Genomic DNA, 144179 nt, shown 5'->3' on the forward strand with positions numbered 1-144179 from the left:
GGTGTTCAATTGAAGGCAGGTTGGTAGTAATTGTTTTTTCTGAAGTCTGTGTCTATCTTGTTGGGTTGCAGAACCAAACCAGACAGTGATAGAGGTGCAGATGACAGACTCAATAATTCCTCTGTATAACTGGATCAGGAACTCCTCGGGCAGTTGGAGCTTTCTGAGTTGGCGCAGAAAGAACATTCTTTGTTGTGTTTTTTTGATGATATTTTTGATGTTAGGTGTCCATTTTAGGTTTGTGATATGATAGAGCCTAGAAAGTTGAAGGTCTCAGTTAAATGAATCTTTGATGATATTTTTGATGTTAGGTGTCCATTTTAGGTTTGTGATATGATAGAGCCTAGAAAGTTGAAGGTCTCAGTTAAATGAATCATTGCTAAGTTGTTAAGTTAGTAACATGGTTATAAAGTGAATCTGGTTCCCCATTAACTTAGCTTGTCAGAAGTCTGCAAAAGGCAGTCACATGACCCTGAGATGTGGCATCCATCATAAATATGAGTCAATTGCCAAGTGGCTCAACTTTGATCCCGTGACCATGGGGATGCTGCAATGGTGATAAGTGTGAAAAATGGTCATGTCACTTTTTTCAATGCCATTGTAATTTCAAACAGTCACTAAATGAACTGTTGTAAGTTGTGGACTACCTGTACAAACCACAATCTTGGCTTTGTTGACCCCTGTACTCTCCTCCACGGACGCCTCTGCCCACACCTTGGATTATATATATCTATACTAGATTCTTAATCATTTAAGAAAAAGTAGCCTTGAAAAACCATTATTAGATGGTTACAATAACAAAAAATTATGATATGATGATGATGATGGAAAAGAAAACAGGATTGTAAAATGGGAGATGACGGGGGGAAAGAAAGGGTTAAAATGATTCATTGCTAAAATTAGAAATAAAGTTTGTTTCCAGGGAAACTTGGAGTTATTAAAGCTAGCAAAGTTTCTTGAAGTTAGAATAAGTAGCCTAGACAAAATCTCCTTAAAGAGATTGAAAATAAAAGTCAAAATAGTTTTGGAAACACAAAGATTCAAAAAACCACCACCACCACAACAATAACAAAAGTAGGAGATGAAACACTTTTCACTCTGGTTTCCCTTGAAGATTGACACGGTAGCTTCGGCCTCTCACTCATCCCCCCCTCCCCTTTTTCCATTAACTGAATTCTTTTGGAAAAAGCATTGATATTTTCCCATCCTAAATATTCCCACGGACAATTGGCAAGGCAATTAGAGCAACTTGTAAAACTGGGATTTCTTCCAGGCATGAGTTAACTTGTGAAAACACCACTATTTTCCCCCTAATATGAACAGCAAAGTTCACATCCACATGAAATTCTTGGTGAACCATGAGAGAATCGGATGGGAAGAGCATTCTTGTATATTTATAGAAAGAGTGAGAAATACATGAAATGCTTTTTCCTCTCTTTCTCTCCCGTTGAATTCTCAGATCTCAGTATGTATATTTTGCTTGAGTGTTCTCTCTCTCTCTCTCTCTCTCTCTTTCTAAACATACGTTTGAATGCTTGGAGAGGATATACAGCTATTGGATTTCCTTGATGTTGCCAAAAAAAACCAGGAAGTGGCGCTTAAAGGCATCGTGTCTAAGAGCCAGATTTGGTTTTAAAGATGTTGTTTTGTTTTAAATTGTTATCTGTTTGGCTTTCTACTTATGTTCGCAGGGCTGACAGGAAAGAAAAACTGATTTATGCCCCAGCAAGATAAAAACACATCTGAATTTTCTTGCAGTGGTTTAAAGCACAGATTGTCCTCAACTTACATCCACTGTAGAGGCCAAAATTTCTGCTGCCAAGCAAGACAAATTGCCAAGCAAGACAAATGAGTTGTGCCTCATTTAACACATTTTTTTTGTTATGCAAATCACTGCAGCTGCTAAGTGAATCATGGAGTTGTTAAATGAATTTAAAAAATTAAAAATAACAGAGAATATATTGATTTTCTTCCACCCTCTCCCATCCAATTTATTTAAACTCTTTATCTGAGATTAAAATACACCGTTATTTCTTTTTTTAAAAACGCAAATTTTATTCAGTTTTTCACATTAAAAACAAAGATCTCTTTTTAGTGGACAACATATTTCCGGGTCATCACCTTTACATACAAACATGACAGAAATTATACATTCATATATGCATACTTAATTCTATTATTACCTTTTCCATTCCAAATTTTCAGTAAGGAGAGAAACAAACACATTAATTCTAGCCTTTTTCATTAATCTCAGTCGAAACATCTTTTTGTTTCATTTCAATTATTTCAAATATTTATTTAATATTTGTTTAATATTTTATTTTAAAAATAAAGATAAACATTTATCTTTATTATTTATTTTAAAAATAAAGATAAACAATATGTGTTTGTCTAATAATAATAATAATAATAATAATAATAATAATAATAATAATAATAATGTTACCAATGTCTCTCCTTGCTTTTAATAGTCTATATTAACTTATTAATTTAGTTGGCTCTTTAGTCTGTCATATTCCCTTTCCATTACATATTCTTTTTATAAATTTTAGATTAATACAAATTTTAACACTAAAAACAACAACAACAAATATAGGTTTCCCCCCTTTTACTGTTTTGAGTGTGACACCTCAATGATTAAAATATACCTTTATTCCCTCATCTTGATTCCCAATAAACCATTATTTTTAAGAAGTTACAATAATAATCTTTACATCTTTTCATTTGGATTCCGCAGCATATTTTCCCCACTTGATTTTTAATAAGAGATATCAGTATCTATATTACCCTATTTTCTAAATATTTTTAATTGCAGAAATATTCTTATTACCCCTTGTCACCCTTCAGAATCCCCTTTTTAATTCATCAACCATTATCTCTGAAAAAACAATTTCTTTTCAACATTTTACTATTTCCGTATTTCTTTATTTCATGCACCTGTTTCTTACTGCTTCTCCCCCGCCCCTTTTCCCCATATCTTTTCTCATTCCAGTTTATATCCCTCTCTTTCTTAATATCTTGCTTTCCCCCTTTCTGCTGGGTCTTTCTGCCTTTCCTGACTTCACAGGTATTCCCTTTGATTGCCTTCTTAAATCTCAACTTTTTAACCTTCCTTCTTTCCCCGCTTCTTTGTAGTGTTCTTTGTGTTAATTGTCTATTTAAAATGTCTTCTCCTTGAATTGACTCCTCCTCCTCTGAAGCTCTTTCTTCTTGTTCTTCAATCGCCATTTCCATTTGTTCTAACACAGAGCAAAGTGATTCTCCGCTTTCCTGTAGTAATTCTCTCATATTTTTAAGTTCCATTTTTAATTCCCAAAGAGATATCATCATTACATACTCTTATATTTTATGATCGTTAAAGTCCACACACACACAAAAAAACACTTTTACTTTCCTTCTTTCTTCTTTCAATTTTCTAAATTTCTCAGTTATTCCAGCCGAGGGTCTATACCAAAAACACCAATCAATCCCACAATCAGTCTTTCCTTGTTTTTTTCTTTATTCTGGTTCTGCTTTCATTTTCTAAGATTCTTACTTTGTTTCAATATTTCTTTAATGTTATATCCACACAAGTTCATTCAGAAACAGGATGCTTTCCCTTTTGTTTGAGCTCAGGTTCTTGCAAAGTCTTCACCTTTTCCCCCTATTTTTTTATTTAGGATTTTTCGAACCTCAATATTCCAGCACAGTCCAGTCTCCAATTGGTAAACTTTATTATTATTATTATTTGACAATCTTAAATACAGCTTTATTTTATGCCTGTTTATTCCCAAAATATTTTAGTCCAATTTAGTTAAATCTTTTCAAAACAGACAGAAAAATAGCAGCCATCCTTAGATACCCCAAAGATAAAATTGACCTGGAAAACCAAGGTATATACGAAATCCCCTGTGCATCATGCCCAGCCACATACATTGGACAGACCAATAGAAGAATAAGTACCCGCCTGGATGAACACAAAATTGCAGTCAAAAAGCTGGAACACACTTCCTCACTAGTCCAACACATGGAAGCCACAGGTCATAGCATCAACTTCAATGGCACCAAAACCCTAGCCACTATAGAAAACCCCAGCCACAGAATCATCAGAGAAGCCATAGAGATTGAAAAAAGACCAGAAAGCATGAAGAGAAGAGATGATTCCACCAGACTGTCAATCATTTGGAAGCCTGCACTCACAAACAAAAAAAATCTCCACACCACAAGCCAGGCAAACATCTGGGCACCAACAGATCCCCCCTGATAGTTCCAGCTCAAACACACCCCAACCAGGCACCCAGATGAAACCTAGCTTCCTAACTAATGATAGCTGTCCATTTACTCGGAGCCAAGCTGCACTAAAAGCCTCCAATACAGGAACACAATGTTGCCAGCCAATCAAGGCACAAAAAAAAGCCACAAAACAGACAGAAGATATTAGAAACACCAATCAAGCAGAACACAGCAAACTCCAAGACCAATAAACACAGACCAAGACTCCCAACCAATCAGGGTGAAGAAAAAACCATTCTGGCACAGCAATAGGCTGCCCCAAATTTAAATCTGAAACCACTATAAAAGCCTGACTCACAGATGAACACTATATAGAAGCCTGATGATGGCAGATGAGATTCTGCTGAAATGTCGCTACAACTTTAAAAGCACAACTACAATGACGTGGGAAAATACCCGAACAGAGCTGAATGCCATACATGTAAGTACCTGCAAAAACTTAAGAAAACACACACACACACACACACACATATAATATATACTGCATTTATGATTCCTGTGAAAATATCTACAGACCCCTCACATCCCGGACATAAACTGGTATAACTCCTACCTTCAAAACGACACTATAGAGCACTGCACCCCAGAACAACTAGACACAAGAACAGTGTTTTCCTAATTGCCATCACTCTGCTAAACAAATAATTTGTTAATCTGTGCTGATCTGGGTGCTGATTGCTGGTGGAGAAGTGTTTCGGTCTTTTTGTTCCCTTTTGTGATTTGACAGTTGACTCTTTTGCATGGTATGTAGGTATTGTTTATGTCTATGTGTCTATTGATGGCTAGTTTGTCAGAGTGCCAGGCTGCAAGAAATTCCCCAGCATTTTGGGATGCTTGGTCTAGGATGCTTACAGTTTTCCATTTGAAACTATGGTTAAGTCTGTCCATATTTCTGTCTATACAGAAAGTATTCCTGCGATGGAACAGTGGAATCAAGGAAAGATGGCATTGGATTAGGTTCTCTCCATTTTTGTTATTTGGACCACAAGTTCTATTCTGAAACTATGAAGTTGCTGAAATAATAAACTACAGACATTCACATGATGAATTCAGAAATCTGTTGCTTATCTCTTTGCTGGACCATTTCAACTTCATATTTTAACAGGGTTAAAAACATACTTTCATTTTAGTCCCATTTACACATTGCTATAAAAGCAAACTGTTCATTGTTATTGAAAGGCAATTGTTAATCTTTAGAAAGTGCTTTTAAACAGCTATAGCATTAAAACGTTATTTATTAATTATTATGGTTTAATGCAGTGCAACTTTTCACTTAAAAAGTTGCACATGCATAAATATTATATAGGGTTCCTATAGAGCAGGGGTGTCAATCTCAAGGCCCCCAGGCTAGAGGTGGACCATGGGATGCTTAGACCTGGCCTGTGGGGCCATCCTGGAAACAATGAAGGACCAGCCCGCTGTGCCTCTGCCAGTGAATACAAAGCTCAAGGACCTCCAGATGGCTGCAGGAGGCTGTTGTGACTGAAAACAGAGCCTTGATGAGTGACGTTGAACTGGCCATGCCCACCCCAGCATGCCCAACCCACCCCCCAAGGTCAAACTCAACCCTGATGTAGCCTTCAATTAAATTGAGTTTGACACCCCAGCTATAGACCATTATAGGAGCAGCCTTTTCAAATCATTATGGACATTACAGAGTTGCCTGGACTTGGGGCAGTAGATAATTTTAATATATTATTGTGCATGTGATTTTGTTAGTTCTATGCTCTGAGTTTTAGATCTTTTTTCCTCTCCTCAGCTGGCATTTCTTCAACTCCTTCTTCCTTCACCTAGTGCAAAATTAATCCTCTTGCAGCTTGGCACCCTATGTAGCTCTTCTGTGTTGTCCCAAACACATCCAGAATATTGCGTTCACGTCTAGTGCTCAAATGCTGAGAAATATGTGCAATTTGCTTTCCTGCTAGTTTGAACAGAGAACACCCTAAAAATGTAACCAGAAAAACTAAACTTGGAATATCACATCCAGTTATAGTCACCACGATATAATAAAGATGTTGAGATGCTAGAAAAAGTGCAGAGAAGAGCAACAAAGATGATTAAGGGATTGGCGGTTAAAACAATGATTGCAGGAATTGGGTATAACTAGTCTAGTGAAAAGAAGGATTAGGGGTAACACAATAGCAGTGTTCCAGTATTTGAGAGGCTGCCACAAAGAAGAGGAACAGGATCTATCTATTCTCCAAAGCACCCGAAGGTAGGACAAGAAGCAAAGGATGGAAACTAACCAAGGAGAGAACCAACCAAGAGCTAAGGAGAAATTAACCAGGGGAACTACTTGCCTCCAGAAGTCATGGATGCTCCAACATAGGAGGTTTTTAAGAAGAGATTGGACAATCATTTGTCTGAATTGTTATAGGGTTTCCTGCTTTATCAGAGGGGTTGAACTAGAAGACCTCCAAGGTCCTTTCCAACACTGCTGATGATGGTGAGGATTATGATGATATGTACAGTCTAAAACCAGATTAACACAAGCATGCAAGGTCTGGATGTAACCTAGGATCCAATTTGAATGGTTGAGTCATTTTAACTTGAAATTGCAATTATGGAAATCATTGATTGGCAGACTTGGACTGAATCTATTCCAACAGAAGGTTTTATAAACCATGGGTGATCTCCATGAGCAAAATCCATTCAATTCAGATAAGTTCTCAGAATAACTCAGTATAATTGGGAAAGGTTAGCATAAATTAAGGCTTACAATCTTCTAGAGTTGCATTCATACACTTCTTCAATTCTAAAGCAAATAAATCTCATAGGTTAATTTGTCATCCAAGCATGCTTGCAAGAAGAGACTCCTTTTTGAACACATGGGTAAGGAATAGGAAACAGACCAAACAACAACAAATAACATTTTCCTCCTTGAAAAGATTTTGTTTATACTCACCTAATTCAAGGCTTCATATCATACATAGTCAAAGTGACCGTCATACATAAATACTTGATACCAATTGAAACTAATAATTGTTGCAGATATTTCTGTTCTCTTTGTAGACTAATCCACAAAAGATAGCAACTGACTGAGAGGAACAGGCATGGTTTGCATTTTGTCTTAGATTTCTTATGAAAAATCATATTTGGGCAACAAAATCACAAAAGAAGATATATTGGTAGATAAAAAGTGTAATACATTTTCATGAACCAACATGTTTCAAAATGTAACCTATAACTTGTATATAACTTCTTGAATTCCTCATATCTTAAAAAATTGACTACATATTCCATCGTATGTGTATTGTAGTATTTTGTGCTCCTTTTATATAAGTTTACTATTGTTATCTATGCATTTTATGCCACACACTAGATAGGTATGATAAGGTAAGGTAAGGTAAGGTAAGGTAAGGTAAGGTAAGGTAAGGTAAGGTAAGATAAGATAAGATAAGATAAGATAAGATAAGATAAGATAAGATAAGATAAGATAAGATAAGATAAGATAAGATAAGATGATGGGCAGTTAAAATGAGGTCATGGAACTTCTATCCAACATTAATTCTTATGACTCTAAGAGCAGATGGATGGATGGATGGATGGATGGATGGATGGATGGAAGGATGGAAGGATGGATGGATAAATGGAGGAATGGAGTTGGCCAGTTGATTAAAACAGATGCTAATTCTCATCTTTGTCCCAAAATTTGCTTCATTTCTTTATTTTTTTCCTTTTGTGGAGCCGAGTTTTTATCCCCAAGTTATTTACACATTTGGAACGCTTCCTGCTTCTGCAGAAATACCCATGAGAAAGATTTTTATTCTCACAGTACTTCAGAATTTGTGAAGAAAGTCACGTGCTCTTAAAAGCTCACAGGGGAGGTTTTTTTTTTTTTTTCTTAAAAGGCCATCGAACACTTGGTTCGTCATTCATTTCTCTAATGTTGCAACCCCACTTGAGGAGAAGCAACAAATAACAAACAAATTGAATTTCAGCCTTCACTTGGGCTCTGATGGGCTCTCTTCTGTTAGGAGAAGTAGAGCAACCACTTGGAGATTCAGTATAGCGTAAAAATGCAACAGTTCTCCAGTTTTGTTAAATGAACAGAAGAAAGTGCTGTTTTCAGTTTTCAAAAGATTTACTTACTATTCCATAAATGTCTTAGTCCTTGTTGATCCTTTTACAAAACACCAAATATCTTCAAGCGATTTTCTGTCCTTTGGCTATAGAGAAATAGGGACATATTGAATTCTAGTTATTATAACTTAGTGTTTCCTTGAGTTAAGTAGATGGTGCCCAATCTTTAACAATGATATCTGGACTTAATTTTAGTTTGTCTGTTTTATTGAATTTATGCCTCCTGTGTAATAATTTGCCTCTTTCTGAAATGAAGGAGGGAAGAAGGAAGGAGGGAGGAAGGGAAGGAAGGAAGGAAAGGAAAGGAAAGGAAAGGAAACAGACACTCAAACTTCTCTTTTGTTAGTAGAAATAGTAATAACTTCTTGGCTTCTCAAGGGAGATTTCTGCAAACATATTGGTGCTTTGTGGCAAGATGACTGAGAATGCAAAAAAAAAAAAAGATATATTCGAATGTAACTCATTTGCCAGCTTGCCAACCTTTCTGGCTGCATTTGGACAATGAAGATGAGTAGCCATATTGAACAACCCATCAGGTTGCCTTGGAGGATCCAGAAGGCACAGAATTTGAATTATGCATCTATGGAGGAATCTCCAAATGCATTTCAAATATTGCACTGGTTCTCAAGATGTTGTCGGCCTATAGATCTCGTGGTCTCTTAGATTCCTGTAAGCAACTCTGGGTGAGAACAGTAGAAGTTGGAATCCATTAATGTCCTAAAGGGCAGCAGGTCCTCTTCTACAGTTGGGAATGAAGCACACCCTAAGGTTAGGCAAGAACTTTTCCTTCTTCTTGGAAATCATTTCACTCCCCATGAAATTCCACAAATATTTTTCCCCTGATGGAAGATCTACCCCAGTTCTTTTCAGATTGTCTTAGAAATATGCTGAGCAACTTCCTTCCCCAAACTGTGTAATAATATTCTTGTTTCTAAGCCAACTTGATTTGGATACAAGCCACGTCCCCACTCAGGAGCTTGTAAGTGTCTTCTTCCTAGTTGCAGTCTACCAATTCATTTACAAGACCTTCTCCTTCTCCTCCTCTTCCTCCTCCTCCTCCCTCTCTTTCTCCTTCTCTGTCTCCTTCCTCTCTTCCTTCCTCTCCTTCTCCTCTTCCTCCCTCTCTTTCCCCTTCTCTGTCTCCTCCTCTTCCCTTTATAAATTTAATAGCATTCTTCATGAGCCCAGTGGCTAATTTTATATTGCTATTACTGTTGTTGTTATGGCTTACTTTGAATCAGTTTGTTAAAGGAAAAAGAGAAAACAAACAAACATCGCAAAGCAGCAGAACTACGGGCTCAGGGTAAGCAAAATATACATGCAGTTGTGCCACTAAAAGATGCATTGTCAGACAATCAAATTCTCCTTAATTTGTTTGTTGGCATCTTTGTTCAACTTCTGTCAAAAAGAATCAAACAGAGCATTAATTTTTGAAGCAAACCCTCTCTGATTATTTCACTTGTGATTTAATCCAGAGCTAACCTCGGGGCACTGAAAGGTCATATGTCACTGAATCAGGTTAGCCCCCTAACCTCCCTACCCATTTTTTTTAAAAAGTCATGTTTCATGATGCTTTCTTCTATTCTCTTGAGTTTCTTTTCCCTTTATTCGCTATCACAGTGATTTCCCTGTAAAATGTTACATGAGGTTTGATAAGACGCTTTAAAAGAAGGAACATCAATGCAGGGGAAAATAATATTTCTACCAAATCTTTGCAGGGGGGCAAACTATTTAAAGGCACTGGTCGGAAAGTCTTTCTTTGAGACAGCATGGAGTGGGAACATGAATATCCCTGTAAGCTATGAGTTAGGGAAATAAAATTAAAATCTAAAGTAGTGTGGAAATGATCTTTCAAGCTTTACCACCTAATTTTCAGGCAGAGTTTCCTCCAGATTTCTCCAAAGGCGATTCACCAGTTGTTTTCCAATGGGATGGGTTGTAACTTCTACTAGAAGTTACTGAAAAAAGTACAAAAAGTTCAGCCCTGGCTATACTGTCGATGGAGATTTTCAATCATCCATGTCCTGGTTGCCCCAAAGGCAACCAGGTTTTTTTTTTTTCCAGAAGGCATCCAGACTTCCTTGTTTTTTCCCCACTTCAAAACATTTCACTGAATCAATTCTAGAATGGAAGAAGCTTCTTGGATGAGAAGTGAAATGTTTTCAAGGAAAAAGACCAAGAAAGTCCAGTTGCCTTTTAGGAAAAGCACCTTTGGGGCAACTCTGACTATGATCATGATTTATCAGTTATATCTTTTATGTACACTGAGAGCTTGTGCACCGAAGACGTCCAATCACACTTGGCTAATAAAGAATTGAATTCTCTTCTCTTCTCTTCTCTCCTCTCCTCTTCCCTTCCATTTCATTTCATACCATTCTATTCCATTCCATATTTTCTATCCCATTCCATTCCATTCCACTCCATTCCATTCCATTCCATTCCATTCCATTTTATTCTATTCTATTCTATTCTATTCTATTCTATTCCATTCTATTCTATTCTATTCTATTCTATTCTATTCTATTCTATTCTATTCTATTCTATTCTATTCCTTCCAATATTCTATTCAATTCTATTCTATTCTATTCTATTCTATTCCATTCCATTCCATTCTATTCTTATTCTATTCTTATTCTGTTCTATTCTTATTCTATTCCTTCCAATATTCTCTTCTCTTCCTTCCAATATCCTATTCTATTCCATTCCATTCTATTCTTATTCCATTCTATTTTCTATTCTATTCTGTTCTGTTCTGTTCTATTCTTTTCTATTTTATTTTTCTATTCTATTCTATTCTATTCTATTCTGTTCGCTGTGGCTGTACTGTGGTTGAGTGAAGCGCTGAAAACTAGGAAGGCTGCTGACCACTTGTGAGAAAGTGTGTAATAGAAATCAGTATATTTCAGAGGTTTTATTGGTTGTTTCATAGCCAAATGAATTCACCCTTTCCTAAACACGAAACCCCGTCCACCTTCTCTTTTGCCTCTTAAAGAATCTGCAAGACTTACTTCTCTTTCATCATGTTGAATGAAAGCTGGTAGAACTATACAGGAAACTTTATCTGCCCAACCTTTGTTCTCACACTGTAAACAAGCAGAGATGAATGCATTCATTCTTCCTTTATTGATGTGTGATATAATGTGTACAGACCTTAGCTGGGAAGTGGTAGCTGGGCCTTGACTCATAAGAGGGGCGGGGGAAGCTGCTAGTGTTCCCCAGACACTTTTATCTCCCCACCCTCATATTTCACCCCACTAAAAGGGGTCAGAGGTGTAGGTGTAGAAACAGAGGGACCAACTGTTGTGGGCAGGGTGGGAGTCTGACCTTTGCGCATTTTTTAGACTGTAGACTGAATCATCAGAGGTGGTTAACAGGAATGCATTGAGTCACCTTGCTCTTCATATTGGCAGTCTTTCCCATGGAATAATAAACTCATTCCTGAAATACTGCATCCATTTTTGGTCAGCAGGCTATTTAAAGATGCCGAGACTCTGGAAAGAGTGCAGAGAAGAGCAACAAAAGGATTAGGGGGCTGGAGACTAGAACAGCGGTGGTGAACCCATGGCACGCATGCCAGTGGTGGCATGCACAGCCCTCTCTGTGGGCACGTGCACCATCACCCCAGCTCAACTCCACCACGTTTCTCTCCATCGTTTGCAGGAAAAACAGAAGCTCATGAAAGAAAAAAGATCTCACCTCTTGCCCAGCTGCCGGTGTTGGGATGCCTTGCCTCCCACTGGCCAGCTGGTCTTCAGGTGCCTTCTGCACATGCACAAGCAATGCACTCACATTCCTTGCAGTTTGGGCATGCGGGTGGGTGCACACACATGCACATGCGCACTTTGGGCACTCAGTCCCTAAAAGGTTCACCATCACTGGGTTAGAACAGCTGAAAAACGGTTGCAGGTATGTCTAGTGTATGTCTAGTGTAAAGAAGGATTAGGGGAGGCATGAGAGCAGTGTTCCAACATCTAAGCAGCTGCCACAAAGATGAAGGGGATCAAATGACTTTCCAAAGCAACAAAAGGCAAGACAAGACACAATGTTTAGTTAGTTTAGTTTAGTTTAGTGTCATTGCACCTCGTACAAGGAAATTAAATACCACCTTCAGTGTACATTATGATTGAAAATAAACACAAACACACATCCTTCACATTCTATACATCGAATTGAAAACCTCTGATATTTCATTAATAGTGTGCTCTACAGCAGAATTCAACAGAGCTACTGCCCTGGGATAGAAGCTGTTTTTCAGCCTATTTGTCCTTGTTTTTATTATCCTGTACCGTCTGCCAGATGGTAATAGTTCAAAAAAAGGATGCCCAGGATGAGATGGATCTTTGAGAATGTTTTGAACTTTCTTAAGGCAGAGGGAGCTATAAAGCTCTTCCAAAGAGGGGAGAGGACAACCAATGATCTTCATTCAATGGATGGAAACTAATGAAGGAAAGAAGCAACCTATAACAAAGGAGAAGTTTCAACCAGCCTTACCTTCAGAAGTTGTGGGTGCTCCACCACTGGAGGCTTTCAAAAAGAAACTGGACAATCATTTATCTGAAATGTTATAGAGCCTCCTACTCAAGCAGTGGGTTGGAAGATCCCTTCCAACTCTATTATTCTGTTCTAAGTCCTCCTCAAAATGAGCAGAAAGAGGAGGAATTATACTAGATGTCCAACCCATTGTTTGGCCGAAAAGAAATAAGGCAATGAGGGCTCTTTGGTACTGTCTGAGCTTGGTTGTTTTGTTGCAGACATTTCATTTCCCAAACTAAGTAACATCATCAATGCTAGTCTGGCACTGATGATGTTATCTAGTTTGGAAAATGTAATGTCTGCAAGAAAACAACCAAGTTCCAAGAATACCAAGGACCCCTCATTTCAACCCTGAGCTACAAACATTATCTTTTATTAGAAACAAAAAAGGCCGTCTCCAGACAAAACCACAAGGTTAGATCCAGGTGGTGGTAGCTTCACCTTGACTTCCAACGGCTGACATTTTCCGATCTGCAGAGCTAGCAAATTCTCCCTGGGCCAGCTCTTGATTACGACACTGATTGAATGACCTCTCTGCCAAGTTCATGGCATTGTGGCTAGCAGACAAGTTCAGAGGTCTGACCTAAGGTCAGGGGGTTAGACAGTTCACTTCTGCTGCTGTTTGTCACCCAGGAAAAGGGGAAACTAGGCACGTCAAGAAGGAAAGATTTTTAGAAAATGAAAAAGGCCAGGCAAATGATTCTTAGTTATAGTGTCACCATGTTGCTCAAACCGCGACTAGGACGTTAGTAATACAATTCCACTGTACAACTGTTTTCACACAGAATAGAATAGAAAAGAGTTGGAAGGGACCTTCGAGGTCTTCTAATCCAACCCCTTGCTCCAGCAAGAGACCCTATACCATTTCAGACAAGTGGCTGTCCAGTCTCTTCTTGAAAACCTCCAATATTGAAGTACCCACAACTTCGGAATTAACCATTCCACTGATTAATTGTCCTCACTGTTAGGTAGTTTCTCCTTAGTTCCAGGTTGCTTCTCTCCTTGGATCAATTTCCATCCATTGTTTCTTGTCCTGCCCTCGGGTGCTTTGGAAAATAATGCCAGGCCAACCAGATGTAGGACTTACTCACGTTTTCTACTGGTTGTATTACGTTAGGAGTAGAAATCCTAATTGGAGGATCTCCATTCTTGCTGCTTTATGGTCTTGTTGCTTTTAATTGGAACAGAGATCAAGTTTTATCCCACCCAACCCAACCCCCTTGATTATTATTAATGGTAGTTTATCAAACTGTAGAAGTAGTTCAAAAACAGGTGGGAAATTAAAAAGAGGGAGAACATGGCAGTTTTAGTCATCATCTGAAAAGAGGGTAAAGAAAGGAGACAGAAGATCATAGCAATTTTATCCTGTTGGGAGAGGCATTATGTGAGAACAGTGAGAACAATAATCATTGGACAATCTTTCCTTCCTTCTCTTCTCTTCTCTTCTCTTCTCTTCTCTTCTCTTCTCTTCTCTTCTCTTCTCTTCCCTTACCTTACCTTACCTTACCTTACCTTACCTTACCTTCTCCATTCCTTCTTTGTTCTCTACACAGGAAAGGAGCATCTTTTTTTCCCCAGAGGCCCAATTTTCAGATCCTGTTGCTAAAGCCTGCATGAAATTAGGCTAATGATCACATGTAGCCAAAACAGCTTTGCAAAATTCACCACCAAACTGGTGAATGGACAATTGGGTGAATGATTTTTTTTTTCCTGAAGGAAAAAAAAAGGAAGACTCTAGCCATTTTTCTCAGTCAGGATTCTCCCTAAGGAGTGACAGTAACACGAACATTGGCAGAACACAAACTATTTCAGAGGGTGTGTCAGTCTGAGGATAACCTGAGAGGACATTTTCAAATAAGCTTCTTGTAGGTTTAAGAGAGAAGGAAGGGTACAAATCCAAGCACAAGCAAATACTAATTTTCTTTTTTTTCTTTTTTTGAGATTGGATGGAAGCGTGAAGAGCTGGGGAGCACATAGACCTCTCATGACATGGTTGCACGATGATAGGCAGGATATTCTCTTGGCTTCCTTGGCCATTTTTTCCTCCACTAAACAAGACCACTGCTTTCCACCTAGGAAAATGTCCCTGAAATTGTCTTCTCTTTTGAAAACCACTTTGAAAGCCCTTTCAAAAAGCAATTCTCTTTCACTTGAATAAGAATGGAGAATGCAGGGGAAATTTTCTGCATTTGGATGCAACTTAACTGTAAGCCATTTAATGTTTCTTTTTGAAAATGAAATATCCCAACTATTAAAAAAGTCATTTTCAATCGGTGGCTAGGAAATGTGTGCCTTTTTAACCCCCCACGCGCCCCACACTGATCACCCCACTGTTTTCCTGCTCCATCTAGTGACTTGGAGGTCATGTCCCTGACAAGTTCATTTCTGGGACAATCCTGGCACATTATATGATGTGAATTAATATCCATTGAGTGTCCAGCAGCGAAACCTGATTTAAGCTCTTAGGTTGAACTTGTCTACAATTGTCAAGGTGAAAGGCCAGTTCCTAACCATTAATTAACCCAATCCATCTTTATCTCCTTTATTTTATACCTCTTTTTCATGTTTGTGACTCTGGAAAATATATTTAGTGAGAAGAGGGGGAGAAACCACACATTGCATTAGGGGAAAAGGGAGTGAGAGAGAAAGAGCAACAGAAACTCAGAAACATTGTTTAGCCTGGGTTATACAGAATAACAGAGTTGGAAGGGACCTTGGAAGTCATCTAGTCCAAATCTCCTACTCAAGCAGCAGAGTACTTCAACTATTAGCCCCTACCTAGGATCGAACTTACAGAGTCCTGATTGTGAGGCGAGAGCTCCACCTCTAGGCCACCAGAGCTTGCCTGTTGGCATCTGGTTAATTAAACACTTCTTGGCCAATCATTGTATCCAACCTTGTTTGAAAGTACTGGTTGGCCCACAGAAGTAGATATTGGTAAATTTATTAATGAAAAATATTGCATCTGGCTTTTTTAGTTTTTATATTTCATATGTAGATTGAATATTTATTATGGAGTAATCTTCTTATTATAAAGGTCTTTTGAAAGGGCAAAGAACATTATATCATAATAATCTTTAAGAAACCTTTAAAATTCACATGAGAAATAGTACCCCATGGCTCATGCAACTTTTCTTAAATGCATCAATTTACACAATATATTTTACACAATAACACATAATAGGTTTTTTAAAAAAATATAAGGAAATATATAGCATTCTGTCTCTTTTTCTCTCCTTTTTCTCTCTCTCCTCCATGTCTCTACCTCTACCATCTCTCTCTCTCATTTCTCTCTGTTTCTCCTATCTATCTATCTATCTATCTATCTATCTATCTATCTATCTATCTATCTATCTATCTCTATCTACCTACCTACCTACCTACCTACCTACCTACCTATAATCTATATATCTATATTCTATCATCTACCTATAATCTCTCTTTCTCTACCTACCTACCTATCGGTATCTATCTATATGGTATCTATCATCTCTATCTATTTATCTTTCTATCATCTGTCACCTCTCATGATAACATGATATGGAGTATTAAAACAGAGCAGATTTGAAATAGGAATAACTTGAGATCTGCATAAATTGAAAGGTTAGGTTTAATTCCATCTTTGGCTAAAACTCTCCAAAATCTTGGAGCAGGGATAACTCATATATGTTTGAGAGAAAGATCTTCATCTATTGTTTTCACTTTCTCTTTACCTTCTTTTAGAAGACCAGTCAAGAGCTGAAGTCCTTTCACCACAATTCTAATGATAAAGTAACATTTCTTTCTTTTTTATATTGCACTTCATTGAAGGTTAGCCAACAGACTGTTCAAACTGAGCAAAGAGTTGGTAAATAAATGAAATACTTTCATATATATGTAGAAGCCATTAACTATTCATGTATCTGCCAGTGCTGCAACCAAACTGAAGCTGTTGATTCCATTCAAAGAGTAGTACCATATCCAAACAAATATAGATTAAGGTAGATTTGCAAGGAAAAAGCTTTATTTATTACATTTATTTCCTGCCTTTGTTTTGTGTACTTCACAATGATGTATATAGTGCTTCCTCTTATTTTCCATCACAGCCACAACCCTGAATGGAATGAGTGACCCAAAGTCATCCAACCAACTTCTGGGCTTAAGGGAGGACTAGAATTCATAATCTCTCAATTTCTACTCCAACATCTTAACCACTGCACCAAACTGGCTGCCAAACAAGCTATCTTTAGTGGTCCTCCCATCTGTATTTGTGCTTCCAAGATACTAGCAGAGATGAAGTCCAAGATATCTGAAAGCACCAGGTTTGGGGAAGAACTAAATGATATTTTCATCAAATGTCTAGCTAAGCAAAGGTACAGATCAGACAAGGGTTCATGAAGCATAGAATGGAATGGAATGGAATAGAAGAATAGAATAGAATAGAATAGAATAGAATAGAATAGAATAGAATAGAATAGAATATTGGAATGAAGAATAGAATAGAAATAGAAATAGAAATAGAATAGAATAGAATAGAATAGAATAGAATAGAATAGAATAGAATAGAATAGAATAGAAACAGAAACAGAAACTGGAAGTGACCCTCCTCAAGCAGGAGAATCTATATAATTTCAGATGTGGCTGTCCAGTCTCTTCTTAAAAACCACTAGTGATGAAGCACTCAAGATTTTTGGAGGCAAGCTGTTAATTGTCCTCACTGTTCGGAAGTTTTTCGTTAATCCCAGGTTGCTTCTCTCTTTGATGAGTTTCCAACCATTGTTTCTTGTGCCCTCTGGTGCTTTGGAGAATAATTTGATCTCCTCTTCTTTGTGGTAGCCCCTCTAATACTGGAATAGTGCTATCATGTCACCCCCATCATGTCCACCCATTGGTTGGAACAGCAGGTGACATCTAGTGCATGTTATGTTAAGGATGGGGTTTGTTTCATCTCAATGCATATTTCAGTGCTCTTCTTCCCTTCAAAACCTCTTGACTTGGCAAAAGAATTGGGCATTTAAAGGGTTATAGATTTTGATGGATGAAAGAAAAAGCAAATTACCTCCACAAAAGAAAACCAGAATCTATATCTAAAATATCAGCCTGGGCAGTGCCCTTAGAGCTCAGACAGAGACACCTACATACCTGAAAGCAACCACATTTGAAAGCCTCCTTAGAACAAGAAAAAAAAATCATGGGACAATCCGGGTCAAGAGCTTAGCACCTGCTAGCAAACTCCACGAAAGGTGTCTACTCACACAAAAGAATCTGAGTTAACAATGCTCATTTCATCCTCACCCCTCCCTTGGTCTTCCATCCACGAATGCCACAAAGCTATTGGCACGCATGTTGATTTGCCATGTCAACATTGCTACAGCCATCAACCTGGTACTCTCCAACTATGTTGGGCTACAAGACCGATCATACTTGGTCGTATGCTTACGGTTTATGCCTGTTGCAATCCAATACTTCCAGAAGGAAAGGCTGAGTCCTTCAGCCTGGAATCTTTCACAAACTTTCATTCCGGATGAAACAGAATGTTGGAATTCAGAAGATAATTGCACACAGTGTTTAGCTTCTCCACTCAGAAGAGTAATTTGTTTTAGGAAGAGAAGGAGAAATTAGTCTAATTAGAAATCATCCAAACTCCATTCTCTTTCATGACCTGCCAACTGCAGACCAACAGCTTCATCCTTCTCTGATTAAACAGTGAGAAGGAATGGGGTATGAGAAGATAACAAAGAGAGCACAGTGAGGGAGGTCAAAGTGTTTCATACCTCCAACATTTGAGTGGGTTCATTTGGGTATTTATTAAATAATTTCCATGGTGCAAAGAGGAACAACATGCTATCAGTTTCAGTATTCTCTGATAATTGCCCTCAATGGCTTTTTTATTTATTATTCAACCTAGGGGAGGGAGTCCCAATGGCTGATAGCCCATCGGGAAAGCTGAAAAGATGTTGTGGATGGCTAATGGACCTGATGCCCCTTTACTATTCTCCAGAGGTTCATTTCAGATAACCCTCGTGGTCTGGAAGTATGGAAAAACAACATATGGCCACAATTTTTCTCCCACCCCCTCAACAGTCTAAGATGTTATCAGAGCTCTGTTTACCGTCAACATCTATATTTTAGCTTTCTGTGTGTGAACTTGTACTACAGCTTTTAAGGGCCACATCCTTGCACAAGAAATGGATTCCTTGAAGCAGTGGCATCAAATATTGATCCTGAAGGAGACTTACACAGAGAGGCACATAGGAAACTGAGAAATAAATATAGGAGAAGCAATAGCCAAGCCAAGATTGGGGTGACCTGATAGAAGTCTTCCAATACTTTATGAGTTGGACTCCAAGGTCTCTCCCAACCCTATTATTCTATGTTTACCCACAAGAGTTGACAGATGCAGATCTCACTCACCAAAGTGTATTCACCCCTTGGTGCCCTTTGTACCTGGAATTGATTTTCACAGATGCAACAAACTCATTTTTTTTAAATCCAAATATATCTTGGACGGCTTCATTATAGCAACAGTAAAAAGGTAAAGTATTCCCAGTCAGTCCGTTGAGGGCACAATGCTCAGCTCCGTTTCTTGGCTGAGGGAGCCAGCGTTGTCTGAAGACATTTTCCATGGTCATGTGGCTGGCATGGCTATACACTCAAGACACAAGGGATGCTGTTACCTTCCCACCAAAATGGAACCTACTTGCCTTTGCCTGTTTTCGAACTGCTAGGTGGGCAGGAGCTGGAGCAAGGAACAGGAACTCACCCTGTTGCATAAAGCTCAGGTCTCAAACCCCAGCTCTCCAGTTGACAAGCTCAACATCTTTAACCACTGGGCCATCATGCCCCCTTGAGCCACAGCAAGAAAATTCAATTGCAATTCAACATCCTTTGTCCTTGTTCTCCTCTATAGAGGCATTTCTTTGGCTGGATGCATTTCCACTTCCACTCTTCCCTTTCCATCCAAGCCTGTCTCTCACCCTCCCTACATGCCATGGGAAAATTCCCTTTTAAAATCACTTTTGAAGCAGCACCACAATTGGAATATGGCATTACATGACTCTGTAACCTTTTTCCCTTCCCGAAAACCACCCTTTATGAATAAAACATTGGTGACCTTTAAAAACTTAGCGGTTGTACTGGAGGATTGCATATTAACAAGCTTTTTGAAGACTCAGGACAGGCCTGGTACGTTTCCGTTGAGGACGGATAATAGAATGGTTCAAATAATTTATTATTTTGCTGCACAATATGAGGAAATGGAAGAAAACTTCCTCAGCCAGCGACTGGCTTAGCTTTAATGCAGTCGGCGTTTTCCTCGATTGCTCAAACGATATTGTTGCTTTGGAGCAAAATCCTCTCTTATGTGTTGGATTCAGCACACTCTGATCATGTGCCTAAAAAATCAGGGGTTCAACCCAGTGATTTTGGATATTGCAATTGTTTCAGAGAAGGGGTTCATACAGGCAGTCCATGACTTATAACAATTCTTTTAGCAATCATTCAAAGTTACAATGGCACTTAAAAAAAGTGACATGACAATTTTTTCCACTTACAACCGTAAGAGAGGACTAAGGAATTGAGATGTGTGAAACAGAGTCATTGTCTCTTCTCCAGCAGTATTTTAGGGGTGTGTAGGGTGGCTCGCTGACTAAGACGCTGAGCTTGTTAATCAGAAAGGTCGGCAGTTCAGTGGTTCAAATCCCTAGCACTGTGTAATGGAGTGAGCTCCCGTTACTTGTTCCAGCTTCTGCCAACCGAGCAGTTCAAAAGCATGTAAAAATGCAAGTAGAAAAATAGGGACCCCTTTGATGGGAAGGGAACAGCGCTCAGTGCTCCTTCGGGGTTTAGTCATGCCGGCCACATGACCACAGAGATGTCTTCGGACAGCGCTGGCTCTTTGGTTTTGTAATGGAGATGAGCAGCGGCCCTAGAGCCAGAAAATGACTAGCATGCATATGCGAGGGGAACCTTTACATTTACCTTTTAGATTATAGCAAATCTTGCTCATTTCACAATATGAGTTAGACAGTGTTCAAATATTCCTAATGTTTTGTACATTTGGTGACCGTTTTTCTTTGCAATGTCTTGTAACCCGTGGAGGCAATTTTCTGCAACTTGTGACATTCATCCAGTCCAGTCTTTTCTTGAAAGTCTCAAGTGATGAATCTCCCACAACTTCTGAAGGCAACTTCTGTTCCACTGGTTGATTGTTCTCATTGTCAAGAAAATTCCTCCTTATTTCCAGATTAAATCTCTCTTAAATCTCTCCTAATTTTCTCTCTCCCTCCTCCCCTCCCTCCCTCCCTCCCTCCCTCCCTCCCTCCCTTTTCTCTCTCTGTCTCTCCCTCTCTCCTTCTCTTTCTTTCTCACTCTCTCCCCCCCCACCCCCTGGTTTCTGATAAAGAAAATAGAAGCGGTAGGAGACATTTTTGGAACCTTGAATCATTCTGAAAGCAAAAGGATAACCCTCATTTCCAACAGAAAATGAGGATGAATTTATTTCATGCTTCCAGTGGAATTGATGGGAATTCAAACCATGCAAAACAGACATTATTTTCCCCAAGCAATTAGCCATGGGAAAAGGTTCCATGGGGTTGACAGTGGCAGGGAAGGTGGCATTTTCCCATAATAGTGTCAGTGGTTTACATCCAGAGATGCCCTGCAAAATTCAATAGGTATCAATAATCTTTTGATACGGAAGGAGATCAAAACTGCCTCCTGGCCTCAAATTTCAAAGGAGAGATTATATTAATTCATACCTTCTTCTGCCACATATTACATAGCTTCACTTTCCTTCACTCAAACAAGGGATACTATTTAGCTCTTAACTTAGCTTCAAAACACAAGAGCGGGCTCCAGAAAGGTCAAATGATGAAAGATCACCTTTTGTGCCGTTATTGAGACTTTGCCTGCATTTCTGATGTTCTCTTTGGATCTCAGCAGGATGTTTTCCATCTACATTTAAGTGGCTTAAAAAAAAAAAAAAGGCTGAATATACTTTTTTTTAGGTAACAGGAACTGTCGTTAATAATCTGGAAAATGAAGGTGTATAATTTTCCTTGAGAGCATTTGGGTTCAGGGGCGGGATTCAAAAATTTCAGCACAGGGTTCTCTGCCTGGTTGCTGGGTGGGTGTGGCCATGGTGGGCGTGGCCTAGTCGGCCTCCTGCACCACGTTGGGGGGGGGTGTTTTTGCCCTCCCAGGGCTCCAGAGGCTTTCCTTGAGGCTCTGGGAGGGCAAAAATGGCCTCCCTGGGCTCCGGAGGCTCCCTGGAAGCCAGAAACAGGCCTTCCATTTCTGGCCTTCCAGAACTTCTAGGAGGCCTGTTTTTCATCATCCCTGAGCCTCCACACACGCCTTGAGCTTACCTGCATCCAAAATGGGCTGTGTGGGGACTCCTGAGAGGGGAGAGGAGAGGTGGGCAGAACCAGCCAAGAGTGGGATTTGGGGGTTCTCTGAACTGCACAGAATCTTAGCTAGGGGCTCTCCCGAACCTCTGCGGACCCCCAGAAGACCCACCCCTGTTTGGATTCTGACGTGACCTCCTCATTCCAAGAACCCCTCACAAGAAGTTCATCTGATGTCACCCACAACTGATCCATTCCAAGACCCCTCCCAAGACCCTCACCTGACGTGACCCACACCTGACCCCTCAAAGACCCCTCACAAAACCCTCACTTGATGTGACCCTACCATCACAAGGCCTACTGATCACACAAAGCCCTTATAAGCAGAAGAACTTCAACATTGACACGGAGCTTGTGGATCAGAACGGTCGGCAGTTTGGCGGTTCGAATCCCTAGCACCGTGTAATGGAGTGAGCTCCTGTTATTTGTCCCAGCTTCTGCCAACCTAGCAGTTCAAAAACATGTAAAAAAAATGCAAGTAGAAAAAAAACAGGGACCACTTTGGTGGGAAGGGAACAGCGTTCCGTGCGCCTTCAGCATTTAGTCATGCCAGCCACATGACCACGGAGACGTCTTCGGACAGTACTGGCTCTTTGGCTTTGTAACGGAGATGAGCAGCGCCCCCTAGAGCCAGAAACAACTAGCATGTATGTACGAGGGGAACCTTTATCTTTACCTAAATTCTGCTGAAGATGTTACCTAGCCTGGTAACCAAACATTCTGGTACCAACCCACACACTCCAAACCTCCACCCTCATTTGGACTCTGCCTTATAACGGTCCAGAGATATTTAAGGAGAAGCCACAAAAACTCCTGTCAAGGTACAGAGTTTTCCTAGATCCACAGGGGAAAAAAAAAAAGAGTGAAGGCTGGTTTCTCCTTTGTGTGGTAAGGGAGGGAGGGACATGCACAAGTGCTCCTCAGGGCCAGCCTGATGGGTTTTCTCCAATGTGCCATTAAGGTGCTCCAGAGCATCTGTGTTGCTACCATATGAACTAGATGGGAACACAAGGTAATCAATTTCAGTTGAGAGCACTAATTTATCACCTTGCCATCTTTTATTGCAAGCTGGAGCATCTCTCTCTTTCTCTCTCTCTCTCTCTCTCTGTCTTTTTTTCTCCCCTTAAATGCAAAATAAGAAAGAAAGAAAAAGACTTCCTCTGTCTTCCCCTTCAAACGCCAGAAAAACTGAAGGCCCCCATACATGTGAAAGGAAAGAGAGGGTGTTTCATTCATCGACTCATTCATTCCATCGCTTTAATGTATTTTAATCAATGACACACACACCCTAAAAAAAAAAAAATCTCAAGGACTCTCGTATGATGCTGAGAAGCCCTAGGTTGCCACATAGCATATTACGTTTCAGTTCACACATTATCCGATGGGAAGAAAACCCCACAGGTTGATCCTGTATGGGGAAAAAGGGAAGATTTGAAGAGCTGAAGAAAGTCTTTGAAAATTTTAAAAGAGCCCTATGGATCTAATATCAACGATTTGCACGTTCATGTTCTTTGCACTTCAGGACTGACCCTTAATGAAGTCAGATCTCAAATTCTCCTTCAAATCTCTAAGTGAGAGACAGCATAGAACATAGAACAATAGAGCTGGAAGGAACCTTGGAGGTCTTCTAGTCCTACCCCCTACTCAAGCAGGAGACCCTATATTGTTTCAGACAATTGGTTCTCCAGCCTTTTTTTGAAAGCCTTTAGTGATGGAGCACCCATAACTTCTGAAGGGAAACTGGGTTGATTGCTCTTTCCTTAGTTCTAGGTTGCTTCTCTCCTTGGTTAGTGTCCAACCATTGTTTCTTATAATAGGTTTTAGTGCTATGGAAAATAGTTTGTCCCCCTTATCTTTGTAGGAATCTTTGAAATATCGGAAGTCTGCTATCATGTCACCCCTAATCCTCCTTTTCATTAAACTAGACTTTTCATTAAACTAGCCATACCCGGTTCCTGTAACTGTTCTTCGTATATTTTAACTTCCAGCCCTCTAATCATTCTTATTGCTCTTCTCTGTACTCTTTCCAGAGTCCCGACATCTTTTTTTTATATTGTGGTGACCAGGGCCATACTAAGGGTACAGGCAAAGCATCATTGAGATTTTTGTTTTCACCATAGTCAGAATCCTTATAACATCAGAAGTTGACCAGATATCAAAAGATGGCCTGAATGGATTCAAGAACATTGCTTTTTCAAAGTACTTGGTCACACTGTGAGAGTTTATAGGTAAGGTAATCTCTTCTCAGATCATCCAATGAATGTATGCATGGTGCCAAATTCAGAAATTTCTATTGCAGTACATCCGAAGGGTACCAAACCATCTATTTATTTTATTTATTTGTTTATTTGCCAAACATGTACAAGATAGTAAGTATAAGGATAAACATAAACATGAGCTAAGAAAGTAAATACATATAAATGGGGACAGTAAGACGGGGACGGTAGACACGCTGTTGTGCTTATGCAGGCCCCCTTTAAGGACCTCTTAAGTGAGGTCCACAGTAGACAGCTTGAGGTTGAAGTTGCAAAGGGTTGAGGCTGTAACAGTGGAATCAGGTAGGGTGTTCCAGGTGTTGACCACTCTGTTGCTGAAGTCATATTTTCTGCCATTGAGTTTGGAGTGGTTTACCTTGAGTTGTATTGGTTGTTTGCCCATGTGTTATTGTGGTTGAAGCTGAAGAAGTTGTTGACAGGTAGGATGTTGTAGCAGACAATTTTGTGCTTAGATCAGACCACAGGCAGTGCAGTTCCAGCTTGTCTAAGCCCAGAATTTCAAGCCTGGTGTCATAAGAGATTGCATTGTGAGTAGAGGAGTGGAGTACTTTTCTCGAGAAATACCTCTGGACCCGCTCAATCATGTTACTGTCCGATGTACAGTGTGGATTCCAAGCGGATGATCTGTATTTAAGAATTGATCTGGTAAAGGTTTTGTATGTCCTGGTTAGCAATACAACGTTACCGGAGAAGAAGCTTCACAAAATAAGGTTTACAACTCTTAAAGTCTTTTTGGCAATGCTGTTACAGTGAGCTCTGGGGCCTAGATTGTTTGAGATGAGTACTCCTAGGTCCTTGACAAAGTGAGGGTCTAAGGCCAGACTAATTGACATGTCAGTATCCTCAACTCTCTCTTATATTCTCTCTCATTGTCTCTCTCCTTCTCCAGCTGTTCCTAACAAAGGTAATACGATATTCTACCTCCCTGCTATGGAACTTAATGAAAAGTAATCCTGGAAACTCTGTCAAATTATACAGGGATTCAAAGCTGGAAGTTTTAAAAGTACAGCTTTCCAAATTCTGAATCTACTGTATATAAGGACAAAGCAAAATGACATATAAATGGCTAATTTGTCATTTCTAGCTAATCCTTGGGTTAAGGATTACAGATCATATAAACACATTAGGATTAAAAACAAACTTCAGTTGCCTCCAGTGAATTTGTTCAGCCACAAGACATGGGAATGTTTTTGAACAATAGGTGAAATGGTGGAAGATAGTCCACTCTTCACTGGATTCGAACTTCAGACTCATCACCCACCATGCTTTGTCTCCAAAACAAACAAAGAAGGTTTCCAGGATAAAAACATCACGTTCTGAAATTTAAAAACCACTCAGCTTTTCTCTGATATTTGAATTGTTAGCATTCCTCCTGCTTTTTCTTCCTAATTATGAAGTGGTTCATGTTCTTTTTTTCCTCCTGAAAAACCCACCAAACCATCAAAAAAGAACTATTTTGAAAATTGGTAGCAATGTTTGTGTATCTGTGCCCTTATGCAAAAGAGAGCAAGCAAAGAAAAAGAAAGAGGGGAATACAATCCTGCGTTATTCCCAGTATTTCTCCCTAGACCCCAATTTCCTAAGCAAAGCACATTACGGATCTGATGCTTTTCCACAGCCTAGTAACACATCAATAAACTAAAGATTATTGTGCTTTGTCAGGTTTTATTTTGTAACATTATGGGAAATTCTCGGCTGCTCTGGATGAGTGCATAAACTCTTACTGCTTGACAATTAACAGAGATAGTAATAGAAAATGCAATGTAATTTACCTTCGTACAAGGGATTTCGGTTAACAAAAATTAAACTATTGAACTCGTTTCTTGCAGAAGGACAGTGGCTCATTATGTCTGCTGGTTGCTGTTGGGATTGTTAGTCTTTCTTTCGGCTCTCTCTTTTAAAACAAAAACAAACAAGAAATAACAAGAAAAAAATGCATAGGGAGGAGAACTGTGTGCCTTGGATGGATTTATTGTGAAGGGTTTTTTTAAAAACTCCTTTGATATGTGCTTGCTTTAGAACTGGATAAAATGCTTTTTGCTAAATAGCTATATTTTATTTTCCTACTGTGATAAAGAGAGGGAGTTCAGGCAGATAAATTATACTGAAGGGGAATTTCTTTGTATGCTGCACAATTTCATCGCTGGAGGAAGAAAAGTTCGTTTATGCTTAGCAAGAGCAAAATGCTGATGGTTTCTCTCTCTTTCTCCCTTTAATGTCTGCAGTTTATTTAATCAGGTCCATGTTCCCTATCATGTTCTCCAATGGCTTCAAGACTCGGGTTCTCAGACTTCAGAGAGCTACAAGGCAGGGTTGGCTGCCATATTTATTCACAGATCTACTCTGTTCTTGCCTAAGGAAGAATATTTAATTCTAACACAAATACATGAAAGAAAATATTTGTAACTCAGGCTTGAAATGAGGGGTCCTTGGTGGTCTCTGAGCTTTGTGGTTTTCTTGCAGACATTTCATGACCCAAACTAGATAACACCATCAGTGCTAGTAAGGAATTGGGCTTGCTCTCAGCTTATATCCTAATAGTTTGCTCTGTCAGTGCTGGTGGGAGGGATCTCTTCGCTTAGGCATAAACAACGTCTACATATTGTGCGAAAGAGACAATCGACAAGCCAAAAAGAGAACAAAAATACCTTCCTCCAGTATCAATACGCAGGTGAGCTTAGATTAACTCAAAGGTTAACATCAGCTTTGTGTTGAACAAGAGTCAACAATCCAAAAAAGGATTTTTAAAAAAGGCCCAAATATCACCCCATCATCAATCAACATCAAGAAGAGCATAAATGAACACAAAAATAATCATCAGGCCTGCAATCCAGAAGTAAACAATATCCCAGTCATGGAGCTGCCAAACATATTAATAGTAAACAATCCAACCAAAGAACCTCAGACCTTTAACTTCAAACCAATGATCAGAATAACAGAATTGGGAGGAATTTTGGAGGTCTTTTAGTCCAATTCCCTGCTCAAGTAGGAGATCCTATACCAAGGGTCTTCAAACTTGGCAAGTTTAACTCCCAGAATTCCTGAGCTAACATGATTGGAGAAGGAATTCTGGGAGTTAAAGTCTACAAGTCTTAAAGCTGTCAAGTTTGAAGACCCCTATCCTACACCATTCCAGACAAGGTTAAAGGTTGACTCAGCCTTCCATCCTTCTGAGGACGCAGATTGTTGGGAGCCATTTGCTGACTCTGTAACCCGCTTAGAGAGGGCTGTAAAGCACTAAGAAGTGGTATATAACTCTAACGGCTATTGCTATTGTACTATTAAGAAGAACTTCTTGCAATTGTTTTTGTAGAATAGAATAGAATTCTTTATTGGCCAAGTGTGGTTGGACACACAAGGAATTTGTCTTGGTGCAGATGCTCTCAGTGTATGTAAAAGAAAAGATACATTCATCAAGAGTCAAGAATCATAAGGTACAACACTAAATAATAGTCATAGGGTACAGTAAGCAATCAAATCATACCAGGAAACAGTCAATATAAATTGTAAGGATACAAGCAACAAAGTAACAGTCATACAGTCATAAGTGGGAGGAGATGGGTGAAAGGAAGGATAGAAGGATTAATAGTAATAGCAGTGCAGACTTTGTAATAGTTGAACAGTGTTGAGGGAATTATTAGTTTAGCAGAGTGATGGCGTTCAGGAAAAAAACTGTTCTTGTGTCTAGTTGTTCTGGTGTGCAGGGCTCTATAGCATCGTTTTGAGGGTAGGAGTTGAAATAATTTATGTCTGGGTTGTGAGGGGTCTGTAAATATTTTCACAGCCCTCTTTTTGACTCGTGCAGTATACAGGTCCTTGATTGAAGGCAGGTTGGTAGTAATTGTTTTTTCTGCAGTCCTAATTATCTTCTGGAGTCTGTGTCTGTCCTGTTGGGTTGCAGAACCAAACCAGACAGTTATAAAGGTGCAGATGACAGACTCAATAATTCCTCTGTAGAACTAGATCAGCAGTTCTTTGGGCAGTTTGAGCTTTCTGAGTTGGCGCAGGAAGAACATTCTTTATTGTGCTTTTTTGATGACGTTTTTGATGTTAGGTGTCCATTTTAGGTCCTGTGATATGATAGAAACTAGACATTTGAAGGTCTCTACTGTTGACATTGTTTTTTCTTCTCCTTACACAATCCTCCACAGACCTTGTCATTCTTGTGAGCTATCACTACTAGGTTACAAAAAGGACAGGATTTGCAGCATGTTGAAGTGGAGAAAAGAAGAATTGCAAGATGTTCCTGAGATGCACAACACTTTCCCATTTCAAGTCCTTGAGTTATCTTCCCCCACCCCACCCAATCACCCAATTTCCCCCTCCATTTAAATGTGCTTTTTATGCCTTGTTTCCATTTTTGCAGCTGTCACACACTGAGTTGCTGTGGCCCACTTAGGTTCCTGTTTGACTGCCAAGTGTTTAAACAGTGTCTCTGATAGCATCTCCATCACAACTTCCCCAAGACAGAAAATGATGGATGGTCAGGACTGGGGAGGAGTCGGGGGTTACGAAAGTCCCTTCTTGCCTCTTTGCATATACAAATAAAACAAAGTGGTGTTTAAGATGAGAGCATTAGGGCCAAAGTGGTGAAAAGCTTTCCCCTTCTCAGAGAAAGCCTGTCTGAGTCATGTTGAAATCTTTCTCTTGACCCTTACCTAACCTTTGGTCAAAAAGGTATGAAGTAGGACACAGCTAATCCTAGCAAGTCGGGTTTTAAGCAAACACTTGGAAAGCTTCCTGCCTTGTCTTGCTCGGCCTTCTTTAAGTTTACACTCATGCACTTGCGTACTTTAAAAAGTTGGTTATGAAATAACCCCCACCCCCCCCACCCCAAATAAGGTCAAAAGAGTAAAAAGCTGTTGAAAATGTTCTCGTTGCTCTCCTAGCAGACAACTTTCCTCAATGGGTATAGGAGGCTGATAACTCCATTTACTTTGAGTCATTCAGATATTTTGTTTATTTGTGTGTTGTTATTTTGTTTTGTTTTAGTTTTGTCAGGATGTCTTTTAAATCAGAACCACCCAGAGAATTACTCCTGGTTTCTCCCACCACCACCAGGTCTCATTTAACTTGTAATAGAATTTGCTTTAGAAGTTTTCCAAGAAAACAAGAATTTTTAGAGAAGCTGTTCTGGAAGGAGAAGAGTCTTCTTGCATTTACTGAGTTGTCAGGGTGTGTGAATTTTTGATTATGCACACAGTTTACAGTCTTTGTGGCTTTCCAAGGTTTCAATGAATTATTTTTCCAAATACCTTCCCAATGTAACAACTATATATACCATATCTTTATTTTATTTATTTATTGAATTTATATTGCCGCTTATTCACCGTGGCAACTCGTATATACTATAGATAGTATACCATACACAGTTATAATTAACTGTAACTATAACGACTATAACTATCTTCAGAAATCATGGGTGCTCCATCACTGGATGTTTTTAAGAAGAGATTACAGTCACTTTTTTGAAATGATATAAGGTCTCTTTCTTGAACTGAGGGCTGGACTAAAAGACCTCCAAAGTCCCTCCAAGCTCTGTTCTAATTCTAATTCTAATAATTCTAATTCTAATTAATTTTAATTCTATCTATCTATCATTTATGTTATAGTTTGAAATAAAGCTGTCAAATAAAAAGTCAGATGCCAAAATGGAAAAATAGTTTGGAAAATAAATTTCAAAAAAAAATAAAATATTAGCAACCTACAAACTTGTAGGTAACAACTATAGCAACAGAAAAATAAGATATATTTTTTTGAAAAGGTAATACAAACTGGCAGCAAAACATTTACAGAACTCAGAGAGATTCAGAAGAAAAAGGGATGGCAACTTCTAAGAAAATTTCAACAGAAATTCTAGACCTAGCAAACCTACACCGCCTTCGATTCAATCTAAGTATAGTATATAAAATCATACATTGCAATGTCCTACCTGTCAATGAATACTTCAGCTTCAACCATAACAATACAAGAGCACACAATAGATACAAACTCAAGGTTAATCACACCAAACTTGATTGCAGGAAATACGACTTCAGCAACAGAGAGGTCAATGTCTGGAATACTCTACCTGACTCTGTGGTTTCTTCCCCAAACCCCAAAAACTTTAACCTTAGACTTTCTACTATTGACCTCACCCCTTTCCTAAGAGGTCTGTAGCGGGTGTGCATAAGCGCAACAACCTGCCTACCTTCCCTGTCCTATTGTTTCTTTTATTTTTCTTATATGTATCCATGTATTCATAACTATGTTTTTACTTATACCTATTATCTTGTAAGCAATTGACAAAAATAAATAAATAAAATAAAAATAGAATAGGCAATTTTGAAAAACTCATTTTTTTAAAGTTTCAGCTGAAAACCCCAAGCCAATTGAATCTCCTAAAAAGCAGCATAAATACTAGAATTTTGGAGGAAAAACAAAAACAAAAAAATGAGATAACCAAATAAAACACAATTGCATGACCGCATGAATGTCTGATATAGAAAAGGAAGGTAAAACTAAACACAGGGAAAAATATCGTCTTAACAGCAGAAATTGTAAATGAACAAACTAAAAAAAATGAAGAATTGGAGTAAAACCATGAGCTTCAAGATTCTGGCTTGTACATCTACCGATTTTATTTTCTAATCTTGCAAATTATTTTCATCAAAGATTTAATAGATTATTTAATAGAATTTAATAGAATTAATAGATTGGTTCACTACAAACCAAACACTTCTGATGATAAAAGACAAGACAAAAAAATAAAATATCCCAACATCCATAGTTGTCTAATCTTTTGTGTTTTTGAATTTTTTTTTAGAATTAATAAACCTAATTATTTTTATTAAGCCTTCAAATAAGGCAAGAAAAAAGAAAAAAAAATTAAAAACATTGATGGCAAATAGAGAATATTTTGGTGAAGTCCCAATCAGAAAAAAAAACGATTCAAGGAGATTCTTTTCTTTATTCCCTTTTAATGTGGCTCTGATTCCAAACTGGTTGTTTTGAATAAGATGTCATCAGGCTATGAATTATTTAAGCAAGGGGAAAAAATGTTTCATATCTGTTGTACACGGGTGATTTGAAGCTATAAGAAAAACCGTCTAGAGAAATTTAGTCACTGTAACTACAGCTCAAATCTTTAGTGATGAATTCATCAACATGGAATTTGACTTGGATAAGTATACAACATTGGGAATTTTTGTCAAAATTAACACTTAGATGAAATTGAACTATGGCATAGTACTAAAATCAAAGCATTGACAATGGAAGAATGTTATGGGGGGGTTGGGGGGGGCTGTTTTTACAAGCAAATTATATTTGGCATACCTCAGTTGAAAAGAAAACCAAATATATCAAACGAGTTAGAAAAGTTTTGAAATCACTATTGAACAATGCAGAGGTGGTATTCAGCGGGTTCTGACCAGTTCTGGAGAACTGGTAATGGAAATTTTGAGTTGTTCAAATCCCGCCCTCTGACTGGCCCTGCCAACCCCATCTATTCTCTGCCTCCCATTGAGTCCCAGCTGATCAGCTGGGTCTTTTTGTGTTGCCCTGTACAGGAGAACAGAGCTGGAAAGCAGGTTAGTGGGGTAGAGAGGGAATGGGGATTTTGCAGTAACCTTCCCCAGAAGTGGGGCAGGAATGGAGATATTACAGTATCCTTCCCCTACCACACCCACCAAACCACACCCACCAAACCACACCCACAGAACCGGTAGTTAAAAAATTTGAATCCCATCACTGGAACATTGGTAATATGATCAAAGCCATTAATACTTTTAAGCTAAGCTTATAGTAATATTATTTGACTGGATAAAAACTGAAGTAAATGCTTTAGACCACAAGACTCAAAAATCTAGGACAATATATTTTGCTCACTACCTGAAAAGCAAAATAGGTCATTATATTTACCGCGAACAAATGGTAATTGTGGAGTGACATTTCAACAATCAAAAGAAGGATTGAATGAAGCCTAAATTACCAGGACACACCGAAGTTGCTTGCAATTTCAATTGTCCTTCAAAAAAATAATTGCTACCTAAGAAAGCCATCTTAATTTTTCACCATGTAAATTCTAAAGACTTTCTGCAGGCAGGAACTGTTGGATAGAGACGGTGGGTTTGCAAAGAGAAGATTTTCAACAATTGGAATCACCATCGCTACTAAATAGAGAAAACCCGATTGATTTACACTTGGAGCCCATTGCCAAGAGAAATCCTTCCTCAAAGTTCTGTGCAGCAAACTCAACTTAGTTTCACTCAAGTGCTACTCCACCCACCCAACCCCACAAGTTATTAGGAGAGAAGAAGAGGAAGAGGGAGGAGAAGAAGAAGAAGAAGCATACTGCTGTATGTTCTTACATTACAGCTCTAATCATTTGCTTGCTTGCAAATTTGCATTTATTTTGTGGAGCAAGGGAGCAATAACTTCCTTGTAGTGGGGCAACTACAATCATAACCAGCCAAGGAATTCCTGATCCTGGAGCTTTCTAAAGAGGATTCCATTGAAATTTTCATGGCTTAGATAAAAAATTCTGTTGACTTGCATTATTCTTCTGAGTCTCCCCTTGTTTTTTCAATAATGAAATATATTCTGCAGCAATCAACCCTTCAAGACATAAAAACCCCATGCACCCACAGATGCTGTGCACATAATTCTCTCAAGGTGCATTATTCATCCAAGTTCTAGAATGCAGTTTATTTGGGAAAACTATGCCTGTGTCTTTTTTAAAAACCCAGCAAGTTTCTGTTGTGGTTGTTGTTATTCTGATTATAATCCAGACGAAAATCACAGTGCTTAGAGTCATATGTTGACTGACAATTTTGACAAGTGCCAATAATTAGACTTTAACTATTTCTCTCCTGCCAGTATATGTATCAAGAAAGGACCTGAGAAGTTTCTGTATTCTAAAACATAAATGGACAACTAGCACACTGTCTTCTCTTTCCATCCTTAATTCCAGAGGAAAGGGGAAGATTGAACATCCCTCCTTTATCCTCAAAAGTCAAGGCACAAGAGTAGCATACAAATCTCACACCCCAGAGGGCATGTTTTTTAACAGGCTGAACTCCAAAAAATGAGAAATTTAAGGGGCAAAATCTACAAAGTGAAAAGGCACCGTATTTTCCTGATAAAACTGTACCCAAATGCAAAAATAAATCCATATTTTGTTCCACACACGTGTTGCATACACCAAAGGCTGCTGAAAAGGTGTTAGTAGGTTACCTATTGTCCCAGGATTATCCATTTTGCTGTAGAGTACATTAAATAATAAATTTGTCAACACTGGAGTAAGCAAAATTAATTCCATAGCCATGAAATCAACTCTTAATCTTTCACTGAATAGGATTAAACCTAGAAGGATGATTACTGCAGACTAAAAGATCATCATGTTTTATTTAGCATCTTTTGATTTTCTGCACTCACCTTGACTGTATATTAATATCAGTGTTCCCTTCCTAAGACTTGGAACCGGCCATCTGATTCTTAGATTAATGGACAATAAAATAGAAAAAGGAAAACTAACACCATGGTGGGAGAAAAAAACATCTCCAAGCATTTTATTGATCAAATCTCATTCAGTTAGAACTTAAATCATACGGTCTTTTCTTTAGTTGGTTGGTGACTGAATCCATGTGAAACTAATGCTGATCAAAGGGCATTCCTCTGTTTTTTTCTCCCTGTTTCTTATTCCATTAGATGAAAGGAAATTTATTTTAAAGCAGAAGTGAATTTCAGTGAAAAAATCCTGGCTGATGAGAAGGATCTTATTCAGGGATGAGGTGGCCAAGAATGGAATATTAAGGTCTTAGTTTTCCTACCATGATCAACTTTCCAGCAATGTGGAAGGGAAGATAAGGCTTTCCTCGGTTTCGTTAACTCTTCCTATGGACTTTGGTCAAACTGAGAAGTACGTGCAGGAGGGAGAGAAGCACATCACCAAATTCCAACATCTGCTCTTTCCAGGAAGAAAACCAGCTCAAAAACCCCACTGAGTGAAATGTGAAAGAATGTCTCAATCTTCCCAAGAAGAAGCAGAAAAACCTTCTTTTGCTAAGGCAAGATGATTTAGAGACATAACAAGAAAGATTTCAGCCAAGTTATTTTTTGGTTAAAAAAAAAACGCACACATCTACTTGCTATTAAAGATTATCTTCTTTGTATGAGTCATTTGTTCCAACATTCCAAGGTCAGTGTCCTTCGCTGCAATCTTATCAAAATTCTGTTATGTTATACCACGAAAAAAAAAAGGGGGGGGGGAGAGAGAGACAGACATTTTGCTCAGACAAGGGTAGGAAATGCTTATCTCCAGAAAAAAAAAAAGTCAGCATGAAAGATTCATTTGCCAAAGAAAGTTACCTAAAACATCAAAATATGAATTCTCTCATTAATTAAAATGCATTTCCCTGACCTCAGTACCATGGTTCTGATGGAAACAGGGTTTTGGACCAGTATTGAGTGACTTAATGCCAAAGGATATAACAAAGTGTTTAAAAATATACATAGACTAGCTAGGAGATTTATATTGCAAAAGTTGACCCTGAATTGGAGAAACCAACTGTTTAAAGGCACAAAACTCTTACATCGCAATGCTTCAGATTTAGGTTAAAACATGAGGATGGTGGGATTGAGAATAAACATGAGCAACCTGAAACTACCTTTGCTTCTGTTGTGTTAGGGTGGCCAATCTGAGCATTGCTTTTAAGGTGCTAGCTCAAGTGTCTTCATACTTTATACAATGGATTAAGATATATAGAATAACAAAGTTGGAAGGGATCTTGGGGGACTTCGAAGTGCAACTTCCAGCCCAAGCAAGAGACTCTATACCAGTTCAGACAAATTCCATTCTCTTCTTAAAAACCTCCAGTGATGGAGCACCCACAACTTCTGGAGGAAAGCCATTAGTTGATTTCTCTCACCATTAGGAAATTCCTGCTTAGTTCTAGATTGCTCCTTGATTCCTTTCCATCCATTGTCCCTTGCCTTGCATTCTGGTGCTTTGGAAAATAGGTTCACCTCCTCTTCTTTGTGGCAGCCTTTCAAATACTCCAGCTCTCAGGGTCCGTGAGGAGGGCCTTCTATGCTGTTGCTCCCACCCTCTGGAACATCTTGCTCCCTGATGTGAGGTTGGTCCCAACCTTCCTATCTTTCGTAAGGGCATAAAGAGGTGACTATGCGGTTGGCTTGGGGCCCCAGTGAGGGATCGGCACAATGGAGGTGGTTGATTGAGCCATAAAAGATCCCACCTTCCCCCTACTCCACTGTTAGGAATGTAAGTCACCTAATAGTTGGGTTGGAAAATATATAAACCAGGATAGACATTTTAAAACTGTCTCTTTAAGGGAATGCTATCATTTTAATTGCGTGTGGTTCCTCAAACGGCCATAAGATGGACCAAGAAACCTGGGTTGTTTAGTTTCTGTTCTGTTCTGAAGAGTGTTGCTGTCCCTATTGACTGTTATTCTTGGATTTGATGTATGTCTTTTAATGAACTGTTTTTGATACTGGACTTTGATATTTAGATTATCCCTGGACTGAAAACTGACTGCTTTAACTGTGAATGACTTGGACTGCTTGTTTGGAATTTGCTTAACCATTTTACTGGAAGTAAAAACCTACATTATACTATACAGTGTGGCAGTGTGCTGTGTGTGTGTTATTCTTCACTACTCTCACTACGTCTCCCTGTGTGCGCTCATTCTCCTAATGGGGAATTACCTCAACACTGGTTATGGGCCCAGGCCATACCAGGCTCAGATAACTGAGAGTTGGTGTGAATGCACAGTACTGTATACAGACAGCTCTTTACTGCTTAATTGTGGGTTACTATACTGGTATAGATGGCACAAGACACTTCAACAAGTCTATCATTGATAACCCGGTTGGATGGAACAAACTATGTTTCCTGGTCTATGAAGTGCAGTCTACTTCTGCGTAGAGAAGGGTTATGGAATGTAGTTCAAGACCCACCAGATGTAAATGCTTGGGATCCAGAAAATGAGGACAATCCCCAAAAGCTTGCTGACTTTAAACAGAACAACGAATGAGCTCTTTGTATAATTGGACTAACACTGAGTGACCAGCAGCTAATCCATATTCATGGAGAAGAGTCTGCTGCTACATGTTGGGAGAATTTGAAGAGGATTTATGTCAGTGACAGTGTAGGTGCACACGTACATCTTACACGTAAACTGCTTAGAGCACATCTTCTGAAAGGTGGAGATATGTTAGCTCATTTGAATTTCATGAAAATAACTTTTCAAGAGCTACCTGAAAAGGAACTGATATTTTCAGAGCTGCATCAACTTTACATCATTCTTTCCTCATTGGATGAAAGTTATGATGATTATGTATCTTCACTGGAAGTTCTGGCCAAAGATGAGCTGACACTGACTGACATAACCGGAAGGTTGTTAGAAGAAGCAAGAAGACGGCTGGATAGGGACCAACTGAGAAAGGAACAATCACAAGAAGAGAATTTGTGCTCAACTGCCTATACTGTTAGGAAATGTTTTTCTTGTGGGACTTGGGGACATATAGCTAGATTCTGTAAGAAGGGAAAACAACAGAATACTGGTAATCACCAGAAGGCTAAGAAGAATGTTAGTTTAGCTATGTCTAGCAATTCAACTGTAAACCATGATTTTTGGGTTGTTGATAGTGGAGCATTGCAGTGCATTACTAAAAATAGAGGTTTGTAAAGATGTCTACGAGTAAGCAACATGAATCATTGGCAAATAGATGGAAGATGAAAGCTTCTGGTAAAGGTACTGCATATTGTTCTTGTGTAAATGAGCATTTAACTATGCTATATGTACCTAAACTGAAATTTAATTTGTTATCAGTAAGGGCTTTAGTTAATATTGGTTATGTAGTAACCTTTAGGGGAGATAACTGTATAATAGAGAAAGAGGGTAAAAGTGTTACTGCTACTTTAGAAAATGATTTATATGTGATATATGATGACCAGTTGAAGATGGCTAGCTTGGTTTATAACAATGTTAAGCCACATGATGAATGTATACATTTACCACATAGATGTCTGGGGCACATTAATTTCAAAACGCTCAAACAAACTGTTGAATTGTCAGAGGGAGTAAAATTAAAACCCTGTAGCAAATACTTAAACTGTAATGCTTGTAGCCAAGAGAAAAGCAAGGTTATTCCAGCAAACAGACTTAATGGGTTTAAGACCAAAGAACCTTTAGAGGTTGTGTTTGCTGACATAATTGGTCCAAAGAAACCTAGTTTGGGAGGTGCCTGCTATATTTTGAGTATAATGGACCCTTACTCATGGTACAGTTTCTGCTATCTCATGAAAAACAAAACAGAAACATTCCAACATTTCTTTAACAGGCTAATGTTTGCAGAGAGAAAAATGAGGAGTAAAGTAATTACTTTAGTTACTGATAAAGGGACTGAATTTATTAACAAGAGATTCCAAACTATGTTGAAATTGGCTGGTGTTGAGCATAAGCGTTCTGCACCTTACAGACCACAACGTAACTCGTTTTATAGAACGAAGAGGGCAAATGTTACAAGCCATGGCTCGCACTATGTTATCTGATTCAGGTTTGCCTGAAACACTGTGGGGTGAGGCCATAATGTGTAGCAATCATGTGTTAAACAATGTAGTTAACACAACAACTGGAAAATTGCCATTCACTCGTTGGCATGGCAGAAAGCCAAATTTAAGTTATCTACACACAGTTGGAACTCCAGCATGGGTGAATATTCCCTCACAAGTAAGACTGAAAGGGCAACATAGAGCTAAGAAATTATTTTTCGTAGGTTATGAGGCCAACCATAGATCGGTTAGAAATTAGGAGGGAAGTATTTGGGGCTCAGTGGACATGGCAGTGATGCAAAGGAGATGGCAATAACACACATATGAGAGGCGAGCTAAGACTTTCCATGATGATGTTACATAGTTTGAGTAATAAAATGTCTGTAAGAAAACAACCAAACTCAGAAAGCATGAATGAGTCCTCGTTGCAGTCCTGAGCTACAAATATTCTCCTTAAATATATAGATTGGTTGTTCCATCGGCTTTTAGGAGGTTGTATGCCCATGAAGCTCAAGAGGGGAACTGATGAGGTCCTTTGCCTGAAAATTATGAGTTTTGTGCCCATAAAGAAGCCCTGTGATCCTGAAAACAATCTGCCCACTCTATGCCATAGTTTAGAAAAGAGGATGGGAGCTGCATCACCTCCCGAGTTTGTTTCATGTGTTCAGTAAACAAAATGATCTTTTGAGATCTGCCTAGGCCTGGTAGGTATAATAGATGTCCTTGTAAGGACAGACTTGGTGCTCCTGATACAACAGATAGCTCTAAGGTCAAAGTGAGTCCATACCTGTAAGACTTGGTTCCCTTGAGTTATATGATAGCTGGTGAACTTCCAGTACCATGTTGGTAGCTTCCAAGTCCAACAGTTGACAATCAAACTTCTCTCTTTTCTGGAGAGAAAGACGAGAGAGTTAATGAGCACGGACCTTTCCAAAGTCTTGTGTGTTCTCTGAACTGGAAGAAATTAAATCCAGTTGGAATAATTGGGGGTTCCACATACTATTTTGATTTTCAAAAATAAAATAAACATGTAATAAATCACTACAAGCAACCTGCTAAGTTGGGTGGATGTTGAGTGTTTTACTTGGTTCCACATCCATTATTTCAACCCTGGAGCAGCAAGCAGTAGCATAAAACCTGACATCTGCATGATAATATCAACTCCAATGTTCTAAATGAAACAACAGCCAAAGAGCCAAAGAAGACACTTTCTCTTACCCATTTCTACCCTTATACAGGTGCTATTTTATTATGATGCCTTAGCTTCACTGCTCTCTGTGTACAGAACTAGATATTCCTTCACTTGCCTTCCCCCAACCGACAAGCAGGCAATAAAACACCCAGAATCCCTAAAGGGTGGTAAAATCCTGACATGATTTAAGGAGGAAGACTCTGATAAGAAGATAAAAATCTAATAAACAGAGTCTAGAGAGCCTTGGTGAGTCTCCAGGATCCGCCAGAATAAGCAAAACCCCTCCCAATGAAAACAAAAGGAGCTCTAATCTCATGGACATTCCTCTCTCCAACCATCTGAAGAAGAAAGTGAAAGCCATGACCTTGACAGACTAAAGTTATGAGTCTAGTGACAAGAAAATATTTGGCTTGGTTCAAGAGACACACACACAGAAAATATTTCTTTAATATCTACTTTCTCTCTCTCTCTCTCCCTCTCTTTTTTTCCTCTTTCCTGTTTCCCACTCATGTACATATACAAAGAACTGGTTGAAGTGAAATAGCTCATCTACAAGGCCCAATGTCTATGTAAAATCAAGGTGTAGGAAGTAATCTGACAAAAAGTCCAGCCATGAAAAGATTGAATGAATGGATGGATGAATTCTTTATTGGCCAAGTGTGACTGGACTCACAAGGAATTTGTCTTGGTGCATATGCTCTCAGTACAGAAAAAGAAAAGATAAATTCGTCAGAATTATAAGGTACAACACTTAATGATAGTCATAGAGTATAAATAAGCAATCAAATCATACTAGGAAACAGTCAATATGAATCGTAAGGATACAAGCAACAAAATTACAATCATACAATCACAAGGATGGGTGATAGGAGTGATGAGAAGATTGATAGTAATAGTATTGCAGACTTAGTAAATTGAATTGCATTTAATTCATGATGGAATTATCACAATGAGTCTCTGACATCAACATTTAGGTCAGGATTGCAGAACTGGTGATCCAGGATTGCATGTGATCCTGCCAACTCTGAGAGGTGTCATCCTAAGCTTTCCAAAAGTTGCAGGTAAATTGGAATTTATGACAGAAGCAGAACATTAATAAAGACCTGAAAGTAATTGGATTTAGACTCAATGGATGATAATACCTGGCTGATCTTTTCAGGTTTGGAAGCTAAGCAACACTGGGCCTGGTCAGCACCTGGATAGAAGATATCCAGGTAATCCTGGGCCATGAGCTAGATTCAGAAGCAAAACAGTGACCCTGAACAAAGATAATGCAAACCGATGTTACTGTTGCGTACATTAACATTGGTATCTCGATGAAATTACTAGACCTCAACCTTGATTGGAAAACAATGTTACTAGATATGTTAACTTCATTACATTAGAAACACAGAAAACTGATGTCAGAAAAAGACCTAGTGGTCCATCACGTCTGTCCTTTGAGTTTCTTTCTGGTTTTTTTAAATTAATTTTATTTATTTATTTTTATTTTATTTTTGTTGGATGATTACTCAGCCATACCCATTTACCAGTATGAGTCTATGAATTTGATTTCCATGGACGTTCCTATTAAATCAAATTTTTATTATAGCCCCACATTTGTTTATCCTGCCAGGGTAGATAGTTGAATTCACGTCCACTGGCACATCACTCAAAAGCGTAGCCCTTTATCCAAAGCACTAGATGGCAGGACAAGAAGCAATGGATATAAACTAATCAAGGAGAGAAGCAACCTAGAACTAAGGAGGAATTTCCTGACAGCAAGAACAATCAACCAGTGGAACTTCAACTTTCAGAAGTTGTGGGTGTGCCAACACTGGATGTTTTTAAAGAAGAGATTGGATAGCCATTTGCCTGAAATGGTATAGATTTCCTGTTTGAGCAGGGGGTTGGACTAGAAGACCTCCAAGGTCCCTTCCAGCTCTATTCTGACTCTGAATCAAACATCTTCCAAAGATCTTCCAACTTAATGCTTGATATATTTTGAGAAGGCTGAGAACAAATATCCACTATTCCATGCCTTTTTCAGGTCGTTTGATGATAGGTGAGGATGGCTGAGCCTGACAATTTCAGTTACCCATTTCCTATTTTTCCAATCTAAAGCTAGTTTCTGCCATCTGCTCTTTTTTTTTTTAAGTTTGGCTATTTTTTTAAATATTTGCTCGCACATTTCTTGTAATATTTCATTTTATTAACATTTTGTTTACTCTCTCTGCATTGTGGGTTATTATATTGCAGGGGTTATTATTACCAAGGGCCAGGCCGGTTGGAAAAACATGGAACATTGGTCCATTTCTATAGCAACCGGAATGCAATCCTCATTTCCTATATCTTGGAAGTTTGTTTTTTTTAAAGTCAGGAGTGGATATGTAAATATTTTAAAAATTATCTTCTACTGTCACACAATTTAACTCTAACTCTTAATCATAATTCATTAAAATTTACTCCTTCCACATGAGGGCACTTATTTAATATTAAAAGTACCCAAACATGTTTTGCTTTGCCATAGAAATTCAGATCATTTAATTGGTTAGTTGTGTGTGGTATCTGATCAATGAATACTCACGTTGAAAGCCACAATATACTGTATCTAAACATTCATAAATGTATAACTAGGAAAGTTGCAAGTACATAATTTACAAATTAAGATTTAACCCAGAGTTAACAAAAATGATCGTGAATGACTATTGTGTCTATTGAACTAGGAGATGTAGATGATTCTTTGCTATATTAATACTTCAAAATAGCTTTTGGAATGAGGTACATTTATACTGGATGCATAAGGGAATTCCATTTGAGTCTACCCCCTGAAAAAGGTATATAGCACTGCAGGCAAAATCAGTCGTGGTTGGTTGACTAAATAACTAAATTTTGGAAGTTCACAAATTCAAGGTTTATGGAGGAATCAGTGAAATAATATATGTTTGATTTATCACAATATACTGGACGCCAGGAACAAACAACTCAAAAGAATCAGTGCTTCTCTCATGTTCATGGAAGCTCTCAAAGCATTTGGTGACCAGATAATCTATATTATTATGGATCATCACATAGTTAGCAAGAAGTTTATGTTGGATTTGGCATTTTTATTCATCTATCAAGTCTATGCAGGTTCTCAAGGTCATAGTTGTCCCAAAAGTTTTCCAAAAGGCTTTCTTGTTTTGTTTTTTCCTTTGAAAACATTTCACTTTTCATCCAAGAAGGATGAGAAGCAAAACACACTTTCAAACGGACAAATAAACACCTAAAAAGATAGATGCAAAGTTTAGCAAACATGTGTTGCAGTAGGAGTGAAACAAAACATAAAAAAGAGAAAATGACAGTTTGTAAGGTCTTACTTTCATTCCAAGAATGAGGTCAGGTAACTCAGGAGCCCAAGAAAACATGAAGAGTTTCGGATGGGGAAAAATATTCTAAGTTTTCATAATGTGCACTGTTTACTGTTTTTAATGGACACTATTACATTTAACATGGATATGATGTGTGGAATTTCCAAATGAAGTCCAAATCAGAATTCCAGCCAAGCCAAAATAAATACACTAATTATCAAGGAATGCTTTTTCTTTTCTTTTATAATGGACAAGATTTAATGACACGAAGATTAAATGCTGCACCGTGTTCTAGCTTCAGCCTTTCTGGGCTCACATCCTTCTAAGGGAATCTTTTCCTTATGGTATTTCAAGGGCAGACTGGTTTGAAAAGGTCCAATAGATAGAGACTTTCAGTTGTTGGGTTGAAGACGTGCCAGTAATGCTAAGGAGTATTGGCTTCAGATTGTGGGTAAAACGGAAAAAAAGAGAAAGAAATATGAATTAACTGTAAATTCCCCTTCTCTGTTTACCGGTTGATATGGCTAATATACAAGAACCACTTGGAAGAAAAATGTAACTGTCTATAGGTGGGACAGGTGTTGTGAAGAAGAATTCCAAAATATTGATACTGCAGGGGGAAAAACTTGGAACTGTGCACTTTTGCTATAATGTTTGGTCTCCCATAAAGCAGAACACAATGCATAAGCCATATTTTATGACCACTTAGGGGATTTGAAACTCACTGCCCTCCAAAATGGCCATTTAATTGGAATGTTTATCTTTAAGTATGTATTAATTAAAAATAAAATCAACACATCAATTATGCACGTATATGTTTGTAATAGTTATATAACTAATTATAATTTGTATTATGATGATGCTGTAGAAATATTAAGGAAACATCATTAATATATACAGAATAATTAGGTTAACTACTTACTTAGATTACATTACATTTCCTTTTCATCCTGCTCCACCAACTTCTTTTATCCTGGGAAAGCCATTCTTTGGGACATGTGACTCTCTAAAAAAGTAAGATAGTAACTACACAATGTTTGTATCAGAGCTAAATGGAGATGTGAAAATTTGGCCCTTAAGGCCAGGTATGACATCATATGACTCAGAGAAACTGTCCCTTAGAAAGGAGGCCAGCTGTGATACTGACTGAGCTGGTAAGGCACACAAAATCTTATTCTATCTATCTATCTATCTATCTATCTATCTATCTATCTATCTATCTATCTATCTATCTATCCATCCATCCATCCATCCATCGATTAATTTATTAAATGTGTTTGTTACCCAACATACCATAAGGTGACTCTGGGCAACTAACAATGATGCATTTCTGCTCATAGAGTCATGTTCTTCAACTAATCTGCCTTCATGGACTTTAACTGTCCATCGGTTTGGAGATCAACAGACTATCCTCAAGCTAGATCTGCAGTTAACATGCTGGTGTCTTCTAAGAATAATGATTGTCTGAAAGGTTGTTAATGCTCTGGTTAAAATTAATGCCATGGTTATGGAAACAACAGTCCCTGTGATTGGCCAATGGCAATAAACATCAGGTTTGGACCGATACAACATTAGTAGGTCATGCTGATCTTCTACTTTCGTAATAGCATACTTGTTCTATCTAGAGCAAGCTTTTGGTCAAACTTATTAGCAGGCATTTAATTCAATAAACTGTTGGCATAAGACCCAGATATTTGAAGCTTATCCTTGTCCTGCAAGATGGAATTGTGGATTGAACCACCGTTAGGGCTCTTCTGGTTCTAAAAAATTCTTACAGGCAGGGGATTATAATAATCCAGAAAAACTACGTGCTATGATTTGAAAAATGTCTAGAAAGGAAGAACCAACATCCCATCCAGAAGGGAGAACAACCTGTATGTTTCTTACGACATTGGGTGATGTCTTTAAGATGGCTGATCTGCATTTGTGAGCCTGTCAGTTCACCATACAGAATTTAATAAATTCTCCGGCACATTTTATCCTAATCCCCAAGTCTGTGGGTGAATGGGCTGATGAAGAAGGTAATAATGACAGAGATCAACTCTTTTGTTTTGTTTTTAAAATACTTTGTAAGTCTATCACTTTCAGTTTCTTTCCGTTTCTCACTTTTGTGAAGTTCATTTGACTGCTTTTAAATTGTTGTTTTTAAAAACCACAATAATGTGTAGGAGGTTGGTACATAACTATTTCTTTCTCCAGTTCTGCCTAATGCATAGCTTTATTTTTTTTTTCCCTTGGCATATTTCACAGTGTGAATATTTCATATTGCAAATCTGAATGTCAAATGTCAGTTAAATTTTAGTTTGTGCATTAACTTCGAAATGCAGCATTAGAAGTTAGGACAGGTTTCTTGTGGATCCCAATGTGAGTCCAGTTAGAAAACTAAAAAAGCCAAGTTGCTCAGAGATCGTTAAACCTCTATTTTTCTACAGACATATAGAACATAGAATAACCAGATTGGAAGGAACCTTGGGGGCTGTCTAGTTCAACCCCCTATTTGAGCAGGAAATCCTATACCATGCCAGACAAATGGTTGTCCAATCTCTTCTTTAACAACTCCAGTGATTGATCACCCACAACTTTTGGAGGTAGTAAGCCATTCCATTGATTAATTGTTGTCACTGTCAGGAAAGTTCTCCTTAGTTCTAAACACCTTTGTTGCTCTTCTCTGCAATTATTCTAGAGTCTCAACATCTTTTTTATATATTGTGGAATACAGGATGCAGTATTCCAAATGTGGTCTTACCAAGACCAGGTCTGATTCTGTCATCTGTACCCCTATAACTGTCTGGTTTGGTTCTGCAACCCAACAAGACAGACACTTGAGATTTTCAAGAAGAGATTGGACTCCCATGTGTTAGAAATGGTATAGGGTCTCCCGCTTGGGTGAGGGGTTGGACTAGATGACCTACAAGGTCCCTTCCAACTCTGATTATCTATAATCTGTAATCTGCATTTGCACCAAGACAAATTCCTTGCGTGTCCAATCACAATTGGCCAATAAAGATTTCTATTCTACTTTGCTCTGCTCTAGTCTACTCTATTCTACTCTACCCTATATTCTATTCTTATTCTTATTCTTATTCTTATTCTTATTCTTATTCTACTCTACTCTACTCTACTCTACTCTACTCTACTCTACTCTACTCTATTCTAAGCTGGTTCTCTTCTTGATTGGTTTTCATCCATTGTGTCTTGTCCTGCTTTCAGGTGCTTTGGATAAAAGGCTGGCCACCTCTTTTTTCGTGGCAAACCTTTAGATGTTGGAACACTGCTTTCATGTCACCCTTAGTCCTTCTTTTCATTAAAGTAGACATAAGTCTTAATTCTACCCACCCCCACCCCCTCCCCCCGGCTGCTCAAAGCAACATCTGAACATCTAACAATATACATGCACACAAATACACAAACAGAGATGTACAGACACACGGAACACATTTCTTTTGTTACCAAGGTACACCAATAAGCAGAAATTTGGATTCCATTGGCAATGAAATGGTACATCTGTCATAAGCCTGAACTAATCCAAACTGAACCATGTCCCACCAATAACCTGGCTTGTTGTCTTGTCACCCAGTGACATTTGCAGCCCTATTGTGTAATGACTTAAGGGGCTGTAATGGGTTGCATGCTGTTAAATGTCATCAAATGCCATGAATCATAAACAATTCTGGCTTTTAAAACCAGAGATTAGGGATATTTATGAAGTTGTGCCTTGAGTTTTGGCTTTCCCCAGTTCTTGAAGTTCAGAACAAACATGGGCTGTTATATTTTCTTTTCCTCCCCCTACTTCCATTTACTGCAGGGGCCCTGTCCCTAGGTGCCTTATTCTGAACAGGAAAGGTTGAACTTGATGCTAATTTATGCAGCTCAACATCTCATAGGCAGTTACTACAAAACTTTAAAGACCTAATAGAAGAGAAGATTAGGCCATCGATGCCATTGATGGCAAAGGTTAATGGACTGGTTGTTTCCATCAATTGTGAATAGGCAAGAGTTAATAGAACAGAATAACAGAGAGTTGGAAGGGACCTTGGAGATTTTCTAGTCCAACCCTCCTGCTCAAGCAGGAGACCTATGCAATTTCAGACAAATGGCTGTCCAGTCTCTTCTTAAAAGCCTCCAGTGATGGAGCTCCCACAACTTCTACAGGCAAGGATTTCCACTAGTTAATTGGTATGAAATCCTTCCTTACTTCTAGGTTGCTTCCCTCCTTGTTTAATTTCCATCCATTGTTTCTTGTGTTGCCTTCTAGTCCTTCTAGTTGACCCCTTCTTCTTTGTGGCAGCCCCTCAAATAGTGAAACGCTGCTATTTCTTCTGCAGTCCTTTTTTCACTGACTAGTCTTACCTAATTCATGCAACTGTTCTTCATATGTTTTAGTCTCCAGTCCCCTAATCATCTTTGTTGTTCTTCTCTGCACTCTTTGTAGAGTCTCAACACCTTTGTTAAATTGTGGTGTCCAAAACTGGGTGCAAATTGCCACGTGTGGTCTTACTAAGGCTTTATAAAGCAGTACTAATACTTCACATGATCTTGATTCTATCCCTCCATTAATGCAGCCTAGGATTGCATTGGGTTTTTTGGGTGCTGCAGCAAAATATTGGCTCATATTTAAATGATTGTCCACTAGAAGCTAACTACAACTTATGTTATACATCCTTCATCCAGAGTTCAAGTTCACTTTTGGGTGCCATTTTTAACCTTCCCAAAGTTTTATAAGTTTCCAATACGTTTCCTCCCTAAAATAATCTTAGTAGGATATTACACAAAATAGAAAGTATGCATTGCATTTGCTGTTGCAGAACACAGCAAAGTTGTACTGGCTGTCTAGCTGTTAAGGGAACTGAACAATTTCAACCCAGCTCCTAAGAGAATAGGGAAGATTGACAGTTTGGCTTACAGGCCATGATATCAGAAAATTGTGAAGGTATTTGATTTGGTTGGCAGTCAAGAGAAACTATATTCTATAGGCTTCCGATTTGGAAGGAATGATTTGAAACCTCTTATAACCCCACAAAAGCCTGAAAGAAGACATAGCTGCTTTAATGAGTAGCAGAACGGTGTTGCACCCATAGTATTCCAAAACACTTATTCTAAAACATTTTCATTTTGTGCCCAGCTCGAAAAGTATTCTATGTGGGAAAGATGTGGTCAATGATCAGTAATCTAGTAATTCCCAGGTTGGATTATTATAATAATTGTGAAATTATTTGATATAACAGCTGATGGGAAAGACGCTATCCCAACTATAAACTGACATTCAAATTTACCATCATGATCCATGTTACAGCATAAAAATTATTGTAATCACTTGCCCTATTATCCAAGAGAAAACCATTGCATCTGCCCACCCTTAAATTATATGGAAGCCCTACCGTATAAAACCTGAACAATTTCAACCCAGCTCCTGAGAGAATAGGGAAGACTGTCAGTTTGGCCTACAGGCCACAATATCAGAAAACTCTGAAGGTATTTGATTTGGTTGGCAGTCAAGAGAAACTATATTCTATAGGCTTCCGATTTGGAAGGAATGATTTGAAGCCTCTTGTAACCTCACAAAAGCCTGAAATAATCGGTAATCTAGTAATTCCTGGATTATTATAATAATTGTGAAATTATGTGATATAACAGCTGATGGGAAAGACACTATCCCAACTGTTAACTGACATTCAAATTTACCACCATGAACCAAGTTACAGCATAAAAATTATTGTAAAAGCTTGCCCTATTATCCAAGAGAAAACCTTAAATTATATGGAAGTCCTGCCATATAAAACCACACTTAATTGGTTTCTCCTTATATTTTGACATGGTAGAGCCTCCATAAAATGGTATCTTAATGTAATGACTCCTTTAGTTTTTAAGAGAAACAGAAAATAGGAAAATCCTATTCCTCCTATACATATGATTTCAATGCCCGTTGTCTTTCCTAAATAGTCTTGGAGATGCCTCTCTATTTATTGACTCCAGCTCCATTTTTCTTTCTCATCCAACATGAATCAGGGACTTCCTCTGAGGGCTAGATCTTTTAAAAGATCCCAATTCTACTTCCCACTCATCCCTTCCCATGTGCAGTCATGCTTATAGTTCTACTACAATTACTATTACTCTACTAGCTACAAACAAATGCTTGTGCTCTTAGAACATAGAATAATAATGTTGGAAGGGACCTTTGGAGGTCTTCTAGTCCAACCTTCTGGCCATGGCAGGAAATCCTATGCTATTCCAGAGTTTCTTTGGGCTTGAAGGGATGGATATTCATGAGCATAGAAAGAATAACACAACAGAATAATGGAGTTGGAAGGGACACCATAGGTCATCCAGTCCAACCACCTACTTAAGCAAGAGTCCCAGTTTTCCACCAAGTCCTGGAGGAAGAGTTGATACCTCCAAAATCCATCCATGGCTACATGCGGTAGTATTTTCTAACTCAAAGTCTTTGGGGAAAAAAATATACCCTGACAAAATACTGAAAGATGAAAGAAACAATGTAATCTACAAAATCAACTGTACCCATTGCAACCAATTCTACATGGGATAAACATCACATCAATTAAAAACCAGGATCCACAAACACCGGCTGTCAGTCAAATGCCACAATCCCAAATCCTTAATCATAACCCACACCAACGCCAAACAGCACCAGTTGGATTGAAGCATCACAAAAATCATTGGCCAAGCTAAATTCCCCCCCCCCCCCACACACACACACTTGTGAGTTAATCAAAGCCTAGCATTCCACAAGCAGTTCCATCAACAGACACATTGACCTACAACCAGCCTACAGAACCCTCAGAATCCAAATCAACCACACCGCCAACTAGAGACAGCACTGAACCTCAACCAACCCACGCAAGCCTCCTCCAACCAGCTCTTCACCTCCCAATGACCTTCACCTGATGTATCTTCCCCACTACAAGGCCCATCACAAGACTGATGACTCACACCTGACTGATTACAAGACCCTCACTTGACACACCCACAGTTGAAGCCCTTATAAGCAGAAGAACACCAACACTGACATCTCCTACAGTGGTGGGATTCAAGTTTTTTTACTACCGGTTCTGTGGGCGTGGCTTTGTGGGTGTGGCAGGGGAAGGATATTGTAAAATCTCCAGTCAGAGATTTCAAACTACTCAAAATTTCCGCTACCGGTTCTCCAGAACTGGTCAGAACCTGCTGAATACCACCTCTGGTCCCCTAAACTCCACTAGAGGTGTTATTTAATCTGGTAAGGGAACCAGTGGTGGGATTCAAAAAATTTTTGCTACCACTTCTGTGGACGTGGCTTGGTGGGTGTGGTGTGGCTTGGTGGGTGTGGCTTGGTGGGCGTGGCTTGGTGGATGTGGCAAGGGAAGGATACTGCAAAATCCCCAATCCCTCCCTCCTCCATCCCCACTAACCTGCTTTTCAGAGAATAGATGGGGTTGGCAGGGCCAGTCAGAGGTGGTACTTGCCGATTCTCCGGACTACTCAAAATTTCTGCTTCTGGTTCTCCAGAACTGGCCAGAACCTGCTGAATACCACCCCTGAATGAAACATTTAGAAACCAACCCACAAGCTCAGAGAAAGGAACCTTCACCCTCACCCTACACCCGAGCCGCAGACATTTGCCATTCTTGTACCAATAACTTTCCTTGATGCCAGCCTCCAGAAACCCGTACAGTTCCTTGCCTGCCTCTTTACCACCCAACATTTCCTAAGCCCCTATCAGAAAAATCACAGAGGACCTCAGAGGTGGTTGCAGTCCACAAATCATCCCACTACTGAAGTTTTTGGCAGCAGCCAAGAGGGAAGCGGGGTGGGGGGGGAAATAGAAAAATTTCAATTTCAGGACCATTATTATTTTCATTAATCATAGGAGACGCTGTCACCCCTGTCCTTTTTCTTTGGAGAGAGATCTATTATACGGTCCATTTAGTCTGAGCCATATTACCTCATATGTTTTCTTGGCTGACCAAATAAGACTTAAGAGATAAAACAATTTACTCTTCATTATGATCCATGTCAGTGGAACCAATCTATTAACCTACATTAACTGGATTTGTGACAATAGCTCACCATACATGTTTCTACTGTTTTAAAGGAAAATGGGGGGAGGGAGAGAAAAGAGGGAGGAGGAAAAAGGGATAAAGGAAGGGGGAGAGAGAGAGAGAACAAAAAAGGAATTCAGAGCCCATAAAGTGCAGCTGACGTATAATTTGCCAAGCGAATACAGCTTCATTTTCCAGTGACCATACAGCCTATGACCTGTGAAGAATTCTAACAAATTGGCTGTATTGTGAAGCCAAAAGGTGCCATCAGCGAAGAGACGCTTGGCTGGTGCTAAAGTATGATGGGCTGGAATAAAGAGCCATGGGTTTTTTATGAAGTTAACCCTTTGGAGGTTAAACCCAGGAAGGGTGCCGTTGAGCAGGAGAGCACTCTCCCCGATGGCTTAATCGGCGGAGGAGAATTTATTCAAAGGCCTCCCGTGAACCCAGAAGACGCATCCCTTTGGCAAAAGCAGAAAGGGAAAAAAATATATATATATTCTCCCTGCAGGCACAAAAAGGGCAGGATATTATTCTGCTGGGATTTGGTTTCCCATGCTTGGCGGATCCTAAGTGTCTCCAATCAGGAAAGAAGGGCTATAAGAAGCCAGCTTAAGGATCTTGAGTATGTCATGGAAGTAACAATTAATAACTGGAGGTGGGGGGGGAAATAGGAGGGTTGGAAGGAGAAAAAAGAATGGAGAGAAAGGGAGGCAGTTGAAGAAAGAGAAAGAAAGAGAAAAAGTGTGGGAGAGAAAGGAAGTGAGAGGGAGGAAGAGAGAAAGGGTGGGAGAGAACGAAGGGAGAGGAAGGAAGGGAGACAGACAGAGAGAGGGGGAGAGGGAGAGAAAGGAAGGGAGGGGGGATAAGAAACTCAGATAATATTCAAGCTTTTCGATTGCCTGAAGTAGAGAAGTTTTGTAGACTGTTCCACAGCATATGTTTATTTTGAATTTTAAGGGTTTTTTTGGGGGGGGGGTGATTTCACCAGCAACCTGTTTTTGATTGACTTTTTTGGCCATCCTGTGGGTAGAAAAGAGGAATGTAACATATACCAATAAAAGGTTGAATTGTTTATTGCAAGAAGGCAGCTTGGTTAGCAATTGGGAAAAGAAAATAGCAGGAAATCAACCAGAAACCCCAATGGGCTTCTTCACACATACGATTCTGCAATGGCCAAGTGACTGAAGGCCCATATTGGCTATTTGCAATCCACACATTTGATTGGTTTTGCTTTGTACCTGTCCTCAAATGACCAAAACATCAACTGGAATTGTCCAGCAGTCCAACTACCCTCTGCAACAAATGTTATCTTCTCTGTCAGAAAAAAAAAAGGAATGAAGTAAGCTGATTTAGAATTCCTAGCAGAGCACTTACTTTGTTGCTGAAAAGGAGGTCCAGAAACAAAAATGCACATCTTCTAAAAACTTTAGAGAGTCATAGTGAAATGGGGGCAGAGTTTTCAGCCTGTTTGTAGAGATTCTCAGTCATCCAGGTCATAGTTGTCCCAAAGGTGCTTTTTTCAGGAGGCAACTGGACTTTCTTGTTTTTCTTTGAAGACGTTGTGCTTCTCATCCAAGAAGCTTTTTTAGTTCTGACAGGATGGTGGGGAATGGAAGGATTTATATTCCTTCCTTGAAAAAATTTGGTCATTTGCATCTTTTTAGAGCGTTGTTGAAGCACTTGGAGGTTTATCTGTGTTCTTAGGGTCACTCAAGGAACCAGAAGCATTACTGAGTTGATCAAGGATCCTCAAAAAGGATGCAAATGACCAGCTGTCTGCAAGGAATATAAATCTTTCCATTCTCCACCATCCAGTCAGAGCTAAAGAGTTCTTGGACGAGAAGCGAAATGTCTTCAAAAAAGAAAAGAGAAGGAAAGTCCAGTTGCCTTCTGAAAAAATCTCCTTTGGGACAACCATCATGACCTTGATGACTGAGAATCTCTGCAGCAGTGGTGGGATTCAATTTTTTTTACTACCGGTTCTGTGGGCTTGGTGGGCGTGGCAGGGGAAGGATACTGTAAAATCTCCAGTCAGAGGGGGTATTTGCTGGTTCTCTGAACTACTCAAAATCTCTGCTATCAATTCTCCCGAACTAGTCAGAACCTGCTGAAGACCACCTCTGCTCTGCAGACTTTTAGCAATACAATTTGGAATGAATACCCTTTGAATTGTGTGGGAGTAGGAATGGATTTCCAGAGGGGAAAAATTATAGACTACAGAAACCATTTGCACTACTCAGGTGACCCTGAGGACACAGATAAATCTCCAGGTGGCCTCAACGACTCTCTGAATAAAAGGATGCAAATGACCAGCTGTCTGCAAGGAATATAAATCCTTCCATTCCCCACCATCCAGTCAGAGCAGAAGAAGCTTCTTGGATGAGAAGTGAATGTCTTCAAAGAAGAAAAAACAAGAAAGTCCAGTTGCCTCCTCAAAAAGCACCTTTGGGATTTTCAGGCTGTTTTTTGTTTTTTTCCCATTGCCTTCAGGGTCTCTGAGATATATGTTTGCCTTAAAAGAGAGAAATTGGTGACCGTGGATGCATTGGATTGTATTTGTATTTGGTTGTACTTTCCATTGTATTGATTGCATTGAAACCGAAGAAGCGTCTTGGATGAGAAGCAAAATGTTTTAAAAGAAAAACGAAGCAAAACAAGGAAGTCCAGCTGCCTTTTGGAAAAAGCATCTTGAGGACGATCGTGACCTGGATGGTTGACAATCTCCTTAGACATTTGATTGTAGAAGGTCTCGGAATGTCTTACGTGGTAGGTGGAATATATATACCCATGTTCTAAATTAAAATTAAGAAAAACAGTTACATTGGATCCCTGTTCCAACTGGCAGAAAAACCATGGTTCTCTTAAAATGTTTTTTAAAATCCAGAGCATGCTTGTTTTGAAGTAAATCACACTGGGTTCAAGAAAGCTTATGTTCACCATTCACTGCTGAAAATAGGAGCTTGTCTCATCTCTATGGTAACTCGCAGTACTTAAAACCATACTTATAGTTTTCAAGAATCTTGGAAAAAGCCTTAATAAGGATGCCAAAAGTTTCCTGGGAGAACGACGCCTTGCAAAAGAATCTTGTATGAAAGATCCATAATATCTCAAAATAAAATGGGTTAGGTTTTGCTAGCTTTTATCTAAGTTATTCAAAATGTTTGCAATTTGTTTTGAGGATCAAAACATCTTGGAGGATTCTATTCAATTGATATTTGATATTCAAGGCTAAATCAAGCAAGGATGCTTTTGTGAGGACCCGGAGTGTAACACAAATGTAACAAAATCCAAAACGTAAATAAATGTCCTTTGATGCCTCCAACTTGGCCCCACTTCTCAATAATTCTCAGTTGGAGATAAAATGTACTCAGAAATAGTCTTCAAAAGAAAGCCATGCAGTCCAAACTTAATGAGCAGATAGCGGTGAAATAAAAAACCAAACAAACTACAATGACAAAATTTCCACAACGGACCAGGATAAGTGATTACCCAATTCAAGGAGATAACAAGGCCCAGTCTGTTGGAAGGACGCCAACCAAGATAACTTCAGCCCAAAATAAAGCACACTTTGCTTCTGGCAACAGCTGTGTTTTAACCATCTCTCTAATATACTATTCTCCCCAGCTGCAACCAATGAGGGGGGATCATGGCCGCTTCCTCTCTCGTAAGCCAAGTTGTTGCCTTCTCCATTCCTCCCTGCATGTCCTAGGATGCAGAGGGGATTGGCCTGGTTCTTCCTCTGACTGCCCAGCCGGCCTTCCCCAGCCTCCTCCACAACCTCCGGAGCCACACCTCCACTCCCTGTCGGCTGTTCCTCCTCTCCCTCAGAGTCAGTCTACACCGGGGGCATGACAGCTTTATATCTGACATGAACACCCTTGTACTTGTTCTTCCTGAAAAGATCTGTGTCATTTTAATGCTCCTTATTGTTGGGCAGTTCAAGAAAATGCAAGTTTGAATTACAGGTAGTCCTCAACTTACAACCATTTCTATAGCAACTGTTTGAAGTTACAACAGCACTGAGAAAAGTGGCTTGTGATTCTTTTTTCACACTTATGACAATAGCAACATCCCTGTGGTCATGTGGCGAAAATTTGGATGCTTGGCAACCAATGGTTGCCTTGTTCTGGAGTTGTGTGATCCCTTTTTGCGACCTTATGAAAAGAAAGTCAACAAGGAAGTCAGATTCACTTAACAACCATCTTACTAACTTCACAACTGCAGTGATTCCCTTAACAACTGTGTCAAGAAAGGTCATAAAATGGGGCAAAACTCACTTAACAACTGTCTCACTTAGCAATGGAAATTTTGGGCTCAACTGTGGTCGTAAGTCAAGGAGAACCTGTAAGGAGGTGACTGTCAGCATCCCAACAAACCTCCACTCCAACCAATAACTCCGAGACAGACATCTCTCAAAAGTTTGTTTTATTTGGATAGTAACTGGCACATCTGTGGAATCCCAAATCTGAAACTTTTGAGCTTCCTTGCAAAAGTAAAACCTACAAATCCATCCCCGATACCCGTCATCAGATCACATGGCCCAGTCACCACCTGTCCCCAAAGCAAATTTCCTTTTTTACTATGCACAACACTATATGACCACGAAGCATCAAAATATTTTTTTTTTATTTTGTCTAACTAGATACACTCAAATGAATTCCCCCCCTCCCACTTTCTCAGGCTCAATTGTGGCAGCGTGGGAGCAGCGAACCTCAATATGGCTTCCAAAGCTGACAATGCACTGTCTCTGCAAGCTTTACAACAACACTGTAAACTAGTTTTAAGACCAAAGACTGAGCTAACCGGTTCATCATTCTGTGTTTACCAGCAGGAAACTCACAAACTCAACCAGAAGTTATATTGTTGCTGCTAAGAGCTTGGCATTCAAGATCTGCTCTCTTCAGAAGGTAATAAAGCGTCGTGAAAACCAATAGCTCTTAATTGCTTAATCCTCTACAAAGTTATTCACTTTTTAAAACAGCTATCAAACTTCGTGATCATCACCACTTCTGAGAATAGTGACACAATTTGCCACTGTATGTGTTTTATCATTTGGATGTAATCTTAGTTTGTTGAAGTTACCCGTGACAATTATATGGTCCTAAGATGGCCTATCAACATTTCTATTTCAATCTGGCTATGTTGAATCCGTAAAGCTTATAGTTCTGCATTTTTTAGAAAGGAATTAAAGAAATAATGCTATAATATTTGTTATAACTGAAAAGAGTTTATCCTGAATAGCTACAGACAGCTTCCTATTAGGTTGAGTCTAATTTAGACATGGCTGTGAAAGTTGTCAAATTTGTAAATGCTCTAATCAGTTTAAGCCTATTGATGATAATTTTTGAATATAGATATATTTGAGCTTCTCCTAGCTTGCAAGTTCACCTCTCAAGTGCTCCGTGGCTGCATCCATTGGGATTAACAAGTAATCATAAATCCCTTACTATTAAGGGACCTTCTTATTTGAAATGCCAAGGTTTTCAAAGGTCATTGAGTCATTGAGAAGTATTATTATTATTATGGTTGGCCACACAATCAGACAGATGTTCAGATTGGATTTAGCATTTTTGTCTACTTATTGAGTCCTTCCCAAGGACCTGAGATAGGCAGCTGTTGTTTAATAATATTAAAGATAGCATCACAGGATGCAAGATGTAGCAAGGGAAGCTGGAATTTGCAATTGCTCAAATTCATTTGGTTAAAGGGGAAATCCATGATCTACTTAGAGTCAGTCATTTGTTCTGCTCTCAAATTAATCCTGTGATAAGCCATAGCACATAGATGTATATATCGCTTTATAGTGCTTTACAGCTCTATAAAGGGGTTTATACAGAATCAGCCTCTTGCCCCCAACAATCTGGGTCCTCATTTTACTCACCTCGGAAGGATGGAAGGCTGAGTTATCTTTAAGCCTGATGAGATTCGAACTGCCAAATAGTAGGCAGCTGGCAGGTAGCAGAAGTAGCATACAGCGCCACCACGGCTCAGAAACTTTTCCTGGCATATCTTATTTATTTTTTATTTATTTATCAAATTTATCGGGCACCCATCTTACCACAGGATAACTCCAGGTGGCTTACAATATTAAAAACTTAAAAAATACACAAATAGAATGCTAAAAAATATAAAATTTAAAATTTAAAATGCAAGAGCTTAAAAGGATGAGGATGGAGGGAGTAGAAGGAGCAGCAGGGGTGGTGGGATCCAGAGGTGGTATTCAGCAGGTTCTGACCAGTTTTAGAGAACTGGTAGCGGAAATTTTGAATAGTTCAGAGAACCGGCAAGTACCATCTCCAACTGGTAATTTTACAGTATCCTTCCCCTGCCATGCCCACCCACCCATGCCCACAGAACCAGTAGTAAAAAAATTTTGAATCCCACCACTGGGATCTGATATTAATCTTTAAACTGCCTCCAACATGAAGTCTCTTCTTTGGAGCTTCAAGCCAACTGGGCTTCCTGTATCTGTGCAGTACTACCAGCAGTTCGAATCTCACCGGCTCAAGAATGACTCAGCCTTCCATTCTTCCAAGGTTGGTAAAATGAGGACCCAGATTGTAGGGGGAAAGAGGCTGATTCTGTAAACCACTTAGAGAGGGCTGTGAAGCACTGTGAAGCGGTACATAAGTCTAAGTGGTATTCCTCCCTCCCGCCCTCTCTCCTTCCTTCTCAGTGGTTAGAATGCAGTATTACAAACTAACTCTGCCCACTGCCAAGAGTTTGATCCTGACTGGCTCAAGGTTGACCCAGCCTTCCATCTTTCCGAGGTGGGTAAAAGGACGGCCCAGATTGTTGGGGGCAAGAGGCTGACTCTGTAAAAAAAACCACTTAGAGAGGACCGTAAACCACTGTGAAGGGGTATATAAGTCTAAGTGCTCTTGCTCTTGCTATCTATTGGTACTTTTGTCATGATTGCTCATCCTTTTCTTTGAGACACCTGTTTTGGGTCTTTGAAGAAAACTGTCAGAGCCTCCTCTCAACGTTCTCTTAAGGCCAAACAGATCCAGTTCCCTCTGTCTCTTCTTGGGATTTAATTTCCACTAGGCTAATAGTCTTTATTTTACTCCTCTAAACTTGTTCCAGTTCATCTGACTCTTTCTTAAATGTAATGCCCAGAATTGGACGTGAATACTCAAGGCGGTAGATATGACCAGTAGGGAATAGAATGCGACTATTACTTCCCATGATTTAGAAAGTCTTCATTAACGGGATTTGCTCACTCAAGTGTAGACTTCGCTTGATTGCTAAACACTTGATGACGCACTACCAAAACCTTGGTTGTGACAAAAGAAAACCTTCCTTGAATCCATCTAATGTAGCCTTACTAAAAGGCAGTAAGATGACACTGAGGTTCTGGAATTAGTCCTGGGCAAAATAAAATGCAGAAGGAAACATTTTGCAAAGTCTATTTTAAAATCAGGTGCGTGCAGTATTTTTAAAACCAGAGGATTAATAGCCTGCAAAGAGAGCCTTTAATCCAGAGAGGAATCTCTTTCATATTCAGTGAAGGAACCAGAATAGGACAGAATAACAGAAGGGACCTTGGAGGTCTTCTAGTCCAACCCCCTGCTCAAGCAGGAAACCTTATACCAAATGATTATCCAGCCTCTTTTAAAACAATTGGGAAAAGAACATTGTACCCAGGATGCACAAAAACAGCAAGTTTCCTTTGCAATAATACTAGAAACTAATAAACAGGGCAAAGAAGGGACTGGTTGACTCATTTTAGCTGTAACTAGTTTATACAATTTACAATTCCCTGCAGAGAAGTGTCACTAAAGCTAGTTTCTCCTTAATTCCAGGAAAGAACCAGTGCATGAAGATACATTTTTGTTATAAAACATTCAAATCCACTCCCAGTTTGCTTGCTCTATGCACAATCCGAAGATTAGTACACTTTAAGAAGGGGGTTCAGCCACATTCTTACTTTAAAACTTAAATGCAGTTTTTAGTTTTTCTTTTAAAAACTGGCAGTGAGCATTTTATAACTTTGTATGTCAACTAATGCTGGATTGAAAGATTGTAATTTCTATCATACATTAGACCCCATTTTACTATTTTTTTCTCTTCTGTTCAGCTCCGTCCAATTCTCAGAAACTGCCTGGATAAGTCCCCGCAGTTTTCTTGGGAATTTTTTTTTTTTTTTTAGATGTGATTTTCCATTGCTTCATTTCTAGGGCTCAGAGAAAGTGACAGGCTCAAGGTCATCCAGCTGGCTTTGCTTCTAAGGTGGAACTGCAATTCACAATCTCCTGGTTTTAACCCTGATACCTTAACCATTAACGCCAAACAGGCTCTCTAATTGTACAAATTGTATTTTACTCTTTTATTCATTTACAGGTTTTTTATTTTACATGCTTTTATTCTTTTTTTAAAAAAAAGAGATTGTTTTTTTTTGTAATAAGTCTCTCTTAGATAGATAGATAGATAGATAGATAGATAGATAGATAGATAGATAGATAGATAGATCCCCTTATATATAAGACAAAATACCACTCACACATCATCACAAAATCTCCAGAACTGTAAAGCCTACAAACTTGAAATTTGGCACATATGTTCCTCTTGGCTTCTAGGAGCTCACTAAGAAAGGGTTTTTCAAAATGACCATCAGACCATTAGTATTTTGTGTATTATTCTTAACACGCTCTGGTGCTAAGGAGTCCTACTCCCCCTCCCCACCTGAAAAGAAATCTCTTCCAAATGCAAAACACAAGCAGAGGAGTTTCAGTTTCAGTTTCAGTCTTACTTTCACAGCAGCAACCAGCTTTAGTACAGCACAGTTGAGCTAAGCCATGCCCAGGCTCCTTGCGGGCTCTTTCTTGCTGACACAGCAAATAATGTTTCAGTTTCCAAACAGCCATCAATTCTCTCACATGTGGACAGGATGCTAGCCAGATTAATAGCGATGGATGCCAGTAGGCAGAGGCAGAATTTTTTTTGCCCTTATTTTCCTCCCTAAAAACTAAGCCCGATCACATAGTTTCATAGCGAAGCACAGATATCCAGCTAGTTTAATAGATAAAAGACTTGAGGTCTGTTATTCTGCATTGGGTTAAATGTTCTGTAGATTACTTTTTTTTTTTAACTTGCAGGAATAAAATAACGCGAATCCCTTACTCTGGAAAATTGCATTTGGTTTATAGTTACCTGTTGCTTTTTTTTTTTTTCTCAATCTGTTTGTTCCCTCTTGGCCTGGCTAGGCAAATGGAAGAACCTCCATTTCTGCTTTTATTCTAGTTGACTGAGCAACTATTTAAGCTTGGGAAGAAGAAATATTGGTTAGCCTGTGTTTTTAAGCAAGATGACCTACCTTGTAATTCCTGAACTAATACGCAGATCGGATCACTTCATTTTTTTTTAAAAAAAAATCGTGACACACAGAAAATGTCTCTTGCATATTTGTTCTTGTGCGATTGGATGAAAGAACATTTGCTTTCACTTATTTTTCCCAAGGGGAAGAGCCTTTTGATGAAATTCGCATGGATGGATGACAGTGTTCTTGTACTTATCATAAAGTTGGAAGAGTTCTGTCAAGGCATTATATTCAGTCATCCCTGCTCAGTGCAGGAATCCCGTTTAAATCAGGGAGCATATTTAATGACAACACGCCTCGAGGTACTATGGGTTTTCATTGCATAATCATCTCCCCTGTGTCCCTTCCCACACTCTCGTTCAAAAGGGGTAACTCTTCCAAAAGAGCTTTCCTTCCACCCTCCAATAAATGGTGCTGCTAATACTCGCTAAATAGAATTCTGCCCCTGAGAAATAACTGGAGATTTCTTTGAGCAACTGTCAAAAATGGTCCATCTAATTTTTCAGCCCACAAACTCTGGTGGATTTCCAAAGGCCATTTGTTCCCCAGTTCTAGCTTGAAGACGAGAATAGAAGCATTCAGAAAATTAAAAAAAAGAAGAAGAATAAAAGAAGGGGAATTTTTGGACATGTGCCAGGAAGTCTCATCATTCTCAGAAGTTTTGTGAAACACCTTTGGTAGGAGAAGCTGTCCATATCAGCTTTTTGTGCGTCTAGATACTGTCTGATAGCATCCTACATATTTGTGCAAGGTGGAATTTCAGGATGATGAGTACATTCTCTGTAACAGTCTATAAATCCTTGTCCACCTGATTATCTTCTGTTTTGGAACAATTTAATCTTAGTATTCAAGCAGTCTGGCAGAGGATAGATAGGTTGCGTGGTTGAGCAAAATGGGCTGGCCATGTTTTGATGAAGCTGGATGTTCATTATATCCCCTGTCCACTTTAACATATGAGAGCTCAGCATTTTCAGGTAGTATAATAGAATAACAGAGTTAGAAGGGACCTTGCAGGTCATCTAGTCCAACCCCCTGCTCAAGCAGGATGCTCTAAGTCATTGCTGACAGATGGCAGTCCAGTCTCTTCATGAAAGCTTCCAGTGATGAAGCTCCCACAACTTCTGAAGGCAACCTCGGTTCCATTGGTTGATTGCTCTCACTATCAGTTACAATGTCTGGGTTGGATATCTCCTTGTTCAGTTTCCATCCATTATTCCTTGTCCAGCCTTTGGGTGCCTTGGAAAATAGGTTGAATGTACACCTCTCCGTAGCAGCCCCTCTTTTGTTATCTCAATTTCTGAAATCATCCCAAACTGGATCTTTTCCTACCAAAGGTAGCAATTCTGGACACCTTACCTTCCTAGCAACTAATTGTTTTGCTTAGAATATGAATATAAAATAATGATCACTGGTCTACTTTAAATTCCACTCATTTGGATTATTTTGTGAATTAGGTAGGTATTTTTAATTCAGATTTTATGGCAAATGGTTAGTTACTCTTCTGGGGGCCTTGTGTTAATGCTGGCAAGGTAATGATCCTGCCTTCACTCCACCTTGACTTCATATTCAAATGGATGCTGAGTATTTGCTTTAGAAATTGTTTTTCTCAAAGTTGAAATTGATATTGGCAAGACAGCGTGTCTTTCTTTTTCCTACTTTTTCCTATTTCTGATTTTTTTCCCAATTTTTTCTGGAGCAGGGAACTTGCTTACAGTCAGGTTAAGTGTGCCAGTGCTGAATACATCCAAATTATTTTATTTTCAACAGAAAATAAATAAGAAATCAGGCTGTTGCTACTAAGCAACTCAATTTTGTGAGTTTCCAAGGGGAAAAGTGAGTTTCCCCCGACAACAACAACACAAATCCGCCCTGGATTCCTTACCCTAGCTTTTGAGGATAAATGAGCAAATAGATCAGTTGCTGTCTTTGCCCATATTTTATTAAATTATGTGAAATTACTGCAAGGATTAGCAAAGCTTTCCATCCATGGGAAAACGATTGAATGTGATTTGCGGAATAGGCAAAAAACTTAAGTCATAGAGATCTTGAAATCTTACTTCCTCCTTTTATCCAATGAAACAAGCTGACGTATCCAAAAGAATTAAAAGAAGAGCTTGTTCAAATCCCATGTCATTAAAGCCACTAAACTGCTTTTCTGTTCATTCTGAAATATGAATGTGTTTTCTATGGGTGGCTTCGACATTTCATTAGCTGTCTTTTAGAGATTTTTTTTCCTTTTTAAACATCAAATTGTCATAATTTTCTACTATATTCCTTGTTGCCAGTGTGTATGTTTCTGTTTTACTGGCTGCTTTGAGAACTTGGAAGACCAGATATAAATTCTGATAATCAATAATATATACAATTTACTGCCACAGGAGGGCCCTTACGGAGATGGCTTTAAAAGGGGATTAATCAAATTCTTGGGGAAAGTGCAGTTTATCAACCATCAGATGCCATAATATCGATAATATTTTATCCTATGTCTTGACTTTCCAAGATGGTCAGCTGCTGTGGAAAACACAGCAGGGTCTCCTGAGTGTCAACTGACTATTTAGTAAATAGCATTAAAAATGAGCAATAGAAAAATTATGTTCCCATAATTTTACAAGCAGCAAGTACAATGATGGGGGAAAGAAAGAAAGAAAGAAAGAAAGAAAGAAAGGAAGGAAGGAAGGAAGGAAGGAAGGAAGGAAGGAAGGAAGGAAGGAAGGAAGGAAGGAAGAGGGAGGGAAGGAAAGAAAAAGAAGAAAGAGAAAGAAAGTTTTTTCTCCTCCCTCAAATTCCTTGAATACTTTTATTTCTCTTTTAGATTACAACTTCTTAAAAATCCCAGGACACCATTTTAGTTCAGTACTAACAACAAAGCCTTGTTTGTTTCTTTTCTCCCCTCCTCTCCCGAAAGTGTTACTTTTGCTGAGGTTCCTGCAATTCCCAGGTGGCCTGATTTGATGGGATAATTCATCCATCCAAATTTATGATGCACGATTCTATGATACGCCCTCAAAGACAAATCTATGATTTTACCTTAAATTGCACCTTTTCACGGAACTGACAAAACTACAGAATTGTACTGACACTCACGCAGCTTAAACATAATTTCTCTTTCACCTTCAGAGCAAGAATTATGACCTGGAAAGATTTAGGCAGAAGTCCTGTAAACTTTTGCAAAGGTAGTAAGATTTTGTACTTCTGTAGGTCACTCTTGCTACAACGCCAAGCTAGAAACTACGCTAGTTGGATTTTACTAAATATACTGTAGTGTGAGTTTGTCTGGAATAATAAAGAGTTTATCTTTCCAACCCTGTAATTTCTGAGTTCACATAAATTTAAGGATGGTGACCTGGTATATAGAGAATGAAAAGCTTCCTCATTCTTACGATTTCAAGTGTGTTAGAAAACAAGACAAAAATTGAAAGTGCCTTGCAGTATCTTAAAAACGAACACATTTCTAACAGTATATCGAATTTCTCCACATTTGGTGATTAAATACACACACACACACACACACATATATATACTTTTTTTCCAGGTGATGTTACAAGAAATGTAGTAAATGACCCAACGAATCTTGCAAAGGAAGACTTGTGAAACTAACATGGTCCAGACCAGAGACAAACCAAACTATGTTTACTCCCACCATTGGAGAAATCCTTTTTTTTTTTTTTTTTCATATTTACAGATCATAAGATCATGAACAACTTAGTCTGGAGATGTGGAAGCGAAGGGAAGCTCCAAAGTTTGGCCTGACTAGAAGAATTCCTGACAGTTCTTACAGTTCTTATCTCTCAAGGGAATCAGGTCAGGCACCCCAGGGAGTGATCCTGTATTTGAATCACTTCCTTCCCTCCTTCACCCTCCTTATCAGGGACACTGGAAAACCCCAAGACAGAAGGTCGTAAATATGGTTTTCTGTGGGACATCTTTGGTGGTCGCACATTGTAGCCAGTATTTCTTGAGAAAGCATCTTTTTTTTCTTGATTGCTAGTTGGATCTTTTTGTCAAACATCATAACTTAGAATTAATGAATTATGCAGTGTAGAGTTCCATGTAGAACACATTAAAATATCTTTCCTGTAAGTATGACCCCTCTGGATTAAAACTCAAGTTCTTAATCGTGATGATAATGTTCAGCCCAGGAGAAAAATTTGTACTTGAAATTCACATCTTCCAGGCTGTAGATTTTAAGGATACACAAACAGTGCATTCTACAAAGTGTTGCAACTTTAGTGCCCTCTTGACTTCAGCTTCTGCTTAACAGACTAGAGTTTCTTCTTGGCACAAGGGCGTCATTTTGGTTTAACTGCTGTTTTGGTCATTCTACCTTGTTATATATCACTTGGGCTCTCATAACTGAGGTGGTCTATAAATATAGTTAATCAAAACAATTTTTTTAAAAGTAAGCATGATAAAATAGGTATGACATTTACAACCTTAAATGTTTGTAAAAAACATTTGAGAATGGAGTCAGGAACTTTAGAGTAGAAATGAAGTAATCTTTGTAGGATGGGCAACCCTATAAATGGTTTACATAAAATAAAATCAGTCTAGCTAGCATCTTCTTCTTCAGCAAAGGGAAAAAATACTTCTTGTGTAGTTCTCAGAAGAGAAAAATGGTTCCTTTAATGAAATATGGGAAATGTTTTTGAAAATAGGGTTTTGAATTTCCTTGATAATAAAACCCTTCCTTCCTTCCTTCCTTCCTTCCTTCCTTCCTTCCTTCCTTCCTTCCTTCCTTCCTTCCCTCCTCCCTCCCTCCCTCCCTCCCACTTCCCAACTCTCTCCATCTCAAAAGACTAAGAGAGATAATTATATCTTACAACAATTACCCTAGCTATGAAGCAAAATTAGCACAGTTCTTTCTAATTTAAATGTGTTGAAATTGCCTGAGCATGACAGCAGAAAATTAGAAGGTTTATGATACAGGCTTTGGTTAAAAGCATGGGAGTTGCCTGCTTCTTTACTTGAGAAACACGATGGTCAAAGATACCTATCAACATTGATTGTTCATCTCCTCTCCCTAAAGGTAAAGGTTCCCCTCGCACATGTGTGCTAGGTTGGCAGAAGCTGGGACAAGTAACTCTATTACGCAGTGCTAGGGATTCGAACCGCTGAACTGCCAGCCTTTCTGATTGACAAGCTCAGCCTCTTAGCCACTGAGCCACCGCATCTCTCAATGTAGCCTACATTTTTCCAAATCATCAGATTTCCTGAATCCTAGGAATTGGCAAGGGTAGGATTCTTCTTTCTAATGTGTGTGTTTTATATGCACAAGAATTTGAAATTCATAGACAGATAGATATGGAACAGACCATATAAGATGTGGATTGCCATAATCCAAATTAAAACAATTCAATTTATCCAGTTTGCACTCGAATACATCTGGTTCAGAAAGTGAATCCATTTCCTATCTGGATACTTGATTCTAATTCACTTCTTATTAGAAAGATTCTTCCCCCCAGCCCCCAACACTCAATAGAAATATGTTACTTAAATGCCTTAGTTTATGTCCTGCATTCACAAACAATAGTTATCAATCCTGACCTTCCTTGTGATTTAATTTCAGTTATTAAAGAGCACAATCGTATTCTCCCCTCGATCATCTTTTATCAAGGCTAAACATGGTAATAATATTTAATAATATTTATTAAATGAACCAGAGGCTGGGTGAAACTAAGCTTTGACATGGTGTCACGGGAGGTTTTGAAAAAGACACTTGGAGACAGCCAATAACCCAGGATAATATATAGTTTCCTGCTTGAGCAAAGCGTTGAACTAGAAGACCTCCAAAGGTCCCTTCCAACTCCATTATCCTTTATTCCATGGTAGAATCTTCTTCCCAGAAAGTTTCCCCAGAACTGTTTACAGTTAAGCAAAGCATGAAAATCTCACTATTTACGTTGCCAGATATTTTCAGCATTAGATGGGTGGAATTAAAAAGTTTTGGTTTATTTGTTTTTTTTAAAAAAATATTGCTATTATTCATTCTAAGGAATGGAAGAAGAAATAATGTTGGCCCAAATACACACCGAAAGGAGTATGTGTAATAAGGAAAGGAGAAAGGAAAATGAAATGACAGTCCAAGCATTAAAATACTAGATAAAATGGTTTATGAAAGGTTTTATAGAAGGTCTGCTTATATTGTGCTTTGGGTGTTCAATAATAACTAAAAAAGGAGAAAACAGCAAGGATTGCTACTCTTTTGAGTAAGTTGTCTTTTGCCTTTTTTTTTTTACTAGCATTCAACTAGCCTACTTAAATGAAAACAAATAAATTAGAAATGTAATTTAATATATTATCATTAAATGGGTTCATGTGGAGGATAGGCCTGCCATTCTCATATCTTGTTTTGTTTTTCTGGAATGTTTACTTGGGAAAGGGAAAAAATATGGCAAAGTAGAGGACCTGTAAATTAGGAGAAAGAAATTATAAAAAATGGTGGGGAGGATGTTGTATGGGGTTACGAAAATAAATTCCGACAGGGATAACTAAGTTTTGTTTGTTTTCCCAAACCTCCCAAGCTGCAAAGTTCTTTTACTAAATATAACAATAATTTATGACCCAGTTAATTTAATAAATGGAATATTTAATAACCAGCCAATCTCGTAGAAACAAACGAACATTTTTTTCTTTAAAAACAGATGAAATCAGAAAATGGAAATGGCACCGCAACCTTCGGTGAGGGGAGAGATTTTTATTTACAAAATGCAGTAACTGAAACAGGAAAATATGAGGTTTGGTTACAGGGCTGATTGATGCTATGTTATGTTACGTGATGCTACGCTACGCTATGCTACGCTATGCTACGCTACGCTATGCTATGCTACGCTATGCTATGCTATGCTATGCTATGCCATACTACGTTTGTTTATTATATTATGTTATATTTGTTGTGCTATGTTATACGTTGTGTTGTGTTATGTTGTGTTATATGTTATGGTATGCTGTTATGCTATGTTGCCTTATGTTACATTATGTTGTTGTGTTGTGTTGTGTTATTGTGTTATTTAATTGCTATTATAATCCTCCATAATTTTTCTTCTGAGAATTGACCCCAGAGTACTTTAGTGGTATTGTTGAGCAAAGCTGAGCAATGAAGATGATGCCCAAATATGTCAATTATTGGACAATATGATTCAGAATGATCTCTGGGGGTTGATAGAAACAGTGTGACCAAATTATTTCATTGACGGATTGATTGATATGCTACCAAATTGGACAAAGTGAGTTGGTTTTGGTGAGGTTTAAGACACCAGCCTAGAAACTAGGAATATGTGAGTTCTAGTCTCGCCTTAGGCATGAAAGTTGGCTAGGTGTCAGTCACTCCCAAATAGTAAAGGCACAACTGAAAAATCTGCAATACAGTAATAATAAAATGCTAAATGCTAAATAATAATAAAATAATAAAATAAATAATAAAATAATAATAAATAATAAAATGTTATTACAATAGCCAAATAATCAGTAACGAAATCCACAGACCGATAAGCAATAGAGGTAGTCCTCAACTTACAACAATTCATTTAGTGACTATTTGAAGTTACAACTGCACTGAAAAAGTGACTTAAGACTATTTTTTGCAGTTATGACCATTGCAGCATCCTCAGGGTTACATGATTTACATTCAGATCAAACTCTTCAAGCAATTCTTTGAACAGCATGATGACAAGATGACAGTCCTAAGGACCAGTAGCCAGAGTCACAAGTACAATTAATTTGAATTCTACTTAACAACTGCTGTGAAGCATGTTGGAAGCCTCTTCTTTATAGTTTATTTTATAGCTTGTTCTTTTCTGTTTTTTCCTATTTTCTTTTTTTTTCTTATTGCACTTTCAGCTTTTTATACAATTTCTTTCTTGTTCACTTTTTCTAATCTAATTTAGTTTGGAGAGAGGTAAAGAGAGATATGAGATAGAGAGAGAAGTGCTTGTTTGTATGTTTGATACTCTAAATGAGAGTATCAAGGCTACAGGGATACCTCAATTTAATAGATTCACTAATAAATAAGAACCAAGGTACAGAAGTACAATTTCAGGTTTCTGTCTTCTTCTTCTTCTTCTTCTTCTTCTTCTTCTTCTTCTTCTTCTTCTTCTTCTTCTTCTTCTTCTTCTTCTTCTTCTTCTTCTTCTTCTTCTTCTTCTTCTTCTTCTTCTTCTTCTTCTTCTTCTTCTCCTCCTCCTCCTCCTTCTTCTTCTTCTTCTTCTTTCTTCTTTCTCCTCCTCCTCCTCCTCCTCCTCCTCCTCCTCCTCCTCCTCCTCCTTCCTGCTTCTCCTCCTCCTCCTCCTCCTTCTCTTCTCCTCTCCTCCTCCTCCTCCTCCTCTGTCTCTGTCTGTCTCTCTGTTTCTCTTTCTCTCTCTCTCATCAGTAGCCAGGACATCACATTCTTCTGAAACTATATATTGAATTATCAGCGCACAGCATTTGTTCCAAATTTGGTTGTCATAAATTGGACATTAAATGTCCGCTATGAGCAGTTTTGCAAGAACTTTCCCTTAAGATAATTTATTTTTAACATTATTCCCTTAACAGAACACAGCTGGGCAATTCACTTTGAGATCAGCTGTGTCACTCACTGTGATATCCTACAAGTTAAGTGACTGGGGGCCATACCTCTAAAGAGGTTTGCTTGGCAACCTGCTTCTAACTGCAGGCAAAGCTTCCAGTAACAGCAGCCCTCATGGATTTACAGAAGTTCCTATTTGTGCTGGTGATGAAGACCGATTGCCTCCAAACCAATGTCACGGCAAGAAAGTACAATGCATCTCAAAGGGATCACCATGGTAAGAAAGAGCCATGGTAGTGGTTAGCGCCGTGGTTAGAATGCAGGATTCCAGACTGCCTCTGCTCATTGCCAGGAGTTTGATCTTTCCATCAGAAAATAACCTTTCAATCAGAATAGAGCTGGAAGGGACCTTGGAGGTCTTCTAGTCTAGCCCCCTGCTCAAGCTGGAGATCCTATACCATTTCAGGCAAGTGACCGTCCAGTCTCTTCTTAAAGCCCTCCAGTGATGAAGCACCCATAACTTCTGAAGGCAAGTCGTTCCATTAATTAATTGTTCCCTCTATTAGGAAATGTCTCCTTAGTTCTACTGTAGGTTGCTTCTTACCATCCTCTGTTTCTTGTCTTGCCTTTTGGTGCTTGGGAAAATCGTTGGATCCCTTCGTCTTTGTATGAGCCCCTCAAATATTGGAACGCTGCTATCACATCTCCCCCAGTCCTTCTTTTCAGTAGATTAGATATACCTAAGATCTCAAAAATGTAGGCATAAGGGCGAGAATTTGGAAGAAGCGGACCTCTGTTTACTCCACTCCTGTCCTCATCACATATGACATTTCAAGAGTTGTTGTGTGGTTATAGTGTTTTTATCCTCGGTGTGTGAAGGGAGAATTCTGAAGAAAGAAATGAAGTTATTTTTCTGCCAGTAATAATTCAGAACTCTGGAAAACGTTTAGGGCTTTTGAAAAGAGTGATCTTGGTGGATGGTCTTTCCAATGTGATTTTTCTTTCACTCCTGTTCATTTTATCGCTGGATTTTATGTGTGCACTTATTTAAGCTGTCTGGGAAAAAGAGCTGTATATAAAAACCGATTAGTTTTTATAGCACTCCAGGGCTGACTTAAAGGGTTCCTTATTCTCTCCCCCTTTCCTTAAAAAGTTTTTCATTCTTATTGTTTTAAGTCAAGCTGTTTGTTTGTTTGCTTTCTTTAAAAGAGCACATACGGAACAGAAGCAGTAATTTTGGAATGGTTGCATATATAAAAAGGAGCCTTCAAATAGAAGATTTTTCTCTTCTTTTTAAAGAGTCACAAAACAATAAAAAGGAAGAAATAATTTCATCAAGGAACAGTAGCTTGACAGGAGAATTTAGAATTTCCCTTTAATACAATACAAAAGTATTTTGTCTCCAGCTAACTCATAAAATACTTTTTTGGGGGTGGGGGGGAATGACAATTGAGCAAGGAAAAATGGCATGCATTTTTAGATTTTCCCCTCTTAAAACAAAAGATTAAAATACTGTCATAATAAATGAAGTTGATGCTTTCTCACAAAATGAGTTATTTCAATGTCAAATATTTAACTTGCAGATAAAAGAGGTCTACATCTGGGAAAGAAGAAAGAAAGAGAGAGAGAGAGAGAGAGAGAAAGAGAGAGAGAAGGAGAAGGAGGGAGAAGAAAAATAAAAGAAAAGAAAGGAAAGAGAAAAGAGAGAGAGAGAGAGAAGGAGAAAAGGAAGGAAAGGGAAAGAGAAAAAGGAGACAGAAAGAAAAAAGAGAAAGATAGAAAAGAAAGAGATGAAAAGAAAGAAAGAAAGAAAGAGGAAGGGAGGAGAAGAGAGAAAAAAGAGACATAGAAAGAAAGAGAGAGAGAGAGAGAGAGAGAGAGAGAGAGAGAAAGAAAGAAAGAAAGAAAGAAAGAAAGAAAGAAAGAAAGAAAGAAAGAAAGAAAGAAAGAAAGAAAGAAAGAAAGAAAGAAAGATCTTAAAAGGAAAGAACTGAGCCGAGAGTGACCTTTCCATGAACAAGAATATGAGAGAAGGTATTTGGCTAATCCCAGCTGCTCCTGATTGGCTAGACAGAACCGTGAGGAAAATGTCTCCATCTGGACTAATCTGTCCTCAGTTGGATGAGCTGAAGCCTACCAAGTTAACCTGACATTTAACAATAATTACCCTTTCGTCTGACCCTTCCCCAATCTCCTGCTCTCTCGGAAATCTCTCTTTCTGTGTTTGCTTGTGCTCCCACCCACCCCCCTTGACTCTTGTGTTAGAGATAGCTCCGAAAAGCGATGAGATGATAATGGGGGGGAGGTTAGATCCACAAACAAACACCTGCAGGCATAAAAACCACAGCCGATATGAATTTATAAAACCGAATTTCTTCAGGATGCCGAGAGATGATTCCTTTTCCCCCACCTCTCGACCTCCCCTTCAAGAAGTTGATTTAGTTCAGTTTGGTTGAAAGGAGGAACCGGAAAGTGTGACTTTGCTTTTTTTTTTTTTATAAATATTTTTATTGTTTTGTACCACAAATCCCATTTCTATATTGAACAGTGTGTTTTTTAGGTGTCCAAAGTGCTAAAATATAAACGTCATCATAATCATTATAATCATGTACATACAAACATATGTAAGATAATATCAATTGTTATTAAAAAGTATGCTGTCTTCCATATTGACATCAGTTGTATACAGAGGTGGCTTTGAACAGTTCTGGAGAACGGGTAGCGGAAATTTTGAGTCGTTCGTAGAACCAGCAAATCCCATCTCTTCTTTTGTTGCCCTGCACAGGAGGACAGAGCTGGAAAGCAGGTTAGAGGGGGTGGGGAGAAAATGGAGATTTTGCAGTATCCTTCCCCTTCACGCCCACCAAGCCACGCCCACCAAGCCATGCCCACCAAGCCATGCCCACAGAACCTGTAGTAAAAACATTTGAATCCCACCACTGTTTATACAATGATCAAAATATTTACTAGTCAGTTTTTCTTTCCCATGTAGTCCGTATTTTCACATAAATCCACTCACCTAGCCTCTGTATCTCTCTACTAACCATTTGTAGAAAAGTTCCCATGTTATAAAATATTCCAAATCTTTTTCTTTCATTTTTTGAGTTAACCTATCTGTTTCTGCACCTTCCAGAATCTTTGGGATTATATTATCATCTAGAGGGGTTTCTTCATTTTTCCAGTATTATGAGTATAACAATCCTGGCTGCTGTTAGAATATGCACAATTAGATATGTATTTGCTAGTCATCGCGGGATGGTAGCCATTCAACGAACAGGAGTCTCCTTTAAAAACCAAATTGGTGTCAGCGTCTGTTCTCGAAAACAGAAGGTCTCGTATTTGGAGGAGGAGAAATGGTGCATGGAAACCAATTCAGAGGGAAAAACCAGGTTCAGAGGTCACCCAGGCTAACTGCAGATGAAATGTGTCTATTTTGTTTTCACCTGAGGCTGGCTTCATCTTGTCTCCAGAAAGGTCATTGTGATTAAAAACAACAACAACGAAGCACAACCAAACAAAACCACCTCTTCGGAAGGGAGACCTTCACTCCTGGCTGATTTTCCTTGTTTTTGCCTCTACATACAGAAACGCGGCTTTCCTTAGCCCACGTTTAAACCATCTTTTCCTCCTGCAATCTTTATAATGCCTTGGTAAGGCCACACTTGGAATCCTGCATTCAGTTGTGGTCGCCATGATGTGAAAAAGGATGTTGAGACTTTAGAAAGAATACAGAGAAGAGCATCAAAAGGATTAGGGGACTGGAGGCTAAAACATATGAAGAACAGTTGCAGGAACTGGGTATGTCTAGTTTAATGAAAATAAGGACTCAGGGTGACATGATAGCAGTGTTCCGATATCTCAGGGGCTGCCACAAAGAAGAGGGGAGTCAAGCTATCTTCAAAAGCACCTGAGGACAGGACAAGAAGCAATGGGTGGAAACTAATCAAGGAGAGAAGCAACTTAGAACTAAGGAGGAATTTCCTGACAGTTAGAACGATTAACCAGTGGAACAGCTTGCCTCTAGAAGTTGTGAATGCTCCAACACTGGAAGTTTTTTTAAAAGATGTTGGATAACCATTTGTCTGAAGTGGTGTAGGGTTTCCTGCCTAGGCAGGGGGTTGGACTAAAAGACCTCCAAGGTCCCTTCCAACTCTGTTATTCTATTCTATTCTATTCTATTCTGTTCTCTTCTGTTCTGTTCTGTTCTATGTTTAAATCATCTTTTCCTCCTGCTATCTTGCCTCAGAAGGAGGCTAATCAAAAGAGAAAGAAGCAACTTGACGAAGATGCCAAAACCGGTCTTCTGATATTGTAAAAACTTTTTTCCCCTTTCCAAAGGTTTGTTCCATGCATTCTTTGCAAGGTGTTCAGTCAAACTTTCATTCTGGTGTTGGTTTTAGCTTTGACATGATCATCGTAGGTCAATGAAAGATTTGGGGATGCTTCTGGACCATTGATTAACATGTTCATTGTCTAGAACAATATTGCAGAACAAGAATAGTAGCATGCATTTGTGGCATCAGATAAGCAATTAGCTAAACTCCTAATCTGATGCCAGAGATTGGCATTAAACTAACTAAATAAGAGTATCAAGGCTACAGGGATATCTCAACTTAATGGATTCATTAATAAATAAGGGCCAAGGTACAGAAGTACAATTTCCAGGTTTCTTTCTTGCTTGCTTGCTTTCTTGCTTTCTTGCTTTCTCCTCCTCCTCCTCCTCCTCCTCCTCCTCCTCCTCCTCCTCCTCCTCCTCCTCCTCCTCCTCCTCCTCCTCCCTCTCTTTCTCTCTCTCTTCCCTTCCCTCCCTCCTTCCTCTGGCTTTCTTGGTTGTGAGGTGAGAGATTGGGAAGCACAACATTGGAAAATGTGAGCAACCAGGGAAACTTGGAAGGATACAAAGAGGCACCAAGAGACCCGCAACGAGCAGTATGAATTGTTTGCAAAAAGGAAATAGATAAAGCATACCAGCAAGAGGAATTAGAAAGCAAATGTTAAACCACCTTAAAATAAGATAGACTAACAAGAGGCTCTGAGGATAGCTGGGACAATTTGCAGCAACTGCCAGCCAGATTGTGGTATGACATTATCCCAAGCCACAGTATTATGTGACAATTACCCACAGCGGTAGCTTGGCCCTTGAGTCTGTTTACCAGTTTGTCTGGGCAGGCACTTTATTCCTTGACAATGCAATTGAGCTCCTGTTTTGCTTCAGCTGATTTCCATCCAGGAGCCATTCTGGAGTTCAGAGAGGAGAGCATCTTAAACTACTGAGTTCTCCACTTTCACAGTCAATTAGTGTTGGCTGCCAAGACGAAGGAGGGCAGGGGATAGGGCTGCCCTTGAGAAAATGTCATATCTTTTCCTGATGTCATAAAATAATAATACCACATCCCAGGCTTCATTACTTCCATTACCTAGTGCATGATGAAAGTGGAGAGCTAGAACTCCATAAGGTAGACGAGAAGAAAGAATGAAGGAAGGAAGGAAGGAAGGAAGGAAGGAAGGAAGGAAGGAAGGAAGGAAGGAGGGAGGGAGGGAGGGAGGGAGAAAGATTGGGAAGGGAGGAAGGAAGGAGGGAAGGAGGGAGAGAAGGAAGGAAAGGGATAGAAGAAGGAAGGAAGAAGGGGAGAGAGGAAGGAAGGAAGAAAGGAGGAAGGGAGGGGAGAGAAGGAAGGAAGGAAGGAAGGAAGGAAGGAAGGAAGGAAGGAAGGAAGGAAGGAAGGAAGGAAGGAAGGAAGGAAGATATTAATTTCCATTCATTCCTTTTTTTGTTTCGCCTTTTGGTTCAACTTTGGCCAGTCTAGACAAAAGAAGGACTAGGGATGAAAGTATGGCGGTGTTCCACTATTTGAGAGGCTGCCCCAAAGAAGAGGGGGGTGGGGTCAAGCTATTCCCCAAAGCACCTGAGGGCAGGACAAGAAACAATGGATGGAAACTAATCAAGGAGAGAAGCAATCTGGAACTAAGGAGAAACTTCCTGACAGTTGAGGCCAATTAACCAGTGGAAGAGCTTGTCTCCTGAAGTTCCGGTTGCTCCATCATTGCAGATTTTTTAAGAAAAGACTGGACAGTCACTTGTCCGAGATAGTATAGGGTCTCTGCTTGGGCAGGGGGTTGGACTAGAAGACCTCCAAGCTCCCTTCCAGCCTTATTCCGATTGAATCTGATTGAATCCTACAAGAGGAAGGAGTTCTCCATTGAAGGAGCATTTGCCAAGCTTCTCTTCTTCCAATCCTGCTAAATCCACTTTCTCAAGTTTTCCCAAGGGAAAACTCGTCGTTTAAGAGCCGGTTCTCTACCCCCCTGCCCCCCCCCCACCCTCAATTCTATTTTCTCTGCAAGCCTAATACAAGTAATTAATTAGATTACACTCAAATGCCTATCACTAAACTACGGCAGTGGAAAACGGGCTCCTTTTAGCAACAGAAATCAGAAGAGTAAGCAAGAAAAAGCTGTCGGGGGGCGGGGGGGGAGAGAGAGAACAAGGAGAGAGGAGTAAGATAAATACATGATTAAAAAAAACACACCAGACCAAAGACAAGGGACATTTCTAGACTTTTTTTTTCTTTTTTAAAAAAATTCAGTCTCCATTGTAGTTCACATGATTTGTGGGTCTGCGTGGGTGCATGTGTGTACGTGGGTGTGTATGTATCACCCAGACCTTGTCTCTCCGCTAATGTCATAATCAGTGAGCTGAGGCCACATTGTACTTTATGTAGCTCTTGGCTTAGTATCTGATTCAATACATCTAGCGGGACACCATTCCATCACCTTCTTAGCAGCAGAGGTGACCAAAATCAATGGCAATCAGATTAGCTTGTTAACAGAAAGGCTGAAGGGCCAAGGTGTTAAGTTCACAGGGCATTCCCTTCCATTTGAAGCTTCGCACTTAAGGGACTCCCTCCTTCGGCCCCCCGTTCCTTGCACCTTTCCAATGAGGGTGGTGATTATTATTTACCCTTTATGATTATTTATGGCTTGGAGAGCCAGCAAGTTTTTCTTCTGGCTTTGGAGAAGGGTTGAGTCGGGTTTTTTTTTTGTTTTTTTGGCCTGGTAGCTCCTTTGAAGTTTCCATCTATTGTGATGTGGGTTGAAACCTTTCCTGAATTGCGTGGCTAAATGAAACCTTTTGACTAGCTAATTTAACTACCTGCTTTTTTTAAAAAAATGTAAACTACTCTGCAGTACCCGGCGGCCCTTGTGAGATGAGTGACCATATACATTTCATAGATAGATGGTAGATAGATAGATAGATAGATAGATAGATAGATAGATAGATAGATAGATAGATAGATAGATAGATAGATAGATGATAGATAGATAGATAGATATAGAGAAAGAGATAGATGATAGAGAAAGAGAGTAAATATATCGACAGACAGGCAGGCAGACAGACAGACAGATGGCAAGCAGTGGAACAGCTTGCCTTCAGAAGTTGTGGCTGCTTCATCACTGGAGGGTTTAAGAAGAGACTGGACAGTCACTTCTCTGAAATGGTATAGGGTCTCCTGCTCCAGCAGGGGGTTGGACTAGAAGACCTCCAAGGTCCCTTACTGCTCTATTCTGATAGATAGATAGATAGATAGATAGATAGAAAGATAGATAGATAGATAGATAGATAGATAGATAGATAGATAGATAGATAGATAGATAGATAGATAGATAGATAGATGATAGATAGATAGATAGATAGATAGATAGATAGATAGATAGATAGATAGATAGATAGATAGATAGATAGATAGATAATGGATGGATTAATATATGATAGATGGATGGATGGATGGATGGATGGATGGATGGATGGATGGATAGATAGATAACTTTTCTGTTTGTTACATCCATCTATCTGGCTATTCTGATCATCACCATCACCGTCGTCATCATCATTTTTATTGAATAATATTTTCAAATAACATGGCATTCTTGTGCCATGTCTATGCACTTAAACAGGGTATAGCATAAGACTACAGAAAATCAACAACATAACCAAATCCAGTAGCCCAGATCCAAGACCTGTGCCATGCAATGGAGGGAGCTCCCATTACTTACCTCAACTCCTATCAAGCTAGCAGTTCAAAAGCATGCAAATGTGAGTAGATAAATAGCTACCACTTTGATGGGAAGGCAACTGTGCTCCATGACATCATGCTAGCCACCCTTATAGTCAGCAATGATGAGCAGAGTAAAATCCACAGGGGGCCTTGTACCTTCTACCTATCTACTTGTTCTGGGAGCATGAATCCTGCCATAATTTTCCAAAATTAGGAAAGTTCTCAAGCATTGAAAAAGGTCCTTGCCCAGTTGTAGAAGGATGAAAACAGAAGAACCAACTATCAATAACACTGCCTTCATATCACCAAGAGAACTGTCAAAGCAAGATGTGAATGAAATAAAAACAAAAACAAAACAGATGCTTCTTGAGTAGATCTGAGAACATCTGAGAATTTTCAAAGGAAACCTCAATATTGTCTTCATTAAAATGTGTTGCCACCAGGTTAAGGTTTGGGCTTTGTCAGTGGTCTGGAGCACAGCCAAGGAACATTTCCACACATTCGGCTAACCCTGCTACATCACTACAATTAAACACAGGGCAACACCAACAAATGAATTTGCTGCCTAAACTTTGACAGCTGGAAAATGAGTAAAACTAGTTCCACTACAAAGAGAACTACAACAGATCTCATAACCTTTCCCCAAGAACCATGAGTTAATTTCCTGAATGCAACCTTCAAATGTGGTCTTGTAGTCCTGCAACTAATCCCATTGCGCCAATTTACTGAGATTAATCCTATCTCCCTCCAGGTAGAGATGAATTAGAGGAAGGAGGAGGGAGAGGGGGGAGGGAAAGACAGCCTGAAGGAGCTAGGAAAGGCTTAGGAGGAGCACCCGTCAAATCCAGATGGTGCAAGCAGCGCCAAGATGGTGGTAACAGTTCCACCCGCAGAAACAGCTCGACATTTGTAAGAACTTGCTGCTGAAAGCCCATGACATATTTTTACCATTAGAGAAATTGGAGATTGGCAGGCTGGCTTTTCTGTTCGGATATTACATATGCATTTAAGAGATTAGATTAATAGCAGCCTCAAACCAGCTGTGTTGTGGTGAGGATAATCTTTAACTGTGTTGTGTTAAGAATTGACCTAGCCCTTGATGTGGGCTCCCATTTTGTCTTACACACTGAAAATATTCACAGAGACACGCAGGAAGCCGCAAAAACAAGGGAAAAAAAACACCCATTCGCCTTGGGTATCGTTTCAGAGAATTAGCCTGCTTTATGGATTACCTTCCAAATGTAGCAACATTGGCCCAATTAATAGGGATTTTCCATTGGATGAGTAAATGGCATAGCCCCTGGGTAAATACTGCATGGAAAGACAGATCCTTGAAGATTCTTTGAAGTCCTTCTCTTGCCAAGGCTGATTTCTTCTTTTTAAAAAAGAAGAAGAAGATATCCCCACAACCATTTTATTTATTTATTTATTTATTTACTCATTTATTTGATTTGTCAATCACTTGCAAGATAATAGATATAAGTATAAACATGAGTAATATTACAGGAAATAGGTGCAAATAAATGGGGACGATAGGACAGGGACGGTAGGCACGATGGTGCACGTATGCACGCCCCTTACAGACCTCTTAGGAATGGGGTGAGGTTAATAGTGAATAGTTTGAGGTTAAAGGAGTGGGGGTTAGAAGATGTAACAACAGAGTTGCACTACGCATTCCAGGCATTGACCACGGGGATGGAAGATAATCAAGGAGAGATCCAACCTAGAACTAAGGAGAAATTTTCTGACAGTTTAGTTTAGTTTACTTTATTGTCATTGCACCTCGTACAATCATCTTCAGTGCACATCATGACCATGAAAATAAACACAAACACACATGCTTCACCCTTCACACATTGAACTGGAAACCCCCTGACACTGCACCAACACTGCACTATACAGCAGAATTCAAAAGAGCTACTGCCCTGGGATAGAAGCTGTTTTTCAACCTATTTGTCCTTGTTTTTATTATTCTTTACCATCTTCCAGATGGTAATAGTTCAAAAAAAGGGGAGGCCCAGGATGAGATGGATCTTTGAGGATGTTTTGAACTTTCTTAAGGCAACAGGAACTATAAAGCTCTTCCATAGAGGGGAGAGGGCAACCCATGATCCTCTGGGCAATGACGTTCACCCTCTGGAGTGCTGTCCTATCTGCCCCTGTGCAATTGGCAAATCATACAGAGGTGCAGTAAGTTAAGATACTCTCTATGGTGCAGCAGTGGAAGGTCACCAGCAGTTTTTCATTCCGTTGTTGTTTTCTGAGAAGTCTCAGGTAATATAATCTCTGCTGGGCCCTTTTGACCAGGGCTGCAATGTGGGCACCCCAGATCAGGTCCTCTTTTAGGGTAACACCCAGAAACTTAAAACTGGCTACTTGCTCTACTCGGTCTCCATTGATAAGCAAGGGCTGGATGTCTGATCTGTTCCTTCTGTAGTCCAGTATAAGCTCCTTGGTCTTATTGGTGTCGAGGACCACGTTATTGTCTCCACAGTGAGAACAATTAACCAGTGGAAAAGCTTGACTCCAGAAGTTGAGGGTGCTCCATCACTGGAGGTGTTTAAGAAGAGTTGAACAGCTATTTGTCCAGAATATAGGAGATTGGACTAGAAGTCTCCAAGGTCACTTCCAACTCGGTTATTCTGTATTCTCCATTCATGTAGGGTTGACCCACCTGGAGGATAACTGTCTTGTTTTCCACTAGATTCCACTCTTCAATAGGGTCTCCATCTCCTTAGCATCCCATGCTTTCATTCAGTTCCAAGAAAAACATATTCTTTCACAGGATACGTTTCATAATTTTATTTTTTCCAACTGGGAAAAGTACACAGTCAGGAAAGCTTCACAGTGATGGAACAGAACACAATGTAATTAACAGTATAGGCTCTGCCACCCTGAAGAATAAAGCTAGCTTATAAATACTACCAAAATGAATTCAAAATAAATCCTGAAGCTTCTTGAATATAGAGTAGAAAAAGCAAATCTTGTTTCACAAGGAAGAAATCTATTAAGAAACTGCAAGACAGATTTCTACATAGTTTACATTTAACAGCTACAAAAATGGAGTTTGATATCAAGAGGTTTTATCCACCATGGCCATATGAGAAGTGAAGATATCAAGAGGTTTTATCCACCATGGCCATATGAGAAGTGAAGACAGGTGGAAATTATTTCAGTTCATTTATGATAAGAACTCAGTTCATAAATGTCTTTAGGAATGGGAGAAAATTATGAAACTACAGCATTATTCATTCCCAATTTGATTACATTTACCATTCCTTGTCAGAAATAACCACTGTTGCCATTTCTTTTCATTTCAGTCTAAAGTAGGAATGGGTAATCCAGGTTTATGACCAATGATTGTGAAGCTGTGAATTGAGGCTGATGTCATCTCAAGGCCAACAGATTTCTAACTTCAGGCCAGATCAAAAATCCCTTCATTCATGGAAGGGGCTTAATGGAGTTACAAGCTGCATAACGGAGTGACTAAACTTAATAAAGATAATCAGGTGGTTTAATCGTGACATGAAAACAATGGAATGAATGGATATGGTATAAATTTACTGCTTCTCCACATTCCTATTTCATATGAAGTGTGCTAGAATGAAAGATTATGATTGACCCAATGTCTTCATTCAAGCTTTATCTGGAGCTTGGAATGCAGAATTTGAAGTTTCTAGTATGATATGCTGTTCCTCATTCGTTCATTCATTAATTCATTCAATTTATATAGCTACCCATCTTGCCATAGTGACTCTAGGCATCTAACAACATATAAAACCATAATCAAAAGGTACAGTCATATGCAATAGGTGGTATTTTCTAAGCTTCTCAATGTTTCCTTTATTTAATACCACCACAACAATCCCGGATACCATTTTGAACTAAGGTAGAATTATTGGCCCCAAATCTTCTAGTGAGTTTTGAGAGAACTCAGTATCACTATAACATCTGTGCTGTACTGACTCTAAGACTGTTCTCTACTTGAGGCAAGTAATATTATTATTTTCCATATTGTGAACATGAGAGGGAAAAGTTTGATTTTGATTCCTTGCCCATTATATCTGAACCGGCTGCATATCAGCTTATGTTCCTTTCTGTCATATTAAACCAAATAATAAAAAAAAAAATCAATGGGGAAATATTGTATTTTCTTCTTATTCTGTTAAATCATTAAATTTTGATCCATCTAATGAAAGGAATAATTATTTTCTCTTCAGTTCTGAAAATATTTACCTAGTAATAATCCTCTTAAATTGAGTGGATTTATTATGGGTTCACACATCAGTATCAACCTGGCTCCTGAAAGTATGAGGAATTCAAATTCTCAGCAATAGCCATGATGACTGGGGAATACTGGACTATCAAATCTATGTGTCTTGAAAGTACCCCGGTTAAGAAAAAAGGCAAAACGTTAATGCCTTGATTTTGAAGGACTTAGCAAACCAATCATTATGATTAGGAGTGGTTTTCTCTTAATGTGTCTTGTGAACCCTGTCAAGTAAGGCACATTTGACAGACCCTAATAGTTGCAAACCATGACTTAACATAATGTACAAATCTAGACTGGCACAGTGGGTATCAAAGCTGCATAATGGAATATAAACAAACAACTCTTCTGCATTAAAAATAACACCAACACAAATCCACATTGCTTTTAGCAAAAGCGAATGCTGGTCAAACTGGCTCCATTCCTAAAAAGCATTTCCTCTAGTACATCAGGAAAAATCGTACCCCTCTTATAAGATCACTCCTAGATCCCAGGAGGTTTATAATCCCTTACATTTTAGATTATATATGTTTGAGATAATTTATCAACCCAGACTGGCATCCTGTATCAGTCTTCACAGTTATTTTTTTTCCTGTAAACTTTCCTGTTTGTGATGGTGGTGAAAGAATTAAATTATAGCCTTGTTATATATATACAACTTTACTTGCAACTAATTCAGTATTGTAGTATTATTATTATTTTCTTCAATGTCCTGGAATAGTACAGGAGAAGTTCAGCCAGGTGTCCAGACCATCATCCTTTGAAGCCAAATGCCAAGTTAGCCCTTATCGCTTAGTTCACATTTCCCATACATAGATGTTTTGATACTATAGAACAATAGAGTTGGAAGGGACCATGGAAGTTTTCTAGCCCAACCCCCTGGTCAAGAAGGAGACCCTATATAATTTCAGACAAATGGTTGTCCAGTCTCTTTTTGAAAGCCTTCAGTGATGGAGCACCACACCTTCTGAAGGCCAGCTATTCCATTGCTTGATTGCTCTCACTCTTAGGAATATTCTCCTTGGTTCTAGGTTGCTTCTCTTCTTGGTGAGTTTCCATCTTGCCTTTGGGTGGTTTGAAAAATAGTTTGATCCCCTCTTCTTTGTGGCAGCCCCTCAAATATTGGAAGACTGCTATCATGTCACCCCAGTCCTTCTTTTCACTAGACTAGACATATCACCGCAGATGGGGACTGTAGCCAAGAAATTAAAAGATGCTTGCTCCTGGGGAGGAAAGCTATGGCAAATCTGGACAGCATACTAAAAAGCAGAGACATCACCCTGCCAACAAAAGTGTGTATAGTCAAGGCTATGGTTTTCCCAGTTGTGAAGTATGACTGTGAACTTGGACCATAAGAAAGATTCAGCACCAAAGAATGGAGGCCTTTGAACTCTGGTGCTGGAGAAGACTCCTGTGAGTCCCTTGGACTGTAAGGCAATCAAACTAGTCAGTCCTAGAGGACATCCACCCTGACTGCCCTTTAGAAGGCCAGATCCTGAAGATGAAACTTTGGCCACCTAGTGAGAAGGAGAAAAGCCTAATCAGGGATGGGATCTGACCGATATAACTACCAGTTCTATTGCTCTGCGTCATGTGTGCTTTGCGCATGAGTCATTCAAGTGCAATTTATGGCCTGCTGAGCTACCCGGACAGCTAAGCAGTGCTCTGTGTAAGTGTACAGCGGTTGGAAAAGCCCTTTTTTCCTGCTTTTTCAACCGCAGCTGTGTCGTGCAAAGCAGCTGTGGTTGAAAAAGCAGGAAATAAAGGTCAGGTAAGAGCCCAGTCGGGCATGTGGGCCAAAATAGTAGCAGACATAGAACCAGTTCTATGTAAGCTCTCTGTTTGCTGCTTTTCACAGCAACTGGTTCTACAGAAGTGGACAGAACTGGTAGAACCCCACCCCTGAGCCTAATGCTTGGAAAGATTGAGGACGAAAGAAGAAGAAGTGGGCGGCAGAGAATGAGGTGGCTGGATGGAGTCACTGAAGCAGTCAGCGTGAGCTTAAATGGACTCCAGAAGATGGTAGACAGGAAGGCCTGAAGGAATGTTGTCCATGGGGCTGCGATGGTTTGGACACAACTTTGCAACTAACTAACAACAACAACAGACATACCCAATTCCTGCGATCGTTCTTCATATGTTTTAGCCTCCAGCACCCTAATCATGATGAGAACTTCAGCCAGATGTCTCATCCACTGTCCTTTGCAGCCAAATGCCAACTTAGCCCACATTTCTATTTGGCTCACTAGCACCAAAGATCTCAGTGGAAAGAGCGATGGGTCAGGATCCATTCTGAAGACCCTGTGAACTTTTATCGAATCCGCCCTTTCGATAGGAACCCAAACTGCCATTAAGAATCCGGCACGGAGAGCTATCAAAGAGAGAAATGGGGGAGAGGGAGAGGAAGAAGAGAGGAAATTCAATTTTAGTGGGGGTTGACAGGCTTACCTTTTTGCGCTTAATTGGCCGTATTGTCTCCAAAAGTTAATTGGTTACTTAGTCCAGGTAGTTAGTAAAATGTTTAGCTGCGTCAAAGGCTCAGGCTCCCATTGTTAATGGGGCATGAAATGGAATGTTTGATACTGCAAATAAAATCAGTGATATTCAAGGCTGTTATGGTAGGTAATGCGTTGAAACTGCCATTTAATGGGTCCTGGAAGATTAGGGTAGTGTCAGCTGAAACCGCCCGGTCTCTTTTTTGACATTGTTAGTTGCCTCTTCATTTACTTAACGTCTGTCTGCACTGATTACATAGACATAAAACTCCTTGCAAAAAAACAAACAGAGACACGCTCTATTAGCAGTCCAATTAGAACTATTTGCATATTACAGTTCATTTCTGCTTAAGTGAATCCCTAATACAACTTTAGTAGAGGAGGGGGACAGAAAAGGGGAAAAAAAGAAAGAAAAAAAAAGAAATTGATTGTAATCTAAAGAAGAAAAGAAAAGAGTGAAAGCAAGCAAAGAAGGTGAAACAACCCCAGAGCTTATTGTTCTAGTACTGAGGGTTTGTCCTCTTGGTGGATCGGGGGGAAGGAAGGAAGGAAGGAAGGAAGGAAGGAAGGAAGGAAGGAAGGAAGGAAGGAAGGAAGGAAGGAAGGAAGGGAAGGGAAGGGAAGAATAGAGATGAGAAAAAAAAGAAAGGAAAGGAAAAGGAAATGAAGAAAAGAGAAGGAGAATTTAGAGAAGGGAACGGTTCACTAATGTATAGTTCACTAATATAGGTAGTTCCTTGACTTACAACCACAATTAAGCCCAAAATTTCTTAAGTGAGACATTTGTCAAGTGAGTTTTGCCCCATTTTACAATCTTTCTTGCCTTGGTTCTTGAGTGCATCACTGCAGTTTTTAAATTACTAACATGGTTATTAAGTGAATCTGGTTTTGCTTATCAGAAGGTCGTAAAAAGGGACCACGGGATGCCGGGATACTACAACTTTCACAAATAGGAGCCAGTTGCCAAGACCTGAAGCTTGATCAGGTGACCACAGAGATGCTGCAACAGGGATAAATGTGGAAAAAAATGATCATAAAGTCACATTCTTTACTGCCGATGTAACTTTGGTTGCTAAATGAACCTTAAGTCAAGGACTACCTGCCTTCGTCGTCAGTGAATGAATACCCACTTTGTATATTCTCCTTCAACCGCCCCACCGAAACCCAGGCAAGCTTTAGCAATACTTTGTAATGGTCTATTCTTTATAAGCATGTGTGAGATCAACCCCAGCCGCTGTTTCCTCAAGCAAAGCAGGTAATGGCTTCACGAATAGCCCTCGTGAGGAACTGCACTCGATGCCGCGTGGCTTACCTAAGCCATTAGCAAAGAGCAGCAAATGTTCCCGATTCCTTTCTATCCCTCAAGAATGGCAACACAACAGAAGGAGGGAGGGAGGGAGGGAGGGAAGGAGGCTTTGCATTGTTTCCTACTAACCTGGAAAGCTTTACCTGCGTGTTCAGGTTGATGAGCTGTTTTGAGGAAGGCAGTGCTGGAGATGGAAGACCACTAGGCCTTCTCTCAGCGGTCCCTGACCTTTATGGCTTAGCAGCCCTGAGGGGTGGGGAGAGGGGAACCGGCCTGCTACTCATGGTAGTTGAGCTGTACACATGTGCGCTGGCCTTCCACTTGGGCAAGTTGAGCCGAGTAAACTCATGCACTGAGTAGCCACTCGTGCGGCCCAGCTATAAATGGACCATGGGCCAGTAATAGGCTGCAGCCATGGGTTGGGGACCCTTGCCTTGTATGGTTCACAGTTCAGAACTTAGAAACCAGTCTGGATTGTGAGCAGTGTGCAGTGGCAGCCCAAAAAGCCAATGCAATCCTAAATTGTATTAACAGAGGGATACAATCAAGATCAAGGGAGGTACTAATATCACTCTATAAAGACTTAGTAAGACCACACCTAAAGTACTGCATCCAGTTTTGTTCACCACATTATAAAAAAGACGTTGAGACTCTAGAAAAAGTACAGAGAAGAGCAACCAGGATGATTAGGGGACTGGAGGCTAAAACATATGAAGAATGGTTACAGGAACTGAGCATGGCTAGTCTAGTGAAGAGAAGGACCAGGGGAGACATGATAGTGGTCTTCCAATATTGGAGGGGCTGCCCCAGAGAGGAGGAAGGGATCAAGCTATTTTCCAAGGCCCCTGAAGGCCAGACAAGGAATAATGGATGGAACCTGACCAAGGAGAGATTCAACCTGTAAATAAGGAGAAACTTTCTGACAGTGAGAACAATCAACCAATGGAACAGAAGTTGCCCTCGGAAGTTGTGGGAGCGCCATCACTTGAGACCTTCAAGAAGAGATGGGACTGCCATTTGTCAGAAATGGTGTAGGTCTCCCGCTTGGGTGGGGTGTTGGACTAGATGACCTACAAGGTCCCTTCCGACTCCAATTATCTGTTAAGAATCTGTTCTTGTATAACTACAGGTCATCCTTGCCTCACAACCATTCATTTTGTGACTATTCAAAGATACAATGGCCTGTCCCTGGTTATGTTGAATGCCGATTATTATTTTTATAATTTTCCTAGCTGCTATGTATTTTATGGGTTTTTTTAATATATATTTTGTATACGTTTTAATCCTTTTTTAATCTTGTAAGCTGTCCAGTCTTAGGACAGGTGTCCATAGAATTTGGTGATGATTTGTTCTATCAATCTAAATCAATCAATCATCAATCAATCAATCAACAAAAAAATGCAAATTGCAAAATGCACCTTACAGTTTTATGATGCTGAAAGTTGCCAAGATATTCTGAACAGAAAAGAAACACCTGTCTCAAATTTGTTGGGATTCATATACTCCAGAAGTTAATCCAATGATTGGGGAAATTTTCATTCCTTCACCAAGAAGGAGAAAAATGGGGAAATTAAAAGGAGATGCAGTATTTAGGATTTCAATCAGGTCTTTCTCTGATTTAAAGATAAAATAGGATGTTCCAACACTGCAGTTCTAGACTTTCCACCAAAGTCCCATTTCCATTTTCTGATCCTGGTAAATCTTCATCCCTCAATTGTTTTTGTGAAGGATTCTAGAGTGGTTTTGCTTTGCGTTCATCTTTTTTTTTTTAAAGCAATTCTTCCCTGCTCTTGGATGTTGACCTGCCCAGAGGACCTTGTTCTTGGGTGGATTAAAAACAGTAATAACCAAATAAAGCCAGCAAAGAAATAAATCTCTGAATGGGGCAGGATGCATCTTGACCTTTGTGCATAGCCATGTAAAAGCTTCATGCACATGTATTGAAATGCTCCATGGAGCAGAACGTGCTGTTTCACGTGCTACAGCTGGCGAGGTTCATTTTGAGCTGTTAAGTATATACAAGCATATTGCAGGCCAAGCGTTTGTGGCTTAAATTAATGCAGCGTGCAATGGGCAGACAAAAGCCGGCTGTAGTTCAGAGTGAAGAGGCAGTGATCTTGGTGGTGCAAAGAAGGTCCTTCAATTAATAGCAATAGCACTTAGACTTATATACCGCTTTATAGGGGGCAAGGTGGCTCAGTGGCTAAGACACTGAGCTTGTCGATCAGAAAGGTCGGCAGTTCGGTGGTTCGAAGCCCTAGCACCGCGTAAAAAAACTTTAACCTTAGACTGTCTACTATTGACCTCACCCCTTTCCTAAGAGGTCTCTAGGGGGCGTGCATAAGCGCACCAACGTGCCTACCGCCCCTGTTCTATTGTTTATTTTTATTTTTATTTCTTTTATTTTTCTTATATGTATCCATGTATTCATAACTATGTTTATACCTATACTTATTATCTTGTAAACAATTGACAAATCAAATAAACAAACAAACAAACAAACAAACAAACAAACAAATAAATAAATAAATAAATAAATAAATAAATAAAAAAGTAATGGGGTGAGCTCCCATTACTTGTCCCAGCTTCTGACAGGAAAAATAGGGGCCACTTTGATGGGAAGGTAACTGCGTTCCACATGCCCTCAGTGTTTAGTCATGCCGGCCACATGACCATGGAGACGTCTTCGGACAGCGCTGGCTCTTCGGCTTTGTAATGGAGATGAGCACCGCCCACTAGAGCCGGAAACGACTAGCATGTATGTGTGAAGGGAACCTTTACCTCTTACCTTACAGCCCTCTCTGAGCAGTTTACAGAGTCAACATATTGCCCCCCACAATCTGGGTCCTCATTTTACTCACCTCGGAAGGATGGAAGGCTGAGTCAACCTTCAGCCGGTCAGGATCAAACTGCTGGCAGTTAGCAGAATTAGTCTGCAATACTGCATTCTAACCATTGTGCCACCACAGCATTAAAGAAGAGATATTTACCTAATTCTTCATGATAACCTTAGTTTTCCCCATTAGCCTTTGAACTGATGGCTCTCACATCTGTAAAATACCCTCCCTCCCAAGAAACGTAGCTTGATTCCAACTAAAACATAGAATATCAGAGTTAAAAGGGACCTTGGAAGTTGCTTAGTCAACCCCCCTGCTCAAACAGGAGACCTGATAGCATTTCAGATAAACAACTGTCTAGTCTCTTCTTAAACCCTCCAGTGATGGAGCACCCACAATTTCTGTTACTCTGGTTGATTGTTCTCACTGTTAGGAAATTTTTTCTTAGTTCTAAATTGCTTCTCTCCTTGATTAGTTTCCATCTATTGTTGTTGTTTTTGTCTTGCCTTCTGTTTCTGGTTGGAGAACAGGTTGACCCCTCTTCTTTATAGGAGTTCCTCAAATATTAGAACACTGTTATCACGTCACCCCTAGTCCTTCTTTTCACTAGTCAAGTTCAACTTCTGCAACCATTCTTCACCTGCTTTCGTCTCCAGCTCCTTAATAATTTTTGTTGCTGTTTTCTGCACTTTTTTCAAAGTCTCAATATTTTTTTTATAATGTGGTGACCCAAAATTGGATGCAGCGTTCCAGATGTGGTGTTACTGCACATTTCTCTCACCACAAAAATATCATCAGCTTTTCAGTTTTGCTTTGCTCTTTAAGATGGCTACTATTTTGTATCGCTGTCCTGCCTTTCACTCTTCAATCATCTTTGTAGGCTACAGCTTGCCTGCCGTTCCATTCCATGTTTCTATGAAGTCCTAACATAAGATCTTCCCCAATCTGCATTGCATCCAGATGTGTTAAACTTCAGCTCTTAGAATTCCACAGCCATCATGACCATCTTCAGCTTGGAAAATGGATGACCTCACATCTGGAGGACAGATAGCTTTGGGAAATCTGGCATAGATTTCGGGGATCACAGCCCACCTCATCAATCCACAAAGCTGCGAGTCAAACGTTACAAGGATATATAATACATCCATAATTGAAAGGGAGTTGCCACTTAATCTCCCTCCCTCAAAAACTGGGAAATGTAGTTGCTGCTTTTTTTGAGTAAGTAAATTCAGGTCTTAATTTTAATTGAATTTCAGATGGGTTAGAAAATAATGAACAAAAATATGTTCAATTACATAAATGGGCAGCATGTTCAGCTTGGGGGACTATAGCTTGTGTGTGTGTGTGTGTGTGTGTGTGTGTGTGTGTGTGTGTATACCCACCTATGTTAAACAAATGGTTAAATAAAACCAAATAAAGGGATACAGCTAGAAATAGTGGGATTTTTATTGGATTGAATAGGGCCTATTATTGTTATTATTTAGGGAGGTCTGCTGCTTAATTCTGTAAAAATGGAATGAGTTTCCAGCCATCCCATTGAAGCAGGTCTCTCTCACTGTTCTGCACCACTTAGATTCTGCACTAATTCTCAAACTTGGCCACTTCAAGATGTGTAATTTCTTAGAAATATAGAATCATAGGGTTGGAAGGGACCCTAGCCCAATCCCCTGCGAAAGGCAGGCCTCCTTTATACCATCCAAATGGTTGTCCGATCTCTTCTTGAAAACCTCCAAGTAAACTATTGAACTCTTATCTTTTTTCATTCTATGGTGATGTTCAACTTCTTTGCAGCATATCTCTGGACTTGAACTCCCAGAATTCCCCAATCAGCTGGCTTGGGTCTTCAAGTTGCCAAATGTTTTGCTGTTCCATTCCTTCTGCTCTGCATTTATGTCTGTTAAGCATGTTGATCTCCTGGTTATTTGGTTTTTTCTTGTGCTTCTGCCAGCTCCGCTCTTTCCAATATTCTCTCTCTGTCAGTGTTCCAACTAACCAACTCCAAACCAATAAACTTCAAGACAAGCATTTTCTCAAAGTTCCATTTTATTAGAGTTGACATATTGGCACATCTGGAAAAACCCGAATCTGAGAGTTCCAGATTTTCCCTTCCCAAAAGAAAATCAAAGATTCATCCCCTGCGTCCATCAGTCCATCACGTGGCCCAATCAAATCTTCATCCCAACTGGAGACATCCCTCCAAATGCTCCTCTCCAGGTGCAGGGCAACTTGGCCCTGACTCTCTGAGAAAGAATGTTGTTGTGTCTACTGTTCTACCTCTCCATGAAATCCCCGCTCCCAAATTCCAAGACACTAAATGTGGCAGCCTTGAAGCTTCCAAATAAAATATGGCTTGCAAGACTGACACTCTCATTTTCTCAACCCTCCTTCTTTTTGTCATTACATTAAAATCCCTTTACCCGTTACCTGAGTGCTATTTTGGGAAAGAACAAAACATGACCATATTGCTTTATTTTTAAAGCTAATTTCACTGCAGCGCAGTGTGTAGGAAATCCTTGACTTAGCTTAGTGATGATTCGAAATTACAACGACACCAAAAAAAGTTATTTAAGTTTTTCCCACTTAAGGATCATTTCAGCATCCCCATGGTCACATGCTCAAAATTCACTTTGGCCCTCTTGAAATAAATAGCAAAATTATTATAAATGATCATAAGAGCCATTAATTCCCCAAAAGCTGATACAAGTTTGTTTCATTTTTATTGTATTAATGCCTTGCATATTATTTTTACTTTTGGGTGTGTTTTTTCTTCCTTTTTAGGAATGCTTTGTGATAGGGTAGACATGAAATGAATGGATCAGTTGGGAGGTGACAATATTCTCAAACATGACCATTTCAAAGAAAGGTGTCTGAAGAAGTTTTGTTCTTCCCTTTGTTTTCCCAATATTAATTTCAACAATTTGTAGGTGATACATTTTTCATCATATATGAAAAATAAATAAAACAGTAGTTCAAAAGTTGTCCCACTTATTTTATTTAGAGAAAAACACATGTTTGTTTTCAGACTGTTTTACATCCGAAAAAAAGTCATTAATCTATCCCACTCCATTTACCACAAATCTTTGAATCGGGCCTTTGAATGTACATTCATTTCTATTTATCCATTTAGTATAATTTTACCCTAATTAGTAATTGCCATTCTCTGAGTGGTACATAAATTGATTAAAAGAAGAGAAATCAATGCATAACTAATGTATTTTTGTGTACTTTTCCAGCTATGGATTTCAGTTTTGAGCGACTAAAGGTCCTAAAAATTGCATTGCAGAACTTAATGCAAAGCTAGAAAAAAAATCTGATTCGTATTTTAATCCAAGAAATATAGAAATGTCTCTTTTGAAATGAAAGTTTACCATTTTGGTTTCTCAAGCAAATACGAGCAGTCTTGTCCATTTCAGTGGACTACACAAAACTTAAGAAACAATGTTAAAAGCATCCCAATTGCATGCTAATGCCTCGGTCATTTTCTACTGGATTTAAAAAGAAAAAAACGTGAACTTGTCATAGTGACTAAAGTGGAGCAATTTGGCAGGTGCTTTTATTTCAGAGAGAAATTTGCCAGGGCCTGGGGAAAAAATGCTATGCTATCCAGATTGGTATCTAAATACCATTGGTTATTTTCAATTGTGTTCCTTTTTAACATGCCAATTTTCTTTTCCAAGTCAGCCAAGCTTTCTCTGTTATAATCTGGATTTACTTCTCCTAGCTAAGTGTGATAAGTAAGTGTGGAGCGGTAAGGTTAAAAGTAGTGTTTGGTTGATATGGGGATCATTATTTTTTTCATTAATTTTATGAAGCCTGGGAAAATTTCTAGTTTGCAACAATTGTATTTCATACGTTTACATCGAGTTGACTTTGGTTGTTCACCTGGTTTTGTGGAAATTATTCAAGCTCATCACAAGCAAATAATTATTTGTTTTTTTTCTCCCTCCCTCTTTCCTCCCTTTTCCTTCCTGAATAGAATAGAATAGAGCTGGAAGGGACCTTGAAGGTCTTCTAGTCCAGTCCCCTGCTCAATGCGGGAGAACCTATACCATTTCAGACACATGGCTGTCCAGTCTCTTCTTAAAAACCTCCAGTGATGGAGCATCTGGAACTTCTGGAGGCAAGCTGTTCCACTGGTTAATTGTCCACACTGTATCTTGTTGCTCCTAATTCTTCTCTTCTTTAGACTAGCCAAAGTCAAATCCTGTAGCTGTTCTTCATGTTTTAGTCTTCTTCCTTCCTTCCTTCCTTCCTTCCTTCCTTCCTTCCTTCCTTCCTTCCTTCCTTCCTTCCTTCCTTCCTTCCCTCCCTTCCTTCTTTCCTTCCCTCCCTCCTTTTTTCTTTCTTTCTTCCTTCCTTCCTTCCCTCCCTCCCTCCCTCCTTTTTTCTTTCTTTCTTCCTTCCTTCCCTCCCTCCCTCCCTCTTTCTTTCTCTTTCTTTCTTTCTTTCTTTCTTTCTTTCTTTCTTTCTTTCTTTCTTTCTTTCTTTCTTTCTTTCTTTCTTTCTTTCTTTCTTTCTTTCTTTCTTTTTTTTTTCTTTTTTCACCCCCAATTGTCATGGCTACTACACAACTCTAGCAAGTAGTGAGACTTTCACAATACAGTTAGTCCTTGACTTAACAACCATTTGTTTAGTGGACGGCTTGAAGTTACAACAGCACTAAAAAAAGATGGCTGATCCTCACAGTTACAACTATCACAACCTCCCTAAGGTCACATGATCAAAATTCAGACACTTGTCAATCAGCATGTATTTACAAGGGCTGCAGCCATCCCAATGGTCATGTCGTCCCCACTGGCAACCTTTCCAGCTATCTTCTGCTAAGCAAAGTCAAAGCAGGGAAGGTGGATTCACTGAATGGCCACGGGATTCACTGATAACTCCGGTGATTTGTTTAACAACTGTCTCAAAGAAAGTTATAAACTCACTCAACAACCACCTTGTTTAGCAACAGAAATTCTGGTTCCAATTGTGGCCATAAGTTGAGGACTAACTTGATACTTGGTCTCAAGAGACCTTCTCATAGGCTGAAAAAGATTGGAAGAAGGCTTTTCAAGAAAAGAAAAAAATGGCTGAGCCAATAATTGATTCTTGGTGTTTAGTAGATTTTGATTGAGATCTGATTCTTCCCTCCAGACTTTAAGTCTGCTGTTTGTTCAAAAAGGGAAGGGAAGGGAAGGGAAGGGAAGGGAAGGGAAGGGAGGAAGGAAGGAAGGAAGGAAGGAAGGAAGGAAGGAAGGAAGGAAGGAAGGAAGGAAGGAAGGAAGGAAGGAAGAAAGAAAGAAAGAAACCTGGAAATTGTACTTCTGTACCTTGGCCCTTATTTATTAATGAATCCATCAAGTTGAGATATCCCTGTAGCCTTGATACTCTCATTTATTTAATTTAATGCTAATCTCTGGAATGAAAGAAAATTTAATCTAGCAGGGCTCTGTAGGAAGAATCTGGTCTGGAGAACCATAACTGATCAGGAATCATCTGTACTTGGGTTGGTTCAGATTCTGCTCGATCCAGGAGAACTGGGATGTCAGTTGTTGTCTTAGCATCTTTGCTGGAATGAAGACTTAACAAAGATTTGGGGGAGGGGAGAAATTCCGAGAAATGATCTTTTCTGCCGCAGTCCCCTCACTCTGGACCAATCATTCTCACTTCCATCCCAGATCATAACCAACAAACTTCCATCTCCAACACTAAGAAGTAGACTTTATTTATTTATTTATTTTTATTTGTCAATTGCTTACAAGATAATAGGGATAAGTAAAAACATAGTTATAAATACATGGATATATATAAGAAAAATAAAAATATATATATAAAAGAAATAATAGGACAAGGACGGTAGGCACGTTGGTGCGCTTATGCACGCCCCCTACAGGCCTCTTAGGACAGGGGTGAGGTCAATAGTAGACAGTGCTATTTAAAAGTTGAGTTCAACTTTTTCAATGGTCTTTAATCCATCTGGAATTCTGTTCCTTAGTGATGGTGGAGCTTGATTAAGTCAAGACCTAATTTTTCCCGTTGTATCCGTGAGTGAAGAAATGCACTTGCTTCATTGATTAGCCATCGCGATGACCTTTGGGAAACTCCCCCCAATAATTGGCACGATTACTTGACAATAAATTGATTCCATTATTTTATCGGAGAGGTTCCTTTTGAGGATGAGACTAATTCTCTCAAGGCAATAACTCTCATTAAAAAGGCCAATCATCTCGGATCAAAACAGGCCTGTTCTTAGGGATGGTGATTCTTGTCACCCTGAAATTCCATCTCAGGGACAAAAACACACGCCGTAAACACAAATCTAATATATAATATATAATCCCACAGCTGGACCTATGGCGTTGCTGTTTCCCAATTACTGTAATGCTGATGACATATCTAGTTTAATGCATACCACATTAAAACCAAGTTCCCACACACTCACTATCTCCGGCAAAATCTAATTACACCAGACCCGAGTACTCAATCAAATCTGTTATTCGGTGGCTAAACAGCCCCAGCGTCAATGCAATTTGAGGAGATCTGGGCCATGACTGGGAATGTTATGTATTAACAATTTCTAATAGGAGCTCCCGTAGGTAAATGAATATGCTAACAAGCAAGGTCGCTGCTCAATCTAATATCTTTAAGCTGTTTAATTCTGAACAGCCCCTTAATAAATCAATTGACCGGGAGAGCTGATGCCCCTATCAATTATTCAAGAGGACAAATAAATATTTCAGGTGATTTGATAGGAAGGCTTGCTTGGACTCACCGAAAGCTTTGCATTTCATTAGCCCCGTTGCTAAAAGTTTTATAGGATGCCAATGATGGTTCATTTTCTCTGTTCACAGAACTCTCAATAGTAGAAGAAAAAAAAGCAGGTGAAGGAATAAGTGGCCCACAGGATTCGTGTCCCTTCCAAGTTGAAAAGACCCAAAGGGGGTAAGTTCATCCTTGACAAAACAAATTATGTGTTCCTTTTTCCAATGGAACTACAATAGGTCTCAGAAGGTGGAATTACATTTATCTATCTATCTATCTATCTATCTATCTATCTATCTATCTATCTATCTATCTATCTATCTATCTCAATATTCTATCTATCTATCTATCTATCTATCTATCTATCTATCTATCTATCTATCTATCTATCTATCTCAATATCCTATCTATCTCAATATTCTATCTATCTATCTATCTATCTATCTACCCACCTAACCTACCAATTGGATTGGATTTTGTGGAGAACAAAGGCAACAGATAGCTTTCATCTACCCAGGCCTGGAACTGAGCCTCTCAATCAGAGATATAGCATAATTTACTTATTTTTATTTTATTTGTTTTAGAATATATAACTGCCTACTTGAGGAGAGACTCTAGGCAGCTTACAGACAGTCAAAACACAAATAGGAGCAAAAAAAATAATTAACAATATAAAGCCTTTTGCACTGCCCAGTTCCTATTTAAATAGTGGGATTTGGACTAAACATTTTATCTCACTTTTTCTCAAGGTAAAGGACAATTATTTATTTTGTTTTGAATTTGTCCACCCCTATTTAATATATAAAACACTAAGAAAATGCTCGTGTTGGATCCAGATTTTGAAGGAGTAGAGATGTTTGTTTGTTTCTGAGAGTGATTTGATATTTCTTTGTAGTGAATAATAATTCGTTGTTTCTAAAATGATTGTAAGATACCCAGAAAGCAAACCTTTATCCTTCCAGTGCAAGGAACAATAATAGAAGTGCAACAATGTGATAACTTCATCTGAGGATAGGGTGAAGTTGTAGATTACCATAGATAATGCTTTTTTACAAAAATCAATAGAGATAAAGTTGTAAGAAAAGAAAGGAAGGGTCCATACTGTTGGAGAACAAAGGAAAATAACACCCCCAAGGAATTGTCCGTGTTAAGAACGTGTACACTTTCTTTCTCTTTCACTTATCCATTTATGAGAGCAATAAGATTAAATGGCTCTGGCTACTGAAGTAAACCTTTCAGGATATGAAAATATATACAAACTGTCTTTATGGAATATGTCCCATATCAGTCTCTGTCTGTCTTTCTGTCCATCTGTCCATCCATCTGTCCATCTCTCTCTCTCTCTCTCTCTCTCTCTCTCCATATCTATCTATCTATCTATCTATCTATCTATCTATCTATCTATCTATCTATCTATCTATCTATATCAAAGCTTTTTCTAAGATTATGTTCTTTTGAATGTTTGATAGTTTTTAATCATGTTTTTATTTTTATTTTTTGATATCATCTTTGCATTGTCGACTCACCAGACTCATGTATGTGGGATGGGCAGCTATATAAATTATTATTATTATTTCTTCTTCTTCTTCTTCTTCTTCTTCTTCTTCTTCTTCTTCTTCTTCTTCTTCTTCTTCTTCTTCTTCTTCTTCTTCTTCTTCTTCTTCTTCTTCTTCTTCTTCTTCTTCTTCTTCTTCTTCTTCTTCTTCCTCCTCCTCCTCCTCCTCCTCCTCCTTCCTCCTCCTCCTCCTCCTCCTCCTCCTCCTCCTCCTCCTCCTCCTCCTCCTCCTCCGCCTCCACCTCCACCACCACCACCACCATCACTATATTCTAGTGCTGGACCAAAGAGAGCAACTGGCTCAAGATCTCCCAATGAAAAACATTTCTGATTGAAATTTTATAGGAGAAAGCAAATTGACAGGTTCACCCCTTCACCTATCCATTATCAATTCCTCTTTGGAAGCCATTTTGTCTGGAGTGAACAAGTTCCAATTGCACAATATGTGGAAAAAAACATACAAATCCATTCACTCTGTTCCTTCAGGAATGTCTGCATTTTATGGTCAAGAAAACCAATTTTGATTCTGTGGGGTTTTTTTTGTCCTTATGTATATCAGAGATGCAGCTTTGATTAGCCCACTGTGGCTGCCATCTTGATTTTTTGCCCATATTTTGTGGACATTGTGTTACAAAAGTCCTCGATTTAAAACCTTTTGTTTAGTGACTGTTCAAAGTTACAACAGCACTGAAAAAGAAGGGACTTATGACCATTTTTCACAAATGACTATTTCAGCGCACAGTCAGAATTCAGACATCTGGCAAGTGGCTCATATTTATGATGGTTGCAATGTCCTGGGGTCATGTGATCATCTTTTGCGACCTTTTCACAAGCAAAGTCCATGGAGAAGCCAGATTCACTTAACAACCACATTACTAATTTAATGATTGCAGTGATTCCCTTAAGAACTCTGGCAAGAAAGATCAGAAAATGGGCCAACATTCACTCAACAATTGACATGCTTAGCACCTTCTGAAATTTTAGGCTCAATTGTGACCGAGGACTATCTGCACTTCTCACCTATTTAAATTTCGTTTCTTGGCCTTTCTTCATAAATGTCAGAAATGTAGTACCTTTGGGACCATCTAGTATTTAAGAGACTAGATCAGGGGTGTCAAACTCAAGGCCCACGGGCTGCATCTGGCATCTTAGATCTATCCCATGAGGTGCTTAGATCTGGCCTGTGAGGATGCCCTGGAAACAGCAATGGCCTGGCCCGCAGTGCCTCTGCCGGTGAAGACAGAGCTCGGAAGGGCTGTGCATAGCCCTCTGTGGCTCCATTTTCCCTGACAGAGGGCTAAACAAACAGACTAAAAACAAAAGAAAAGGAGAAATGTTTTCTTCTTTTGCATCTGAGCATGCAAGAAGGGACAGGAAAGGAGAACGGGAAAGAGGAAAGACAAAGAAAAAGATGGGAAGATAGGAAGAGGAGGAGGAGGAGGAGGAGGAGGAGGAGGAGGAGGAGGAGGAAAGGAAGGAAGGAAGGAGGAAGGAAGGAAGGAAGGAAGGAGGAAGGAAGGAAGGAGGAGGAAAGGAAGGAAGAAAGGAGGAGGAGGAGGAGGAGGAAAGGAAGGAAGGAAGGAAGGAAGGAAGGAAGGAAGGAAGGAAGGAAGGAAGGAAGGAAGGAAGGAAGGAAGGAAGGAAGGAAGGAAGGGAAGGGAAGGAGGGAGGGAGGGAGGGAGGGAGGAAAGAGATTATAATGAGAGTGAGGGAGGATCTGAGGGAAGTCCTGCCTTAGCACTTGGCCACCACAGGTGCCCCCGACTCAAGTGATATTGAGCTGGCCATGCCTACCATGGCCCCACCCCAGCCATGCCTATCACGCTTCCCCACCGAGGTCAAACACAACCCTGATGTGGCCCTCATTGAAATCGAGTTTGCCACCCCTGGACTAGCTTATTGAAGAAACTGATCTTGAAGTTGGCTTTAGGCAAATTTTATATCCAGACCTTTGCTTCCAGCCTTTTCTTGGATAAGAAGAATAACTCATTAAAAAAAAAAATCATTGAATGAAAGGGTTTTTTTCTTTTCTTACAAAGGCAGTTTTACTCAACAAACTGCTTAATGAGCGATGAAAGAGACATTTCAACTTCACAAAGCCATAATTTAAATATTAGACTCTTTTCATTTTCAGCATCATGAATCAAGAGACCAGAGACTACATTTGGGTGGTAGCATTTAAAAAAAACCAAAACTGATGTAGGATGATTATGGGGGTGGGCAGGAAACGCTTCAGTTGTTTTTAATTTCAGACTTAAAGTTTGGAATAATGATAACAATAACAATAATAGCCAACCTGCCCAATGAGGCACTACCTTAACGTGGTTGTGGGTCTTGTGTGCTCTGAGGAAGATGAGAGAGAGCTATGCCAGAGGTTCAACCATGTTATGTTGGAGCACCCACAAATTCTGGAGGCAGGCTCTTCCATTGATAAATTGTTCCAACCATCAGGAAATTTCTCCTTAATTCTAGGTTGGTTCTGTCCTTGACTAGTTTCCATCCATTGCTTCTTGTGAGTTGATCTTCTTTGTGGCAGCCCCTTAGATATTGGAAAAGACATACCCAATGCCTGCAATTCTTCCTCATATGTTTTAGCCTTCAGTCCACTAATCACCCTCGTTGCTCTTCTCTGCACTCTTTCTAGAGTCTTAACATCTTTTTTTAATATTGTGGTGACCAAAACTGGATGCAGGATTCCAAGTGTGGCTTTACTAAAGCATTCTAATGTGGTATTAACACTTCATGTGATCTTGATTCTACCCCTCTATTAATGCAACCTAGAATTATATTGGCTTTTTTGACAACTGCAGCAAACTTCTGGCTCATATTTAAATGATCATCCACTAGGACTTCAAGATCGCTCTCACAGTTACTACCTACTACCTATTCTACACTTGTGCATTTGGTTCTACTTGCCTAAATGTAAATCCTTACTTTTCTCTACCTATCCCTTTTCTCTACATATTTTTTCTGGATCATACATCATAAATGGGTAAGTTATAACTCTAGTTCAGTACCTCTGCTGGTTATGAGCTCAGAGATCAAATATTGAAAACTGTTGTCATAGTTTTCCATAAATTTGAGCCAAACCCACACAAAAGCTACAGTGTTATAAGGAGAGGAGGAATCTAAATAGAGTGAAAAAGAAATTATTCTTTTTTTTTCCTTCTGATTCGCACCCTATCTCATTCCTCCAAAATAGAAGGAAAAAAGAAAAAAAAAATACCAGGGCATTCGTACTTTGTGTAACTTACCACTCACTGTACTGTTTTCACTCCTTTAAAATACGATTTAGCTCTTGGGAACAACAAAGCGTGGGCTAAGAAATAAAAAATGCAGGGAAAACACACGTAACAAATCAGCATCACATGCAGGCACACAAAGACACACAAACACACACATACAGGAGCAGCCTGTGGTCTTAGCCACTGCTGCTGAATTGCTTGATAGTAATGTTTTCTTTGCATCCTAGAGGCTGTTGGAGAACAAGTGTGAGGAGGTTGTGTACTTCCAGAGAGAGGGGATCTGTTCCCTGGTGTGTAATGAATGTAAAATGCAGATATGAAGGAACAAGCAGACAATGAGCAAAGATCCAGAGTTGATAAGTACCTTTGTTTGCTTTGAGATAATACGGCAATAATCTCCTTAGCAAGGGGACAATCTGTTTGGGAGGAACATCATCAAGCCTTGTGTAATGTTACAACTCCGGGAAGCACTTTGGAATGGTGTGTTAACTCCTCAAGTCCTTGCAATTGATTGACCCCCAACTGACCCCAAGATCAGGACATAGTCACACAAAGTGCTAAAACCAAACGAACAACATACAGTTACAGTTATGGAACAAAGCTTCCCAATATGCCATATTACAGCCCCAAATCAGAGCTTGGTTCACCCATGAATTTCTTACGGATGTTGGATCCCAAGTTATCTGAGACCATGTGGTGGCCTGGCCGCCAGCCCCTCCAGCAGCCGAATCAGAGGAGGAGGTGTGGAAGTCAGGGTCAGCAAGTCTGGGAGCTCTGATGGAAAAGAGGGAATGGAGCTGGCAGAGAGAGACAGTGTTAGAGCCTGGGCCATCCGTCAGCCCTCAGGTGGAGAGTCAACAGCCCCCACATCTGGAGGTGGATGATGAGGAAGAGGAGGAACAGGTGGGTCCAGTGCCTGATGCGCGGATGAGCAGAAGGCAGAGGAGAGGAGAGCAGTGGAAATCTATGGGCCGGTAACTCCCCCCCAGGAGGGAGGAGGGAAAGGTAATTTAAACCCTCCCTCCCCCCCCCCCCCCCCCCAACGCCACACCACCCCAGCCCCGGCCACCACCTTCACCCAGCAGTGAGGAGGGAATGGAGATTTGATAGTATCCTTCCCCTGCCATGCCCACAAAGGGACGAGGTTTGATTGGGCCACGTGATGGACTGTTGGGTGTAGGGGATCGATCTTTGATTTTCTTTTGGGAAGGGAAAACCTGGAACTCTCAGATTCGGGTTTTCCCAGGTGTGCCAATATGACCACTCTAATAAAATGGAACTTTGAGAAAATGCTTGTCTCGGAGTTCATTGGTTTGGAGGTTGTTAGTTGGAATGCTGACACCAGAAATTGCCCTGGTAGACCAGTCTCACCAGAAAGACACCTAAAACCGTATGTTTCTGAATCTGTTATGTATTTAAGGTGTGGGAAGAATTAGTATATTCCAGCAACCCCCTGCCCAATTAGTGTGCTCTGACTGATGCTGATGCTTGGATGAGTAGCGAAATACCTCAAATCAACAAGAAAACAAGTCCATTTGCCATGTCTCAACTTTCAGACAACCAAATGGAAGGTTTTCCTCCCTCCTGTCCTCAGGAGGAATGATTGTGCTTTTTCTGTGGGTGGCTGCTGGGAATCGGAGGCAAATACAACGTTTTTGAAAAGAATTCCCAAAGAAAAGGATTTAATTAAAACGATGCTGTAGGTATCTTGGCTGTTACTTGTGCACCAAACTAGTTCAGATTATGGATAGAGGAGAGTTGTGTTTATTTCAGATGCTTATATAAATTTATCCAGAGGTCCACCTCCAAAACTTATGTGTAAGTTTGAATAGGGTTAAATATTGAAATCTGCCCTTTTTAGAACTTTGGGATGTGATGTTTTGTGACTCAAGACAAATACATAAAATATATACCGGATTGAAAAAACACTAAGTATGTATATGTATATTAGCATAAATGTGTGCATCTATCTGATGTGTGTTGTTTCAGAAACAATTAGGATAAGGGAGGACTCAAATGTAACATCTGCATAGAGCCATGATGGAGAACCTATGGCGCACGAGCCCCAGTCATACTTACCAACACTGCACATACGTACACCTCCCAGCTGATTTTCAGCCCTTTTGAGGCCATTTTCTCCCGTCCGGAAGCTCGAGGGAAGTGTCTGCAACCTCGGGAGGCCGAAAAATGGGCCTTCCAGAAATACCGGAAGTGCCCATTTTCAGCCTTCGGAGGACCTCTGGAGCCTGGGGGAGGCCATTTTTGTGCCCCTGGGGGCTCGAGGAAAGCCTCTACAGCCTTTGGAGGCTGAAAAACAGGCCTGTTTCAGCACTACGGGAAGCCTCAAATGCCCATTTTTATTTGGAATAGATGGTAGATGATAGATGATAGATAGATAGATAGATAGATAGATAGATAGATAGATAGATAGATAGATAGATAGATAGACAGACAGATATAACACACACACATATCTATATATCTCTATCTCTATCTATCTATCTATCTATCTATCTATCTGAGTGATAGAGATAGAGGGAGGATAGAGGATGAATAGATAAAGAGGGAGGGAGGCAGGCAGAGAGAGAGAGAGAGAGAAAAACAGATGGTAGATTCTATGTTTCTTGGCATTTTGTAAGGAATATTTCCTTGAAATTATGTTCCTACAATTTGAGGCAACTTCTTTCTTGACAAGTACTCCAGTGGATTTTATTCTGTTTGTATTGGGATTTTTTTGGGTGTATACATATACACACAAACACACACACACACACACACACACACACACACACACACACACATATATATATATATATATATATATATATATATATATATATTAAATGATTTTATTTTTAATGCTGTAAGTGGCACAGTGTTGCTTTGAAATGAGTTGGGTGGCAATTAAACTTAATAAATAAATAAGGAATGCCGAAGGTGAGAAAGTCTTAAAAAAAAAAACAGGGGAACTGAATAAGAGCAATAGGATGTCTTTTCTGTTATAATATCTCAATTGAAAGAAAGAAAAAAAAAATACTTTTGAGAAGAGCTAGCCACGAGGTCCATCAGGATGAACCAACCTTTGAATGTCAACAGCCCAAATTGGCAGAATTCCTGTACGTGTCCCTGGACGTGATTGTGTGCAAGAGAAGGATTATCGCTGTGCTTTATATATATATATAAAAATATGCCATGCCCTTTAAGATGTAAATCTATTGAAATCCAGCTGTAGAGAGAACCGGGGTTACCCTTTCATATTACTTTATGACATTTCCAGACAAAAGGTACAAGGGTGCTCAGATTAATTTGCTTTATGTTTGACTAGAAAGGCTGCCCACCACTATTAGAGCCCATTCGGCTCGCCCTTCATTTTGGAAAGCTTGTCAGTCATTTGAGAATGATGTGCCCTCCGCCTGGGATGAATAAGTCCATCATATCTTAGGCAAAAGCTTGCCCTCTGGAGACAGAGAGAGAGAGAGAAGGAGGCAAGAGAAAGTCTTTGATAGTGGTGAAAAGATCTTTCTTTCCTTCCTTCCTCCCTCCTTCCTCCCTCCCTCCCTTAACATTTCCTGTTTCTTTTTTCCCTCCTACATTCTCTTTATTCCTTTCTCTTTCCTTTTCAATTCACTGCTTTTCCTGTCTTTTTCACATTCTTTCTTTCTTACCTTCCTTTTCCTTTCTTCCTTTTTTCCTTCCTCCTTCCTTCCTTTCCTTTCCTTTCTTCCTCCCTGCCTCCATCCCTCCTTTCCTCTTTTCCTCCCTCCCTCCCTCTCTTCCAATGCACTATCTTGGTTTCTTTTTTCCTTCTTACTTTCTTTTTATTCCCTTTTCTTTCCTTTTCATTTCACTGCTTTTTCTGTCTTTGTACCTTTTTTTCACTTAATGTTTCTTTCTTACCTTCCTTTCTTCCTTTTATCCTTCCTCCCTCTCTTCCTCGCTCCCTCACTCCCTTCCCATTCACTTTCTTTGCTTCTCCTTTTATCCTTTTTCCTTCCTTCTTCCCCCTTCTTCCCTGTCTCCTTTTCCATTCACTTTCCCTGTTTCTCTTTTTCATCTTTTCACTCTTTTTTTCTTTTTATCCCTTTTCACTTCATTTCTTTTCCTTTCTTTTCCCTTTCTTTCACTTACTTTTTCTTTCCTTCCTTCTTTCTTTCTTTCCGTCCTCTTTTCCAGTGTACACAACAAAAAACAAGGAAAGGAAGGTAATAGGAATAGAGAAAATATATATGCTAAAAATTTCCATTTTAAAAACAAATATTAAACCTCGACTATCCTAAATGACATTGATCACCTTTGCCAATATTCTGATGAAGAGCCGTTTCATAAGCACCAAGTAATCACTTGCCCTCAGGTGTACTGTAGATTCAGGGTGACATTTTCATTCCGTTGTAAACAGCTAATCTTTTTTTGCTACATTTATTATCCATAATCTATACTTCTTCATCTCTTGATAAACTCTAAAATTTTACTAAAGCATATTACTTATTCAAAAACCACATTAACCAAGTTATGGATATTAAACCAAAATATGACAATAGTGGGAAAGCCCATGATATATAAATAGGTGTTTCTGATGTTATTTACACATGATGAAGTTGACAATCCATTTTTTTAAAACCATTCTCTGATGTTTAAGAGAAGCTTAATACTAGTTAAGAAACTTAATATATTTTAAGATCATTGTTCATTGATTTATTTATATGAGGTATTAATTATTCTAAAGTTCTTGCAAATAGCACATACACAAGCGCACACACGTACACGTGTGTATGTATTATAGCATATTATATATTAAAACATATTCAAATCAAGTTTATAAATCAAATCAAAGACTAGAGTGACCAGAACTAATAAAAACACTCAAGGAACATCCAGTTAATTTTTTAGAATAAAATAATAAATAACAGATGAACTCTATATTAAAATCACAATTTGGCATCCAATCTGTCGGTTACACATGGCCTAATTATAGTATAATGTCTGTCTGTCTGTCCGTCCATCCATCCATCTATCTGTCTGTCTATCGTTCGATCTATCAATCAACAATGCTCTTTAACTTTTCATTAGAAATACTTTAGGTATAAAATAAATCCAAAATGCAATGGATTTTCAATGTTATTATCCATTAGGACATTCTAGATCTCACTAAGACATCTGAACTGAACAGTAAAATTTACAAATTTAACTGGATATATTTCAATTGTATAACTTTAGGGGAAATGTCACTATTTGTCCATTAATACTGTTGCAGAGGTTTATTTGCAATTTTCATACTGGGATTATTTTAAAGAATATCCTATGATTATTTTTGCCTCACCTGTTCCCAAACTTGCCTTTCAGACTTTAATAAGGAAATACTAGAGTTATTACAAAACTAGCTTGACTGTGAAATAAGTGGCATATAGAACAAACAAACAAACACATACATATATACATACATACATAAACTGTTTAATTGTGAGCTGCCCAGAATCATGTGTATGAAATGTGGCCTATACATTTACTAAATAAATTAAATTTTAAAAAAAGGAACAAATCCCTGACATGGTATGAAAAAAGATAACATAATTATGTATTAGCCCCCATCATGAGTTTTGGAACTGATTAGTTGTAGCCCATAAACAAATGCAGATTCCAGTTCAAAATGTTGAAGTTCAGAGTCAGACAAGATATCAATAACCATTTTAATAACCTATTTATATTGATATTTATCTGAGATAAATTATCTGAAATATTTTTGTCTACACCGCATTTATAATAACTGATAGTGTTGCCAGAATATGTATTGTAACGAAAAGATTGAAAACAGGAGTGTATTTGTTCATCCACTCAACTTTTAAAAGAATATTCTTGCTATGAACATTTAAAGTCACCACTAAATTAGACTCCAACATATAAGACTGTAACACTTTCCATGTATAAGGCTTAAATTTAGCTAAAATGGAAGTGCAATCTAACAAAGTATCTAAAACTCAATTAAAACCTCCAGCTATAATTATCTGATCCACAAATAAACTAAAATGATGCTTAAATGCCTATGCAAAACATCTAGATAGCTCTTAGTAGGGCCATAATAATTACTGAAGGCAATATGATTATTAAAAGATTCAATCACAAATATAGGAAAAAAAAAATATAGTTCCGGATCACATGTTTCTCCTTCCACTACCATTTTCGAAAATGTATTAACCTCCCCCCCATCCCCCGTCAGATTTTGAATTCCATCTAAATATATTTGACAAGCCCAACTTTAGATAAGAAAAGCAGCAGAAATTTTAAGCTCAACGATGAAGTGAATTATGGGACAAAAAAGTTTGCATTGATAACAGTCATTGATTTCTATGTGCTGTGAATATATGTTCAAAAGCAATTTCTGTCTAATTTCAGTTTTGTCGTGATGTCTGGCAAATTTCCAGCAGAGGACAAGGAAACAAAGGGATGATCTTTTCATGATACAGAAACATCAATGGGAAAAGTCACTTAAAATAAAGTAGTAGAACTAAAATATTTCAGCTTTTCAAGAATGTTGTCTTCATGAATCTTTCCTTCCTTTTCCCTTCTCTCATTTCTTTCTTTCTGGTTTTCTCTTTCTTTCTTTTCTTTCTTTTTCTCTTACCTTCCTCTCTTCCTCTCTCCTTCCTTCTTTCTTTCTTTCTTTCTTTCTTTCTTTCTTTCTTTCTTTCTTTCTTTCTTTCTTTCTTTCTTTCTTTCTCTCTCTCTCTCTCTCTCTCTCTCTCTCTCTCTCTCTCTCTTTCCCTTCCTTCCTTCCTTCCTTCCTTCCTTCCTTCCTTCCTTTTTTTCCTTCCTTCCTTTCTTTTTGCAGGATAATAGTCTATAGTATTTCTAGAGCCCTTTTGGAAGGGGGGCAGGAGAATTTACAAATATAAATCTGAATCTATCTTTTCAGTTTCCTAATGGACTTTCTTTCTCCCCCCACCCCCCATTTTTCAGACAAATCCCAACGTGATGTCAAAAATAACATATCTGAAAAGTACCGCAGGATTTATGTATGCAAATTCCATAGGGTTTTCTCCACCCTTGTGCTAATTTCAGCCCAGAACAATTATTCATATGTCCTGATTCACATCAGATCTGCTACAGTAATGCCATTTTTTAAAAAAATATTTTGATGGCTCACTATTTTAGCACATCCATCACCAAAGCGGTATATGATATATTGCATCAGACTGTATGAATATGTGTATTTCTATTGTGATATGCATACCTCCCCACAGGACTTCATTTCCACACTGAGGGTGTATGTGGATGTGCATTTACCACAATAAAAATGTTCTATACTCAGAACCAACAAATGGAAGACAGTGATGATTTTGGTTAGAACTGGCTTAATTGTTCCTAGTTTAATATCTTAGTCTTCTTTTATATATTCTTTATTTTTTGAACACCATGAACCACACTCTGGCATGTTAGCTAGGAGAGAGGGAATGTATGGAAAATATCTATATTGAAGACAACAACTTCATGAGCAGCCTTCATTCTCTGCCACATTCAGTTTTTCCCTAGATGCTCAAAAGAGAACTAAACAATGTTCTTGCTGGTGCATATGTGAATGTTACAAATATCCCTTCATTCCTTTTGCTCACTAGCAAACATTTCAAAGCATGCAACTGTTTCCATGATTTTACTGGACCTTTTTAGAATGCTGTTGCAGTGGAATTTATAAAATGGAAAGTAAAGCGATGGGCTCTCCCATCTTTATAAATAATACAATATAAAGGACAGGGCATGGATTAGGGTTTTGACAGACTCTTCTGTAACCTCAGCTGATGTGGAATCTTTTTATATCTACCCTCAAGAATCAAGAAGCGGCTAATGGAGTGGCACCCATATAGTTTTCTTGATGACAATACGGAAGTGGTTTGCCATTTCCTCCTCTGAGAACAAGATAGATAGATGATAGATAGATAGATAGATAGATAGATAGATAGATAGATAGATAGATAGATAGATAGATAGATAGATGAAAGAAAGAAAGAAGAAAGAAAGAAAGAAAGAAAGAAGAAAGAAAGAAGATGTGAAAAATATAGATAGGAGAGAGGGAGAGGGGAGAGAGGGAGAGAGAGTGGGGGAGGGAGAGAGACAGAGACAGAGGACAGAGAGACAGAGAGAGAGAGAGAGAGAGAGGCTAAGGATAGCCAGAGATGGCTAGGAGGGATGGAGAAACTAGAAATAACCAGAAAAAGCTAGATTAGATAGATAGATAGATAGATAGATAGATAGATAGATAGATAGATAGATAGATAGATAGATAGATAGATAGATAGATAGATGTGTGTGTGAAAGAGAGGGAGAGGGAGAGAGAGAGAGAAGCTAGGGATAGCTTGAGATAGTTAGGAGGGAGGGAGGGAGAAACTACAAATAACTAGAAATAGCTAGATGGATGGATGGATGGATGGATGTGTGTGAGAGAGGGAGGGAGGGATGGAGGGAGAGAGAAAGAGAGAGAGAGAGAATTTCCCCAAATTAGAATAAAGATTATTTGGAAAGTCTTTCCTGCCCCTCTTTTATACAAATATTAACCAGGTCCAACTTTTTTAAGACCTTGAAAGTTAGATAAGTTAGCTAATGAAAAACGGGCAAGAAAAAAAGAAAGAAAGCGAACTCCTCCGTTCAGCATTAAAGAGGATCCTGTGGTCAATCTATGTCACCTTGCATAATGTGTGGTGCTCAAATTATAAATGGACTCTTCCCCCAGCCTGCAGAAAATGCATCTGTGTACGCATTATCGGTGTGAAAACGAATGGGGTATTTTCTCCATAACACTCGTTCATTAGCATGGTTAATGAGGTATCGAAGTTCTTCCCTGTCTTCTTCCCCTTTTCTTTGTGGCTTCCATCTCTTCCCCTTCTTGTCTTCTCAATTAAACATATTAAAAGGCTGCCCCTCCCTCTTTGGAAAGCAGCTTTTAGATTAATCATATTATCTTAAGGTTCCGAATCTTGATGCCTGCCTGACCTTTCTTCCCTTGGAATCCATTATCTTAAACTATCACAATAATCCTGCCTTCGGGGAAGAGGCGAGGAATGCAGAATTCAAACCTAATAGATTGCAAATCAGATTAATGTATGATCTAAGTACCGATTATACTTGGGCCTGCCCTTGACCACCCAGGTGTAACCTTGAAATTCACATCTACTAAAGATGCTGCAATTAGATTGAAGGTCCCAGAAGACTCTCAAAGGGCAGATGACAAACCTCGCCTTCTCCACCAGCTGGTCTCTCCCACAACTTACTTTTTTATTTTTGTTTTTGACCAAAGCACTTTGCTTTCTCAAAGGTGCCTTTAAAAAATAAAATAAAAGCCAACTGGATTGTTTTTCCAGGAGGAGGAGGGGGGGTAGGAGGAGGAGGGGAGGAGGAGGGGAAGAAGGAGAGGAAGAGGAAGAGGAAGAGGAAGAGGAAGAGGAAGAGGAAGAGGAAGAGGAAGAGGAAGAAGAAGAAGAAGAAGAAGAAGAAGAAGAAGAAGAAGAAGAAGAAGAAGAAGAAGAAGAAGAAGAAGAAGAAGAAGAAGAAGAAGAAGAAGAAATAATTTCACTTCTAATCCAAGAATTTTCACCAGTTCTAACAGTGGAGGGATGGAAGGATAAGGATAGGAATGAGAGGGTTGTATCTATCCTTTCGTCCTCTCACCATCAGAACTGATGAAGCTTCTTGGATGAGAAGCTAAATGTTTTCTTTTTCCTCCTCAAGGAAAAACAATCCAGTTGCCTTTCGAAAAAAAAAAAAAAGCACAACTATGACTTGGATGACTAAAAATCTCCACAGATCGTTTTGTTTACTGTATATATTGGGTGCTTAGCATTTCCTTTGGATAATAATAATAATAATAATAATAATAATAATAATAATAATAATAACAACAACAACAACAACAACAACCAAACTATCCCCCCGATTCTTGCTTTTGGTGGTATAATCTTTTTGTTGGAAAAGTGTAATCGGCTTAAGGGTCTTCATGAACTTTCACCTGGACCACACAAGAGGCTAAAGTTGTTTTTCAGAACCTGCTACAGCTCTAGCATAGAAAACAAGTAGAGATATTTTCTTTCAAGGCTGACCCAGAATTCCTGCCAAAAAAACATCGCTCAGTGCAATTTATCTTCCAAAGTCCTTGTTTTCCAAGCTGGAAAGTCTGGGGATGGAGAGAAGACCTTTGAGATAAGAAAGAACTTGGCTCCAGCAACCCTCAATGCTCTGTGTGAGGTATGTTCTAGGAGGATATCTAACAAGAATGGCAACATCAGATCACTAATCATCTCAAATGCATTTCTCCACTAACTTGACAATGCTGGAAATGAAAAGCTGAACAGACACAGAACAGTATGTGTCTTCTTCCTTTTATCATGACCACTGTAGCCTTATGCTCAGCAATATTCAGAGTATTTGTTAACCCCATATAACCATAGCTGTAGAGGTAGTGGTTGAACCATTAAGTCATTGGATTAGTGATACTTCTCATTTAAGTTGCAATTTTAGAATGCCAAAGCTCATCAATTTTCCTCCTTATTTCTGAGATTACCACAAATAATCTTCTTCTTCTTCTTCTTCTTCTTCTTCTTCTTCTTCTTCTTCTTCTTCTTCTTCTTCTTCTTCTTCTTCTTCTTCTTCTTCTTCTTCTTCTTCTTCTTCTTCTCCTCCTCCTCCTCCTCCTCTTCTTCTTTCTTCTTTCTTCTTTCTTCTCATGGAGACTAGTCAATTTATGGAAGAGGAGGCAAACTTTTAATCCCTTTAGGAGCTTTGCTGAACTGTTGTAAGTTGAGGAGAATCTGTACTTAGAAGCAGGATGAGAGTAGAACAGGCTTACTCATCAAGTGACTATTGGACTTCAGTAGCCTGAATGCACTTGGTTCCTTTTTGTAACCATCAGAAAGAAACACTGATTGTGAAGTTAGCAACATTTCTTATCATTTTTAATGGCTACCAAAGTTAGTGTGAGTCTCAGGAAAGCTAATAAGCATTGAGAACTAATGCATTGCAAGTAAGCAAGTCTAAGAATCTACAATTCTGGAGGGGAAAATCCCAGGGAATTCCACAGAGCCTGCCTTGAATTCCATGGAATACTGATGGGATACAAATTTTAGTAACAAATGTTAGACCTTAATAGTACAGTCACTAGTCAACAGCGATGTAGCCAGCTTCAGGAAGTGATGGAATATCCTTTACTGGATTGCCATTTCTTGACAATAATTTAGTAGTTCTTTCCTTCCAATTCTTTCTCTTCTATTATTTTATTATCAGATTGGAGGAACCAGTAAATCACATTTCACTAATCTCTACCACCTCGTGCATCACAGGGCTTAAAATGAGCATTCCTTTGATGCGGCAACATTTATTTTATTTCATTTCTGGGAAAGAAAAAGAAGTGGTGGTAATGGATGCAATCTTTTCATGCTTTTGGAGAGCGATGGGGATAATTTTGGACACAATCTCATCGACTTGGATTTTCCAGCCCCCAGAAGAACCACAGACTAGAATTTCTCCTCATCCAGAAAGTGATCATAGGTCAAAATCCCCTTGCTTCTGACAAATAATTTCAAACTTTCTACTAGGTATGTCCTCAGACTCACAACTTGCTAACAGAGGCTACCCATCCTTGTTCTCTGTTTTCCTGTTCCCTGCACGATGTTTTCAAATGCACATTACTTTTATTTTCAAGAATTCTTACAGTCTCTTTATCACCTGAGTTCCTTAAGAGGAAATCAATGCACAGAACTTTTTTTTTCTTATTGAAAACTGTGTCTCTGTAGGATTTGGGCAGTGGAATTAGAAAGGTACTTTAAAGTGCATTGGAAGATACCGTAGCAGATGTTTGCACCTCTTTAAAGCAGCCATATCTTTCCTGGGAACAGGTAGCTGTCCTTGAATTTGGAACTGCTACTGTAGCTGCTAGTTGAACCTGGGGAAAACATGTGGCTGCTTTACAGAGGTGCAGGCGGATGCTGTGTATCCACTACCAGAAGCCCCAAAGCATCTTCTTGAAAGTCTTTGGAGATTCTCAGTCATCCAGATCATGGCTGTCTCAAAGGTGCTTTTTCAAAAGGCAACTGGACTTTAGTTTGTGTTTTTTTCCCCCTTAAGGACTGTCAGAACTGAAGAAGCTTCTTGGATGAGAAGCTAAACATCTTACTCAAGAAAAAAGCCCAGGTTCCTTTTGAAGAAAAGAAAAAAACACCTTTGAGATATCTTTTTGGAATTGTGCAATGCTGATGAGGTCATGATTGCTATGGGAAATAATCATCTCTTCAATAAGTCATTAGAATATACAACACAAGAATGCAATGTAATGGAATAGGAATAGGAATAGGAATAGGGATAGGGATAGGGATAGAATAGAATAGAATAGAATAGAATAGAATAGAATAGAATAGAATAGGGAATAGAGTAGAGTAGAGTAGAGCAGAGTAGAGTAGAGTAGAGTAGAGTAGAATAGAATAGAATAGAATAGAACAGAACAGAACAGAACAGAACAGAATAGAATAGAATAGAATAGAATAGAATAGAATAGGTGTGGGGAGGGGATAGAGAAGAGAGGAGAGGAGAGGAGAGGAGAGGAGAGGAGAGGAGAGAAGAGAAGAGAAGAGAAGAGAAGAGAAGAGAAGAGAAGAGAAGAGAAGAGAAGAGAAGAGAAGAGAAGAGAAGAGAAGAGAAGAGGTTAATTCAAGGTTAACCGCACCAAACTTGACTGCAGAAAATACTACTTCAGCAACAGAGTGGTCAATGTTTGGAATACTCTACCTGACTCTGTGGTTTCTTCCCCAAACCCCAAAAACCTTAACCTTAGACTGTCTACTATTGACCTCACCCCTTTCCTAAGAAGTCTGTAGGGGGCGTGCATAAGTGCACCAACGTGCCTACCGTCCCTGTCTTATTGTTTCTTTTATTTTTCTTATATGTACCCATTTCATGTATTCATAACTATGTTTATTCTTATACCTGTACCTTGTAAGCGACTGACAAATCAAATAAATACTAAAAAAAAATACTAAAGAGAAAGTCAAGTCAGGGCAGGAGTGAAAATGTTTGGCCAAAGGTTCCCAGCACCAGTGATTTGGAGAATCTAGGAACCACAAAACTGTTGTCTTTTGCTCACACAGAGTTAACACTCATGTGTATCCAAAAGTGGAACAGACAGCCTTGATACCATTAAGTCAGAACGAGTAATGAAATTTCATTTAATTTGTCAGGAAGAAAGTGCTAATGTTAAAAAGTATTAAAAAAAGAGGGAGGATTCTTTGAAAGGAAGACTTTAAGTAATTACTTCAAGTATCTTAGGCCAGCTCACAAGAATATTTACATTAGTGTCTCACAGTGCCAAAGTGTAATTCAATTAGCACTACATTTACATTCTATTCTTTCCTTTCTCTCAGTTGTTTTTAAGAGATGCAATTTTATTAACAATTATATATCTTGCATGTTCAGTGAGAGGACTGCTGAGTTACTACACCTGGAGTAAGAATTCCTCTTACCAGTTGTAGAGAAGATATTTATTTATTCCACAGTACTTATAAACAGTCCCACTTTGACTGACTTCAGTAATAGAATAATCCTAGAGATATTGAGGCTACACAATGGGATACAAAACTGCCATGCTCCAACCTATACACGTACAGAATCACACACATATTCAGTCCTAGACACAAATATGGGTTTGGGTATACATGTATTTATGTAGATATGTGCATATATGAAGTAAATGATTTAATCAAGAGTTTTGTATTAACAGAGTAGCAATGTATTGCAGTGATGAAGGAGTTGGAGTGGTTGTAGAACAACTGGGCTGGTGTGGAGGAAGGTTAGAAGCCACAGTTCAATAGAAATAGGGGTAGTAGGGAAAAGAAGACTAATGTTTACTATTTCCTGGATGAGAGGAAATGCATCCCATTCTCTTTGGTTTTCAGAGAATAATCCTGCTGGTTTAGTAAGTTCTGAACCCCTTTATGTTCTGTGGAGTTGGAAAGAATAAAAAGATAAAGTAAAACCAACAGAAGGTTAACTTGTAAGTAAGAGGTTTTGAAGATAAACTATTCAATGAACAATTTAGGGAACTAGGTACAGTAGAACCTCTGGTCACAATTGTAATTCATTCCATAACTCTGGTCGCAACCTAATTTGGTCATGACCCAAACCTAATTTTGAAAAATTGGTGCTTAGAAAAAACATGGTGCGGAAGGGGAAATCAGCCATGAAAAAAAAAAAATATTGTGAATTTTTTGATCAGAACCCGGTTTGGTCATGGTCAGAAGCGTTTGTGACCAGAGGTTCTACTGTAGGTCTAGTCTAACAAAGAGAAGGACTAGGGTGACATAACCACAGGCTTCCAGGACTTAGGCTGTCACAGAGAAGGGGAGGGTTGACTTATTCTCCAAAACACCTGAAAGTAGAATAAAAAGCAATGGATGGAAGTTGTTCGAAGAAAGATCCAACCTGGAAATAAGGAGAAATTTCCTGACAGTGAGAACAATTAACCAGTGGAACAGCTTTCCTTCAGAAGTTGTGGTATTCCATGAATGGAAGTTTTTAAGAAAAGAGTGGACAGTCATTTGTCTGGAATGGTATAAGATCTTCTGCTCAAGCAGGGGGTTGGATTAGAAGACCTCCAAAGTCCCTTCCAACCCAGCTATTTATGTTCTAGAACTTGGCTACCAGAATTATTTCCAACTCTCTAATGATAGTTCTGATAGAATGACAAGGGATTGAAATGAAGCAGTTGGCAGAATGGTGGCCCAACTGACTTTTTCTCAGGGATGATGTTGGAATTGTGTCTGTCTGGATGTCTATGTGCATGTGCTGGATCTGGCTTATTTTGCAAGTCAGTCTTTCTTTCACCAGCTTTTTCTTTAACACCAAATTTGGCCTTGTTTCGCTCAGTTTTGGGGAAGTTATCCTATCCATAGACAGAGAAAATCCTTGTTTTGCAATTTCGTTCCAATATTCCCTTTGGTTGGAAAAAACAAAAATTGTGTTTTGGAAAGTTGCATAACAAGCAGAATCTATTATCTATCCTCTTGGCTCATAATTGTTTATTTATTAAGTCTTGGCTTTATTACTTTTAGTGAAAAAAATATTAAAAAGTGTAGTATATCTTCACAGTCATCTTGAGGGGGTACATCTAATAAAAGTCTCACACGTTCAGTGAGAGTACTACTGAGTTACTACACTTGGAGTAAGAATTCCTCTTACCAATTGTAGAGTACGTATTTATTTATTTGACAGTACTTATAAATAGTCCCACTTTGACTGATTTAGTAGTAGAATAATCCTAGAGATACTAAGATTACACAATGGGATACAAAACTGCCAAGCTAGTTGTCATAACATACAGCAAATAAAGGAAAATGTGTTTTTAAAAAATAGCAAGGTTTTATATCTAGGCAGAAAAAAAACAAAGGTACAAGCACAGATTAGGTGAAACCTGGCTCAAAAACAGTAACTGTGAGACAGACCTCACAGAGTCCTAGTGGACAAACACTTAAATATGAGCCAGCAGTGTGCAGCAGCAACCAAAAATGCTAATACAATCTTTGGCTGTATAAATAGAGGCATAGAATCATAATCATGTAAAGTATTAGTACTGCTTTATAAAGCATTAGTAAGGCCAGACGTGGAGTACTGCATCCACTTTTGGTCACCACATTACAAAAAAGATGTTGAGACTTTGGGGGGAAAAAAGTGCAAAGAAGAGCAACTAAGATGATTAAAGGCCTTAAGACTAAAACATATGAAGAATGGTTGCAAGAACTGGATATGGCCAATTTAGAGAAAAGAAGGACAAGGAAGGACATGATAAGCAGTATTCCAGTATTTGAGAGGCTGCCACACAGAAAGAGGGGTTAACTTAATTTCCAAAGCACCAGAAAGCAAGACAAGAAGCATTGGATGGAAACTAATCAAGGAGAGAAGCAACCAAGAACTAAGGAGGAATTTCCTGACAGTGAGAGCAATTACTCTGTGGAACAACTTGCCTTTAGTAGTTCTGGGAGCTCCATCACTGGAGGTTTTTAAGAAGAGACTGGACAGTCACTTGTCTAAAATGATATAGGTATCCTGCTTGAGCAGCGGGTTGGACTAGAAGACCTCCAAAGTCCCTTCCAGCTCTATTCAGCTTAATTAAACTGTATTTACATCTTAATTTTCCTTTTTGTTCAAAAAAAGTGTATAGTGTTTGATGGCATGAAATATTTGCTGAACTTACATGAAACCAGACAGATACATCTCTAATTCAGGATGTTGACATGAGAAGAACTTCTAAAGAACTACACTGTTAAGAATAACTGCTCAAAGAAGAACTTGGAGAAAAGGAACATAAATACAAAAAAAAAAAACCACCCTGTATCCAAGGAAGTCTAGCTTTCTAATCATCTCCAACATTATAAAACATTGTTGTCAGTTTCTGAGATGAATGGAAACATATAAGGGATAGACACAGATTATCCCCTGAGACAATTGTTCCTTGTATGAAATAGTTATTAAGACAGGAACGGTAATCAGGCTGCAAGTGTTTCCAAACAAAATTCAGATAAATAAAAATACAGGTGAAGCTTACTAGTTGAGAAACTTTTAAAAGGGAGAGAGGTTGGGAGAAATTGCTGGACACACCCATAGAAATAACAATAAAGACAACTGGATGTATATATTTAAAACTAAGCAACCAACAACTCCACTACGTTTTCCCTGGGAAATCACCAGCTCTGATTCCATCACCGTTGGAATTTAAGCAAATATTGGTCTGGTGGTGAATGCATACTCAAACATGAAGAATTTTTTGAAAGTTTTATTTTCTGGATTCTTGTATACATAGACAAGTCTAACTTTTTCCAAACAAGTACACAAGTCCGTATTTAGCTCTCTGAGGGGGTATGAATTTCACCAACTGTCAAGTTGCATTCCTGATAGTTTCAAAGCCATATAAATCAATACACAATTGGACATCTTACTTTCAATGCGTTGCATTTTAATTGTTGCTTTGCAAGGATCTTCTTTTAGCCAAAGATACACCAGAAAACACAAAACACTACTGCTGATAGCAAATTAAGAAATAATAAAACAGAATTACAAGTACTATTTTTGAACACAGATGGGGAAAAGCTAAAGAAGTGCCAATAAATAAACAGGGGAAAGAACAGGAACAGGATGAAGATATCAGAACACAGAAAAAGGATCGAACTCCTGGAGAGAGCAATGAGATAGCCCTGAATTAGCCCTGCAGTGCAGCCTGTTGTAGTCTCCTCCACTTACAACAGTTCATTTAGTGACCATTCAAAGTTACAACAGAACTAAAAAAAAATTATTACAACTGGCTCTCACACCAATGTAGCTTCCCTGTAAACATGTGAGCAAGATTCAAGTACTTGGAAACTGGCATGTACTTATGAGGGTTGCAGCATCCCAAGGTCATGTGACATCCATTTATGGACATTTTCTGTCAAGCAAAGTCAACGGGGGAAGTGAATCACAGCTACATATTTGCTGAATGACCATAGTGGTTTGCTTAACAACCATAGCAAAAATGTCACAACTCACTTAACAACTGCCTTGCTTGACCATGGAAATTCTGGACGTAAATTGAGGACTTAGATATAATCCTTAGTCCAAAGTTCTGATGTAATTTGGCAACAGACCTTTTAGTTTTCAACATACCACGCTGTTAGTTTCAAAGGATTTTATTTGAAAATATTTCTGGAACATGAGGCTTTCTCAGAGCCCCATTTGCCCCCAAGGGACCAAAATTATTAAATTTTAGCAGATCTTCACAATAAGGAAGGCTTGAGAGCCTAGACAGCTGACAGGAGTTGTGTATAAAAAGATGAATGAGAAATCCATTAAATTTCTTTTTTTAGTGGGGATTGATCCGATTCATATTTCTCAAGTTTTTATTATATTCAGAACCTTGTAAACATTTCTCCATTTTAAGTGACACATATAGAAGTCTGGGGCTTTAGAGAAACATGCGGAAAAAGTTCTCCTGTGTGTATGCTAGTGTGTAGAACGCACAAAATGACAGGTGGGTAGGAAAACCCTCCGCAGAAATGGGAATAATATGGCAGGGAGTGAGATTAAAAAAAAAAATCAGGACAGAATCTGATTATGCTTGGCGGGATACTGGGGGCCAAGAGAAAGAGACCAAAGATATGGGGAGCAAGGGCAGAAATTAAGAACAGGAATAGACACTTTGGGCAAGAAAGTCTGCAATATTTTTTTTAAATTAAATATTTTTTCCTTTTCTGTCTTCCCGCTCCAAACGTCTTAGAGAATAGTGTGTGGATGTCATTGCTATTATTGAACTGGAAATAGGGAATCAATATTGATGTTGCAATGAAGTATCTGTGTAAGTAGGTAGATGTAGATAGATGGATAGATAGATAGATAGATAGATAGATAGATAGATAGATAGATAGATAGATAGATAGATAGATAGATAGATAGATAGATAGATGATAGATAGTCAGACAGACAGACAGACAAAGAGACAGAGACAGAGACAGACAGAGAGAGAGAGAGAGAGAGAGAGAGAGAAAGAGAGAGAAGAGATGGACAGACTGGGCTTGATTATTTTAGCAAAAGCACAAGAAAGCTGCTGCAATCTTTCAACTTGTGAAGTTCCTAATGTTTTTAAGAGGCCATTAAAACAAGCCCCAACTCCGTATTTATTTATCGTCAAAGTGTTAGCCAGGAAAACAAGGCAAGAAACCGAGCGAGCTCCTGTTTTAATCGTCAGAGGACGACCGCTGCAGCTACCTGACCATCCACCTCAACTCTCCTTCCCACCGAGGTGCAGAGAGGCATCGCCTCAAGACAGCATGATTTGTTTGAAAGTGGTTAAACCTATTAATACCCCAGGTTCTATTTGTTTTACAGGACGTGGTGGACGGACATCGTGAAAGGTTATCTTTGACATGGTTTTAGCTATTATTGTCTGCCCGTGAAATGGTATTTCTTGAGGAAAAAAAAGAGAGAGAGAGAGGGAGAAAACGAGAGAGGTCTTCTGAACAAAATAACGATAAATCCTGATTTAGATACATAAAGCTGCCAGTGATATCACATAATATCAGGGTTCTTTCTCACTGGATACCGACGTTTTCAAGATAAATGGTAAAACTGAGCTGGAAATCCATCTGGCCAGCTGCCTGCTCTAATGAATAACCCCACTTTGGCTCCTGCAATGTAAGCAGAAAGAGTCCTCAGCCCCTCCGCTTTCGTCTGTCATGAATCTACAAGACAGCCAACATAATATCTAGGCGACAACACCGTGCTAACAGAGCAGTGACTTCCATTTTCTTTGCTTTCTATTGATTTTCACTTAATAACTAGCGAAATACTAAATGTCCGCCCTGAGTACCTAATAAATCCTGCCTGAGCTTTTTATTGAGGAGAATTTAATAAAAACAACCATCGCTTTGGAGGGATTTTTCTTCTGGACTGAATGTGGGCAAGAGGTGGGGTGGCACGCTCAGGAGTTTTAGGGGGGAAGGGAAGCCGCTGGAATCTCGGTTCTTGAACATGTCCTGTCCCTTTGAAAGGAGTTAAAGGCATTCGTGAGTCTTGGCGATGGGTCCTTACCGTTCAAATCTTCCTGCTTCGGAAGATGGAGCAAAAGAAATTGGGGAGATTAAAAGCCCAAGGATGCCAAGCTAACTGCTTTTCTTTCCTTCTTTCTTGTCTCTTCCACTGCAGCTGGAGGAGAGAAATTCACAACTCGGCTGCACAAAGCCACATCAAATCACCCCCCAGTTGAATCATGGCTAAGGGGTGCCTGAAACAGGCTGGATACGAATCTGTTTTGAGGGCTGATCCCATCATGAAAAGGACGGCAAGGCAGGTAGTCTTCGATATACAGCCACAATTGAGTCCAGAATTGATGTTGCTAAAGCGAGAAATGTATTAACTGAACTTTGGCCCATTTTATGATTTTTCTTGCCATGATTGTTAAAGGGATCACTGCTGCTAAGTGTCGTGGCCCACTGGCGGCTGACGAAGCAGGCAGCAGGGTCGAACAGGAGCAAGGAGGTTGTGGAGGAACCTGGGCCAGTCTTGGAGGCCGGGGAGGGCTTGGATGAGGGCTCTGCATCAGAGACAGGGATGGGGCCAGGGCAGGCGGGCAGGCATCATCTGCCTTCAGACTCAGACAGCAGTGAGGCAGGGGAGTTTGGGGAACCGGTTCCCAGCCTGTGCATGCACAGAGCTAGCAGAAGACAAGAACAATTGAGAAAGCAGGGTCGACTCAGGAGTAAGGCCACACCTCGGAGATGATTGGCCACTCCCATAGGGTATAAAAGAGGAGAGAACAGGATGTGAGCTTTTGCAGGAAGCAATTCATTCATCTGGTTGATTCACACTTTGAAAAGCTCTGTTTGATTCTGTGTCAGGTTTGGCATTGCACTTCATTTGGCAACTAGTTCTCTGACAGCATTCCAAGTACGATAAGGTGGGTGTTTATAAACATTCCCCTGAAAGACTGTTTGGGAAGCCTTGTGAATGAGTGTAATTCACAGCCGGGGAAGTAAAAGAGGTTTTGCCGGAACTGAGATTGTGTCTTATGCTTTCTAAGGAAGCCTAGGTCAGAACATTAAGTTAGTAACTGTCATGCCCCTGGTGGAGACTGACTCTGAGGGAGAGGAGGAACAACCGACAGGGAGTGGAACTGTGGCGCCAGAGGTTGTGGAGGAGGCTGGGGAAGGACCAAGGCCAGTTGAGCAGTCAGAGGAGGACCCAGGCCCATCCCCACTCCATCCTAGGGCTCACGGGGAGGAGAGGATAAGGGAGAGATGTGGTCTACTCGGGAGGAGAGGGCCTTGATCCTTTTCATGGGCTGCAGCTGTGAGAACTGGATAAGAGGACAGACATGTGGATGGATGAACTCTGGAAACAAAGCGTGGAAATATCTCTAGTTCCTCTCTGAGTTTGGTGTCCTTCCCAGTGTGTGTTATCTGTGGACATCCTCCCGCCCTTATCTTGCCTGGTTTGTGTTGCTTTTTTCCTTCTTCGTGTAACTGTTTGTGTGGGAGTGTTTTTGTCTTCCGTCAAAGATATTCGGAGCTTGGAAGCAAAGTGGAGGAATAAAAGGAGCTTCACTGGGTTTTTGTGACTATTTTGTATCCCCACCCTGGGTCATCACAGTAACGCAGTTGTTAAGTAAATCTGGCTTCCCCATTGACTTTGCTTGTCAGAAGGTCGCAAAACAGAATCACATGACCCCTGTATGACATACAACTGTCATAAATAATGAACCAGTTGCCAAGCATTTGAATTTTGATCACGTGACCATGGGGATGCTGTGATGGTCATAAGCGTGAAAAATGGTCAAAGGTCACTATTTTCAGTGCCATCATAGCTTTGAATGGTTAATAAACGAGCAGTTATAAGTCAAGGACTACCAGTAGAACTAATGCATTATTTTTTTCTCTGAATCAATTGAAGTGATCAATTGATTGATGATTCCACTAAAGGAGAATATTTATAGCTCGGGATTGAAATGAGGGCCTGGTTGTTTTTTTGCAGACATTTAATGACGCTAACTGGGTAACATCATCAGTGCTAGAAAGAAGTTGGGTTTGTAAGTGGGGAAAAGAGGAGGAGGAGGAGGAGGAGGAGGAGGAGGAGGAGGAGGAGGAGGAGGAGGAGGAGGAGGAGGAGGAACTGAGGGGTCCTTGGTGGTCTCTGAGCCTATTTGTTTTCTTGAAGACATTTCATTACCTTAACTAGGTAACATCATCAGTGCTAGCATGGAGTGCTGTTTACTGTCAGTTTATATTCTGGTGTCTTGCCTGTCTCTGTGAGCGTGAGTGGTCTTAGGAACTCTTTGGTTGGGCTGTTTACTGATGGCTCTTTGGCAGTTTTTTGATTGGGGTGTTGTTTACTTGATTTTATTGGTCTGAAGTTGAAGTTGCTCTGATTGATGATTGATTGATTGATTGATATCCCACCTTTTTTTTTTATTTTTACGAATAACTCAAGGCAGCAAATTCCCCTCCATAGAATCAACTAGACAGCCTTACATAAAGCCAAATGAAATTCCTTTTTGGAAACATCCGTGTGTTTTTCTTCAAGGAATTTGAGAAAAGGACTTGCAGTGTATGCATATCTAAATTAATGTCACTCTCTCTATATGACCTTGTGAGAGAATTCTTGCAGCAAATATGATCAGAAGAAAAATAGAACTGCTGTTCTTAATTATTCAATCTTCTATGTGAGAAACTCAATAGTTATTATTCTTCCTGCTAATTTTTTTTACCCATCACCCTATGGAATTGTTACAGAAATATTATTTTTAAATTTTGGGCGGGATTTTTGGGGGATTTTAGGAAGCTATCTAAGGGACACAGTGGCTCAGTGGCTAAGACACTGAGCTTGTCGATCAGAAAGGTCAGCAGTTCGGCAGTTCGAATCCCTAGTGCTGCATAATGGAGTGAGCTCCTGTTACTTGTCCCAGCTTCTGCCAACCTAGCAGTTCAAAAACATGTAAAAATGGAAGTAGAAAAATAGGGACCACTTTGGTGGGAAGGGAACAGCGTTCCGTGCACCTTCGAAGGCGTTTAGTCATGCTGGCCACATGACCACAGAGACGTCTTTGGACAGCGCTGGCTCTTTGGCTTTGTAACGGAGATGAGCACCTCCTGCTAGAGCCAGAAACAACTAGCATGTATGTGCGAGGGGGAACCTTTACCTTTACCCCTTTCAACACACTCCAATTCAATTCCCATTTCTTTCCGAGGATTAGTTAATAATTGGTAGGCACTATATGAAGACCCAGCTCTCCAGAGAAGATTCTAATTCTGAAAAAGTGAAAGGAAAGAGAAGATCCGTGGCAAGATGGACAGACTCAGTTACAGTAGCAATGGGTGCACTGTTGCAAGACTTAAAAAACCAATTTAGGAATAGATCATTATGGAGAAAATGTATGTGGTTGCTAAAGAATTGACATTGACTTAATGACCAATCAGTCAGTCAATCAGGCAAAGACCGAGCTCTCTGAAGAAGGCTTTGGTGATGGCAAAGGTAGAACAAAAGAAAGGAAGAAGACAACCAGGTGAATAGGTGAATAGATTTAGATACAGTGGCAAGTGGAGGTATCACTGAAAGGCCAGATTGAGAACAGATTGTCACAGAAGCAATTTATCTGTGTGGTCACTAGGAGTCAAAAATGACTCAGCAGCACATGATCAATCAATTGTGTATGCTCGGTCCTCCCTAATTATTCTTGTGGGTGTTTCTCCTCTATGTTTTACTTGGGTGTACCTCCTCCAGTTCTCCTAATAATATTTTGTTCCACATGGAGGATTTAATACTTTGAATTTAAACGAATACATTCGCTGTAAGATGAAACACCTTTGACATGCAGCCAAACTTTGCATTCTGGAAGGCTCTCATGCTGTTTGTCACTTTGATCCTTGAGTTTTCACTGATGGTCACCCAACAGCTGACTGTCTCTTTCTGAGCATGTTCAGCACATACTGGGCTGTTGTTTTCCATAGAGAACAGTCCAGTAGAATCGGAGATGAAGATTTCATTGGATAAGAGCAGGTATTTCCTGTATTATGTTGACCTTATCTCTATAGGACAGAAACAAAGAGAAAATTATTGGCCTCTACTTCACCTTCTTTTTGAGGACGGTGATAATCAAATTCTGAATATAGGTCTAAAACCAAAGGGACAATTTTCACTTTTTAAGGTATTGATTGCACCAAGACTGAGTCGATGAAGAATGAGTACCTGACAGGTTCATCAGTGATTCACCAAGGACTGTTTTGTAAACCACGGGCATATTCCTCAACGGTGAGATGTATTACCGCAAGTTATATCCTCCATAAGATGTTAATACAGGGGTTGCTTTCTGTCTCCTGTTGGAGTATGCCCTGAAAATTTGTATTTCTGCCCTGAAGTCCATAATTTCAATGTTTCCCCCACACACACACCAAGATTGTTTAAAGTGCTATTTCAAAGTACACATTCATAAATGTATCGATAGAAGAAAATATTTGTGTTTCAAATGACCCAAGAAAGCGGGGGAGGGAGTTTTGGCTAAGGAAAGCAGAAGTAGCATTGATTATATTATCTAGTTTAAGCAATGAAATATCTGCAAGAAAACAACCAAGCGAAGAGAGCACCAAGGACCTCGTGTATTTCATGTGTGTATTTGTGTGAGGATGGATGGATGGATGGATGGATGGATGGATGGATAAGCAGGTAGGCAGGCAGGCAGGCAGATGATAGATGGCAGACAGATATAGATAAATGGATGGGTGGATAGATAGATAGATAGATAGATAGATAGATAGATAGATAGATAGATAGATTGATAGATAGGTAGATAGAAGACAGACAGATAAGAGACAAGGGGGGAGGGAGAACCAAACAACATCCCAAAGTAATATACTACACAAAGAAAAGCAGTTGTACCATTAACAGAGGAGAGGAGGAAGGAAATATTCTATATTAAGAATTCTGTACTTGCTATTTTACATTTATTTTCTGACCTCTCCAAATTTCTACATTTTGCTGTGACACGTCATTCCCATATCTTTGTGTCTCTAATTATACTTGAAAAGATATGTATAAATTGACAGAAAATTAGAAATTAGCAGCAAGTTATGTGCCTATCAGGATTTCCCAAGCAGCAGCCATAATTTATAATACTATGCTCTGAATTTCATGTGAATTCTATATGTCCAGGACCTTTTAATTGGTAAGCGTAAAGGTGTATTGCTTTCTCCCTTAATGTATTCTATTGCTCAACAAAAGATTGTTTCAGAGAAGTGTGATTGTGACAAATGATTTACTATTAAGAACATTCTGTAATTATTGTTCAGTGGTACCGCAGACCGATATATCATTAACATGATAGACGATCTTTTATATCAGCAAAAATAACTAAATTAATAAAAATGGCTTCATTCCAAAGTCTGTCAGAAAGCCAATTTTATGATCAATCAAGGATCAGTGATAACTCAAACAGGGGACCAAGTGGAAGGTTTAAGAGATCTTGCTTAGAAAACCCACATTGGAGGAGCAGCAGGAGAAATTGGACTGATCCTGAGACTGGGACATTTTTTCATGGGGGATCATGAAGAGCCGCCAAAGGTTTTGTTCTGATCATGCTTTGAAGAAAAGCCCTTGAGTTTCTTTGCAATGATAGGGCCTCCTTCTGCACTTTCACGAATAATGCAAAGAAGCCACATGGTTTGGTGTGGTTTCTAGAAGTTTGCAGGCCTTCAAATGCTTCCAGTTGGCTAATGCTAGTTATTGACTACCAGTCAAGCCTTCAAAGCAAAGCAAAACCCCTTGCCAAGCAGAAATGCATCGTTCTAATGAGAGGATTCACATCACATCTGCCTTGACAAGAATTGGGCTGTCTCCGTGGACAAAGCACCTTGTCAAGGTGAAGGTAAGTCACCTTGGATGATGCTCTTGCATCCAGCTTTGTAATGGGAAGAAAAATCCCCAATGGATGATTCAAAACCATGTCTCCCATGGCCGTTCAGCATGAACAAGGGTAATGTTTGAAAACGTGCAATGCATACATCAGCCTGACTACATGTTTCATTGTTACATTGATGTCTTGGTCATACAACTGCTACCAAAAGCACAATGGCTACAGAAGCTGGTGAAGCTTGCAGTGTCAGAGTTCAGGTTCAAGGTTTGGAGAGATGTCTATGAGCTACCCAACTGCAGTGTTATTAGTTGTTCTACAACTAGTTGAGCCATGGTGGCACAGAGGTTAGAATGTAGGATTGCAGGCAAACTCTACCCACAATCTGGAGTTCCATCCTGACCAACTCAAGGTTGGCTCAGCCTTCCATCCTTCCAAGGTCAGGAAAATGAGGATCCAGATTGTTGGGGGCAAAATGCAGACTCTATAAACTACTGCTTAGAGAGGGCTGTAAAGCACTGTGAAGCGGTATATAAGTCTAAGGGCTATTGCTATTTCTGTTTCAGTTTTGATTCCTTTGAATGAAAATGTGTTCAGATCAGAAATCTGAAGCAAATATTTTTGCACAGCTCTATGGCATCACCCAACAAACTAGGGACTAACCTTTATAATGGATGCCCAAAAATTGAGACAAACACCTCTTGAAACTTTAAAAGAATAACCAAGACAGAGAAGTGTGCATGTCTTTGAAACCCCAACTGATAATAATTGCTTGTTTTTGTACCTATCTCATCTTTTAAAGTAAGGAACATTGGGCAAAAAAAGAGTAAGAAGCGGTACAAAAATGTTTCAGAGAGAGACAGAGAGAGAGAGAGAGAGGGAGAGAGAGAGGGAGAGAGAGAGAGAGTGGTATACAACTTAAAGGTGTAGATAAAACAAAAGAATAGAAAATTTAAAAAAATACTTCAGAGGAGTTTTTTTCCTAGATCAGAGTCAAGGCAAGATCTCCAACAGGGTGTCCTGGCAAGGCCTCAGGAAAGCTAATTTTATAGTGGAGAATAAGAAGATAAATTTGATACCCAACTAACCAACTAACCCACTGAATAAATCAACAACATAGTCACAGCCCCAAGAAATAGTGAAAGGCGTTGATTGGGGTTTTACTCCAGGGAGAATGGTTAGGTTCCATTACTGTTCCTGCCACTCACCAGCTGCATAAATTTGTACAATTTCCATACCTCTATAAAATGAAAGTAATGGATTTACTATCCCCTTGTTTCAAGGGAGTGGGTGGATCCTTTGGGACAGACGGATGAATACCATAGCAGAAGTGAAATATGTTAATGATTCACTCCGCTACATGGTGAAACAATTTCAATTTCTCCCATCTACCCAGAGTTTCAAGCAACTCTTCAACTCTATTTAACAGTTTTCCTGACATCTCTACAAGGGACAAACTAGTTTGGCGTATTAATAATGGTTGGCTGCATTATATGGCCTAAATATGACTTTCCCTGCCCTTTGGTAGATAATTTTTCCCAGTGGAAAATTCAGATAAAATGCACTACACCATAACTCTTTTACAAAAAGTAAATTCTTCTAATATGTTTCTGAGATAAGCCTCTTCCTTTGTTTGTCTCCTTGCTTTGTTCAGGGAGCTATAAGTGGTCTACTCACAGATCATGGACTGTTTAGGATCAGACTGATGTATGAAACTGCTCATCCAAGTGTTGACAACTGTTCAATTCCACCCTTCATAAAGCCGTCATTCTTCTACTAAAAATAACCTCCGTGTCTTCTGTCTAAATTAAATAATATTTCCAGTCTTCCACTATCTTTTAAGAAAAAAAATCAAATAATGAACAAGATGGAAGGAAAATGAAGAGGTTAGTCAATTAAATATGAGCCAACAGTGTGTAGCGGAAAGCCAAAACAGCCAATCCAATCCTAAGGTGCATTGACAGAGGGATTCAGTCAAGATCAAGTGAGGTACATTCTAAAAAGCCTTAATAAGACCACACTTAAGACTACATCTAGTTTTGGTCACCACACAATAAAAAAGATGTTGAGACTCTGGAAAGAGTGCAGAGAAGAGCAACGAGGATGATTAGGGGACTGGAGGCTAAAACATATGATGAATGGTTACAGAAACCGGGCATGGCTAGTCTAGTGAAGAGAAGGACCAGGGGACACATGGTAGCAGGGTTCCAATATCTGAGGGGCTGCCACAGAGAGGAGGAAGGGGGTCAAGCTGTTTTCCAAAGCACCCGAAGGCCAGACAAGGGATAATGGATGGAAACTGATCAAGGAGAGATTCATCCTGGAAATAAGGAGAAATTTTCTGACAGGGAGAACAATCAACCTATGGAACATAAGTTGCCTTTGGAAGTTGTGGGAGCTTCATTACTGGAAGTTTCAAGAAGAGACTGGACTGCCATCTGTCAGAAATGATGTAGGGTCTTCTACTTGGGCAGGGGGTTGGACTAGTTGATCTACAAGGTCTCTTCCAACTCTGCTATTCTGTCATTTAACAGCTAGATGGATGGACACACTTACAGTTGGTTAATGGATGCACAGTGGGAAGATCTGAAAGACCAGGTTGGACACAGATCATCATGGAGATCATTTTTTGTGTGGTTGCTAAGAGTTAACACCAACATAATCAATTAAAAAAAAAACCCATAAGGACACAGTTAATACTGAGGTCCAAACATTACTGCCCTCCCTTTTAGATGACCCCTTAAGAATTGGCTGTTTTTCCAGGCTTTGTATGGCTGAGTGGATAACTCCTTGAGAACATTACTATATTAGAAGAACATGGGAGTTTATCTCTGAGTTAGCTTTCATTGTTTATATGGATTGACTTGTTTTGCCTCTGTTTTTATTCTTGTACATTCCTCAGAGCTGGTCACTTTGCCCAGAGTCAGTCAGTCATACACAGAGTTCTTTGGAAAGTAAGATGGCGACTTCTCAGAGAAATGAAAGTTTGAAAATCATCCCCCTAATGATCTACTTTTTAGCCTGGTTATTTTTTTTTCCTGTTCCTGATCAATAGATTATTACCAATGGGAGTGGATCTGCCACTCCTATCATAAGCCCCGTTGCTAGAAGCAACAACAAACTGCTTTTAGTGGCTGTTTTGTATGGTTTATTATGCAAACACGAAAACTTGATAGATAAGGTTGTTTTAGTGCTTCGGAAAGACCAACCATGGGAAGAAATTCACTTTATTAAAAGACTCGGAGCTGCGATTTACCTGAAAAAGCACAAGCCGAAACTGCAATGGGGAAGGGGAGTTAGTGAGATGAAAAATGAAATTTAAAAAATGTAAGTATAGTCTATATATCAATTTGATTTTTTTTTTAAATGTGAAACTGTTTTCCAAAAAGAACAATCATTAACCCTCTGGAAATAAAACACTGAGTGTAAAAGAGGAAGGGGGTGTATTACTGTTCTGATTCATATTTTATTTTATTTTTTGGGGAGTAGGGTTGAGATGCAGAGACAATTAAGGCACTGGAACCTCTTCTCTCACCCCCCACCCCCTCAAATGGCTCAGATAGATAAAGATTATGGGACAATAATATGGTTATATGGTTTGGGAAGTTAATGAAGCAAACTTAAACACACTCACAGAAGAAAAACAATATTGGGAGATAAAAACGGAAAGCTGTCATAAGAGTTAATTTATTTTATTTATCTATTTTTGCATTTCTGAACTGAACATCTCCATCAAAGAGGGACTTTCTGTTCTACCTGTTACACCCTTTTAGGAAATATCACCATTTTTTTTTTACAGGTGAAATTGCTGTTAATTGGAGAACAGCTCCAGATTTCACTTTGGTCTTATTGCAAGACATTAAAAAGAATTTGATGGATCACTGTATGTCAGGCACAAAAGATCAGGTCTACACATGAATGTCCAATTAAATTGATTTATTGCTACTCATGCCTATGCACAGGAATCTTCTCAATCAACCTGCTCGGTGCTAGATAAGGGCCAATGAAATTCAAGGGAGGTTGTATTTAATTCACTTGTGATTATGTAAGGATTCTAGGCTGACCTCTCTTTTAACACTGCCCCCAGGTTCTGCACCTCTAGAGGAGAGGAGAGAGAGGGGAGAGGAGGAGAGTGGGGAAGAAAAGAGAAGACCCAGTTCCCCAAATAAATAACTTATATATCAGACGGGTACAACTTTTTCCCCATTCAAAATGTCAAGTACAATTTGAAACCATGTGATCGAATCCCTACTCCTTTGTATGTGCATGCAATACTGACACGTGGCTCAAAGGTATAGGTGCAACTTCATTGTCATTGACTGAACCTCAAGAAGATGGAGCCTCAATCTCATAGTTGAATCTAATACCACCAGCTGGACTTTATTTTTATTTTTTAAAAAAACAATTGAACACAGTGCGACTTTCTTGGCCATCATTTTGGCCACACAAGCTATAGTATAGACATGTACATAACAGTTAATTTCATTTTTCCCTTATGTTATTAGTACAGTGCTAGCTGAATATTATTTCTATTTACATTTATCTACATTGCTATTCAATTATTTACATATTTACAGCCATCTTTTATACTCATGCATTCGTATCATCTCATATTTGTTCATTATATTCCATTCTCTTTGGTTTACAAAACTTTAACTTTCATTCCTATAAAGCGTCAACCCTTTCTTTCTTTTTCCTTGTCTCCAAGCATTGATACATTTTACTCTAGACTTCATAATACTCTGTCTCACTCTTATCTTTGATTTCTAAAGTTAGCCTGTCCATCTCTGCACAGACTAATATTTTCCTTATTATTTCACTTTCTGTAGGGCTATCTTCATTCTTCCAGTTTTGGGCTTACAGCAATCTCATAGCTGTTATTATATTGTTCCTTTACTAGCTGGAGTTTATTGAGCCCCTTCCCTCACAGATACCCCTAGAGCGGTGGCAAAAAAATGGGGGGTGAGGCTTTTCCCTTCTTCCCCATGATTCTCAGCCAGGGGAAAGACTTGTCCTTAAACTGGCCTTACTAATTCGCTTACTCTTGTTTGCAACAAGAAGAAACAATGCTCAATTAAAAAAGGAGACCCTAGAAGGGATGGAGAGACACCATCTTCTTTCTACCTTCATGTTGACCCTCTTGATCAGGGGTGTTAAACTCAAGACCCCGGGGCATGATCCTGCCCATAGGGTACTTGGATCTGACTCATGGAGCTACTCTGGAAACAGCCAAGGACTGGCCTGCAGTGCCTCTGCCAGTGAAAATGGAGCTCAGGAGGGCTGCGCATGGCACTCCCAAGCTCTGTGTCATGCCCCTATCAGAGTTTGAATCCAAGGAGGAAGATGAACAGCTGACAGGGAGTGGGAGTTTGGCTCCGTTGGCTGTGGAGGAAACTGGGGAAGGGCAAAGTCCGGCTGGGCAGAGCAGGGAAGAGATAGAACAAGGGAGAAGGAGTTTAGAGGAAGACCCAGGCCCACCTCTCTTCATCCTAGGGCACACAGGGAGGAATGGAGAAGAGAGCAATGTGGGTTGTGTGGCTTACAGGGGAGGAAAAGGCCCTGATTCCCTTCATTAGCCACATCTGGGGATGAGAATTTAAAAGAGATGCAAACTAAGTGCAGCGTCTGCTGGGAACAAACATGAGTTTATCCTGTATTGACTTTGGTTATCTGCGTTCCTGGCATCCTCCCAACCAGGTTGAATTACTGCCATTCTTTCACATCTGGAATTCCTTCTCTTGTCCTGATGGACTAATTACCTTATCTTGCCTTGATTGGACTTAGTTACAGTTTTTGTTGACCATGTTTTGGACTGGATTCTCTGCAGCTAAAGGCTGTTCCTCGGAGAGTTTTTCTCCAGCCAGAAAATAACCAGGACATTGGGGGCAAAGTTGGAGCTAATAAAGGGACTCCTATTGATTATCTGACTGTGTGGCCTTTGTGCCATGCCCCAGGTCATCACACACTGTTTTCACTGGCAAAGGGCTGTGAGAGGCCATTGCAGCCAAAAAGGAGCTCAGAAGCCCACTTTCACTGGCAGAGCACAGGCGCCCCCAACATGAGTGACCATGGTCACTCTGGCCATGCCCACCATGACCCCCTGAGGTCAAACACAACCCTGATGCAGCCCGCAATGAAATAGAGTATGACACCCCTGCTCTTGATCCATTTCTGAAGAACTTTAGAAGTTTTCAGAACCTTTGGTTTGATCATAGTTGGCATCATGGTTTAGGATGGCCTTACCCCATTGCAATTTTAGCGTCATGAGATATGGACATCCCACCGCGCAAAGTTTCAATGCGTGCCAAAGTAAATAAATAAGTACATAAATAGCTGGCAACCCACCCCTCAACTCACCCCCATTGTGGCCTCTTAATGTTGAACTGGCTGTTCTGTGACTTTAAATGAAAGCTTCGGTATTGTTGGGCAAATAAATTTAAACCACTTAACATGGCAGAGAAGGTCAGGGAAGCTTATTATAGTGATCATAGAGTTACAGCGATTGTGACTGACCGCTGCTCTTTGGAATCACCAATAATCAGAGGCCGCAAGCTGTGTTTGTAGAGAAAGGTCATGGTTCATTTTTTCCCCCTCTCCAAAGCATTAATATCTTTTGTTTGTTTGGCGCAACATGAAACAGGAATCGATGGAGGTAATTCGCAGAGCAATTAGCCACTCATCTGTCAAATGGTGTCTGGGTGTATTTAACAAAAAGACCTTTAGAAAGGGACTAAAAGAGGAGGAGAGTTGCCACACAATCAACCATTTGTATTGGCGACATGACATGTGGCGGATGGGATGGGATGTGGCCGGGAAGAAACCATCCTTGCAAACTAAGAGAGTATGAAAACCACGTGTTGTACGTCTGTCCATGAAAATTTTTTTTAAATAGATAGAGAATAGGTAGGGGATAGATAAGACAGGGGTAGGTAGGTAGGTAAGTAGGTAGGTAGATCTACAGACAGACAGACAGAGAGACAGACGGACAGAAAGAGATAGAGAGGCAGACTGACAGCTAGATGATAGATTAAGGAAGGAAGGAAGGAAGGAAGGAAGGAAGGAAGGAAGGAAGGAAGGAAAGAAAGAAAGAAAGAAAGAAAGAAAGAAAGAAAGAAAGAAAGAAAGAAAGAAAGAAAGAAAGAAAGAAAGAAAGAAAGAAAGAAAAGACATGATGGTTAGTTAGGCAGATAGAGATAGATGATAGATAGATAGCTGATAGATAGATGATAGATGATAGATAAATAAATAGATAGAAGATAGCTAGATAGCTAGATAGCTGGATAGATAGATAGATAGCTAGATAGTTAGATAGATAGATAGATTAATGATGGCTAGATGGCAGGCAGGAAGGAAGGATGAATGGATAAGTAAGGAATCAAAAATACTCAAGGAGACAAGAGGGGGAATCAGTTGCTCCTCTCCTGATATGCATTTGCATAATTTAGAAGTGAAGATGCAGATCTGGATGGGAAAAGTCAACTTCAAGAAATCAGGAACATCTCACTGCAACACCATTAAGAAAGAAACGGCAAGGCAGTAATGCTTGTGGTTTGACACAAAAGTTGCGGCTTTATTTGAGGAAGGGTTTTAAAAAGCCCACTGTGGTGGTTGGTTTCATCTATAGATTCTATTGTCAGAAGACAGTTAGGAAGAGAGTCACTGGAATGTGTGAACTCCCACCACACCAATCTCAGGGGGTTTCCACCCCAAAATGCATTTCAATATGTTGATGAAGTCTCTCAATCACCCAGGTAGAGTTGTCGGAAGGTCGAATCATTGCAATCCTTGCAACTGGACTAATTGTCACTTCAAAGCAAACAATGAAATTAGTCCTGTTGCAACGATTCAACCTTCAAGCAACTTCAGACAACTTTCAGGCAAGTCTACCTGGATGATTGAGAATCTTCATTGACATAATCCAACTAGTTCAGGACTATTTATTGCCCTGGGCTAGCATGTTTCATCCTCATTCCTAATTTAAGGGAGGTTGCACTTAATTCACCTGTGACGATGTAAGGATTCTAGGCTGGTCGCTCTTTTAACTCTGCTCCCATTAGTACATTAGGCAAGTTATAAGATATGTTGCCAGAAAGCAAGGATTTCAGCCTGATCTCACTGAAGCTCAGGCAGCTATGGAGTGAAATTATCACTCCTGATTATGTAGCTCTCAAGTGATACTAAGGGGATTCTCCCAAGCTCAGTTCTTCTTTTTCTCACTTTTGCCAACTCAGTTTCTTTTCAATCCCTCAGCTGGGTATTTGCTTCATTCTTATAGCAGTTGGCATTGTGGTGCATGCTTATTTATGCTTACAGTTTTACACATAGCATTTCACAGAATAAATTTGTATGTGATGCTTATGAATATATGATTACTTGATTGCAGCCTTTTCCCATAACATATTATTTATTGATTTGCAAACTACACTGTAAACTTCAGCGAAGTGCAATCTTCAAAGGATAATTGAGTTTTGGTTTAAAAATAAACATTAGATAAATGTACATTCAAGCTAAATTTATTATTCCCTGGCCTATCCAAGAGAAAAAATGGAAGAGCTTCTTGATTGACACTCAGGTTTTATGAGCATACAGACTAAGCGAAATTCCCTTGCCCCCCCTACAGATTGTTTCTTCAATCAATTTCTTTTTTTTTTATGAATAAAAGGCAAGCTTTTCCAATGTTTGCTTATATCCTACTTCTTTGCCATGCTCCAAAATGCTATTCCTGACAAATTATAATATTATTTTACTTGAAACCTAGGTTATAAAACTGTTCTTTTTTCAAATGTAAAGAAGGGGAAAGGGAAGGGGAAGAGGAAGAAGAAGGGAGGAGGAGGAAGAGAAGGAGGAGGAGGAGGAAAAGGAGAAGGAGAAGCAGGAGGAGGAGGAGAACAGGAAGGAGGAGAAGCAGGAAGAGGAGGAAGAGGAGGAGGAGGGGGAGGAGGAGGAGGAGGAGGAGGAGAAGAAGAAGAAGAAGAAGAAGAAGAAGAAGAAGAAGAAGAAGAAGAAGAAGAAGAAGAAGAAGAAGAAGAAGAAGAAGAAGAAGAAGAAGAAGAAGAAGAAGAAGAAGAAGAAGACTGTTTGTTAAAGTTAGAAGATTATTGACCAATGATTGGTTTTAATTGGAAAAGTAACATGACTATTAGTTTTCTAATTTAAAAAAAGATACATTGGATCTGAAGATTGGGAGGAGTGAGAAGAAGAAGAGAAGCGAGGGAAGCTTGGGAAATTAAATGAAAGCCAAATTAGAGGACCTACTCATAAAACCAGATCTTCCTTGCCAGTGCAAGTCAGTGCAAAAATAATTGTGAAACTATAAAAAGGACTTCATGCCCAATTATTCTTGTCTTAGTAATCATAACTGCCTCTCGGGGTAGGGGGAAGGAGAAAAAGAAGGAAAGGAAGAAAAGTACCCCTTCCCAAAAGGAAAGACTTGAATCTTTTTCCAGTTTTTTATAAGAATGGTATCTATATTCTCCTTTACACACATTCAGTGTATAGTTAAAGTGGGGGTGGAGGGAACCCTTGGTTTAATGTCAAAGAACTTCACTATTTTTTAAAAAAAGTATTTCCTCATTCCACTTTTGAGAAAATATTCAGTTATTCATTACTGGGCCACTGACATCCAACTGGCTTGCGTTTTTCCTGAAGTAGGGATGCGCTGTAGTGTGTGATGACCGACGGTGGGATGCAAAAGCAACAAAGTCACAAAAACAGGTGAAGCCCCTTTAATTCCTTCAACTTGGCTTCAAAGGTCCAATTATCATGGACTGGAGAAAAAACTCCCCCACAAACAGTTGAGAAAAGGAAGAAATTCCATTCAAACTCAAAATACATATAAATTATAAATAGAAAAAAACAACACAAACCACACTGAAGCAATTAAGGAGACAAGACAGGATAAGGGGTCGAAGACGTCCACAGATATTGAAAGACACACACTGGGAAGGACGCCAGAACTCAGATAAGAACTGAAAGACTAGAAATATTTTCATGCTTTGTTTCCAGCACTGGGACATGCGCAGTTTGTCCTTTTAAACAGTCCTCACAGCTGCAGCCCATGAAGGGGATCAGGGCCCTTTCCTCCCCCATAGACAACCGCCATTCATGTCTCTCCCTTATCCGCTCCTCCCTGTGTGTCCTAGGATGAAGAGGGGGTGGGCCTGGTCTTCTTCTGAATGCCCAGCCGGCCTGTGCCCTTCCCCGGTGTCCTCCACACCCTCGGGAGGCGCACTCCCCTGCCTTGGAGTCAGATTCTAACAGGGGCATGACATAGTGTCTTAGTTCATTGTGTGAATAAAAAAGGAGGAAAGTGTAAAATAAGGGAGATTAAGATAATATCAGAAAGCTTTGGACAAGCAATCATTTTGCATTTAGTGCCAGTAGAGCCATGGTGATGCAGTGATCAGAATGCAGTGCAGGTAGCCCTTGACTTATGACCACAATTAAGCTTATGTTGCTAAGTAAGGAATTCACAAAGTGAGTTTTGCCCCATTCTATGACTTTCCTCGCCATGTTTGTTAAGTGAGTCACTGCAGTTGTTAAATTTGTAACACAGTTGTTAAGCGACATATCAGAAGAAAGACTGAGTTGGAGGAGGAACCAGGGTGAGTTCAATCAGTTCAATCAGTCAAAGTCTGGGAACCAATTGGTACCTAATTAAGTTATGATCTCTACACTGGACAGCGAAAGCAGCATGTTCACTCTTTGTCCACTTCCTAACTAAAAATGATTTGGGCTATGAGGAGGAGACATTTGAGGGTCATTGATGCTCTGTAACCCTGGTTATTTTCTTGCAGACATTTCATTACCCAAACTAGGTAACTTCACCAGTAAAGGTAAAGGTTCCCTTCGCCCATCCGTGCTAGTCATTTCTGGCTCTGGGGGGCAGTGTTATCTCTGTTACAAAGCCGAAGAGCCCGTGCTGTCCAAAGACATGTCTGTGGTCATGTGGCCAGCATGACTACATGCCTTCGAAGGCGCACGGAGCACTGTTACCTTCCCACCAAAGTGGTCCCCTATTTTTCTAGTTGCATTTTTACATGCTTTCGAACTCACTCCGTTACGCAGTGCTAGGGATTCCAACTGCCGAACTGCTGACCTTTCTGATCGACAAGCTCAACTTTTTAGCCACTGAGCTGTCACGTCTCTAACATCATCATAGTCAACTAACATGAAACATGTGCAAGAAAACAACCAAACTCAGAGAGCACCATAGATCCCTCTTTTCAACCCTAACCTACAAGTATTCGCCTTTCTTGAAGAAAGGTTTTCCTCACCTCCCAAAGAGGTGTGAGTAGCATGCAAGGGTTGTGTTTCTGCATTTTGGGGTCAGTCAGAGCTCATCCTGATGATCATCCACAGAGCTCATCCAGCAGGGGGCTAGAAACAGGAGGCTGGACTACAAGACCTCCAAGGTCCCTTCCAGCTCTATTCTGATTCTCAGGGTTTCTGATTCATGCTAACTCAAAGCAGGAATAGCTGTTAAGCAGATCCTGCATTAGAAACACCCTGAATAATAGTGCAATGTTCTAATGATAAAGTTAAATAAACCAGTGTCTCTAATTAACACAATTATACATACAGTCTCCTATTATCACAACTACTTCTACCAGGCTGCTGAATTGTTTCTCTTCTCCACACTTCATCAGTTCTTCATTTGCAACTCCTTGTTGATCTTCCACTAGAGTAATCTGTTTCTGGAAAGGTCTGAGTAAGCTTTTTTAAGGTGCATATCCTGAATATCCTGTGCCAATAAACTGGAACTAGGTAAAGGGAGTCTTCAAAAAAGGAAAACAGAAAACCACTTCTACTTCACACCAAAAAAAGCACTTGGATATATTTCTGGAGGTCTCCAGAAGTCATACACAATTTGAAGGATATTTTTTATCAATGTGGTAACCAGGTTGCTGCTTGGTTGGATGGTTCGTTGGTTGCACAACCAACGAACCAACCCACCAACCCAAGTAGACCAAAGGTAGACAAGACTTTAATTCACCTGCAGCATTGTAGTTCCTGATCCTTTTAATAGAAATTCTGAAGTTCGTCAAGATCATGCCATCAATTTAACTGGCAAATCATGGAAGTGGTGCCATGTGCTAATTTGGGGCTGGAAAATAGAAAAACATGTGTTGTCATCTTGAAACACCTTTAAAACATGCAGAAAGAGGAAAGAAGAAATAGAGCTGAATAACTTTTTTTTAATGATACAATTATATCTCCATCTGATCTTTTGCCATTGTATTTAACTAAGCTACCTCAGATATTAATTAAGTAGAGGCAAAATGTTACTTGACCCAGAATAATACCATAGAATTACAAAGACTGAGAAGAAGAGACGATTAAAATAAGCAGTTCAATTTATGGAATCTGTTAATACTGGTGGCTTTAAATGTTAACTGAGAGAACATGATAGTGGCCCACCAAATCTGGATAGCACTTGCTTGGAAAAGAGGAGGAAGGAAGAAAGGAAGGAAGGAAGGAAGGAAGGAAGGAAGGAAGGAAGGAAGGAAGGAAGGAAGGAAGGAAGGAAGGATTTCAGTAGAAAACTTGGGTGCATGTTTAGTATCTTAGAAAATTGCATCCAGATTTTTTTATCTGCCCAAACTCCTAGCTTCTAGCTTGTTTGTGACTGTTACTTGTTCAGTCTTGCCTCTTTCACAGGCTCATTTCAAATATGAAATGATATGGAAAGGAATAAACTCTTAAGCTATTTGGAAGGAACAGGTAGATAAAACTGTAACAAACCTAGTACAGTTGAAGCAATAAAAGAAAGAAGACATGAGGAAAAAACTAGCAGAAAATATGTATACATTCTGGAAAGTATTCCACATTGTGTGAAATATGGGATGTTCTCTTCTGAATATTTATTTGCCCAATTGGTCTGTAGCCCAATCCCACCTGCAGGAAACTTCCATTGGTCCCAAATCCAGATAAAGGAGAAGGGTTGAACCCCTCTCCCAATAAACTATGAACAAAAATAGAAAATGCTACCATACTCTAGGCAATCAATGTGCCAATTTTGGCACATCACTGGGCCAGGTGATGAAAAGTTTGTGATTAGCCAAAAAAATGATTATGGAAAAAACAGATTTCTTCTATTAAAATTGGATTTCCACATAGCTACCTGGAATATGGCAGCACCCATGAATACAAAAGCTACTGAGGCGAATGCCTAATTCTACCAACCTTTGCAAAAAAAAAATCATCCAACAATCTTTCCAGAATCAGCAGGAACAAGGAACTACAGAACAGCAGGCCAGTTTTCATCCAAACTGAAGATGCTGCTATCATGTTTTCACCATCAGAGAAGTCACAGAAGAAATAATGTGATCTGACAAATGAGTGGCCTTTGTATTAATTGACTTTTGAGCAACCTTCAAAGGCATATTGTGGCCAGTTGGAAAGTTGAAGGAAAGACTGAAAGTTGGACGTATGCTAATGAAAACTTTATGGCTACTGCAAAAACATTACAGCAAATCTAACAGCAGCAGAACTGAAATGAATATCAAAGGAATTTTCAAGTGAAAGTGATGTTAGGCAAGAGTGTGGGACTTCATTTCTCTTGTTCATTGCCTTTCTGGAAGCTGTAATGAGAAGATGAGGAAATTTTTGATTGCAGGTATGGGTGACAGTGGGATGGAACCGACTATATTACTGACTTCAGGTTCATTATAACAATGCTTTATTTGTAGACACTGATACGGAAGTCAGATCCTGTACAGTAAACATAAACATGACCCATTCAGCCATCTAGCTAACCTGATCTTCATGGGGAATGAACATCAAAGTCATTGTCATGGAAATACAGTCTTTGATATTCTTCCCAACTGTAATCTTTGATGAACAGAAAGAAGAACTGATTCTGAAGTTCATCAAACTAGAAAAACGCTTGCTCGCTCATCCATCCATCCATCCATCCATCCATCCATCCATCCATTCAAGTTGAATGGTCACCCATCTCAACAAATGTCCCTGAAAGGTGAAAGGATGTAGAACATAGAAAATAGAATCAAAGGGTTGAAAGGGACCTTTGAGGTCTTCTACACCAACCCCCTGATGAAAACAATACATCTTATACCATGCTGGTCAAATGGTTGTCCAGTCTATTTTTGAAAACCTCCAATGATGGAGCATCCACGACTCCAAGAGGCAAGCAGTTCCATTGTTTAATTGTTCTTAACTGTCAGAAAACTTCTCCTTATTAAATTTATGAAATGTGAAAAGTGGTAGCCTTCCAAATGGCCTAGATGTCTCTCTGCACTTTTGAGCAAGGTCACATCTTGACAAATTATATTTTTCATGCAATCAAGAAACATAGACACTGCTATGAGGAAATGGTTGCATCACCCCTTGAGGCAGGATGGCCTTGCTGAGATTTTTTATGGATTAGAATGAAATAGATGTATTCAGTGTTTTAAGCTAATATCCTTTTTTTTTTTTACACCAAAGGTGGGAAATCATGGTACGCTCTTTGGTGGCCTGAAATCAACATTCAATGGCATTATTTTTTAGAATGGGGCACAAAAAACCTGTCTATGGAAATTCTCAGTCATCCAGGCCATGGTGGTCTAAAATATAATTTTTCAAGAAGCAAGTTGACTTTCTGTTTTTTCTTTTAAGACATTTCATTTCTTGCCCAAGAAGCTCATTCAGCTCTGACTGGATGGTGAGGAATGGGAGGATTTATACCCCTTGCATCATTTTAGAGAGGATATTCTCATGGGTGGATCTACTTATGGATACCTATGGGACTTTAACCAATGTCAGTCTGGAATCCGCATTGTATATCGGACATTAATACAATTAAGCAAGTCCAGAAGTATTTCACATGAAGAGTACTACACTCCTCTGCTCGCAACAGAATGTCCTATATCACCAGGCTTGAAATTTTGGGCTTGGACAATCTTGAATTACACCGCCTACAGTTGGACTTAAGTGTAGTACACAAAATTATCTGTTACAATGTCCTACCAGTCAATGACTACTTCAGCTTCAGCCGCAACAATACAAGAGCACACAACAGATACAAACTCAATGTTCCCCACTCCAAAATTGATTGCAGGAAGTACGACTTCAGCAACAGAGTGGTCAATGCCTGAAATGCACTTCCTGACTGTTGTTACAGCCTCAAACCCCCACTCCTTTAACCTCAAACTAACCTTCGTTGACCTCACCCCATTTCTAAGAGGTCTGTAAGGGGCGTGTATAAGGGCACCATTGTGCCTCCCGTCCCTATCCTATTGTCCCCATTTATTCATACCTATTTCCTGTCATCTTACTCATGTTTATATTTATACCTATTATCTTGTAAGCGATTAACAAATCAAATAAATAAATAAAATAAAATATCCTTCCCCCTCTGTTGAGAGAGGGCTGTTCAATTTGGACATAGATGGCTTCTTTGACCCCTCTTTCAATGATCAACTGTCTGCAAGCGCTGAAGAAGCTTCTTGGATGAGAAGCGAAACATCTTCAAAGAAAAACTAGAAAGTCCAGTTGCCTCTTGAAAAAGCACCTTTGGGGCACAAGAAAGGTTACTCGCCTAGGCTTCATTTTGCTTTGCTTTGCCTTGCCTTAATAGTCATAGTGGCCCTGAATGTATTACAAATAAATTGCATTGGACTACTTTAAATTCTACCATTAAAATGGGAGAGGCTTTATTTTTTGGGTGGGGGAGTCAGTTTCTTCAGGCCATTCACAAACACACACACACACACAGAGAGAGAGAGAGAGAGAGAGAATTGACATGCTTGGCCCCTGTGTCTTGACAGAAGATCCTTCAAGTACACTTGTTCAACTCCACCCAAGTAAAATAAACTTTCCTGAGATTAGTTGACTTATCCCTGTCAAGGATCTTTCACCCCTAGGTTAGAGCGGCTGAGTGGATGATCAATTCATTGGTGGGCAGGACAGTAATTTAACTTGCTGCATCTGACGGGAGATGGTGGAACTGCTAAACAGCGGCTTTACTTGTAATCTTCTTATCATCTTATCCTGGAGTGGTTTGGGAGGAAGCACCGAGCCTCTTCAGCCTTTTTCTCCGAGTATCAGAGTGAATGTCAAGAGGCAGAAGTAGCCTTACGTATTAAGGAATCCAATGGGCTCCTTCCAGTGCAATCCTAAGTGTGTGCGCTCAATGTATATTGTATGAGCTTTCATCAAATATTTTTAAAAATAGAACTGAACAGTACAGAGTGGGAAGGGACCTTGGAGATCTTCTATTCCAGCCCTATGCACAAGCCAAAGACCCTACACTATCCCAGTCCAATCTCTTCTTGAAAGCCTCCAGTGATGGAGTACCAACAACTTCTGGAAAGTCATTCCACTAATTAATTGTTTTCACGGTCAACACATTTCTTCTTAGTTCTACGTTGATTTTCTCCTTGATTAGTTTCCATCCATTGCTTCTTGTTCTGCCTTCAGTTGCTTTTGAAAATAGGTTGACCCCCTCTTCTTTGGGGCAGCCCCTCAAATATTGGAAGATTGCTATCATGTCACCTTAAGTCCTTCTTTTCACTAGATTAGACACCTAATTCCTGCAACTGTTCTTCATATGTTTTAGCCTTCGGGCCCCCAATCATCTTTGTTGCTCTTCTTTCCAGAGTCTCAACATCTATATATGTGGGCTGTATGATTTCTATATTGAGGGTACAGTTTGGATGGACCTTTCTGTTCTCTCTTGATTTGTTTACACTCTTGTAGCATCAAGAAAGATCCTTTTAAATCTGGCAATTATTTTTTAGACAGTTCTGCCTTCCTGCTTTTCCAAAAGGAAGGGATCAGACATGGAGGCCTCCTTTGTTGTGATTTCTTCTTTTTCCTCCTTTTCCATGCTATCCACATGATCAAGAGCCATTCCTGCCCTTGAAAACTGGTTGGAGAAACTGAGACCATTCCTCCATCACCTTTCTCTGCCTCATCAGTGTGATAAGTTTTGCAAAGGGCCACCAAGGCCCAGCTCCAGTCTGAAATTAAAAATCTGCAGAGAAACTTAGCAATGTGTTAACAGGAAGGGTTTTTTCTTTCTTTCTTATAATCGACCTTGGAAAATCTGAAGAAGAAGCAGAAATGAGAGCTGGTGGACCTGAATGCATCCACTCCTTCTCGTGTTTTTTTTATTTTTTATCTTTGCTGTCACTGGTTCGAATTGCAAGGGAGTCTTTGTTTTGGCATGACCAACCATTTCTCTTGGTTTTACAGTTTTGCAGTGATAAGGAACTGGGAGGTTTCTTCCTGGATAAAATTAATCTTAATGTTTTCCACAAGTATTCTTCCAAGGTCTTTTTCTCAATATTGTAGGAAGTTTTATTTATTTTTTATTTGTATGCATTTATTTGTCAAACATGTACAAGACAACAAGTATAAGTATGAACATAAACAAGAACAAAGGAAGTAAATACAGATAAATGGGGACAGGAGGACAGAGACCATAGGCCTGCTGGTGCACTTATGCAGGCCCCCTTTAAGGACCTCTTAAGAATGGGATGAGGTCCATGGTAGACGGTTTGAGGTGGAAACTGTGAGGGTTGAGGCTGTAACAACATAATCGGTTAGGGCGTTCCAGGCGTTGACCACTCTGTTGATGAAGTCATATTTTCTGTTACAATATCAAGTGAATATCAAGTTACAATATCAGTGAATTTTAGCCCAGCAGGCAAACTAAATAATAACTATGGCTTTCCCTTTCTGCTCATCTGTAATTGCTCATCAAGAAAGGACAAATAAGCAACCTACCTTTCTGTCTTAAGCAAGTGACAGAGATAGACTTGTTAGAGAAGAGTCATATACCCAGCACAAAAGCAGCTGAGGAGAAGGACCCACAAAATTAATCTCCAGCACAAGAGAAAAATCCTCTGCTGACATTTGCTGTTCCTGTCAAGCCTAATAAAGAGATTTTTACCTGTATTTGCCTATTCAACGCTTCAGCCCTTCAACCAATTTTGGAAATTATTTCTGATTTATGGCTTTCTTTCCTATAGGTGTCGTCTTGCCTGTCAATTATCCCCCAAAGCAAATGCTAAGTGAATCCTGGCTAGGTAAAAATTAACAATAAGTGGGGGAAGAGAAAGGAAATGAATAGGCTTGTAAAACGAAGAGGTGTGGGTGGAAAAGGGAAGGAAGGGAGGGAGGGAGGGAGGGAGGGAGGGAGGGAGGAAGAAGGAAGGAAGGAAGGAGGGAGGGAGGGAGGGAGGGAGGGAGGGAAGGAAGGAAGGAGATTGAGAAATGATATAAAAGAGGAATACAGAAAATAGGGAGGGAGGGAGAGAAGGAAGGAAGAGGGAGAGAGGAAAAGAAGGAAGGAAGAGGGAGAGAGGGAAGGAAGAAAATTGCATACAACATTTCCTCATTTACTTTTAGATATATTTATGAGTAACCGGGATATGGGGTAGGATAAGAGGAAAAAAACACTAGATAAAGAAATAATTGCCCTTGCACTAAAACTGTAGGACTCCTTATGACTTCTCCGACTTCCCTACTTTTGGAATTGTTGATTAGACATGCAAAAGCAAAACTGAACACTTTTTTCCATCATCCCATCCATGCTGTATCTCATTGCAGTAAGCCATAGTTTGCATTTATACATAATCTGCTACATGAACTATAATTGGTTGATCCAGCTTTTCATTCTGGGACATAAATTATGGTTTGTGAAGCCACAGTAGCAGAGCTCAGTCAATGTATTAAATCCAAAGCAAGCAAGACCCATCGTATTTAGATGGGAAACCATCCAACGGTCTTAAATGTTGCCATTCTCAAAAATTTTGAAGTCGGATCTGTTTTCTTGAAAGATCACAGCCTTCCATATAATGTAATACCATATGTATTTCCATACTTGAAGAGATTCTGTTATTATAGCTCTTCTAATAAAAGTAGCTTTAAATCTACACTTCTGTTTTTTAGTCTGGTCTACTTCTAAGACTGACCTCAATCATCTCGAATGTGATTCTCTTTCTCCCTCCTTTATCTTCATGTCAATTGGGAGGAGGAGTTTCTGAGGCTTTTTGGTAGAACCACCTTCTTCCCCTAGCTCCTCAAGTCTAATTTATCTGATTATTGCCTTGGTGCTAGATCTTTCCTCTGTCCTACAAGGCTGTCTTGTGTATTCATTACAGAACCTTATTTAACTTACCAATGGTAATAGTAAAATAGGATCCATCTCATCTTTTCTACTGCCTTCTCCTATTGATATCTTATTACCTTGTTGTTTAGTTGTTTGTACATTTTTATGTACAGTACCCTGATTTTATTACCTTGTTGTTTGTAGGAGTCTGGACAATCATTTGTCTGATACGGTATAGATCAGGGGGTTAGACTAGAAGACTTCCAAGGTCCCTTCCAACTATGTTCTGTGAACACTGGGTATTTATACAAATGGTGTCCAAAAACACTGGGGCCAATAAAGAATTCTATTCTATTCTATTCTATTCTGGTTTTGGAAGCATGTGACCACAGAAAGTATATAGAGTATGGCATATATTCATCATCCTTGCTTTTTGGCTTTGTTTGTACAATATCATATAATTATATACAAAACAGCATAAGAATCCTTATCACTCATAGTTGGGGTAAATGAGCAATAGTAACAATCTGAAAAAAAAACTTCCAATAACCACAGGCTACATTTTGTTCTACATAACCAATCACTCTGAGAAACCCTTTTCACCCACTGTTAATATGCTTTTCTATTTACATTATTGTGGAAGAACCATAATAATATCTATGCCAAAGTGTGATTTGTGCCAAAGTCCAACAAAAATAGTTCTCAATTCCATGGTCAATTTCAAGAGTAGGTATTGACA

At 39.4% G+C, this 144179-nt stretch overlaps 1 long non-coding RNA gene across 1 annotated transcript; it reads left to right on the forward strand.

Annotated features, from left to right (window-relative positions):
* Positions 1–9448: 9448 nt before the first annotated feature.
* LOC148124714 (uncharacterized) lies at positions 9449–105468 on the forward strand. The gene is made up of 3 exons (XR_015745166.1): positions 9449–9658; positions 94286–94376; positions 105384–105468. It is a non-coding gene; the product is annotated as an uncharacterized LOC148124714 (long non-coding RNA).
* Positions 105469–144179: the final 38711 nt, after the last annotated feature.

Source organism: Pseudonaja textilis, chromosome 13, assembly GCF_049901715.1.
Source record: "Pseudonaja textilis isolate UNSWEBS1 chromosome 13, rPseTex1.2, whole genome shotgun sequence".
Lineage (NCBI taxonomy): Eukaryota > Metazoa > Chordata > Lepidosauria > Squamata > Elapidae > Pseudonaja > Pseudonaja textilis.